This window comes from Neovison vison, chromosome 8, assembly GCF_020171115.1.
Source record: "Neovison vison isolate M4711 chromosome 8, ASM_NN_V1, whole genome shotgun sequence".
NCBI classification, from domain to species: Eukaryota; Metazoa; Chordata; class Mammalia; order Carnivora; family Mustelidae; genus Neogale; species Neogale vison.
The window spans coordinates 27,628,228-27,772,406 of NC_058098.1; the positions used below are offsets into that span (position 1 = coordinate 27,628,228).

The 144,179-nt window shown below is 46.1% G+C and overlaps 3 protein-coding genes across 3 annotated transcripts; 2 read left to right on the top strand and 1 right to left on the bottom strand.

Annotated features, from left to right (window-relative positions):
- The first annotated feature begins 57,006 nt into the window (after positions 1-57,006).
- Positions 57,007-102,602, top strand: PSMF1 (proteasome inhibitor subunit 1). The gene is made up of 8 exons (XM_044263316.1): positions 57,007-57,021; positions 57,117-57,260; positions 64,077-64,229; positions 65,982-66,064; positions 77,974-78,159; positions 98,992-99,045; positions 99,759-99,917; positions 100,429-102,602. The coding sequence occupies exons 2-8, from the start codon at positions 57,132-57,134 to the stop codon at positions 100,478-100,480; spliced, it is 816 nt and encodes a 271-aa protein (XP_044119251.1). The 5' UTR covers positions 57,007-57,021; positions 57,117-57,131; the 3' UTR covers positions 100,481-102,602.
- A 10,531-nt stretch (positions 102,603-113,133) lies between these two features.
- Positions 113,134-118,841, bottom strand: TMEM74B (transmembrane protein 74B). Its single transcript, XM_044263317.1, has 2 exons — positions 118,727-118,841; positions 113,134-114,851 (listed from the first exon to the last, which is right to left on the bottom strand). Exon 2 carries the CDS (start codon positions 114,809-114,811, stop codon positions 114,104-114,106), a length of 708 nt encoding a protein of 235 aa, XP_044119252.1. The 5' UTR covers positions 114,812-114,851; positions 118,727-118,841; the 3' UTR covers positions 113,134-114,103.
- Positions 118,842-132,041: 13,200 nt separating this feature from the next.
- On the top strand, positions 132,042-135,710 carry C8H20orf202 (chromosome 8 C20orf202 homolog). Its single transcript, XM_044262365.1, has 2 exons — positions 132,042-132,119; positions 135,477-135,710. The coding sequence occupies exons 1-2, from the start codon at positions 132,057-132,059 to the stop codon at positions 135,708-135,710; spliced, it is 297 nt and encodes a 98-aa protein (XP_044118300.1). The 5' UTR covers positions 132,042-132,056.
- The last annotated feature ends 8,469 nt before the right edge of the window (positions 135,711-144,179 follow it).

The following is a 144,179-nucleotide window of genomic DNA, read 5'->3' on the forward strand; positions in this document are numbered from 1 at the left end:
GCAATTTCTGTCCAGGAAGTCAGGGAAAGGAGGCAAGTTCAGCCAGGTAGAGAGGGGCCAGCTACATGGTCCTCCACGACAAGCCCTGCCACTCCAGGAATTTCTGCTGAATGAATGAATGCAGGCATGGATGAATTGATGGGTGGGCGGGTCGTTGGATGGGAGGGTGAGTGAATGGATGGATGGATGGATGGATGGATAGAAAAATGGATGGCTGCCAGTAGGGGGAAGATTGGAAGATCCAGACAGGAGACAGGAAGCAGGGAGACAAGTGAGGAATCTAGAGCAACTGTCCAGGGGAAGAGAGTGAGACCTAATCCTGCAGGGAACATGGAACTGGAGCAATGAGAGAGAAATCGGAGGTGAACCTTATTAGATTCTGTGACCTAGAGCCTCTACCAGTGTCATGTCTCAAAATTCCACCCTTGTCTTTACTTCCATGCCCTGCAATGTGCTGTATCCCTTTTTTTCTCCTCTGAATCTCCCACACTTGCCCATTTCCCCTAGCTGCCCCAGCCCTGCTTCCTCTGGGAAGTCTTACCGACACCATGGTTCTCCCTTACCCCAAGGGAGTAATCACTTCCCCTTCCCTTCACAGTTTAACTTGCCATTTGGAGAGTACTGTGTTCAAATCCCTGCTCTGCAACTCCTGACGTCATGCCTATGGGGAACCACTGAACATCCCAGGGTAGGGGAGTGATGGGATGAGGGTGAAGCCACACACCCAGCACCGGTGGGGTCTCTATGCCCTCCATATCACCCCTTCATTAGCCCTCTGAAGGAAACATCTGACAGTAAAAATCAGGGCGTGAAGCTTAGATAATTGGAAACAGGACCAATGTCTCAGGATGGTCTCTAAATTCTCATGGAGTGGAGTGTGCAAGCCCTCACAGAGAGGCCTGCAAAAGCCCTTAATTAAAGATACCATCAGAACAAAAATTCTCTGAAGCAAAAGGGTGTGGATCCCATCAGAACCCCAAATCCAGGGAACCAGGCCTGTCCAAGTGTGCAGCACAAAACCAAATGAGTCCTGAGGACAAAAGGCCCTGTTTTCACAGGTTGCCCACATGAGTGATGCTGGAGCTTCAGATGGGGGTGGGGTCTAAGGGCTCCAACGATATCACTGGAAGTTTCTTTCCATTTTGCTGCTTAGCATCCTTCAGAGTTGGCTTCATGCCCTTGTCCCTATAAAGGCAAGATGGTGGCATCAGGCAAGTCTACTTGAACCCATGTAGTCATACACCCACCCTGAACCAATCTCTGTGGCCATGGAGTACAACACCTTGATTGGCTAAAGCCTGGAGAGTGTCTCCCAGGTTGCAGTGACCAAAGAGCAGGAGAAGGTTCTCCAAACAGAAACTGAAAGGGAAATGAACTCTGGGGTAGTAGACAACCAATGTTCACCCGCTGGGTGTGAGGTAGCTATTGTTATCTATCTGGAGGAGAAACCAGCCTCAGAAAGGTGAAATCATGCTCCCAGTTAGGAAGGGGCAAAGGCTGAACCCAGCTTTCGAACCCAGCTCTGTCTGGCACCAGAGCCCGAACTCTGAAGTGCTTCCCCGGCAACACCTACTCAAACTCGGACTTGGTGCAGCATAATTATGAGGAAGATTGCCATCCTCAGGGGGCATTCTCCAGAACACCCTCTCGGACAGCCTGACACTTGGCAGCATTGGCTTTAATTAAAATCACACTCAGAGCAAACCCATCTGGGACTATCTGGGGAGACAGAATGCAGTCTGTGTGCATGACCTCAGACCAGCTGGGCCTGGAGGACGAAAGCACTCTGACCTCACAGGGCTTCATGGGGGTTATTCTGAATAATGGGAAGTAACATTTATTGACCACTTTCTTCACGGCAGGCATGATTCTAGGACCTTTGCGTGTCTTCTTCAATCTTTTCAGCAACCTTGTGAGCTTGATGCTGTTATTAATCCCCACTGTGGAGTTATGGAAACTGGGGCACCATGTAGACTTAGCTCAGAGGGAGTGCTCAGTCAGTGCTGCTATTTATCATTAACATCAGAGGATCTTTAAGCCTCAGATTCTGTGGGTCTCTCCAGGACTCAATTTCCCCATCCACAGCTCTGGTCATGTCTCAAAGACTCCGTTTCTACCATGTCATGGAACAAGCGCCTTCTATTCCCTTTCTTTCTTCTTTTCACTCCACTTAGAGAAACAAAGACCAGAGTTTGGAAAAAGCCCATCCTGCACTTAGATACCTAGGATCATACTTTAGTGACTGGTGGGGGGCGTGAAAAATGTCCATTTAGGTGTCAATGGACAGCAGGGTTCCAGAAAGACTGCTGATTTGGGAGCTAGCTAGATCTGAATTCTAATCTTGATACTCCTACCACAGTTGTGCAATGTACAACCTTCACAACCTTATGTTGTGGGCAGCCAAATATCCCTTTCATAAAATGAGAAGTATGGGAGCTATCTCAAAGAGCTGCTGAAAAAACTGGAGGAGACAACATTTGCAAAGTGTTTAGCATAAAGCCTACATAGAATAAGTGCTCGAAAATAAAAATAATTATAAGATTGCACAAAATTGTCTAAGGTTACAAAGGCAGAGCTCAGATTTAAATCTTAGTCTGATAGCCAGAAAAGTAATACTTTTGGCTATGTACTCAACATCACATGACATAAAGCTGGAAAGGAATGAAATGAATGATTTACTTATCTCTGTTATAGTCCAAGGTACACAACTGATGCCAGATAGATCTTTGATAACCCAAGTTGTGTTGGAAGGACAGATAGATGAGGGTGTATGTGCATAGGTGAAAGAATGGATGCACAGGGAATGAATGAATGGGGGGTAGATGGGTGGGTAGGTGTAAGGACAGATGGATGTTGGATTATTGGCTGGGGAAAGGGCAAATTGGTAGATGGTTAGATGGAAGGATGGGTGTGTGGACAATTGGGCAGACACTTGAATGCTTGGGTAGGTAAATGAATGGGTCAGTGGAAGGACAGGTGGAAGAATGGGTAGGTAGCTAGAAGGGAAGGCACTAGAATATGCTGAGAGAAGCACAGGCGGCAAATATCTCTGGCCTTTTGGCTACCTCCCCTGAGTTGCCTTTTCCAGTGGAAAATTGAAAATCATGGGCCCTGGGAAGACATTTCCCTGTGTGGTCTGTTAATAGAGGCCCAGAAAGGCCAGCCAAGGCTGAAAGCTCACCCCCTACCAGGACCCTGTTATTAGCCATGCTCCCCTACCCTGGCCCTTGGGTGGAAGTATGGGCTGGTGGCCACTGAGGAGCTGGGCCCACCCAGGCCCCTCATTAAGCCTTATTAAGCCCTCAGAGTAGGAGGAAGAAGGGGAGGGGACCTTTCTTCCAAAGGTCAGCAGTTGGAAAAAGAAGGTACAAATGTACTCTGGGGTGGTCGTCTACTCTTGAGCCATGAGGAATGTGGACATTTCCTTGGGCCAACCTGCTCCACCTCCATTTTGCAGGCTGGGAAACCAAGGCCCACACAGAAGATTAGAGGGACATGCCCAGAAGTCAGGACAGAGTCACTCTCAAACTCAGGTCTCCCAGTTCACAGACTGCAGCCTAGCCTCTCCCTGAAAACTGCAGCATTAAGATTGACATTGGAGATAAAAAGGAATTGGCATGAGCAGAGCTCCTACATATGCTAAGCCGCTGGACCAAGCATTTCCTGTTCACGAAGCCCCTGGTCTCCTCTGTGCCCCTGCTGGTAACATGGAAACTACTTGTCCTTTTGTTGATTCAACAAGCACTCATTAAATATCTTCTCAGACAAAACACTGATGTAGGTGCCAGGAATATGGTGTTAACTAGCTAAAAAATGTTTCCACCCTCACGGAGCTTACCTTCTAGAAGGGGATGAAGATAATAAACAAGCAGATAAATAAAATGTACTATGAAGACAATCAAATAGGGATTATGGGGGTCCACTGGGTAGCTCAACTGGTTAAAAACTGACTCTTAATTTCAGCTCAGATCATGATTTCAGGGCTGTGGGATCAAGCCCGGCATGGGACTCTGCACTGATTGTGGAGCCTGCTTAAGATCCTCTCTTCCTCTCCCCCTGCCCCAACTCCCTATCTAAAAAATAAAAAATAAAAAAAAAATAGGGATATGAGATGTAGAGTAATGGGAGGAACATTTTTTTGGATGGAATGGTTGGGGAAGCAGGGCCTTTCTGAGAAGGTAGTCAGGTGTCTATAAAATCCATGTTCCCCTTTGCTGGTGTACAGTTGGAGCTGGCCAGGTTGGAGCAACATTTCCCAGCCCTCTCTGCATCCAGGGGTGGCCATGTGACCCAGTTGTTCCCTGCCAGTGGGATGGGAGCAGAAGTGGTAAGTGCTCTTTCCAAACCCAGGCTTTTAGATATGGTTGAGCTTCCCCCATGCCTTCCTTTCCCCCTGGCTGGTAGCGAGGGACAAAAAGGCTCCAGGATGGAAGAGCCTGGATCCCTGCATTACCACATGGAAGAAAGCCACAGTGCACTGGCACTACCACTACACTTTTAGTGTGCTTAAGCCATTGCCACTTCAGGGTCTTTTTGTTGAAGAGCTTTAGCTTAACTGAGGCCATACTGTGAAGTTTGAACTGAGACCCAAAAGACCACATGGTAAAATGGGTTAGGGTATCACAGTCAGGGAAAATGGCAGGTGGAAAAGTCTCAAGGCAGGACTGGGCTTAGCATATTGGAGAAACAGAACTGATATCAATGAGGCCAGAGTGAATGAAGAGGTGAAAGTTACAGGCTTCAGTCAGGAGTCCAGATTTTAGGGGAGGCCACTGTGGGCATGGCAATAAGCAGGGGAGAGATACAACTCGGTGTGTGTTTTGAAGATATCCCTGGTCTGCTGTGCAGAGATGAGCCGGAGGGAGGCAGGAGTGGACCTGGGAGCAGAGAGGGGCTGAAGCAGTCATGGTAGATGATGTGGGCCTGGATGTAGCTGGGGGCAAGAGAGAGGGAGTCAAGGGAATGGATTTAGGGTACTTTTTGGAGGACTGGCTGATGGGTTTGTTGTGGAGGACAAAAGAAATTTAGTAATCCTCAAGCCGGTAAACAAATCTAATGCAGAAGCCAATATGTATTAATAGACACTTGGAGGGTATTTTTCCAACTCCCAACCTCCTCTCCTGAGAACCTCCCACCCATGGGAACTCTGCTTAGTCTATAAGAGGGCTCCTCCCCCTGTTGCTGAATAGATCAGAGATGAGCTCATAATTAGGGCTCAGCCAATCAGATCCCAGGGCTCTGTCCTTGAGAGAGACCCTGGAGAGATGTGTCTAGGAGCTGAGCATGAATGCTTTCCCATCCACCCATCCCAGAGGAAAGGAAGCATATAGCTGCAAATGGAGTCAACACTCCCTCCACCCCAGCTGGAATTGCCACCAGCCAAGCACAGACCAGCTACCCCTTGCAGAGCCTTCGCCTGGCAGTGCAGGAATGGGTCTCCCAGGGCAGAGGATGGGTGGGGCAGGCCAGACTTCTGGACCCCAGGCTGGAAGGCATAACCATTGGGTTCCGTCTGTGTGTGAACAGAGGCCCGTCATCCCCCTAGGAAGGAGGATGGAGCTTCTGTTTCCCCTGTTTCTCAAGTGGCTTTCTATGGTAGCTTGTATTTTCCAGAAATGGTCACAATATTTCCTTTTCCCACATGCTCTTCAAGAACTCTGCCACTCTCCATCACCAAGGGGTGGAGTCTATCTGGCCTCTCCGTGGGTCAGTGTGCAGGTCCTAGAGCCTACGTGGGTTCTTTCTCCCTTGGTTTCTTCATCTGTAACATGGGGATAACAGGAATAGTACCTCCCTCCTATTATTCTGTCCAGATCACGTGAGTTAATCCAACTAAGCACTTAGAACAGTGTTGGACACGTGATAGATGTGAACTGATTTTAAAGTAGGAGCAACAACTACAGAGCCCTTGACCAGTGCATGGACTTGGCACCCAGCTGGTACTTAGTAAATGGTCAGGATCTCTCTTTGTCTTACTCTGCAACATGTATCATCACCCAACAAGGAATTCATCTGCTTATGTGATTATTGTCCCCTTCCTCCACCACAAGGTGAGCAGCATAAGGACAGGGATTTTGTCTGTTTTCTTCCCTGCTTTATCCCCAGAGCCCAGCACACAATAAGTGCTCAGTGAATATTTGTTGGATGAATGCATTCCTAATCTAATTTTTAGTTCTGTGCTTGGTTCCAAGCCAGCATTCAAAAAATGCTCATCCACCTCACCCCTGCCAGTCTCTCCATCCTGCCAGCCCCATTTCCACCTGCTCCAAGAAGTCCTTCAGGGCCTCACAGCACCCATGTTGTCCCTGTGGCCCTAGGGTCTCAGCTGCCCACAGCAAAGTTCTCCACTGGCCTTCTCAGCCCACTTCTCACGTACTTCACCGAATCTGTTGCGTAAATGCTCTCCTTCTTCCTAGCCCCTCTGGCCAGTACGTGGCATGCCCAAACGTGGGGACTAGAACCAGCCCAGAGAGAAACCCCAGCCTCCCTGCCCACCCCTATACCCCAGGCAAGGCGCACTCTTGCCCCTGGACAGACTGTGGGGATTTTCCACGTGACTGAGCCCAGATGCTGCTGGACCCTTCCTGCCTCCTCCAACTCCCAGCTGCAGGGCCTGCCATCCCACCAGGGCCAGAGCCATCCCCCATGCGTGATTCCAACATCTGTAATACTTTCCCCTCTCCTGTGGACCTCCTCCTCCAAATTCCTCCTGCTTCATTATTAGTATATATAAAAAATAAAAAAATTAAGCTGTCTTAATCATTTTCCATATTAGCTGACAGCCGGCTCCCATATGCCTGGGAATGAGACCATTTCTCCTGTGCCCCCCTCTGCTTTTCCAAAATAACTAACGCCAAACAAGGCCCAGTTGTCCAAAACCCTCCGTGTTGGAGACTCCACAGCCCTGTGTCCTCGGGGTCCTGTCTGGCGGGTGTGGCCTGAGTCAGAAGCGAAGGATGGAGGTTCTCTCATGCCCCTACCAAGAAGACCTCAGGGCTGGGCTGCTCAGGGTTCAGGTCGGCATGATCACTCACCAGCTGGAGACCTCCATTTTCACTTTGTCTGTTTTATTTAGCCCAGAAGAGGAAAGTGTATGAATTCTGGAGCAGACAGATTGGAGTTCCAAGTCCAGCTCTGCCGTTTGCCAACTCTACAACCTCAGGGAACCCGCTTAACCTCTCTGAGCCTCAGTTTCTTCTTCTGTAAAATGGCAAGAACGATAGCATCACCTTCTCAGTGTTGTGATGAGGGGTCGAGATGGCTATGATGACAACAATTACTAGTAGTTATTAGCCATACATCTCCCACCATATGCCAGTCACTGAGCTGGGTCCCTACCAGCATCCCCACATGCGATCTACACAACAACCTGCCTACAGACAGGGAACAGAGAGAGAGGTTAAGAGCATGCAAATCTCCCCCTGAGAACAAGCAGCAGGGAAGTGGAGGGGCTGGCTTCTGAGGCAGGCATGCTGACTCCAGCCCCTATATCTTCTGGTCCTCTCCCGGGGCTGGCCCAATGTAGATACTCCTTGACTCCTTGTCCCACTCCCACCCAGCTTCACCTTGCCCTTCTCTCTCTCAGCCTTCAACCTGAGCACCATGGATCGGCTGTTCTTCTGAATCTTGTCTACACTCTCCACCCCCCCCACCCCGCCTCACTATTAGGCTGTGGGCATCAGGAGGGTGGGTAGGGGCTCAGGGCCCATGTACAGCTGACTCAGGAAGCACATCTCCACTCAGGTCACTCATCAGCATTCCCTGGGAGTATTTAAAAGCATGGACACCCATGCCCCATCCCTGGGGTTGAAGAGCTAGACATTCTGGGTTGAACTTGCCCTGAAAGAGAAGTCACAAGACAGAAGGGGGTACACTGCCTTTCCCACCTCAAGCTTGAAATCTACTTTTATTTTTGCTTATGGTGAGCCAAACTGCTTTTTTGCTTGACAATAAATATGATGAATCAGTTCATAATAGAAGCCCCCAGTATAGCTCCCAGAATTTATCCAAAATAGCCCAGACCGAACTTGGCTAAAATATCAGAATAGTCATATTGATATTGACATGTTGGGAAGACTTCCAATATTTCTTCTACATCCTTGATCCACACCCCCATGGTTCTAGTTTCTCCATGTGAAGAATTCTTTCTGAGCCAGGTGCTCTGCATATACAATTCCTCATCCTTTCTACAGCGCTGTGAGGGAAGTATCATTTATTGCTATCTTTCAGATGAGGAAATCAAGATTCGAGGTGGTTAAAGAAATGATCTGTAAGAGTCATAGCTGGATTTGAACCCAAGTCGCAGACCTGCAGAGCCACGTTTTTGCTAACACAGCCTTTGCATGGTTCTCCAGGAGGCCTCTGGTCCAAACCAAGAAATAACCTCGTCCCAAGGTCTTAACCATTATTGTGTGAACTCTCCCTCCTTGAGCCAGGCTAGCCTCCACCTGGAGAGGCAGCACCACGCCCAGCTGCCTGGGTTCAGATCTGGGCCCAGCCATTCACTCACCATGACATCTCGGACAAGTCGTGCACCTCCTCAGCTTCTGCTTCTCCATTCATTCAGTAGAAATACCATCTCCCACCTTTTAGGGCAGGTTGGAATGAACCCATCCTGCACCTAGAGTGTGAGCACAGAGTGGCTAGAACAGTTTTACTTCTAAGTCCCTACATGGGGAGCATAGAGTAGGTACTCAAAAATTACTCATTAATGGTAAAAAGGAGACTTGGAACAACAAAGGTAAGAGACTGGAAAGAAATATGACAAAACGTGGGCAATAGATCCCTCTGGGGATGTGGTAATGGGTGATTTTTTTTTGTCTTCTTAGTGATTCCCACCCCCCCGCCCAGGCTCTCAGACTGCAAGAATATTATATGGTTTCCCTCACACCGTGACGTCATGAGCTATGAGATGCATGGTCAACCGAACAGCATTTTCTCAGAGGAAAGAAGGAAATGTGACCATACGGAATTGTAAGACTTCTTCCAATTTTAGAAAAGTTCAAGTCTGTGGAGGAAGGTGTCCTAGAATCAAGGAAATTCGTGAGTAACCAAGTAATCAAAATGGGGGTGGTCTGTGGGGGAGGACAAAATTTATTTTTAAAAGAAGAGAATACATCTCTTTCCAGAACCCTGGAACATCAGCTTAATCCTTTCAGCATACACCTGACTCACCTGAGCCCCATCCCAGTCCTACTAACCCGGCATCTCTGGGCTGGGACCTGGGGGTCTGTATTTTGTGCTACCAGGGCAGATCTATGCGAACCATGTTGGAAACAAATCTTCCCCTCCTCCACTTTCTGTCTCCATCTTATAGATGAGAAATCTGAGGTCCCTGATAGGTGTCATTAGGACCCTCTTGTGTGAATAGTATAAGCAACCAATGGCCCCTCACCCTAATTGGCCTTTCTCACCCCCAGCCCCAGTCCTTCCTCTCCCCCACCCACCACCATTGCTCTGTCTGCTTTGAGCTGTTTCTTCCCTTTCTCTCTAAGGGAGTGTCCCCTGTTCTTCATTAGGAGACTCTGGGTATTTTTGTCTCTTTGAGTACAGTATTCTATTGCCAGCAAATAACTTTAAATAGAAAAAACATGCCCAAAATTAAACTGGAAAACAGAAAATAAATAGGAAAGGAGTGAGTCTGCCTGCTCCCCTGATGAAGAGGGTGGGCCCTGAGCCTTCTTTCCCACATCTCTGAAATGGGATCACAGCATCCACCTCCCGGGTGCAGGGGGGAGCAGATGAGAAAAGCACTCAACACTCTCTGCCCAGAGCATCTGTGTTAGTCCTCATCTGTAGTTACTCACCAGGTTTATCAGTTGCTTGCTTTTTGGACTTTGAGATAATCATGTGAAGAAAACATCAAGGGACCCCAAATCCTCCACTTGACATTTACCCATCATTATGTAGAGTCCTCTTGATTTTCATTTTGGTGGGAAGGAGCTTAGAAAATGTGATATTGGTGTCAGAACCCCATTTTACATACACAATTAAGGTCTGAATGTATTCAGAGAAGGACCTTGCCTGCTGATGTCTATGTGATTGTATCCTTCAGTCTAAAGTGGCTTACACTTATATCTATTTAAATTGATATTTCCCAATCAAGAGCCGTTTTAAAACATGCTATCAAGATGTCAACGTTCACATCTGAGTGACCTTCCAAAAGCCTGACACAGACCCTATGTTCCTCCAGCTCCAGAACTTTCCAATACTCCTCATTGTCTACAAAACATAGCTAAGACCCTCAGCCGCAGAGCCTCAGAGAGCCCTCCCCTGCACCATGAAGTGTTTCAAATGTCAAGTTTTACCTTCCTTCACCTTCCTCCCATCCTCTGCTCTCCCACCACACAGAGCTGCCCTTCAGCCCCAGACAGAGCCCCACATCCTTTCTTCCCCCGGGTGGGAGTCAGGTGTGGAGTTGGAGGTAATTATCAGCCTTAGCTTCAGGTGCACTTTTGTGACTGGTCAGAGTGAGAGCCTCCTTTGTTTTATTATTTGTCCCTTTCATGCCGCATTCCTGCTGTCACCTTCCCGCACCTGGGAACCCCCCTCTAACACACGTGGTGAATGTCTGTAAATATGCACGTGTCCTTGGAGAAGATGCGATGTCGTGTACTGTGTGTATGTTTCTCATTTACATAGATGCTATTAATATCATTGTTTCTTCTTTTTCTCTCAATCTGTTTTAAGATCTAGCCTCCATGTATGGTGCTTCTAACTCGTGAATAGTCTGACACAGTGAGCGTCCCCCAAGCTAGACCTGCCTGGGGTTGGAGGCGTGCGTTACCTCTAACTCCTTAACTCTAACCCCGGGAAATAAACCTCTGGAGCACTTGTTGTGCCAGAGAATTTAATAGCTTCTGCTGATCATGTAAACCAGTCATTGTTTAGTGACAAGAGGCAGGTGCCTAACTCAAGCTGTTTAAACACTAAGGACAAAGAGCTTACATGTAGATGTTTGTTAGCAGCTGTTGTTAATTAAATGCAACTCTCTGTCCATCTTAACAACTCCACGGCCCAGCCTCCTACCTGTAGCAGCTCCAGGGAGAGAATGCCTACAGCATTCAGGGCTGGCTGTCAGCACAGTCTTTGCTCCCTTCCTTGATGGGGTCAGGGGGTGCTGGTTTGGTCCTGTCTTTTTTTTTTTTTTTTTTAAGATTTTATTTATTTGATAGAGATCACAAGTAGGCAGAGAGGCAGGTAGAGAGAGAGGAAGGGAAGCAGGCTCCCTGTTGAACAGAGAGCCTGACACGGGGCTCGATCCCAGGACCCTGGGATCATGACCTGGGCCGAAGGCAGAGGCTTAACCCACTGAGCCACCCAGGTGCCCCTGGTCCTGTCTTTAGCTCCCTCCCCAGATGCACCTGTTTCAGAAAATGTGGGATCCAGGCTCAGGAAGTAGACATTGGTCTAAGGCAGTGTTTCTCAATCTTTTTTTCTTTTTTATTATTGTCCTCCTCAGGAGGCTTTTTAGACATTTTTCTTCCTAATTGCACTCCACAATGTTTTAATATGAGAAATATACCATGTATATGTTTGTGCCCTTTAGAGGACCACAAACCACTGTAGCATCTATGATTTTTTTAAATCACCTCCACCAACCAAATTTTTACCCCCTTGGGGGATATATTGCCCTGATGGGGAATGCATCAGCTAGGGCAATTTTCCTGGCCAGTAACTGGCTAGAACATGGGCAGGTGAGGTCAGTGTAGACAATAGTTTTGAGATCCACAATGGAGGAAACAGTTCCTTTTCCACCTTTGGTCTTATCATGGCTGGGTGTGATGCCTGGATCTGCAGCAACTATCTTGGGACTGTGAGGACAAGGTTGATGTGCTTCAGGTGGCCAAATAGGACACCAGAACCTATTCCATCAATCATATCGTTGAACAAAGGAACCATCCCTGAAGGTGCCCTATCCATGAACTCCCTGTTATGTGAAGTAATATATTTTCTCTTGTTGTTCAAGCTTGCCCAGCTGTTTTGTTGTTGCTTTTGTTATTGGTTTTGCTTTGTTTCGTAATTGCAGCTGAAGGCATCCTAACAGATTCTGTTCTCTTTCCCATAAATTCTAATGACTATCCTGAGGCAGAAGCTCACTGACATTGATGGGCCAAGAATCCATCCCCAAACTCACCATGTAGCAGGCTTGAATCCCTTGCCTACACACCCTTGGGCCTTAGGGGTAGGAAGGGGTTAACCACACCTGGACCTAGAGTGAGGAATGTTCCCCAGACAGAGATCAGGAACACCTTCCAGGAAGGTGTTTCCCAAAGGGCCCATGAATGCTGAGAAGGTTCCACACCTACACTGCCCCTTCTTCATAAAGTCCCTCCTGTTGCCCCCCACCTCCCATCCACCAGATGCCATATTCATCTTAATGTAGCTCATAGCTGTTTCCACTGGAAGATCTCCCCAATGTCCAGTTGCAGTTATTCCTTCTCCTCTAGTGGTGCCTCATGGTGCATTTGTAGTCTTCCCTTGCTCTGAGTCTCACCCAGTCTTCACGGCACGCAACCATCCATCTGCCTAACCACCCAGCCATCATTAACTTGCACTATCTATGGCCATCCACAGGCCTTGGGATGCAAAGGAAGAAGACAAGATTCTCATCCTCAAGGATGTCGCAGTCCGGGAGAGGAAGCAAGGGTCACAGGCATTCATTCAATACACGTTTATTAGGACCTTCTCCATGCCAGTTTTCAATGTACGGAGATGAGTAAGATATTCCTTCTCAAAGAAAGAAGGAGATACCCCGCTGGGGATACAGAGAAAGAAAGAGCAAATAAGGAAAACATGTAATGAGGTGCATGCAGAAGCCATCCCCACTGATTGCTCTGATTAGGAAGAAATGACAAGATGCCTTAGACAGTCTTGGCCCCAAGGGGTGCACCAGCTGTGTAGATTCAATGAAACATGACACCATTTCCGGGTGGGCAGGTGCAGTGGATGCCTTTGTGGCCTGATTGAGGCCCCCCTCACCTCACTCTCGGTTTGCAGAGCTCTTGCCTGGGGTCCTGCTTAAATAAGGAAACCTGGATCTTCTGGGAAGGAGAGTGGGAGGAGCCAACACCTGACACGGCGGGGATCTGTGCAGGCAAATGCTAGGAGGTTAGGGAGGAGGAGTTTATTAAGAACCAACATCTGTAGGAGAAAGGGAGGAGAAGGACCAAGCAGCAGGCCCAATGCAGCCTTGGCCAATCTGGCGAGAAAGTCGGGAGCAAGAATTGCCCTTCAGTGTGCCCCAAAAGGGGCCTAAGTGTCTAGGTCTTTAATCCTACGCTGCTCATCCAGCAGGTGCAGGCTGCCCCAGGGAGGCATGATCTCCATCAAAACCTCTGACCTTAAAGGGGCTGACTCTGAAGTCTCCTTGTGCCTCAGGCTGAGCCTCAGTTCTGAGAGCCACCATTCTCGGGGCCCCTTCTGCGTGCGAGAGGAGTTCCAGGGATACACCACACTAACCAGTACATTTAGGGAGACCTGTTTTGGGGGCTCAGTGTGGCCCAAGCTAAGGTCTAGAGAAACCCCCAGAACAGGCAAGTGGTTTTGCATGTTTCTTTTTTATTATTATTTTTTTAATGTGAAGCTAAATCTTTAAGTTTGAGATGGCCTGAAAAGCCTCTGATAGAAAACTGCAATGAACAAGGAAAGCAGGGTGCGTGGAATTCTTGCTCATCCCCTGCCAAGGTCACAAAGAATGGGCAGAACTTCATGTATTCACGTGGAAGACTCCACCATTTTTTGTCTCACGGCAAAGGCATGGATCCCGGAAAAGGTGAGAAATTAGGGACAACAGTGTAATTGCCATGACACTGAGATGCTTTCTGGTACATGCCGACCCCTCTGACTTCAGCCATGACCCTTCCTCGCTGGCCCACCATGCTCAAGACCCATCCTCCAACCTTCCGTCCTTTGTGGCCTTTCAGTCTTTTGAACACACGGACCCTCTTGCCTGAAATACTCCTTCCCTACCCCGACTTCAATCTTAGCTGACGCGTTGCTTCCTCATAGAGCCCTGGGTCTCTGCAAACACATTTGCATGGACATGGGCTCTGCCTCCAGGAGGTAGTGATTCCAGAAACAAGCATGGATGGGTGAGCCCGTGAACCCAATCTAATCCCAGCCCTGCCTTTCACTGCTGTGAGACCCTAGGAAAGTCTGGTCACCTCATTCCTCCTTTTTCCCCTCTGCCAAAAGTCAATACGCACTCCCTCCTGGATCCATTAGGAATGCTTGCAGCTGCAAATAGCAGAAGCCCCAACCAACAGTTACTTAGACAATATCTCGCAAACAAAAAGCCTGAAAGCAGGAAGCACCAGGGTAGGCTTCCTGGCACAGTCATGTGACAAAGGACCTAATTGCTCCCACATTCTCTCTTTCTCCTCTCCTTTCCTTCTCCCTCCCCACCTCCTTCTCTGTCCCCCCCCACCATATCCACTGTGCTGTTAATTAACCATTTGCCTTTTGTCCAAAAACCTGTTGCCTTGTGTGGAGCTCAGAGCATCACATTCATGTTCAAAGCTAAAAGAAAGCTTTGAAAGGCAAGATGCCCTGCATGGGCCCTGCTCACATGCCTATCTCTTTTATCTGGAAACAATGTCTTCATGAGAACCCTCCCATCAGCTTCCCCTTACATCCCACTGGGCAGTTAAGGACTATCTTGCCACCCCAGCTGGCAAGAAAAGTGGGAATGCCTATAGAAGGCATCTATCTTCAACCTCCCTAATGGGAGGAAGCCAAGGAGAAGGAATAAGAATGGGCTCCTGGGGTCGCCTGGGTGGCTCAGTGGGTTAAAGCCTCTGCCTTTGGCTCAGGTCATGATCCCGGGGTCATGGGATCTAGCCCTGCATGGCATCTGGCTTTCTGCTCAGCCGGGAACCTGCTTCCCGCTTCCCCCGCCCCCCGCCGCCTTTCTGCCTACTTGTGATCTCTGTCTGTCAAATAAATAAATAAAAATTTTTAAATAAAATAAAATAATGGGCTCCTGGATAATCAGCTCGCGGTGTCTCCCTTTCTACCTCATAGAATGTTTGTGAAAACTTGACTTTGCTTGGAGCACTCTGAAGGCCACGGCATGTCAGACAACAATCTATCTTTATTATTCATGACCTGTTAAGAGAAATCGATATTGGAAGAGATCAATAATACGTTGCATTTGTTTAACCACAGATTTTTCGAAGGGGAAGAGAAAAGCAAATACTAAGCATCACTCAGGTCCCAGGACGATGGCGATGCCTCACCTGCAAGCCCATCTCCTCCCCGGCACCTCTTCAATCCAGCTGAAACAGCCTTGCCAAATCGCCCAGGATCTCCGCAGCCAGACCTTCAGCTCCTTTTCCTGGCCTTATATTTATATGAATCCCCTGCAGCATCTGTGATATTTAAGTTGACTAGTTGTCCACTCCCTCCTCCAGAGGATACTGGCTGCTCCTCCACTTGGCGGACTGACTCGGCTCTCATGCCTGCACTCTTCTCTTTCTCCCCTGCTCTCCGATCCCCAGGGTTCTCAAATCTTTGGGTGCATTGGCATCCCTGGGAGCACTTGTTGATGCCCAGATGGCCGGGTCTCACCCCATGATCTGTGATGCCGCAGTCTGAGATAAAAACTGAATATCTGTATTTCTGTTTTTATTATTATTATGTTCAATTAGCTAACATCATTAGCTTTTGATGTAGTGTCCAATGATCCATTAGTTGTGTAGCACACCCAGTGCTAAATATATGTATTTCTAACAAGTTTCAGGTGATGTGATGTTGCTGGTCCTGGGATCGCACCTGGAGAACCTTTTACCAGTGTTCAGGGGCCTGGCTGTCAGTGTTGGCTGCATGTTGGAATCACCAAGGAAGCCTGAAAATGCTGATGCCTGGATCACATCCCCCAGAGACTGAACTGAACAGTCTGCATTACATCCTGGGCAGTTTATAAACCTTCACAGGTGCTGCCCGTGTGCACCCGAAGTTGTGATCTACTGATTTGGTTACTCCCGGCATACTGACCACTCCTAAATCCTTCTCCCTTTCCTAGATTTGTCCTCGAGTTCCTGCCCAGTTAGTCACTCAGAATCTCCACCTGGTTGACACACAGCATCTCAGCCTCAACACATCAAAAGAAGTCTGGATCTTTGCTTCCAAATATGCTTCTTCTCTTATCTTGCCCCCTCTCAACAGACAGCAACTATACCTCTCTAGCTGCTTAGTCTACGGAGTTTTCCTTGACTTCTCTCTTCCTGTCTGCTCCCCGTGTATAATCCTTCAGCATAACTTGCTGGGGTCACTTCTACAACACAGCCCCTAATTCTCCTCTCCACCTCACTGCTCATACCTGACCCAGGACTCCATCCTCCCTGGTTGGCCCCCGTTGCATCCTGACCTTCCCTGTGCTTCCACTCTGAGCTCCCCTACCAATGCACTCCTCACAGAATGGCCAGAATTATCTCGGCAAATCATAAACCAGACCATAGTACACCTCTGTTTAAGGTCCAGCAAAATGTCTCCTCACCCTGGCATGAAATCTCAACTCCTGCTTCCTTCTCAATCTGATCTAGTCTACTGTCTCCCTGGCTTAGGGGCTCCAACCATACCAGCCTGCCTTCTCTCCCTTAAACACACCCAGTTCTTGCTTGCATTTGCTCTTCTACTCATGTGGATATCTGTGTTCTTGGGTCTCAGTGTGGCCAGCGATTCTCACCTTCCTAAGTGTCACCTCCCCCCAAATAATAACCCTGCCCCCCCGTTATTCTTTATCACACTCCATACCATTCTCAGCACTTATGCGTCTGTGATTATTAGATTTCTGTATTTACTGGTTCAGTGAATTTCCCACCAGTCTGTGAGCTTTTTGAGGGCCAGAACTGTGTCTGCCTTGTTCATGGCTGGGGCCTCAGTGCCCAGAAGAGGGAGTGAGACATGGTGGGTGTCCAAGTCCTAGTTGAGGAGGGAGGCAAGAGAGAAATGGGAGAAGGAAGAAAAAGGTCTGGGGATACTCAGAGCCCATGAATTACCCACCACACTGGTCTTGCTTCTGCCCAAAGAGATGGTTCTGCTCATAGATTACATCTCAAGTCTCCAGCGTGGAAGCTCAGAACTGCTTCTGTGAGAGAGACAGGTAATCCAAGCAGCAAAAGCAAAATGCAAAAATGTTTGTAAGTTCCTTGGCAATTGTGGTTTGGTTGCTCCTTTAGCACTGATGTGCGCACAGACCCAAGCCTCAAGTGGATGTCCAGTAAATGTTTCATGAATTATTTGAATGGCATTTACCCAAAGGAATTCTAAGATAGTCTTGTCTCAGTTTCCCCATTAAAAGGGGCAAGCATTTTCAATGCCTCCTTCTGTGGAGCTGCTGCCAACCTACAGACTCCTTCCTAGAAGAGAAGGCTGGCAGCCATCTCAGCTTGATGGGGGTCACCAGCTGCCCTTGCCGCATCCACAGCCCTCAGTTTCCCAGGGGACCCCAGTGGATCAGCCTGTCCCAGCAACCGGAGCATATGCTCAGTTATAAGCACTCTGCAGGAGGATATCTAATGAATTGCCTTTGCTAGCACGTAGCTAATCCCCCAGGGGGCTTCCTCTAATTAAAACCAAAACTGAAATTCTAACTGTGCCAACGCGTATGCACATGGTGCCACTTAAAAGGGACAGATTTACAAGGTGTTAACAATTCCAGGGACAGCCCTGCTCTAACATCAGGTGCTACAAATCATCAAAATTGGAACCAAATGAGTCACTGGGGCTCAAGATACAACATTCAATGAGGGCTGCTGGGTAGTTCTAAGAAATTTATGAGGATTATTTGAAACACACTAAACAATGTTCCTGCCACAGGGCCCTTGCACTTATGATGTATACTTAAAGATTATGGCCTTTAATCCATTGCATTTTTATCCTGACACTCGAATTGTCTCATCTTTGGCCACTAAGAAACACTTTAAATTGGCTCTGGAGTCCTTTGGACATCTCTGCACTAGTCTTTATATCTAGTAACATTTCTATGTAGTATGACAAAATATTCCAGGCTTTTCTTACCCTAGATTCCAAACTCTTTCTCCAAAGAGTCCTGGATTCTTTTAATAGCATGATCTGGATGCTAAGGATGCTCATTGTTAGTGGGCTGGTCTTTATTTCTAGGCCTTGTTAGTGGACAGACCTAGAACATAGTATGCAAAATAATGCATGAGTACTTTTGATTTGAACTCGAAACTGAGGTTATCTTCTTTCCAACATATGTTTATCTTTGCTGTCACCCACAAAATTCTAGTTCTCAGTGCCTAGGGGAATAATAGCAGTAGCCCACAACTAGCCATTTGCTTGATCCAATGCTACACATACAGCAGTCTTAGGTAAATAATGTTAACACTGTTATCATTAACTAGAATCACTAAGAGTAGATTTACAATTTTTTGCATAAGCACTCACATTCCCTTCCCCATTTTGAAGTTGACATTATCAGATACAAAAACCAGATACTAAAGCCAATACTATATTCCTCTCTTTCAAGACACATCCAGCTTTATTTCTGCAAATATCATTAATGCTCACCAATAGTCTTTTTTTTTTTTTACATCTCTCTATTCATTTTTGTTGTCCCAAACTCATTTTCTAATAGATTCTTCAGGAAAGGCTCATGGAAACAATGTTGTCAGAGTTCCTACATGTTTGTATTTGAAAGTTGGTTTTGATAGATACAAAAACTTTGGTCATTTTCTTGCCTCCAGTATCCTAAATTCATTGTACTGTTTTCCTCTACTGTAAAGTAGTACATTAAAAAAAAAAATCTGATGACAATACAATGTTCTTCCTTTATGTAAAGGCTCTTTTTGCCTAGATACCCTTTATTTAAAGTAATTTTACTGGGATTTGTCTTGGTCGGTCAAGGTCAATATTGTCAGGCATGTTGTGTTTGCTTTCAATACATAATTTCAAATTTGTTTTTTGCTTCAAGAAGGATTTCTTGAGTTGTGGATTTCAGTGTTTATTCTGTTTGGTTTTTTTCCTTTCATTTTTCTCTTTTAGGTATTCCTGTTATCCATGGCATGTATCTTCTTGGCCTACCAACCAATATCTGTCACTTTCTTTTGAGGTGGTTTTTATTTATTTATTTATTTAATTTATTTTTTTAAAAAAAGATTTTATTTGTTTATTTGACAGAGAGACAGAGATCACAAGCAGGCAGAGAGGTAGGCAGAGAGAAAGAGGGGAAGCAGGCTCCCTGGCGAGCAGAGAGCCCGATGTGGGGCTCGATCCCAGGACACTGAGATCATGACCTGAGCCGAAGGCAGAAGCTTAACCCACTAAGCCACCCAGGCGCCCCCCGCTTTTTTTTGTTTGTTTGTTTGTCTTCAATTCTATTTGATTGTTTAAGAACTTTCTCCATGTATACTTTCCCTTTCTCTTAAAGTATTATTTATTGTGTTGATTTACTCTGCCCTAGTTTATTTTAATGGTGTTTTTTATTTCTAAATATAATTTCCTAGTTTTTCTTCAAGTCTTTTAGCTCAGTTAGAAAGAGTACATTGTAGTTCTAGTCTACTTTATGAAGGCTTTCAGTATCTGTAGGGATATTATTGTCCATATTCTTTTGTTTTTCCAATAACTTAGGATGGTATTTGACTTTAATATTTTTCTGAGTCTCAATTTTATGTTAAATTAGTTTAAAGGGGGGCCTTAGAATGCTCGCATTGTTTGGGGGAGCTTTTCTAAGTTCTTAGAGCTTCCTTTTTTGCTATTTTTATGCAATGTCCCAAAATACAGGGTTTGATTTCTGACATACTCAGGTTCTCATCCCCTCCCCCACTCAAGTCAAGGTCATTCTCCTCATCTGTATCCCTCAATCCTGCTCAGTTTTCAATACCTGTTTGCTTTGGGGTTTCTCCTACTTTCAAGTCTGCCAGACACAGGTTGCTTTCCTCAGCTTACTCCAGCACAGACTTGATAGTCCACAGGTTTTGTGGTGGTGATGGTTTCCTCACAGTATGCTTATACTTGAAGTTGAAGGGAACTTTGTTACTTGGTTTTGTTACAAATGTTATCTATGGATTTTGATTTGCTATCTACCTATCTGTTCTGTTTTTGGCTAGGAAGATCCAAACACTAGGCATCTATCATTGTTTCCATCTTTCCAGAATTTTCTGGGACATTTTAAATTTAGATTTTTAATTTAATTTTTAATTTAGATCAAATTCAACCTGAGTTTTTAATGTGATGCTATAAGGTAGACATCAGAAACAGAGGTCAGTACTAGTAGATTACTACTCTTTGTGGTGGGGTTAATGTTTTTGAACACAGAATTTTAAATATTTTCAAGTAGCTGTCAACATTTAACAATAGTTAAGATTTTAAATACAAGACCAGATTTCTGGCTTCTCTGGAAAACCTGGAAGTTTGAGGGGCACCTGGGTGGTTCAGTTGGTTAAACTCCTGCCTTCTACTCAGGTCATGATCCCAGGGTCCTGGGATTGAGCCCCACATCAGGCTCCCTGTTCAGTGGGGAGCCTGCTTCTTCCTCTCCCTCTGCCTGCTTGTGCTCTCTTTCTCTAAAATAAAATAAAATAAAAATAAATAAAAATTAAAAAAAAAAAACCCTGGAAGTTCTGGATACAATGGGCCTACATTTCAACATGGTGATGCTGGGCTAGACCACAGAGTGGGGACCCCATTCAGAGGGTGTATGTGGTCTCTAGTGGGCCACGGACCCATTCCAGTCAGCTTCGCTTTACATTATCTACTTTGCCCTATAATCTTTTGAGTTTGCAACCCCTGAACTTATGGGGACTCTGGGTATATCAACTCCCTAACAACAAAGTACCACAAACTGGGTGGCCAGCTTAGAACAATAGATATTTGTGGCCTCAAAGTTCTGAAAAGCAAGGCATCAGGAGGGTCATGCTCCCTCTGAAGTTGTCGGGGAAAGATCTGTTCCCATCTTCTCTTTTGGATTATGGTAGTTACCTGGCTTGTGGTAGCAAATTCCAGTCTTCACACAGTATTCTGCCCATGTGCATGTCTAGGTCCAAATTGTCCCCTTTTATAAGGACATGGTCACATTGCATTAGGGCCCACCCTTCTCCAGTACCAACTCATCCTAACCTGACTATACCCACAACAATCCTATTTGCAGATAAGGTCACCTTCTGAAATACTTAGGGTTATACTTCAACATAGGATTTCGCAGGGTGGGTGGGAGATAGTAGGGGATGGAGGTGGAGATACAATTCAAGCCACAACACTGGGTTTCTCCAGTTTTTTGTTTGGAGAGAATCTATCCTTTGAGGCCCTAGGAAAAAACTCAAACCCCAGCCCTTACCTCTCCAAGTATCTGCAGAAGAAACACATTCCCATGGTGGTGACATTGAATTTCTTCAAGGCAATTTTAGGGTCCTTCATCAACCTGTTGCTAAGCCACATGGAGAGAAATCTCCAAATGAGACTGGTAAGGGAGGAAGAGCAGGCAGACGTGAGCAGCCCCCTTTCCCAAAGAAATCTGAGCCCACACCAGCCCACAAAGCAAATTAATCTCACTTTACTTACTTTCCTTACATACAGACACTGGTCCCTTGAGTAAAACCCAGAAAGGCACAGGATCCACAGAGAGATGGGGAAAGCTGGACCCTCCTGGATCCAATTCACAGTCCAGAGACATCACATAATTTGAATCAGCTTCAAAGTATGAATTCTAGAAGGGAGCTGTGGCAGGCACATTCCTAGATGGACCCATGACCGTGGTGAGGTTTGTTTCAAACAATTCCCTCTCTCCCAAGTTGAGTGCCCAGCTGAACTGCCTAGATATGCCCTTGACCGCAGTGGGATCCCATGCCAAAGTACTGTATCACCATGGTATGGTTTGGGCCAGATCCACCAACATCTGCACTTTTATTGAGTCCATATTTTTCTTTAGATTTCTTTTGTTTCTTTATACAAACAAATATCTTAAAATGTATTTGCTTAAGGAAATAGAATTAAAAATAAAACACAAAATAATAAAAAGTCATAACTCTAAGTCAGAAAGACAGTATCTATCTCTTGTTATGACTAACAGAGACCTGTAAGAATAAATGCTCTAAAAACTAAACAACATTATTAAACTCTTGCCTACCTGAAAAACTCAGACCGGAGTTTGTTCTTTGTTAAAAGAAGATTAGCAAGTGTTGGAGAGGTGTTGAAGAGTATTGGTGCCTAACTGAGAATTTCTCCTCAAAGTTATTGAGATTGATGAAGAATTAGAAGGGGAATAGCACTCTCCCTGTGTGATTCAGTGCTTTTCAGAGTCCTGTCTGAGTCCCGCCTAGAGCACCACCCATGGTGCTCCATCCACACTTGAGGAAACACTGACACCATGGGGAAAGACTTAGAAGAAGAATTATTGGTTGTCCTGTACTGGTCAGCAGTTGGTGCATAACAGCCAACCCAAAGCTCAGTGGCTTGAAACATTCCTTATTGTAGCTCATGTGTCTGTGGTTCAGCTGGGACTCTGCTCATTTGGGCTGGACTTGACCATGTGGCTGTGGGCTGGTTGGGACTTTGCTCAAGGCTGGGCCTGGCCTGGGCACATTAGCTGGGGCAGCGCAGCTCCCCCGTTTCCCACTTTCCCCCTGTGGGAGCCCAGAAGCATTCTCATCATGACAGCAAAAGCACAAGGCAGCAGATGGAAGCACGAGAGGCTTCATAAAGCCGAGGTATACTGTCATTTCTGCCTCATTTTATTAACCAAAACAAGTCACCTGGCTGAGTGCAGCATTACCTCTTTTGTGGGAATAATAGCAAAGGACACAGATGCAGAGAGAGATAAAGAACTGGGACCAGTAATGCACTCTCCCACAGTAAAGCAATTGCTTGCATTATTTTACAAATTTCTCTATTTGAAAGACAATGACATTGGACTATATTAGCTTTTCAGCTCTTTCGCCCCTCTTTATTTTTTTTCTACAAGGTCTAAATTGTGAAAGATTTTTATGTCTGTAGTAAACTGCATTTATTAAGGTATAATTTCTTTTAGGCTTTTTTGAAATAGTACTGTCTTCTGGGACATCAATTTTGAAAACACTGGATTAAATACCCTTTAAGTATTAACATTCCACATATTCAAGAGTCTATAAATTTATTGAACAGTTATTCTAAGAGTCTATGTTTTTAAAATAGTCAAGATGTTAGTATATTTTGTTGTATACTTCTAGGATTTGGCAACTGGCCAAAGATAACTACATTTTTAAAGAATCTGTGTTTATTCTTCTATTCTTCTATTCTTATTCTCTGGATTTGCTTCCAGGATCCAAAGACTATATATGCTAATACATCTGGGGATATTAACTGAAGGATTTCCCCTGCATTATCATACTCACTGTCCCATTTCCTCATATAGGATAGAGTGTTTTAGTGAATGTTCTGGTGCACTTAAAAAGAATGTGTATTATGCTGTTGTTGGGTAGAGTATTCTGTAAATGTCAATTAAATGCAGTTGTTTGATGGTGCTGTTTAGTTCTGTCTTCTTGCTAACTTTGTCTGCTAATTCTGTTGATTCATGAGAGAGGAGTATTCAACAATAATTGTGAATTTCTCTATTTCACCTTTCAGTTCTGTCAATTTTCACTTCCTATATATATGTATATATTTTAGAGATTTATTTATTTATTTGAGAGAGCACAGGGAGGGGCAGAGAAAGGGATAGAGAATCTCAAGCAGAGTGTTTTGAGCATGAAGCTAGACATCAGGCTCCAGACTCCAGATCTCAAGACCTTGAGATCACAACCTGAACCAAAACCATGAGTTGGATGCTTAACAGACTGCACCACCCGGGTGCTTCTCACTTCCTATATTATTAAGTTCTTCCTTCTCAGTGCATACACATTAGGATTGTTTTGTCTTCTTAGTGAATAGGCCTATTTATTATTATTTAATGTTTCTCTTTCTCCCTAGTGATTTGCTTTATTCTGAAGTTCACCTTGATATAATACATAGTCACTCCAGCTTTCTTGTGATTATTGTTGGCATGGTATATCATTTTTCATCCTTTCAAATTTAACCAGACCCTCTCACCATATTTAAAGTGAGTTACTGGGACACCTGGGTGGCTCAGTCCCTTAAAGCCTCTGCCTTCGGCTCAGGTGGGGGCTCTCTGCTCAGCAGGAAGCCTGCTTCCCCCCTCTCTGCCTGACTTCTGCTCTTCCTACTTGTGATCTCTCTCTCTCTGTTAAATAAATAAATGAGTTCTTTGAAAAAAAAAATAAACTGAGTTACTTATAGACGTCATATAGTTGGGTCATGTTTGGGTTTTTATCTATTCTGGCCATCTCTGATTTTTTATTGGTATGTTTAGACCATTTACATTTAGTGTACTTATTGATAGGTTTTTGGACTCACATCTACTAATTTATTGTTTGTTTTCTATTTGTTTCCTCTATTTTTTCATTCCATTTCTTCCTTTTCTATTTTTTGAGTTATTTGAATGTTTTCAGTATGCCATTTTAACTTATCTATTATGTTTCTATTATGTCTCTTTGGTGATTTTTAGTGGTTCTTTTATTGATTGCAACATACTTACTTGACTTGTCACCATCTATTTAGAGCCAATATTTTATCACGTCAAGTGGAATATAGATAGTTTTCCATTTTTATGTCCGTTTACCCTCCTTCTTTTATGTTACAGTTGAGTTGTACTTCTCATCTACATACACTGAAATTTCTAACAGACAATGATTGGCAAATTTTCACTATTACATGTCTGTATATTTTAAAGAGCTTAAGAGAAAAAGAACTACTTCATTATTTTTACCCAGATATTTACCATTTATGACCCATTATTACCATTTATGTTGCTCTTTGTTCCTGATCTTTTAAATTGCCTTCTGTTTGAAGAACTTCCTTTAGCAATTCTCTTAGAGCAGTTTTATGGCTATGAATTCTCTGTTGTTGTTGTTGTTGTTTTCACCTAAGAATGTCTTTATTTCACTTCCATTCCTGAAGGATATTTTCACTGGGTATAGAAATCTGCACTGACAGTTCTTTTCTATCAACACCTTAACTATATTGTTCCATTTCCTTTTCACCCCATGGCTTCTGTTGTAAAATCTGTAGTCAGACTGTGGGGAAGAAGTATTATAAGGAGTATAAGTTAAGAAAAATAGTGTGTTATTTTTCTGGATTTTGTATTGATTGTGGCATTTATCATCTTTTAAAATTTGTGACTTGTTTTCATTTTTTTCTCTCATTCTAAAGAAATATACACAATCCTACCTAAATGTACATTCATAATTTTCTCTTCTTTTTCTTTTTTTTTTAATTTAAGATTTTATTTATTTATTTGACAGACAGAGATTACAAGTAGGCAGAGAGGCAGGCAGAGAGAGAGGAAGGGAAGCAGGCTTCCTGCTGAGCAGATAGCCTGATGTGGGGCTCGATCCCAGGACCCTGGGACCATGACCTGAGCCAAAGGCAGAGGCTTTAACCCACTGAGCCACCCAGGTGCCCCTTCCCTTCTTTTTCTTAAGAAGGGTCACCCAAAATGGTATAAGTTTTAGACCTCACCTAAACTGGATTGAACCCTGCTTCCACACTCCTCCTGCACCCTTCATCCCTTCAAGGATGTGTCAGGGTCAAAAAAAGGCAGGAGTTGGCTGAGTCTTGGGCAGATCTCTTCTTCTTATCACAGTACAGGAAAATTCTTCAGCAGGTGCTTAGAGGGATGGGTTACCTCTCATCGATTCCCACAGGTCAGAGAATCGAGCTGAATCGGATACCTGAAGATGGCACAAGTGAAGCATCAAAAGACAACAGTCCTGGCTAAAAATGAGAATAAAGAGGGCATAGCAGGGGCAGAGAGCATGGCTGTAGTACTAGGTGTTCCCTCCCATGCTGGGATTACAGAAGCCCCTCCAGGATTTAGACAAACCCAACAGGGAAGAACATTAAACTGAGATTTCAATCTCAGTCTCTTCCTCTTCCTCCTCTCTCACGTTTACCCAGCCATCTAAGTCTTCCTGCTATTTGTCCCATGACAGGCCAAGCACACCCCAGCCTGGCCCCAGGACCTTTGCACTTCCCATTCCCTCACCAAGAAGGACCCTTCTTCCCTCACTTCCTCATGTCTTTCAGGTCTCTGCATAAAGTCTGCCTTGTCAGAACATGTTCTCTGACCAACTGGTATAAAATAACACTCCTTCTCCATTACTACCTATCCCTTACCCCTACTTGATTTTTCTTCAGAGCACTTACCAACACTTTGGACATTCTATCATATATTTATTTGTTAATTTGTTTTTCATCTGTGTCTTCCATTAGAATACAAATTTACCTCCATAGTAGCAGAGACTTTTATCTGACATATCATGGTTATATTCCTACCACCTAAAAAAAAAAAAAAAAAGAAAGAAGAAAATACTTGATACATAGAGGCTCTTGATAGACATTTATTAAATGAATTAACTAATCAATTAAGTGTCTGCTAGTTGTAGGAATGGAAGTTGATAAATTTAAGTTTGTGTGAGGAAAGTTATATAAAGTTATATTTATATAAATATAACTTACGTTTATATTTTTTATATATATTTATATAAATATAACTTATATATTTAAAATATATTTATATTCCAGTAAATATAAACTTATATTTACTGGAATTTGTACCTGGCTCATCTATGTTTAGTGCTAAGATAGTTTTTTAAGAGTCTTGCTGTGTGTAAGATTCTATAATCTGCCCTGTATTTGTTTATAAATTTCTATAATACTCTGATTCTCTGTGTCTACATCAAGGATCCTGGAAATCCTGGCCTTGGTGGTTCTGGACAGCTCACCCTGAAATATAAACCCAGATCTTAATGACTGCAAGATGCACAGGATAAGCTGAGGGCACGCGGCCTGATTTCACACAGCAGCTCCAGCTTGGAGGGATAATTGGATAGATTATCACCAGGAAATTGTTTACAGGACAAGCAAGCTCCAGACACAGCCATCACCACCCCCAGCTCCTGCTGGTTTTTATTTCACATAAATGGTTTTCTGAGCAGAGAAAAGGGTAGAATCCTGCCTAGTTTGGTGGGTTTATGTAGCTCCAGGGACAAAAAGGGGGCACCCACAGAGGTCAAGGATAACCAGGCCATCACAGGAGGGGAAAAGGGGCTGAGACATTGGGTGGCCTACAAAGCAGTTGGATGGTTCTGGTGCAGGATTAGCACACCCATATGCTCACAGGGATCAGACAGGTAACCTAAATAAGCAAAGACAGCCAGATGGTTGCCTAGACAGACAGGACATCCATATCCCTTCTCAAAAGGGCAACTCTGACCAGTTTTTGCCCAACAGGCATGCTAGTGTAGCCAGATTTTCTGATTTCTCATTAAAAGCCAGAAATCCAAATTTGTATTGGAAATCTCCTAATTTTAAATGTTAGCAACAGAATAAAAAAATTTTAAAGCACTTTTTCCTAGTTAATATTTCCACGTAACAAGCCACTCCAAATTTCGTGACGTAAAGCAACCATTTTATTATGTCCGTAGATTCTTTGTGTCAGACGTCTGGACAGAGCATAGTGGGAATAGCTTACTCTGTTCCACAGTGTCCAGGGCTTCATCTGGGAAGACTCATATGGCTGGGGCTAGACTCATCTGGTGGCTTCTCCACTCACATATCTGGTGCTTGGGCTGGGATGATTCAGAGGCTGGGCTCAGCTGGGATTGTCCACTGGAGTGCCTACACATGTCTTCTCCATGTGGCCTGGGCTTCTCCCATTGAGTGGCTGGTTCTGAGTATCCAGAGAGGGAGCACTGCAAATCCAGATAGGGAGCACTACTGCAGAACCAGGCAGAGGGATCCAGCCTCTAGTTCCATAATGTCACTTCTACGGGGCAAAGCAGCCACAGACCCACCCAGATTCAAGGAGCAGGATACACAGACCCTACCTTTATATGGGAGGAGAGTCAAAGAGTTTTCAGCCATTTGTAAAAGCACCACGCACTGTGTGGCCATGCCAGATGGGTCTGCAGGCTGGATTTGACCATTGCTAGCAGCGTCTTCAAAGGGAGACATAGATGAAGATCCAGCTCACATAGTAAGGTAAAGACTAGGAGTGACATGCTCAGAGCACAGAGCCAAGAGCAGAGGGACATTTGCCTGGATAGGCTTTCCTTGGAGCACACAGTCTCATGGGATTGCTGGTCCAGGTCCCAATTCATGTACCATCACAGAGCCTGCTCATGGCCATCCTCTCCCTTGTCTACAGGGTCAGGCCCATCCCAAGCTACACGCTGAACCAGAACACATCCTCAGCATGGTCAAGGCATCTGCTTCCTCACTGACCCCAGGCCTCAACCATATGCCCTTCCTCTTCCTTTCTAGAAGGTCTTTCTTTAAGTCCTTGGACCCAGAAGGCTGATCCTACTCTTTTTCTAGGCAATATGACATAAGGGCCTCTGGTGGGCCCAAATGTTCCAAGAGGGAAATATCTTCCTTTCTGGTCACCCTCTGAAAAGTAATCCCTGGGGAACTGCACAGAAATGGGTGTGCAGTGGAGAAGCAAACATGGACTTGTTGCCAAGCACCATACACTTGGCAAGTCACCTGGCTGAGTGCAGCATTACCTCTTTTGTGGGAATAATAGCAAAAAACTAAAATTGCATTACACTTATAAATTAAATTGGGGAAAGAATTGCCATATTCTTGTTTTTATTTATTTAAGAGAAGGGGCACAGAGAGAGAGAGAGAGGAAATCTCAGATTTCCTGCTGAGCATGGAGCCTGATGCTGGGTTCCATCTCACAACCCTGATGACCTGAGATGAAATCAAGAATTGGGTGCTTAACTAACTGAGCCACCCAGTCACCCCTTCTTTACATATATTATTTCATGTAATACTCACAATGACCTTGCAAAGCCACTGCTCCCATTTAAGAGATGAGCAAACTGAGTTTCATAGAGACTACACAACTTGCCCAGAGTCACTTACGCAAGTCGGTGGGTTCACACCAGGTGGAGCCATGGGATTGACTTGGAAGCAAAGGAGTGTGGGGCAAGAGAAGACCAGACTTCTTAGAGTGGAGGAGGTGGGTTAGAGACAAAGGGGTGGGCCAGGTAGGACCAGACTTTGGAAAGCCTTGGGAGCCCCACCAAGAAACCTCAACTTGATGAGTTGGGCAGTAGGGAGCCATTGAAGGTTCTTGAGTTGAGGAGTGACTATAGTAATTAAGGCCAGTGATGACCCACTGTCTTGTCTGTAATTCCTTACAGAGTCTTTTATTTTGCAGATCTTCTTTTCCATGAATTTCCTCATTTGATTCCCACCCACGTGGTTAGTCTCTCTTTTTGCCAAATAAGCAAAGTAAGAATTTCTGAAATTACAATATGCCAAAAGTACCAGCAGCAAAGCCAAACTGGAATGCAGGCCACCCCAGTCAGTGGGATAGTGAGGGACTGCCTGATACAGTGAACAGTTGCCATTCTGGTCCCCTAGCCTCACTCCAACTTATCCATCTTTTCTTTATGGGTTCTCTCCCACTTGCCTCTGATTCCAAGAGATTCTAGTGGGCTGTCAGTTACACGGTCCTCTGGGGGTGAGAAAAAGTCCAGAATGGCCAGAGTACTTCTCAGGGATTAACATGGAAAGACAGTCTGTGTTTTCTCAAAGGTTGCCAATGGTGGGGCTCATGTAAGCCCAGAGCCTCTGACAACCGGCTTTACTGGTACATGGGGAATTCCCACTTGAGAATGGGAGAATGAAGCCAGCAGAGAAGACAGTGGGGCTAAGAGGCAGAGGAAGAGAGGCTGCTCCTGGGGCACCAGTGAGAGCCCCCAGACTCAGTGATGCCTCGACCCCCAATTATGAGAACCACTCTGATTTTCTCTTCTGTCACTTACACCCGAAGGGGCTCTGACACACAAATTTAGGGGTAAGAAAGAGTTGGGTTCTCTTTCTCTGTTTCTTCATCTGTAAAATGGGAATAATCAAAATACCAAATTTACAATTTCTGGAGAGTTAAATATACTTCATAAACTGCAAGAGAACAAAAAACAAAAAAAGAAAAGAAAAAAGAGACAAGAGGACAAGGGAAAGTTATGAAGAAAAGGAATACAAATTCCTGCCATCTGTAAATGATGTACTTCTCCTCTTAGAAATTTCAAACTCTGGACATAAGAGAATCCTAAGACAGTTCAGTGAAATTGCTGGATAGATGATCAAGATTCACAAATCCATAGGGTCTCAATATACCATCAGTGACAAATTTTATTTATTTTTTAAAAGATTTTATTTATTTATTTGTCAGAGAGAGAGCACACAAGCAGGGGAAGTGGCAGACAGAGGGAGAAGCAGGTTCCCCGCTGAGCAGGAACCACCCACCCCCCCAACAATGCAGGGCTCGATCCCAGGACCCTGGGATCATGACCTGAGCTGAGAGCAGATGCTTAACTAACAGCCATCCAGGTGTACCAATGACAAATTTTAAAATATATGTATTTTAAAAGACCTCATTCACTCTAGCCACAAAATCTCTCAGATTATCAGGAATAAATCTAACAGGAGATGTACAAAAACTCTATGGAGAAACTTGAAAATCTGTAGTGAAGGACATACATGATGGCCTATATACATGCTGACATGTACCAGATTCAGGGATGGGAAGCTCAGAGGAATGAATATGGCAATTCTTTCCCCAATTTAATTTATAAGTGTAATGCAATTTTAGTTAAAATCCCAACAGGGTTTTTCCCTAAACTTGACAATTTGATGGCAAAATCCATGTTGGGGAATCAAAGACCAGAAATACTAAGCCTAAAAAAGAAGAACTTGTCCCATAAGACATCAAGACCCACTCACTCTAAGGTTGTAGTAATGAAACCATAAAACGTAAAATACAGAGTCGTTGAATGTCTTTCTGAATTAGCAAACAATCCAAATTGGACAGTATTTTAAGATACGGAGGTTAATTCCAAAATGACAGATTGAACAGTGTTTCTTTTGTTGTTGTTCCCAAAGCTCTCTCTCCCTACAAGACGATTATACTTCCTGTGCCATTGACTTCAGGCCTAGCCACTTGACTTCCCTTGGCCAATACGATGTGATCTTGAATGCTGTCATGCCACTTCTGAGTAGAAGCTTTGAAATCCATCCCATATTTCCAATGTGGGTATTTCCCCCTTACACCAAAGTGGCATAACCCAAATAGGGTCACTGGGTCTCAGAAGGAAGACATGTGGCCAGAGCTGCAGCCAATCCTGGATGTAGAATGGGGGAGAAAGAGACTTTTATTGTCATAAGTCAGAGAGATTTGTGGTTGGTTGTTAACGCAGCATAATGTAGAGATGCTGACTAATACAGGAATATAACCTAGTGGGTTGACAAAATACTGCAATTTTTATCCGTTGTCAGAGTATAAATGGCCGATTTTTGTAATTAGGACACTGATGCTTTACATTGTTTTCTCACTGTTCTACTAAACAGGAGCATTCCTCAAATTATTCACAAAAAGGTATATATTGAAAAGCATTTTTAAAAACAAGTTTGGGGAAATGCTGCAGGCCAACTGTCTTCCCAGAAGAGAGCCATCCTTCATATTAGCATATTAAAGACTGGAAAATCCTGCAGGAAAGAAAACTCTCCTAGCCCAGTGTTTCCCCAAATCCTTTGGTGATAGAACTCTTAGTCTGACTATTAATGTATCATGAGAGTTTGGGATAGGTTTTTCTCAAAACAATTTTCTCTCTTTGCTGTTATGTATTTAACATGAGGTGCTTTGTATGCATTATGTATATATATTATATATATATTTGTATGCATTATACATCTCTTAACCTCTGTGAGAGAGGCACCATTATTCCCATCTTATGGCTGACAAAACAAAGGCTTGAAGAGATAAACTGACTTGTTCAGAGAAAACACAGTAAAAATAATAGGGAAGCCAAGGTTTGAATTCAAGTCTGGCAACAAGACTGAGCTCTCAACCCACCCGATCTTCTCTTGCCTCCAAAATCAACTCCTAGCTTCTGAAGCTAAAGCTGAAAGGCCATTATCAGCTTTGATACCTACCCAATCCAATTCAATTCTTCATTTTACTCCTGACCACACCTCCTCTTGCTCTATGTACCTCCTTCCTGACTATTCCTTTCTCACGCAGGGTCTTCCTTCTTGCTACCATCCTTATGTGTCTTCTCCATTCTTAAGCTGTCTTTAAGGTTTAGCTCATGACCCCTCCTCCAAGAAGCCTTCCTTGACTACCTCTCTCAGCGATGAATTCTCTCTGACTTTATATGAATAGGGTGATGAAGCAGAACATTTCCTTGGGATGGAACTTCTCAGCCACCCCCTCAGACCTACCGAATCAAAAACTTTGGGGATAAGACCCAGCTGTCTGGGTTTTAACAAGCCATCCTAGGAAGATTGCTGATTCACTTCAAAGTTCGAGAACCACTGGTCTAAGCCGACCACATTGGGTTTTTTCCTTTCTGATAGACAATTAACTAAGGAAAAGACACTGGACGAAATTCTGGACAGAGATGTGAGGGGATCTATAGGGATGGGATTTCTAGGAACTACCCTCATTCTTAATAAGAAACATAGGATGAAAGATTGTACCCATTAACATGCTTTCGATTTTAAGCAATAGAAAATTCAGTTAAAGGGGCTTAAATGAAAGTATTATTCTTCCCACTTTCAAAAGTTCTAGAGGTAGGTGGGGGCTAGCCCACCTTGGTTTGATGGCTCAGCAATGTGTGTTATTCTCTTGGCGTTTCCCTCTGAACACAGAATGGCTGCCACAGAGCAAGTGTCATATTGCATTCATGCAGAAGGAAGAAGTGGGGAAGGCCGTTGAAGCAATAGATGTCCCTCTTATCAGGAAAGTGGAGGCTTCCATGTTTGTCTTATTGGCTAGAACTGGCCACATGGATCCCTCTGGCAGCAAGGGAGGCTGGGAAAGTAGGTGTTTGGTATTTCCAAGCTCTATAATGAAGTCTTGTTGGGGACGAGCAAATCCACATTGTCTTCTCGCTGAGTTCTCAGGAGTTCTAGCTTCCTGATAGGAAGCATTACCAGCTTCTTTCTCAGTAGTTGGGGGATGAATAAAATGGTTCAGGGTCAGCTCACAAACGAAGTGAGGCTGCCCCACAGTGGGTATGGGTTTCTCCAACATGCCTTTCCCCTTCTCTTAACTTTGCTGTCTTCTTGCTTTTTATAGAATCATTCCCACTGGAATAACAGAGGGAGAGGCCTTTTGAATGTTCCAAATGATGAGAAAGGGTAGAGCCATTTAGGTTCAGAGAGGGAGACTGATCTGTCACTTCCATGCTGCCATTTCCATGCTATGGGACCTTGGACACATCGTTCCACCTCTCTGAGCCTCAGTTTACATATCTGTGAAATGGAGCTAGTGAGAGCCCTTACCTCCCCCTATGGAGGTTATGAGATGAAATGAGACCAACTATATAAAGCAACAAGCTCAGTGCTTAGTCCTAAGGTAGGTGCTTGGTGAACTGATACCTGTTATGGTCATTATCAGTGACTAACAATGACTACCAATAATGACCTGTTATAGTCATTATTCTAGCACATGCCTGTTATGGAGTAGAGGAGGTTGCTGTTGAGACATCAGCATGGGAAATTAGTGGACAGTTTTCTTATTACTCCTTTGTAGACAAAATGCCAAACTAAATTCTCATTAGCATGTCAGTCATTTGCACGTCAGGGAGCGTCCTAGAAGCCTGGAAGTAATACCCTTGGGGGGTGGCAGAGAAATGCCTCCCCCACCTTTATCAGAAGCTCAAGCCTAATGGGGGAGGGGAGGTCAATGGCTGTCCTCCCTTTCAGGACGGAGGTGGCCAGCATTCCGAGCTGCCCTCCGCACTTCCTGACATTTGTGGTTTAATCAAGCCCCATTAATCCCTCCCAGTTTCAAAGCCCGGCACAGGAACCACAAACTCCCACAGCCTCTGACGGGAATCGTGTGGCTAAAGCCAAGGGGAACTCTTTGAAAGGTAATTAGTGTCCTTTGAATCCAGGGCCCTTTGATTTTGCTTCCTGGCTTTAAACGGTCACAGGAGATTTTGCAGTGTGGGGGAAAACAAAAAGGCAGCAGCAAGAGACCCTTGATGCCCGATCTTCTGCTCCCTCTGGAGTCCCCATCCTGCCAGCGGTCTGAAAGAGGACGCTTGAGGACATGGTCAAGGGTGGCAGAGCTGCTGAGTTATACCAAGGGCCACTCACTCCTTCATTCATTCATTCATTCGGGCTCACACACTGTGCCAGGCATCATGCCAAACATGGGATGTACAGTTTCCCTTCCTTCGTTCATTTACGAACATCTCCGGGGCGGACACTGAGCTCCAGCCCAGGGCTATGTGCTTATTGTCCAATGGGAGAAACAGACAATGAACAAGTCAGTAAAAAAATGTAATTGCCTTTGAGAATAAAGTACCAAGAACTAAATAAGCTGGGTGTTCACTTAGAGAGGAACAGAGGGAGGACCTTAAGGATGGGTAGTTAGGGCAGGCCACGCTGGGGAGAAAACAGGACCAGTGGGCACCATGACCCCTGTGAGCTAGTTGTAATATGGAACTGTAGGGTATAGTGTATTGATAGAGGTGTGTGCTGGTTGCCATGGCAACCCATGGGCTGTGATCTGTTCTGTTTGAGGAAAGTTTAAGGAAGCTTTCTTAATGAAAGAAGTCAATACAGGCTAGGTAGTACTGTTATCTCAACTCTGGAGGCTTAAACCACAAGACGGATTTTTTTGCTCAGCACATCTAAAAAATGGTATGCCTGGGGCAGCTCTGCTCATACCACTGTCCTCACTCCAGGGTCTAGCAACAGTGGCAGAGGAAAGACAGCTCTGGAAAGTCTTGAGCCTGCTGTTAAATGCTCCAGCCTGGAAAAGACATGTGTTATTTGTACCCACAACTCACTGACCAGATCTTGTCATGTGACTCCAACCCAATCTCAAGGTGGCCAAGAAGTACCATCCCACATCGTGTCCAAGGCAACCAGACAGATCTGGTGAGTAGTGTTAGGGACAACCTCAGTGGGTAGCTGTGGATGGGTCTTGTGACAGAGAAACAGGATGTGTGAACTGCAGACAGAGGGAACAGAAATGGCACAGTGGCCTAAAATAGTCTGGAGTGTTCAGGTAGCTGGGGCTCTGGCAGGCCTGGAGACAGAGCAGGGAAAGTGGTCACAAAACCCTATGATAAATATTTTTATTGTCTCCAGTTTTGAGATGAGAGAATTAAGGACACAGCAGGTGAATGGTGGGGCTAGCAGGTAAAACCAGTTGTTCCAGGGGCACATGGGTGGTTCAGTGAGTTAAGCATCTGACTCTCGGTTAGGGCTCAGGTCATGATCTCAGAGTTCTGGGACTGAGCCTAACATTGGGCTCTGTGCTCAGCTCAGAGTCTGCTTGTCCCTCTCCCTCTGCTTCTCCCCCTGCTTGCTCTCTCTCTCTCTCTCTCTCTCTCTCTTTCTCTTTCTCTCTTTGTCCCGTGATCTCTCTCACACAAAATTTTAAAAAATCTTTTAAAAATTTAAATCAGCTGGGCTGATCCCAGACCCTGGGGTCTCTACACCATCTTATCTTTAAGGTAGGCAATGCCAGATTACAAAAGATCTTCAATCACAAACCAAGGAAATTTGTCTCCACAGGCAAGGCAGTAACATTTACACATTGTGGTGATTATGTAGTTGTTTAAAACATATATATGTGGGGGGCCTTGGTGGCTTAGTCAGTTGAGTGTCTGATTCTTGATTTCAGCTCAGGTCAAGACCTCAGGGTCGTCAGATCGAGCCCCCTTTAGGGGTCTGTGCTGGACATGGAGGCCACTTAAGATTCTCTCTCTTTCTCTCTTTTTGCTCCCTCCCACTCATGTGCACATACACTCTCTCTCCCCCCAAAATACAATAAAATAAAGTACATATATGTTACGTTCATATTAGATACACAGAAATAGTCTTCTCTCCTAATAAGAAATGTGGTCCTCTTGATTCTTCTTAAAATGAGAGACTCTCATAAAATATGTGTTCTTTGCCCTCTTTTAATGTAGATGAGGTCACAGTGAAGTATTTCTCTACAGTAAGAAAACAGGCCAAAGACTATTATTTTTTAAAGATTTATGTATGTATGTATTTAATTTTTTAATAAAGATTTTTATTTATTTATTTGACAGAGAGAGAGAGAGAGAGAGTGAGAGAGGGAACACAAGCAGGGGGAGTGGGAGAGAGAGAAGCAGACTTCCCACCAAGCAGAGAGCCCAATCTGGAGCTTGATCCCAGAACCCTGGGATCACAACCTAGCCGAAGACAGATGCTTAATGACTGAGCCACCTAGGTGCCACTATTTATTTATTTTTTAGAGAAAGAGTGAAAGAGAGTGTGATCAGAAGGGGAGAAAGAATCTCAAGCAGTTTCCCTGCTGAGTGCAGAGCCAATGAGGAGCTTGATCTCACAACTCTGAGATCATGACCTGAGCCAAAATCAAGAGCCGGATACTTAACTGACTGAGCCACCCAGCCATCCTGGGTCAAGGATTGTTATTAATGATCACTAAATTCCAGTTTCTCTGTCAGGGATCAATAAATAATGGTGAGAAATGTGGTAAAGTAGAAAGAATCATGCCCAATGCAAAGAAGGTAACTGTTATTTACCACCATCCTGTTATTACACATGTGGGGGACAATTTAGATATTTTAGATATTTTGTGAAATCTCCAAATTTAAAAATATCGACATAAAGCATGGTGCAAGCCTAAGAAAATACATGTATAGATTAGTATGCTCATGAGAGCATGAGTTTGCATCTTCCATATGGTAGCCAGCCTCCAAGATGGCTCTAGGGATCCCACTTCCTGGTATGTATTCTCTTTGTCTTCTTTTCCTACTTTGAATCAGGGCTGGTCTGTGTTATCAGTAGAATATGGCACAGGTCAGAGGAATGGTTTCTGAATCTAGCCCCTAAAGGCATTGAGATTCTACCTCGTTCTTTCGATCTTGTTCTACCCTTTGGGGACACCAGTCACCATACACTAGAACACTCAGCTATCTTGGGTTGCCCACATAAAGCAGAACTGAGTCCTCCAGTGTATAACCAGCACCAACTGGCCAGTCACACAAGTGAACCTTCTTGGATGAGAATCCTTCAGCCCCAGTCAAGCCTTCGGATGAATGCAGCCCTATCTAATACTTAACTGAAACCTCCAGAAAGACCCCGAGCCAGAGCCATGTGGCCAGGCTGCTCCCAGATTCCTGATCCAGAGAAACCACGAGATAATAAAAGATTACTGTAGTTTTAATCCAGGGATTGACAAGCTTTTTCTGTAAAAAGCCAGATAGTAAGTATTTTAGTCTGTGTGGTCCATATGGTCTCTGTGTAAACTATTCAACTCCGCAAAGGCAGCCATAGAGCATATGTGAATGAATGAGTGTGGCTGTGTACCAATAAAACTTTATTTACCAAAACAAGCAATAGGCCAGATTTGATCTGACTCTCGTTTGCACACCTCTGCCTTAAGCCACTTTGTTTTGTGATTTGTTGTGCTGCGATGTGTAATTAACCCATTCCCTGAATTTGTGAATTACCTGAATACCTCACATTTTAGACAAAGCACACTGTTGGTGATTTGAAGGCCAGATTGGAAGCTCCTGGCAGGGGAGAAATGGTCCCAGGAAGAGATAATGATTTCAGGCTTGGGTGAGAAGATGTATACACCCAGGTGATCATGAAGATGTCTTTTGTTCTTCCTGCCAACCAGTATTGCAAGATGTTAAAGCCATAATGCAGACCATTCCCTTTCATTCTTCCTGCACTGTTTAGGGCTGACCTTGAACTATCTCAGTAATGAGAAAATGGGTCAGATAAGGGGGAAGACTTCCCCCTGCCCAGTGCTATGCAGAACATTCAGAGCCAGCCCCGGGGCAAGCTCCTAAGCTGGTATCAAAGCTGCTGATGCCAAGGGTGCCCCGAAGAAAGAAGCTCACTCTGGAAGACAAGGAATGCTATGTGTTACCCAGTTTCTCCACCCCTTCCATGTGCCCTCTGCACACTGCTCCTCACAGCCCCCTTAAGACGCAATTCCTGCCCTGCTAGGCTATAAGTTTGCAGCTGGGCCAGGCACCACCTGGGAGAGACCTGACCTGAGTGGGATAGGGCAACAGGGGGTTAGATGCTCAAGACCTGGTGCAGGTTGGGGGTCGGGGTAGGGGGAACCAGGGACAGAGAAATGAAAAAGAAGGCAAGGGGAAGGAAGAAAGAATCAAATCTAGGAAAGGTTAGATCCAGAGGTCAAACAATGGCATCAGAATCTGGTCTCTCTTGACCCATCCATGTGGATCCCCCTCTCTAGCCACCTAGGTAGGTTTTGGGTTCCAGAGCCACACAAAGCAGGGACAGTCTCCAGCAACCACCCCTGCAGTTGCCACTCAGATTGGCCAGTCACACAAGTGAACCTTCTAGGATGAGAATCCTTCAGCCTCAGTCAAGCTCACTCACTCAGATTGGTTCTCAGGTCACATGCCTACGTGCCCCAACCAGCCCCTGGGGCCCCAAGTCAGGTTGGCCTGCCTAAGTAGGTCCAGAGCCCCACACCCCACCCTCCTGAAGTGAAAGAAATCAGGGCGTTTGCCAGAAGAAAGGGGGGTGGCTGGGAAGATAAATGCTCCCTTAGTTTGCTGACTGGTTGAAACTTTCTGATCCCTTCCTTGTGCAAGAAGGAAGCTCAGCCTGAGAGGGGAACAATGTGCCTGTAATTGTACAGTTTGTCAGGGGTACTGTGGATTGAATGTTTGTGTCCCCCCCCCCAAATCCATATGTGAAGCCCTACCCCCTAAAGTGATGGTATTAGGAACGGGGCTTTGTGGGCGGTAATTAGGTTCAGATGAAGTCGTAAGGAGGAAGCCGCAGTGAGGAGTCCAGTGCCCTGGCAAGAAGAGGAGCACGGAGTCCTGTCTCTGCCATGGGAGGACACAGAAGCGAGTCCTCCCCAGACACTGACTCTGCTAGCACCTTGACCTTGGATTTTTAGCATCCAGAACTGTGAGAAATAAGTCTTTGTTATTACAGACCCCTGGTCTAGGGTATTTGTTTTGTGACAGCAGCCCAAGCAGACTGAGACAAAGTCCACACATTGTTCTAGGACTTACCCTCTGGCCACCGCCTCCTGAAGGGCAACGCCAGAGAAGCCAGACCTCAAGGGAATTGATGAGGTTCTGAGGCCACCAGGGAAGATTTCCTGGGCGGGGGCGGGGGGCAGGACTGTGGAGGTCTTTGAGCAAGGGCTCGAAGCTTGGGCAGAGTTTCATGGAGGAGAAGGGAGGAGGACAGGGAACAGTTCTCTCTCCCTTTGAGGACTCAAGTCAGGTTGGGGAATAAGATAGGTGGATGGCAGTTGCTACGGAGTGTGATCAAGACGTCATAGGAGAAAGCACTGTAGGAGAGGGTGGGGGTCCCAACACACCTCCTGCCCAGCGTGGGGAGCTGGAGGAGGCTTCCTGGTGGCAGTGCTGTTGAAGATGAATTTTGAAAGTTGAGCTAGGAAGAGAGAAAAGGCCTTTGCGGTAATGAAGTCATCAAGTACAAAAACACAGAAGCACAATAGCTTGTGATATGGTCGTAGAACAGAAATAGCTAGATGTGCCAGAGAGAGGTAGGTGCTGAAGCTGGGACACCAGCAGGCTCAGACATTGACCAGAGTCCCAGCATTATTCCTTTACTGGAGGGTCGGGGGTACATACGAGGGTAAAGGAGGACTGTAAGATGGGCAGTGACCATTTGTAAACACGCATGTGACCTTGATCTTGGGAGGGTGGCACAGGTGCATAAATGAAGGCTTGTGGTGAGAGGGGCAGAAGCCACTTGACTCAAAACATCTTAGTCCAAAGTGCTGTTTGGAAGGAATCTTGGAGCAACTCACGCTATCAATCCAAATTGTGTGAAACATCTGTGGGGAGGGGATCATTGTAACTTGGCTTTTTCTTTCTGGAAGACAGTTGGGCAATATGAACTAAAGCCTAAAACCTAGAAATTCCACTTCTGGGAATTTTCCCTAAGAAAATCAGTAAAGATGAGGGTAAAGACTTAGCTTCGAGGATGTTCATTGCAACACTGTTTATAAGGAAGTAAATGGAAATGATCTGAATGTCCAACACCAAGAGATGCCCTATCGAATGACTGGAAGTCGGATGATGGGCTGTTCGTTAGTCATTCGTTCTGCTGCTGTGGTCAGAATCGACAACTTCCAGACGCCTGTCCCTGGGCCAAGGCGGCTCTATGAGAAGTGGCTGCTGGCAGATGGCAAAATCAGAAACACGGAGACAACAGCAAGATGTCCATGTAACTTTTTTTTCCTGTAACATTGTCTCCTGTCTACCTCTTTGGCTTGATGAATGTAATGAATGTTCACTTTTTCTTTTTTTTAAACGTCATAAAAAGTCTAACAGTGGTATAAACAAAAGAGGGCTTATTTTTTCACACTGGAAGAAGTCTGGAGGTAGAGGCCACGGGGAAGTGTCTTTTCTCACAGTGCATGGCAGGGAGGAATCTCTGTGATTCTCTTGCCCTTTGCTTCATGGTCCCAAGAGAGCTGCCCCTGGTCTTGGTAGGAAGAGTGGGGATCAAATATCACCAATGACCTTTTCCCTTTTACAGGAAAGCAAAAGCAAAAACCTAGAAGTCTCCTGAGGACCTCTTCTGTCTTATTGGCTAAACTAGGTCATGGGACAGCTCTTAGCTGTAAGGGAGTCCAAGAAATGTGAAATCTGCCAAAAGGAAATGGGGTTACCATGTTGAGTTTATTCAATGAAGAATTGCCTGGAACAGAAAATACAAGACCCTCAAACAAAACCAAGAAAGAAGGGGGCAGAGGGATAGGTTAGAAATAATAGGAGGGCAGCGACCCATGCCTGCCATATTTGATGGGAAGAGTGATGGCAGCCCTAGATCAGTGCCCCCTCATTTTTGGAAAGTGGAAATTACTGGTCCTTGAAGTGCTAAACACGGGGAACCCCTGGAACAAAAAACTGGTTTTCAAACCAGATCCTCTGTGGCCCAGAGTTCCTTAGGGGCTGCTGTTAGGGCGAAAACATGGCAAGAAGGGGTCAAAGTGGCTCCCAACCTTCCTTCAACCCAAGAGCTGCCATTTTTATCTGAGTATTATACTGAGCATCCACTTAAATTTCCACTTAATGTACATGTGTCTACATGTGTTTATGTGTTTATACATCTGTATATATGCGTGTGTATGTAAAATGTAAGTTAATTTTTATATATACATTTTTAAGTATTTGGATGGATAGGTTGATTGATCGGTTGATTAATTGATAGATCTAGAAAGATACATTGCAAGTGTATGATCTTAAGAGGGCCAGAGGTGGCAGACTGGTGACCACTGGAGCCCAAGTCAGTGTTTAAAATCTCTTTGACTTTTGAATGTCTTTACCCTGGCTGGCTGCATACTCTGCATTACCCTACAGATTCAAACATTTCCTGACATTTTTTTAATATCACAATTCCCATATTTATATTAGTTTTCACATAGATTAATTCACCCTCCTCACACATTTATATTAATTTTAATGTCACTCGAGTCACACATTTTTATTAATTTTAATGCCATTCAATTCACATCTACATTCACCGTCTGGGGCCCTGTGCATTCGGTATGTAAACCCCCCCCACCCTGCCCCCAACACACCAGGGTGCTAACTAACAATGGCTCTTTCTGGGTCGTGGGTCATTTTTAATTTTTCCTTTTTCCTGGTCTGGGCTGTCTAATTTTGCTAAAATAAACAGACATGGCTTTTGTAATAAGGGGAAAAGACGCCATTTTAATTAAAAAGTAATAACAATGTGGCCTGTGATCCCGTGGGCTGTTTGGGCCGTGCTCCATCGGCCCCCACTGAGCCTGGCTCTTCTGGGCTGCGCCCGCCTCCCATTCGGCCTCGATGGTGTCGCCAAGACTGGGGTGCCGGCCTCACTCTGTGAGTGAGGTTCTCCCCAGGGGTGTGAGTGGGAGTCCGGGGGCTGGACGACCTCCGAAGAACGAGTCCTTCCCGGGAGAGCTTAGAAGGTCAGTCGGGTTCTGAGGTCCTTTGAAACACTGAACTCCAGCATGGGGACACAGTTCCTGCAAATGCCAACTGCTTCGCGCTGGCTGAGGCTGTTGATAGATATACTGCTTTCAGCTAATACGGCATTATCACAACACGGTTCCACCCTCAGCTACTGCAAACCACCAGGACCACATCTGGTTTGAATCTCTTCTCATTACAACCTAAAAAAAAAAAATCTGAAATCTAAGCCACCACTTTGACACTCTGTATCTCATCTTCCTTTCATCCTCTCCCCTTCTTCATCCTCCTCTCTTGCTCTCTTTCTCTCCCACACCAGAGCTTCAAACCAGGCCTGTGAGTTTAGAAACTGCCCAACCCATTTTACAGATGAGGACACTGAGGCCCAGGGTGGAGCAGGGACTCTATCACAAACCTTCTTACTGATCTGGCAAGTGGTTGGAGTTCCCCCAGTTTCCTTAGCAGCCAGGATGGTGCTGACACCCACTCCGCCCCCACCCCAACCTTCCCCCGTCACCCGTGAGAGGAGCCCCTACCATACTAGAAGATACTATTGTTACTGTGTTTCCCATCCTTCCTCCCAAATAAATTGTGGGTGTTGCTACGGGTAGAAATCAGAGGAAGCAAGTTCTAAGAAGAGATACTTTGGCCACCCATTAACTAGAAGGCTTGGAGGGAGAGTGGTAATAGCCTTGAGATGGTCTCTAGGCTCTTCCTGCTCCCCTATTCCGTGAACTGCTTGTGTGTGTGTGTTGTCCTTTTTGAAATTGGTTCATCTTTTTCTTCACAAATGAAAGCACTTATATGTTCTGGTGAACAAGTCTTTTGTTGGTTGTTCATAAAGCAAATATAGCTTCTTTTGCTCTGTGGCTTACCTTTTCACTTTCTTAGTAGTTAGTATCTTTGGGTGAAAGACATTCATAATTTTATAAGGTCCAATTTATCACTATTTTTTTATGGTTAGTATTTTTCTGAAGTGTTTGAGGGAACCTAGCCTAACCTAAGCTTATTTGTTTTACTTATCATTTTATTTTTCAGATTTAATTTCACAAACCACTTGGAATTTCTTTGTATGATATTAAGAATCAATATTTCATTTTCCCCCAGCTCGATATTCAGTTGACTTACCACCATTTATTGAAAAGTACATGTATTTCCAGTATACCCTGTATTCCATTGTCACTTTTGTCCTGAATCAAGTATCACATATGTATCAATACATATCACATACACATCACATACAATCAAGTATCATATATGATCTCTTTCCAGCCTCTACTCATTCCATTGGTCTCTTTCTACAAAAACTATATTGTTCTAATTACTTGTTTCCTAATATATTAACATAATACATCCTGATACCTGCTAGAGTAATTTTTCCTTTCTTCTTCAAGACTTTATTGGTTACTCTCATCTGTTTGGATTTTCATGTAAATTTTAGTATGAGCTTGATATTTTTCACAAAAAAACACATAGTAATAAAGGAAAGAAAGAATGATTTCTTAGAATTTTAATTGAGATTGCATTGAATTTGTAGATCATGCTGAACACACATGAACATGGATTTTACCCATTTTAGGAGTGAGAAAATTGAATTTATGTTTAGTAATGGAGAATTGTGACCCAGGCATTTCTGAAATAAGGGTGATCACAAGCACCCCAGGGGACATATTGTTAGGCATAACTCCTCAGAGGTCACTGGGAGGGCTAGAAACTTGGCCAGAGTAATCCTACGCTCAGTTTGGGAACAAAAACACCACTGGCCAGAGGAAGGAACAGAGGAAGGGCAGAGGAAGATGGACTTACCAGGTCCCAGTGCCTCCAAAGAGCAGAAAGGAGAGCCTTAGGCTCACCACCTGCCCTTGGTAAGGCTCAGTCCTAACTTTGTGGAGATAATGAAACTTGTCTAACATTACAGTGTTGGTTTGCAGTTCAAGCGAGATCAGGGGGGTGTTCATTCATTCATTTGTCCACTCACCCAACAAATGGGTATATTGTATTCCAACTGTACATTAGAAGTGCCAAAGGAATTAGACAAATTGCTCGCCTAGAGGGGGAAAGAGACAAAATAATGAGGTGATATAAAAATAATCACAGTCATGATCAAGGTTTATAGTTGTCTTGTGGTAGGTGGAGCAGCAGCTTTAGAAAAAGACTTGAGAATGCTCTATATGTGGGCGGCATGCACTTGAGAATCATTCTTATTGTGCCCCCCATTTTTTCTTCTCTAATAAGTAGAGGTCAAAATAAGACAAATTATAGTTAATTTATTCCCCCAACCCACCAATTAGTAAAGAAAAAAATTAAGATAAAAACTGCTAATGTTTAATGAGCTTACCCTGTGTCTGGCACCGTTCTTTTTTAAAGAAAGGATGCACATTAAAAGATACTCCCATAATTCACCTTTTTGAAAAGTGTACAGTTCAGTGGTTTATGCAACCATTGCCACAATCTGATTCCAGCACATATTGATCACTCTAAAAAAACCCATCATTTTGAGTGAACTCTCATGTGAGCTCCGGTCTTTGTGTGATAACATTGGGTCAATGTAGGTTCACTGATTGTAGCAAATGTACCACTCTGGTGTGGGGTTTTGAAAGAGGAGGCGGCTGTGTTGATGTGGGAGTGTGGGGTGGATGGGAAATCTCTGTACCTTCTGCACAGTTTTACTGTGAGCCTAAAACCGCTCTAAAAAATAAAGTTTGTTTTTTAAAAGGGGAAAAAAGAAACCCCATCCCCATTAGCATCACTCCCTCACTCTCTATTGCCCCTGTTCTCAGCCTCTGGGAACTACTCCTCTGCTCTCTGCTTCTGAGGACTATTCTGTTTCTGACTATTCTGGACAATTCCTAGAAACAGAATACAATATGTGCCTTTTCAGTCGGGCTTTTTTCACTTAGCATTTTCAAGGTTCATCTGTGGGATCTAATGGATTAGTACTTCATTCTTTTTTGGTGGCTGAATAACATTCTGTTGGATGGATAGAACACATTTTGTTTATCCATTTATCAGTTGATAGACATTTGGATTTTTTTTCCACTTTGGGGCTATTATGAATACTATCACTGTGGACATTCATGTCCAAGTTTGAGTGTGAATAGGTTTTTGGTTCCTTTGAATATACACCTAGGACTGGAATTCATGGATTATATGGTAACTCTGCATTTAACTGCCAAATGATTTTGTAAAGGGGTGACATCATTTTACATTCCCACTAGTGATGTATGAGAGTTTCAATTTCTTGATGTTTTTTTGCCATTAGTTGTTACTGTCCCCTTTTTTATTTGACTCATCCTAATGGGTATGAAGGGCTATCTCATTGTGGTTTTGATTTGCATTGCCCTAATGACTAATGGATGTTGAGCATCTTTTCATGTGCTTATTTGTATATGTTCTTTGGGAAAATGTCTATACAAGTCCTTCACCCATTTTTAAAAAAAAATTTTAAAGGTTTTATTTATTTATTTGACAGAAAAAGATGCAGTGAGAGAGGGAACACAAACAGGGGGGAGTGGGAGAGGGAGAAGCAGACTCCCTGCTGAGCAAGGAACACAATGTGAGGCTCGATCCTAGGACCCTGGATCATGACCTGAGCAGGCAGATGCTTAACTGACTGAGTCACCCAGGTGCCCCTCTTTGCCCATTTTTAAATCGAGCCATTGGGGGATTTTAAAATTCAGTTATAAAAGTCCTATGTATGTTCTGGATACTGTAACCATACCAGATAAATGATTTGCAAATATTTTCTCCCATTTCGTGAGTGGTCTTTTCACTTTCTTGGTCGTGTTCTTTGAATTACAAAAGTTTTAAATTTTTGCTTCCATTACTTATGCTTTAGATGTCACATCTAAGTAATCAACTGACTCCTAATTTTTTTCTAAGACTTTTCTAGCGCAAGTTCTTAGATTTAAGCCTTTGATCTGTTTTTAGTTCATTTATATATATGGATCAAGATAGAGATCCACCTCCATTCTACCTGGATATTCTGTTGTCCTGGTACCATTTGTTGAAAAAACTATTCTTTCCCCTGATCGAGTTATCTTGGCAGCTTTGTCAAAAATCAGTTGCCCATAAATATATGGCTTTATTTCTGGGCTCTCAGTTTTATTCCAGTGATCCATATGCTTGTCTTCATACAAGTACCACACAATTTTTATAACATTGTAGGAGATTTTGAAATAGGGAAGTGTGGAACTTCTAATATTGTCCTTATTTTCGAGATTATTTTCACTATTCTGGGTCCCTTGCATTTCCATATAATTTCGGAATCAGCTTACCAGTATCTTCACAATCATCAGCTGGGATTTTGATAGGGAGTGCAATCAATCTGTAGCTCAATTGGGAGAGTATTGCCAATATCATATCTTCTAATATATGAACACACGATGTCTTTCCATTTATTTTGATCTTTAATTTCTTCCAATGACATCTTCTCATTTTCACCCTACAAGTATTTCTCGAAGGGTGGGTTTGCTAACAACAAATTCCTTTAGGTTTTGTTTATCTGGGAATGTCTTAATTTCTCTTTCATTTTTTTAAAAAAGATTTTATTTATTTGAGAGAGAGAAAGTGAGAGTGGGGAGGGGCAGAGGGAGAGGGAGAGAGAGAATCTCAAGCAGACTCCATGTTGATAGTGGAACCAGAAGCAGGGAACCTGAGATCATGACCTGAGCCAAGATCAAGAGTTGGATGCTCAACCGACTGAGTCACCCAGGTACCCCCTCTTTCATTTTTTTTTAAGACTTTATTTATTTGACACAGATAGAGAGATCACAAGTAGGCAGAGAGGCAGGAAGAGAGAGAGGGGGAAGCAGGCTCCCTGCGGAGAAGAGAGCCCGATGTGGGATTCTGGGATCATAACCTGAGCCGAAGGCAGAGGCTTAACCCACTGAGCCACCCAGGCACCTCCCTCTTTCATTTTTTAACAGATAGTTTTGCTGGATGTAGAATGCTTGATTGACAATCTTTTTTTTTTTTCAGTGCTTATTACATCTCACTGCCTTCTGAGCTTAGTGGTTTATAAGGAGAAATCAGCTGTGAACTTGTTGAAGATATTTCCAGCTCATGAGTTACTTCTCTCTAGCTGTTTTCAACATTCTTGCTCTGTCTCTGATGTACACTGGTTTGATTATGATGTGTCTAGGCATGGATCTCTGAGTTCATCCTACTTGGAACTTGTTGAGCCCCTTGGATGTGTAGATTCATGTTTTTCATCAAATTATCTCTTCAAATATTCTGACTCTCTCTCTCTCCTTTCCTTCTTGGATGCTTGTCATGCACACAATGTTATGCTTGATGTTATGCCATAAATCTCTGCAGCTCTTTTCCTTTTTCTCCATTCTTTAGGCTGGATCATCAGTTGACCTAACTCCAAGTTCAGTGATCCTTTTCCTACCAGTGGTCATTTGCTGAGCCCCTCTTTTGAATTTTTCATTTCCATTTTTGTGCTTTTCAACACCAAACTTTCCATTTGGCTCTATTTATATAATTTCTATCTCTCTGAGAATTCTCTATTTGGCGAGACATCATTCTTACTTTCCTTTACTTCTTTCCACATGGTTTCCTTTGGCTCTTCAAATGTATTTAAAAAGAGTATTCAAAGTCTTTGTCTGGGCTTCAAGCCTGATGTCTGGGCTTTGTTGAGGATTGTTTTCCTCCTGGGTAGGGGTCATGGCTTCTTATTTATTTTCAGGTCTCATATTTTTTTTTTGGTGAAAAGTGGGACATTTTACATACTATAACATGGTGACTCTGGAAGCCAGATTCTCTCCATCCCCACAGGTTTTTGTTGCTGCTGTTCTAGCGAATTCTGAGTGAATTCTCTAAAAAGTCTGTATTCTTTCTCATGCAGGACTGAAATGTCTCTGTTCAGTTACTGTGGTGGTCAGCCAATTGTTGAGCAGAGATGTTCTTAAGCACTGGGAATGGGTGAGTCTCCCAGTCCTTGCTGAGGGGCCATCTGTGCATGTCTGGGCATGCTCCCAGGACTCAGGCCAAGGGCTGGATAACTCTGCCTCTGCCTTCTCTTCCAGCTTGAGCATGGCCCTAAGTATAACCAGAGGGGAGAGCTTAGGACCTTCTCAGATCTTTCCTACACATCTGCACAGCCCTGGGTGCACGGAGCCCTCCACATACATGCACACGGCCTTTCAGATTCCCAGGAATATGTCAGAGCATTTCACAGCCTCCTGTGGACACGTCATTCCTCAGCTTTTTCTATTAAGCTTTTTGGTTAGCCCAGGTAAGCCTGTTGTTTTCTGCCAACCATTAGCCACCGCCTCAGGCTGCCCCAAAGTTAAACAATTGCCTCTAAATGGTTTTTGTAAAATGGCCCCCCACCCTGGGGGTGGGGAGCCTTTTGCTTTTTCAGGGCAAGCTCCTGATCAGGTCAAATAAAGTCCACCTTGCAAATGGGGTCTTCCAGGGAACCATCAGACAGGCCAAATAATGACAATACTCTGGGAACAAGGCTTTGAAGGAGATGCAACTGAATTTTGTCATGTCTGGTGGCCACCAGGCTGCTGGATTCTAGGTCTACCATGGCGGGGATTGGGGGGGCGGGCTGCAGAAGGGTCATGTCTTAATAAGATTTAACCATTTGCCTTGAATAACTGTTTCCTTGATTGCTGTGACCCTTTGATTAATTCAACAATTCTGAAAATGTTGATTCTGACCATTTTTTGCCCATGTTTTCAGTGCTTTTATAGAAGAGAGAATTTTCAGAAGCCCAACACTACCATTTTTATTTTTCTAACGCTTTTGCAGATAGCACCTAATTTCCTTTAGGCCACAACTATGAGGTTAAGTATTGTTATTAGCATCACTTTTATTTTACAGATGAGGCATCTGAAGCACAGAGAGGTGAAGTGACAGGCTCAAGGGCATGCAGCCAACAACTGGTGAAGCCAGGATTCACACGCAGGGGTTAACTGTGGGGCTGGCATGCCCTCTAGGCTCTTCAGTCTTCCCTGTTGGAAAAAAGGAGCACTGGAATCAGGAAGTTTGAATTCAAGTCCTAGCTTTGTGGTTATCCCCTTGTTTGACCCTGGGTGCACTAGCTCCTCGCCCCCTGCCTCAGTTTCCCCATACATAAAACAAAGTAGTTGGCTGATATCTCCTGTTCTCTCCCAAGATTTTGAGTGTCTTCAGAGCCTGGAATGCCCACCATTTACTCCCCCATGAAGTTATGACCCCTGGATGGAGGCCAGGTCTGGACACTTCCACTTCAGAGAGTGCTCTGTGCACCAGAGCCCATCCGTGGTGGGCCAGCCCCGATCACACACAGCTCTGGCCCAGCCCAGTTGCGGGGGTGGGGGTGGCATTAGGCAACTCCGGAGTAGGTTTTGTCTGCTGAGGTTTTCACTAATGATCGGACCTGTTAATTAGCTGTGCTGTGGAGCTAAACCATGAATTCTTCTAGCTCCTAGTCTGAGTCTCCCAAGGTCAAAGAGGGCTGAGCTTGAAAGGGGTGGTACTTGCCTCATTCTCCTATCCCACCTGATTCCCCCACCTCAACCCTTATCCTCACCAAGGCCTGCAGGAACCAGACTCTGAGTTTCAGGCCACGGGATAAAGAGCTTTCTTTAAAAACATTTTCGTTTGTTTGTTCAAGTCTTTTCCCAGTATTTGGTTTTAGGCGACCATTTAGACCTCAACTCCCCCCTCCCCCTCCCCTCCTAGGCTCTGGACATACTTGCTGGGTACACTTGGGCCTCGAGGCCTTTGCACTTGCCGTCTGGCTGTCTGGGACTTCCATCTGGCTCACTTCCTCACCTCTTCCAGGTCTTTGCTCAAATGTCTCTTGTCTGGGAGATCTTCTGTGTCCTCCCAAGGCAGAATATGCCTGCCTCACCCCTACCCCCTTTTCTCCTCATTTCACTTGTTTCCTTAAGACAGACAATTTTGTTACATAAGCCAATAAATTGGAGGGTTTTTTTCCCCAAACCTGTTTGCACTGGATTTTCCTTCCTTTGCACATGAAGCATCCTAAGCACTGCATCCCTGATGGAGAACTTGACAATGAAACCCTCGGAAGACAGGGTCCCCTCCCTTAACTCCACCAAAGGACTTGGCAGAGAGCTGGGTGTATGGGAGGCCCTGACCCAAAGGAGGACAGCCTGCCTTGCAGCTGCCACAGAGATGCTCCCAGAGGACAGCTGTGTGTGGGATGACAGCTAGGCCACGGGTAGGCAGAGGGAAAACATTGATTCTGATGAGCTGGCCTGGGCCTCATCCTTCTCATTCTCGCCAACCTGGAGTTTGACCCAGCAATTGGGAAACATCTTTTTTTTTTTTTTCCCTTGTTAGAGTCCAGCCAGGACAGGCCCTTTCTACCAGGCTGGTGAGCAAGGTGGAAACTATGGTGGTTCTGGCCTGTCTGAAGTTTGCATGCCGGAGGCTGGACTTCATTCCCGCCATGTCCCTGGCCATCAGTGTCCCTGACTGCCCTACTCACACCACCTGCTCACCAGGCCATTCCCACAGTTGCTCTGGCCTGGTCAGCTTGGCAGCCTTGGAGCACTCCCACGAAGCGCAGGGATTGGGAGGTGGCATTCAGAATTCAGTGGATCGAACCCTCCTGGGGAGATGTGCAGACAGGCCCGAAAGGGGCAGTGACCTGCCTCAGGTCACACTGGTGTTCAACAGCATCCCAGGGTTGTGAGGCCAGTTTCCATTCGCAGGGCAAGCACGACCACCTTTGTGAGCCTTGGTCCCCTCGTTAGAGGCTATAGCGGTCTGTCTTCGATCGAGCTGTGAGGAGGATGAACCGAGGGTGCAATCCACCCCGTGGCACGAGGTCCCATCTGGACACTCAACTCCACCAGCTTGTGTCACCTACACGACAACCCTGGGAGGCCAGATGGTTAGTGACCCCATTTCACAGATAAGAACACTGACCCCAGAAGGGCTGAGAAGCCCTGCGCTTGCCAGCATGAGACTCTGGGCCTGAAATTTCTGGGCCAAAATGGGCCACAGAAAAAAGGGTAGAACCCCCTCTCGCGGTCTGATTCTCACCCTGTTCACTGTCTTTGAGCTATTTTGCTCCTCTTCGGTGACTAACTCATTAGCATGCAAACTCTGTCTTGACTGGTAGAATTCACTTCCCTCCCTTTTGTGGGAAAACTAGCTTTGCTTCCATTTCTTGTTCAGTTCTTTTTGCCCATACTAACTCATGCATTTTTTATTTTTTCTTTGAACCGGTTCTAACATCTGTCTGATTCCTTCACTGTTTAACAAGTAAAATTAAGTCTTTAATACGTACTCCTTCCAGATACATACAAAAATCAGGATTTTACCTTTTTCTGAAAATGACCTTTAATAGAGCTGTAGAAATCAGTGCCAGATCCTCCGACAATAGTCCTATAGATCAACCTTCCTGTGGCTCCTTGCTTCCCTCCAGTGCTCAGGTCTTAGCCCTGTCTCGGGTATTTTCTAGATGATGCTCCTATATGACACTACCCTTTGCCCTTCACTTTACAATGAAGTAATGAGGAAATTAAGGCTCAGAGAGACAGAGCAATGGAGCCCAGGTTACACAGCTAAAGCCAACACTTTCTTCCTCTGAAGCTACGTGTGTGTGTGTGTGTGTGTGTGTGTGTGTGTGAAGAGAGAGATTGTGTGTGTGTCCTGCCTACTTGACTACATGGTGACTCCAGCTCTAGGTGGAATCCAAAGAAATGGCCCGGTATATAACGGGGGTCCAGGTGGGGCTGAAGCTAAAAAGGCCTCCAGAGGCCTTGGCTTGTGCCTCAATCTCAAGGGAACAAAACTGCAATGTTACAGTTGGTGTCTTTGACTCCTCCAAATCTGAAAGAAGGACCCAGGCCTATGCAGTAGCCCCCTACTGCCCCTTCTGACATCTCCCTACTAAGAAACATGCCCAAAGTCAAACCACTTGAAAGTGATAGAGCCAGGACTTGAACCCAAGAAGTCTGACCTTGCACGCTACAGTCTTCAACTTCCGGAGAGAAACCCAAGTTTGTTCTTCTCAGCTGTGTGACCTTGGGCACATTATTGAACCCCTCTGAGCTCTTCAACCTCTCACCAAGTGGTTACAAAAATGGAATTGGAGAACGTGAGAAGAGTGCCAGACACATGGTAAATTCTCAATAAATAGCAGCTGCTTTCCAAGGGCTCATTAGCTCAAATAATGAGGCACCACTTAGGAGCCCCTGCCATGGGCCAGGCACCATGGGAGGCACTTTAGTGACATCATCTCCAGGAATCCTCTCTGACAACCCCGCTGGAGACACAATTATAATCCCTATTTGACAATTTGATAAGTCATCTCCCCCAAGTTGCACAGAGAGTAAGCACTGAGACTGAGATGTAAACCCAGGCTGCCTGACTCCAAGATCTAGACACTTTTTCCAATCTATGCATTTGTTATTTTATTTGTTAATTCAAAAAATATTTATTGGGACCCATTATGTATGCCAGGCACTGTTCTAGGAGCTGGAGGGAGGGCAGTGAACCAAACAGATGCCATTCCTGTACTCATGAAGCTGATGCTCTAGTTAGGGGAGCAACTGGCCTCTCAATGAGGTTGATCACCCATGCCACCTGCCACAGCAGGTGGGGCAAGGGCCTGATGGGACTTTGGGCTGGAGATGGAAGGGGCTGAGGTTGTGGGGGAGGGGAGAGGATCAGGGCCAAGTCTGTGAAAGGATGGATACAAAGATGTCTGCTGAAGGAAGTGGGGTATTTGAGAAGAAGAATGGCCTCAGAAAGGAGCAGAGCAAGGGCACCTGGTTGGCTCAGTCAGTTAAGTGTCTGCCTTCAGCTCAGGTCATGATCCTAGGATCCTGGGGTGGAGCCCCACATCCAGGTCCTTTCTCAGCGGGGAGCCTGCTTCTCCCTCTCCCTCTACCAATCCCCTTGCTTGTGCTCGCTGTCAAATAAAATAAAGTAAAATAAATTAAATAAAATAAAATAAAGAGGAGAGCAGGCCCTTTGACCGCTGGGACTGAGGTCCCCCGAGGACGGTTTCCCCTTGGGGTCAGCAGTGCGCAGAGCTACAAGTAGGCATTTCCATTTGTGAAAAAATCTGACCGCACTGCCGTCCCCAGTCTAAGGCTCCCCTGAAGAAGCCTTAGAAAGAGGAGAAGGGAAAGGAGATAGGCACCTCACAGCGCGTGGCTGCCCTCGGTGGGCATTTGGGTGGGGCCGGGCGCCCTCTTGTGGCTTCTCTTGTCTCTGCATGGGCCCTCCTCGATCGCTGTGGTTGGAGAGACTTCCCATGGTTAGACCATTTCTGGGGACAATTTCTCAGTCCCCAGCCTATACTGTTTTCCCTGTTCCCAGCCTTACCAGCCACTAGCCAAAGTCTGAAAAACTCGGTCACAGGTCTCTCACCATCTCCTGTGCAGACCTCGGACAGAGCTTGCAGGCTTGCAAGCCCCTTGGACGCTGTCATGGGGCAAAGTCACGTGGTGATGTATAGAGATACCATCTGGTTCAGATCCTGTGTCACTGAGGAGCCATAGAGTCTCAATACCATCCCCGTCCAGCCCACCCTTTTTCAGAAGGACTTGTTGGTGGGACTCTGGGTTAGATCCAGGCAATGGGAGGCAGCAGAAGCACCTTATTGCTTCTCCAATAACAGTGAGTCCAGAGTTTCCGTTCAGGTTTGTAGCCGCCTCTGCAGATCTTCCCCCTGAATGCTGCCTTAGGACACAAGGCAGCTGTGATCATTGCTGTTGTTCTCCTACAACTTTTAGACCCCCTGAAAGCTCCCTACAACTTTCAGACCCCCTGACATCTAGAGGCAGGTTTCCCCATTTCTACATTCCAACTCATTCAATGGGTTCCTGTACTGAACACTACTAATCATGGAGGGCTTCCTGGAGGAGGTGAGTTTGTTAGAATGATGCTAAGCCAAAAAAGCAGAAGCCTTCCAGTGTGGAATAATTCCATCTCAGTGCCCATTTGGGCCCTGCCCCTCAGCTCACCTCTTCATGGTTTCCAGGGATACAGTTTCCAGGGAGCTTAGAATCCTCACATTGCTGTCACTTGGCAACCAGGAACTGGTGGCTGCAGCCACTGCCCATGTTCCTTTCATCATCTTGGGCCCTCGCCCTCATATCTGGCATGGGCTCTGCCCTGCCCAGGTAGCGAGGGCCCAGCTGGGGAGGTACCTTCCACCTGCTTCCCTTCTCAGTCAATCACAGGCCTCACAGGGACAACTGAGACCCTTGTCAATGGTGGTAAGTGCCCAGAAAGTGCTGGATGGACCAGGGGCAGGATATACCCAAACCTCTTGTCCCAGAGGATCCTCTCATGGGCTCTCATCCATGGAGGACCCTGAGGTTCAGGGGTGAATAGAACACAGTACTGGCCCAAAGGACACACAGCCCAGTGCAAGAGATAAAGCTTACCTCATTCCCGTGGCACACAGATGCTAGGAACTACTCCGTGCTGCCTGCTGGGCCACAGACTGGTGAAGGCATGGCTCACCCTTGGGAACAGGGTGGGGGGGCATGGCTGGGGAATAGCAGATGCCATGGTGTCCAATTCACTCCTTAGCAGGCACCTCTAAGCACCAAGAGCCACTTCCTCTAAACTGCGCAATTCCCTACCTGAGGGCTTTTCATGTTGGGCATGAAAGGCTTTCACGTTGGGCATCTCTTCCCCCAAGAAGCCCGCCCTGACCTCTAGCCTGAATTAGATGCCTCTTCTGGGCTTGCACGGACCTCCAAGTACCCCTATGTCATGATAGTCTTCACACTGGGTTACCTTTGTCTGTAATTCTTTTATTTCTAGACAGTGGGCTCCAGAGTGGAAGGAACTAACTACAGCTTGTTCACCTGGGCCTGGCTCACAGTAGGTACTTAGGAACAGGACCGCCCCTGGGCAGCTGGCATGGCCATCCCTGGCAACACACCCTAGAGAGGTTTAGCGGATGAATAAGTGAAGGAATGAGGGAACGATCGGTCAAATTTTCAATAACTGGGGAGGGACATTGAAAGTGTCTTAGGAGTCCACTAGCATTAACACAACCCAGAGTATGGTCAGCATGCCTGCCCTCTACCACAGGCACTCAGCTACAACTTCTGCAGATGGGATTCAGGAATCTGAAAAGTCCCTAGAAAAGTCCCAGGAATACAAAATGTAGAGTGATATGGGGCCAGGTAACAAAGTGAGTGGGGAACTGCAAAAGGGATGAGACTGGCCCCATGAAGTTGAGCCCACACCAAAAATTCATTCAGCATTCAACAAGTATACCCTGAGCCAGGAAGGCCCTCAGGTGTATACCTGTGCACAAGACAGATGTGGCCTCTGCTCCCTTCTCACAGTCTAGTGAGGAGACAGTCGTTAAATAAACAAGCAAAGAGATACCTGCTAGAAGGTCAGGTTATGATTAATGCTTTGCAGGAAAGAAAGCAGTGTGAGGGAGGGATTAAAGGGTAGATGAGGTTATTTTGCCTGGGGGGTCAGGGAAGGTATCTGCTGAGGCCAGTAGAAGATGAGAGAAGGAGTCACTCTCTCATGCTCTCTCTCACTGTCTCTCTCTCTCAAATAAATAAATAAAAAATCTTAAAAAAAAAAATTGAAGGAGCAAACCATGTGGGTGTTTGGGGAAAGAGCATTCCAGGAAGAGACAGCAGTATATTCAGAGACCTACAGAACCAAACATGTGGAAGAGGAAACCTGGTTAGGAAGCTACTGCATTAGTCCAAGTATGAGACGCCAGAGGCTCAGACCAGGGTGGAGGCAGTGAAGGCGGTAGGAAGTGGTCAGATTCAGGATACATTTTGAGGATAAAGTTGACTGGCTTTGCTTGTGGATCCCATGTGGGCACAAGAGGATGGTGGTCCAGGTTATTGCAGCCAAAAGTGCAGGGGATGAGGGAAAAGTTAGAGGAGATGATGTCAGAGAGGTAAGTGGGGAGAGGGCACAGACCATATGCAGGTTTCTGCAGACCATGGGGAGGAATTTACTTTCCCTGATGGGAGCCCCGGGAGGATTTTAAGCAGAGGAAGGATGTCATTTGGCTTGTGTCTTAACAGAATCTCTAGATGCAGAGTGTAGAACAGACTTTTGGGAGACAGAGATGAACTGGGGTGGTTCAGAAGCTGGTGCAGTCATCCAATTGAAAGATGATGGTGGCTTGCCACAGGGTGCTGACTGGGATGGGAAAACTAAATTAATCTGAGCAAAAACAAAAAGTGGATTTGAAAAATGTGTGGAAGGAATAATAGGTAGTAAAAATCACAGAGACAGGCAAATACATGATTGAAATTTGGTAGTGGATTAGGAACTCCACAGCAGCTTTGTCTTCTTGGAGGAAGGGGCTTCAGTTCTCTGAGCTGGTTTTGTCATCTGCAAAATGGGGATGATAATGGAACATACCTCACGGAGCTGTGGATAGGGTGGTGTAAAGGTTTGGGCATGGGATCTAGCACACAAACGTTGTCCTGGGAGCCAGACTGCTAGGTTCTGGCACCGTCTCGGCCACTCACTGGCTGGCTGTGTCATGGCGGTCAAATTCACCCCTCTAGAAAATGGGGCTATCATTAATACCAACTTTATAGGGTCGGGTCGTGAGGATTAAATTAATGAGTTCAAGTAACGCATTTAGAATTACGTGCCAACTGCATAGTGCCAACTATTATGAATATATTTTAGCCGTATCTCATAAACTCTCTCGCCACAACATATGCCCACCCCATTGTGCGGGTGGGAAGTCTGTGGCTCAGAGCAAGGTGGCCTCTCCTGGTGACCTTATTTAACGTCCCGCCTGTGGCAGTCGCTGCAGCTACCTGGAAAGCCGGATTCCCGCTTGAAAGAGCCCCGCCCCGCCCCGCCCCGGGCCCGGCCCGCCCCGCCCCGCCCCGGGCCCGCCCCGCCCCGCCCCGCCCCGCCCCGCCCCGCCCCGCCCGCAGGTTGCCTGTCGGAACCCTGAAGTGCCCGGCTCTAGTTTCCAGCCGGCGCATTCGCGCTACTGAGCCGAATTGGAGTTACTTCCGGCGGCCGCGCTCCGCCCCCAGGCGTCTCCATTTTGGCCGTAGGTGGGCCTGGCGGAGTAGGGGAGGGAGTCTTCAGCAGTCGCAGGGCCGAGTCGGCTCACCGCACTGTGTCCCTTTCTTCCTCCAACCGCAGGAGCCTGGGGTGCCCATGGCGGGCTTGGAGGTACTGTACGCGTCGGCGGCTCCGGCCATCACCTGCGCGCAGGACGCGCTCATCTGCTTTCTGCACTGGGAAGTGGTGACGCACGGCTACTACGCCTTGGGTGTCGGCGACCAGGTACTCCAAAGAGCGGGCCCGGGGCCAGGGTGGTGGGGGTGAGGTGTCTTCTGCCCGGATCCTAGGGCCGGAGCTCTGGGCCAGAGCGCCTGCCGCTCCCCCGCCCGAGCCCCGGCGCTGGGGCTCCTGGCACCTTCGGTTAGGTGTGCGGGGCGGGGAGCTGCTCTGCTGGCCCGGCCCAGCGCCCCTCACAACGCAGTTGGGGCAGCTAGATTTGGAAACTCAGAGAAGCTCGCTTCGGCACAGCCTGGCGGTCTCCCAGGCCAGGATCGTGTGGACCGACACTGAGACGGGGCTTAGCTCCCCTGAGCGCCGCTCACCTGCCTGAACTCCGCCAAGCTCCTCCCCACACAGTGGCGGGGGCTGAGGGAGGTGGTACTCACTTGGGCTTCCACCGGATCATCTGAATCCAAGTGCGCTTATACCCGCAAGCTTCTGTCTACTCCGCCCCACTCAGGGACCCTTCCTTCACTCCTCAGCACGGGCCCAGAGAGCACACACACCTGTCACCTTTTACTGAAGGGCCCAGTGCAGCCCACTCAATCGCTGCCATCCCCAGCTCAGGTTCTGGGAAACCGGCCGCCCCCCGCCCCCCGCCTCGCACCGCCCCACAGGTACATCCTTGCACCCTGGATGTGAGAACCAGGTAAGGTTTCCTCCCCAAGAGCTGACCCTACAGGGTCAGCCCCCCTCCCACTCTCCCATCATCAGGCTCTGCCCCACGGAGTTGGGGCTGGGGGGCGTGTCACACCCACAGATTCCCCCAGGACTGCTGGGCGCTGCCTACTGTGTAATTCTTTGGGGGGACACTGTTCATCTTCCCTTTTCCTTGCCCGTGACTTTCACCCTTCACAGCATCCTGCACATTAGCTTCCTGTGAGAACTGGGCCTGGCCCCCTTTCTGCCCCTTCAGTTCTCTTCTACTTCATCAGGGGAAATAACCTCCCAGCCACACACCCCACATACACACGGGATTCCTAGCCTGCCCCTCACTGTCACCTTCTTCTCACCCTCGAAACCAGTATCAGCTCTGGGGAGTAGGGCATCTCATCTCACCCTTTGCATCTCTTATGGTGAGATTTTAACCTTACTCTCATTTCTAACTGCTTCATTTCTCAAACTCCCCAATCCTTTCTTAGTTTCTCAGATGTACACCCAGTGTCTTAAGTTTTCCTCTCCTGACACGGAGCTTTAAGGATCCCTCCTCAAACAGTTTACACATCCTGAGCCCCGAGACCACGCACTTCCTTCCACTGCCCCCCCCCATTCCTCTGTCCTTCAGAGCAGTGAACAAAACAACCACCCCCTCTCATACTTAACGCCCACCAACAGGAGTCACATGAGAAGGATAAGAACTGTCATGGATATTTGGCTTCCCCTCCCCCCCAGCCCGATCCCAGACCTCAAGTATCTCACAAGGACCCCAGATACACACTTAGTATCCCCCACCCCTCTCCAGGCTCACACATCCTTGTTCCTTCTTGTAGAATCTAGGACTGGATATGAGGCTGGAAAAGAAGGGGCCTCGCACACACACCTGGAAGCAGGAACCGCATTTTCCTCCCAGATAGCTCTATTCTTGGCCTTTCTGCCCATCCTGCTCTGCATTCCACTTACCCTGACTTTCAACATCTCAGGCCTTGGGACCCGGTAGAGATGGGGTCTCCACTCATGAGTGTTGGGCTCCTGCTCAGTGTGTAGTGTCCCCAACAGAAACTCTGTTTCCTCACTTGCCTCACTTCACCTTTCCAATCCTGAATGACTCTCTCACTTGCCCCAGTCATTTCATTTCACCTTTGCCCGGGAAGTCCAGAAAGTGGACATATAGAATGGCATGGTGTGCAGTGGGATTGGAAAGGGGAGGAAGACTTACTTGTTCTTGCCCTTGGGCTCGTCCGTGGGCCCTCAGTTCCCCCCACCCTTTACACTGTCCTTCAGATCTAACAGGTCTGCCCTGCTCTCTGCCTCTCATGGACCTCACCTTGTTTACTCCCAGCTAGATACTGCTCTGATATAGTTGGAATCTCTTCCCTCAAACAGGAACTTGTTACCGAGGGCCTGTGCGACTCCTTCTCTTCTCCCCATTTCACAGGGACATATCAACACTTTAGACCTGCTCCCACCACCCATCCTTCACACTCCTGTCTGAAGCTCTGAGTTGTTCTGACAACTTAGGGACATCAGTTCATATAGGTCATTGCCTCCTTTGGCATCATCCCCTTGCCAGATACTCAGGGTCCCAATTTTTCAGGTGAAATGTGCAAAAAGAATACAATCTCATTTTAATACTGATTAAAAAGACATAAAAGATGCTTGACTGATTCCTAAAGGTCCATCTAATTCTACTCTGTTTATGGTGCCACTTATTGAATTTATGCCGGCCAGAAAAAGATGCAGACCCCAGATGTATGGCAGGAGGCCAGAGAGGGTGGGGAGGAGGGTTTTGAAAGGCACTGTCCACTGTCCGTGTGTCCACCCCAGCGCTAAATCATGCATGCCTTCTGGGGCTGGGTGTTCGTATTGCTCCTTGGTGTGTCTTTTTGCTTCTGTGCCCTTTCCCTGAAGAGCTGCTCAGGCTTGAGTTGCACTTGTCCTCCTCTGACTTCTGCTGAGTCAGCTTCTGTGGGAATAAAAGCCCTTTAGAGAGGCATCTATTAGTTTATTTAAGAGAGGGTTTAATTTTCTGGCCTGGGACCAGCAAACTCTGCTGAGATCAAGAGTATTTACCATGCTTAGAGAGTATTTATGTTGCCTCTCCATCCTCCTCCTGCGCCCCATCCTTGTAGGGGTGATAAGGAGAGAGGAAGTTCCCAGAAGTATGTGCTTCATCATATAATATATTGACTATTAAATAGAAAGCTGAATTGGCTGTTTTTCTCTTTGATTTTATGTTGTCCCGTGCACACAGAGCAGTTGTGTATGTAAAACTTGGTTAGAAGAGCAGTGAGGCCACTGGCTTCAATAAAAATCCAGTATTTGAATTTGGATTACCTTTTTGGAGTCAGTACCACTCCTCCTAAGAGCTTTACAGAGGTGGCAAGGGGGTTAGGTGACAAGAGGTTATAGATGGCTATAGATGTAAGGTTGAGAATTTTGTTTTCTGTTGTAGGAATCTAAAGGTTATGACAAAAGAGAGGGAATGCCCAAAATGATCTGTTTGTGTTACTTTGAGTGCGTTTTAGCCCAGAGACCCAGGGATGAACTCATGGCCACTGAAGAATGCTGCCAGCCCCAGGACTGCGGTGGACTAAGTGGACAACTATCTTTACTCTTTTGGGGTAAAAAAGAGTAGTGGATCTGACTGGGAAAAATCTCCAGCCATATACCAAGCAGCCAGGAGCTCTGAATGCCAAACCCAGCTCTGCATCTGACTAACTGTGACCTTAAGCAGTTCTCAGCTCCTCTGAGCCCTTAAATTTTTCATCTGAGAGTATTAAACCACACAACCATATGCTTTGGCTGCTTTCCAGTTGCAGCTTTCTGGAGGGCCTGATATTTGATGTCAGGGCCCAGAACACAGTTGAAATGCCAAATTTGGCCTGATATCACCAGGGCCAGTCCCTCTTAGTCCCACTGGTTTTCCCCATATCAGGGCAGCCCTTGGGCTGGGACCATCAATTTGCCTGCAGCAAGAGCTATCAGCTTCACCTGACCCCAGAGTGCTCTCTTGCCCTAGAAGCCAGAGTCTGTGAAAGAGTGAGGAGACCAAATTATCTATATTCCAAGGAAAATTCTGGTGGGTCAAATGCTATATGCAGAGGACATACATAGAAATTCAAAGGCCTCCGACAGAAAAAAGACAAGGCACATTATCAAAATCTAAACTTCCAAAGGAAACCTTGAATCCACTAAACCTGTTACAGGAAACGTGCGAAGTTGGTGGTGAGGGATTGTTTCTCTTGGCAGACTGGTTTGAGTCCTTTCACTTTTGTTTTTCCTCACTCTCATTTCTTTGCTTCAGGCTTGCGAATTTCCTTGTCATCCTGCCAGCTTTTAAACCATGCCAGTTGCAACATCTTGAATTGTATTTGGGACCACTTCCCCCATTGGATTCCTGGGCACCAAGGGTGACCAAAGAGGAGAGGCCCCTCGTTCTCCACTCTTGGCCTCCCATTGTCCTTGTTGTGTGTAAGGGCTGCGGTGCTGGACCTTTGTCTTTTGCTGTTGTTACTCATCTTTTTATTTTAAAGATACTTATTTATTTATTTGTCAGAGAGCGAGCGAGCGAGAGCACACACAATCAGGCAGAGTGTCAGGCAGAGGCAGAGAGAGAAGAAGCAGGCGCCCCACTGAGCAAGGAGCCCCATGCAAGACTCGATCCCAGGACCTTGGGATCATGACCTGAGCCGAAGGCCGTGGCTTAACTGTCTGAGCCACCTGGGCGTCCTGGTTCTTCATCTTTAGTCCAATTCCTCCCAGCATAGTCTCCTGAGTATGAAGCTTCCCAATCCATTTTGCTTCGTGTTCAGCCATATAAGTAGATATCCATGAAAAAAATATATGGATTATTTCATAAATGGTACCAGGCTGTAAATTACATTTTTTCTTAACTTATAAGAAAAATTTAAGTTCTATACGTGTGTGTGTGTGTATACATGTATATATATACAGATATAAATATATATACACAGAAACACATATACACACACACACACACACACATATATATTTTTTTAAGTAGGCTCCTAGCCCAGTTTGGATCCCAGTGCGAGGCTTGTACTCATGACCCTGAGATCAAGAGATCAAGACCTGAGCTGAAATCAGGAGTCAGGCTCCCAATAGACTGTGCCATCAGGTGCCCCTTAAGTTACAGTTTTTAAGTTGCATTTTAAGTTATATTTTTTACCCTATCTGTGATACTACACTTTGATCTAATTTGTTCCTTCTCACTTCTATATAGTATTCCAGCATGAGCATATTTTTTCATTTCCCCTCCACTTTGGTATTCATGGCAAGATTGTGATGTCTCCTGTCTTTGTGCACAGGGTCTCCTCCAGGAATGGAGGTTTGGGGTCCCTGGGTGTCTGCTTACCTGAGTGTACCATATGCTGCCAGACTCCTTTCCAGAGGGTTTGCAGCAGTGTAAGTGGCCACCTGCAGTGTCTGAGCGTCCCCATTGTCCCCACACCCACATGAACGAGGAATAGAGAAATGGATGATACCAGTGAGATGGGTGTGACGTGGAACCTCGTGGTTTCAGCCTGCACTTGTCTGAGTGCTGGTGAAGTTGAACAGCCCTCTGTATACCATTATCTGCTCGCTCTTTTGCTCGTTCATATCTTTTGCTAGTTTTTTCAAATGGGTTCCCAATTTTTATTGTTCATTTTCCAGGCATTCCCTTAATGTGCTAGTTATCCATTCTTTTTCATCTGTGGCCATGGCAGACATCTCGTCCTGGCCGGCAGCTGCATGTTAATGTTGCAGTGTCTGTTCTTGAACAGAAGGTTTCAGTTTGGGGAACAGTCTCAAAGACAGTATTATTTTTCTCTCATGGATCTTAAGTGATCTTTCCCCACCTGGAAATTACTTTGTTACCTTTTCCTATAGAAGTAATTTAAAGATGATTTTGCAAACTTTATAGTGTGTAAAAGGGAAGTCCTAGGATGGTTTAAAAGGAAAAAGAAGACCTCACAACTCAACAGGGATGCATTTTTATACCCACCAGGTGGGCACAAATTTTAAAGTTGGGCAGTGACAATGTTGCTGACCAGACGGAACTGTGAGGAGACCCCTACCACATTGGTGGAAGTATAAATCAGAACATCTTGGGAAGACAGTTTGATTTTATCTTACAGATTGAAAGTTCTTTCCCCGCACATACTCTGCAGAAGTTTATCCACCTGTGTACCGGCAGGTGTGTACACAAGTGTTCCTAGCAGCAGCATTTGTCATAGAGAACCTCTACACCGTTCACATCTAAATTATGCCTCTTCTACTTCAACAAGTGAGTGTGTACCTGGCAGCTTGTACAGCACCACATCGCGTAGCTGTGAGCTGTGCTGCCGCGGAGCACTAGGTAGTGGACCGTGTGTGGTTAAATGTGTCAACACAGCGAAACCTCACAATCTCGAATGAAAAAGGAAGCGATAAAGGTGATCCCGTTTCTATAAATTCAAACAGACCTGAAGCAATACATCTTTTAGGGTTGTGTATGTAGTAATATAGCTATAAGGAAAAGTAAAGACGTTTTAAAAAATAACAGAGTGGCGATTATCTGTGAGAGGAGTAAGAGATTCATTAGGAGTTACCCTACTTAAGGCATTGGCAGTGGTGGTGGTCTGTTTCTGAAGCAGGAGGCACAGAGGTGTGCACTGATGTTTTCTCTTGTACATGTGCTCTGTTTTTGTGTATGTGTGTGTGTGTGTGTGAAAACTGTCAGTCATTTGTGGGAACCTACTGCAGTAGTCTGGAGGGGGGCACACTAGGATCTTTTATTTTTTGTCCACACTTCAGTCCTTCTCTTGCTGATGGTCCTGAACTTAGTTCAGGTCCTGAACTTAGAAAAACAGTCTTGGAATTTCACAGCAACCCTTCAGGCGATTGGCTTTATTCTTGGCAGGGGGGTGGAGAGGAGATTCTTACCAAACCAAGGCTGCAGATTCTGGACAGGTTCCCGCACTGGGTCATGAGGGCAGTCAGCTACAACAGAGGGAGCACTGGAGCAGGAGTCCCAGACCTAACTTGGACATTTTATTTCTCTTGACCTCCATGTCCTCATCTGTGAAATGAGTAAATGGGATTAGGTTGTCTTCAAGGTCCTTCATACCTCTGTGTTGTGAGGTTGTGATCTTCCTCTCAACCTCGGTGTCTTCTCAGCCAGGTCCCAATGATAAGAAGTCAGAACTGCTGCCGGCCGAATGGAATAGCAGTAAAGACCTGTATGTCCTCCGGTATGAGTCTAAGGATGGGTCCAGACAGCTCCTTGTGAAGGCTGTCACTGTGGAGAACAGCATGATCATCAATGTGCTGGTGAGTCTCAGGGACATGTTGGCACCTGCTGGTGGGAGCGGACGTTGGGATCCCCTTTGTGCAGCCTATATAACAGCACAGATCAAGAGCCTTAAATGTTCGTGAGGACTTTACCCAGTGACCCTACTTCTGGATCTAAGACAGGAATCCTCCATATAGAAAAGCTTTGTGCTCAGAGATGTTCACCTTCTGGTATTACCAAGGGGTGTACTTCATCACAGGGGAATGATTATGTAAATGATTATGCAAATCTTCCTTTCTATGACAACAGGGAAGGAAAAAGCTTACTGTAGGCCCTAGCGGGGGCTACTTTTAGTTCTTTAGATAAACCTAGCCCTCTGCTATCCTAGTGCCCTTACATGTCTTATTTCCAGGGATGGAAAACTCTCCCCACCACCATGGGCTGCCTCACACACACCCTCCTCCCTTCAGCTCCTGCGGATCCCTTCTCATTTGTCACTTCCTCAAAAAGTGTAGTTCTGCCTACCTAGTCTTCACCTGCCAGAAAAATCTAAATTATGCCTCTTCTACTTCATCATTTTATTTCCTTGCTGGTCCTGACCACAGTTTGTAATTATGTACTTAGTTGTCCTTTGATTTGATGTTTATTTTCTGCTGCTGGACTCTGAGCCCCCAAAGGGCAGTGACTCTCCTGTTAAGTTAGTCTTTGTTGTCTCTGTGTGTTCATCTGAAAGTAGCATGCAGTCTGTGTTGCACTGTACCTGGCTTTTTCACTCAGTATATTTTGGGGGTCTTTACATGGGAATGCATGTAGATATACCTTATTCATTTTAACTAGTATGTAGTATTTTATAGTACCATAATTTATCCCTTTCCGGTTTTTTTCCCCTTATTTAAATTCAGTTTAGTTAACATATGCTGTATTATTAACATATGCTGTATTATTATTTCAGGGGTAGAATTCAGTGATTTATCAGTTGTGTATAACACCCAGTGCTCATTACATCACATGCCCTCCTTAATATCTGTCTCCCAGTTACCCCATCCCCCCACTGACCTCCCCTCCAGCAACCCTCAGTTTGTTTCCTGGAATTAAGAGTTCTTATGGTTTGCCTCTCTCTCTGTTTTTATCTTATTTTTTTCCTTCCCTTCCCCTATGTTCATCTTACCCTTTCTGTTTTGACAAAGACTTAGATCGTGTATCAGGCAGAGTTCTTAGTTATAAATAACAAAATTCCCTCAAGTTACTCAAACAGATTTGGTTTATTAAAAGAACTGGGATAGCCATTGAATTGTTGGGAGGGCTGGAGAAACAGGTTCAAGGCTGGGCTTTCAAGACAGTGCTCAGCTGCACACCATGAAAACCACTGCTGCGGCCACCGCCCCAGACATGAGGTGCTGGCTTGGGTTGTGGGCCCTGGAGCCCCTTCCCATGAGCTGCTGATGCCTTTGCTACCAACCTTGTGAGCAAGACATCTGCCCTTTGTTGGGCCTGCTTTTCCATGTTGCCCACCTCCAAGTCAAAGATGTGCATCCATTTGACACACCAGTGACATGCCTGTGCCCAGGCCGCAAAAGAGCCTGGCAGGTAGGTTTACTGGGCCCAGCCTCAGAAAGGCAATCTTTCTAAATCAGAGCAGACCCCAAGCACCAGAAGGGTATTCCACATATTACAGACATTCCTGGTATGTTTCTTTGTGTATGTATATTTCTTTAACCTGAATATTCAACTATTCTCCCATTAGCCCAGAAATATCCCCAGTCTCTTGTTTTCTGTTTTCATTTTTCTAGGAAAGTGGGTCACAGCAGGTATCAGATTTGACCCTGAATTTGGATGATTATATCGATTCAGAACACCTGGCTGACTTCCACAGGTACTTCTAAGTGATGGCTTTTCCTTGGGAAAAAAGAGAGAAACAATGGAATGGGGTGGAGAAGTCCAGAGAGTCAAGAAAGGTTAATAAAATGATCTATGTCTTCTGGGCACAGATACTTCCAGTACTAGGTCATGAAGGCAGTCAGCTACAAAGCAGGAAGCAGCAGAGCAGGAGTCTGGAGACTAGGTCTCAGACCTCTAACTTGGACATTATATTTCTCTTGACCTCCGTGTCCTCATCTGTGAAATGAGAAAATGGGATTAGATTATCTGCAAGGTCTAAATTCTCTTTTCTATTTTTAACTTAAGAGAAGATTCACGTGGGAAATGCTATGTGAAGTACAGTGATAGAAGCGAGGATCCACAAGTGCTGCGGTGGCTTCAGGGGAGAAGTAGAGTCAGGCCAATGGGGTCAGTTACATTGGGCTCCTGGAGAAAAGGTGTGCCTACCTCCACCTCCAACTTTTTCTTTTAAATGAGCTTTGTTTTTTAGAGCAGCTTTAGGTTAACAGCAAAATCCAACAGCTAGTGCAGAGTTCCCATGAACACCTCCCCCCTCCACTCCCACCTCCGCCATCAGCATTCTGTATATTTGTTATAATGGAAGTATCTGCATCAGTACACGTTCTCACCCGCATTCCATGATTTACATTCAGGTTCATTGTTGGCAGTGTGTGAGGGAGTGTTTACTTTTTTTTTCTTTTTTAAGATTTTATTTATTTATTTGAGATAGAGCAAGTGAACAAGAAGGTGGGGCAGAGGGAGAGGAAGAAACAGGCTCCCCACTGAGCAGGAAGCCCGACATGATGTAGGGCTTAATCCTAGGACCCTGGGATCGTGACCTGAGCTGAAGGCAGACACGTAACCAACTGAGCCACCTGGGAGCCCCGAACATGTTTCTGTTTGTAGGAACCTGCCCTGCTGTTTTCCATTGTGGCAGTATCATTTCACATTCCCACCAACGATGTGTGAGCGTTCCTGTTGCTCCACATCCTTGTCAGCATTTGGTGGTGTTAGTTTTTCAGATTTGGCCATTCTAATAAGCGTGTAGTAGTATCTTGTTTTAATTTACAGTTCCTAAATGACACATGGCTTGGAGCGTCTTTTCATGTGCTTGTTTTCCATCTGCATATCTTCTTTGGTGAGGTGTTTGTCTAGATCTCTGGTCCATTTTTTAATTGGGTTGTTTATTCTCTTGCTGTTAAGTTTTAAGAGTTCTTTGTGTATTTTGGGAAATGATATTTTATCATAGATGTTCTGCAAAGATTTTTTCCCTGTCTGGCTTATTTTCTCATTCCTTTGACTTTATTTTGAAATTTGCTACTCCACAGAAAAGATGTTTGCAAAAATATGGTGAACGCCCATATGCCTGTCACCTAGATTTACCAGTGTTTAATGTTTTACCACATTTGCTTAATTTTTCTGTGTGCTCTTCTGTTCTTGAACCAGCTGAGAATTATCTCCAGACTTTGTGAACCTTCACCCCTAAATACTCCAGCAGCATCTTTATCTCCTTGTTCGGATGAGGGAGTCCCCCTGTATGACATTAGCACAGTGGTCACACTGGGGAAGCGTAGCACGGATGCACGAGTATCACTGAATACACAGTCCATGCTGATATTTCTGCTGTCATCCTGGAGTGTCCTTTTTAGCTAGTGTTTGGGTTTTTTGGTTTTGAGGTTCTTTCTTACCCAACCAAGGATCCCATATTGCATTTATCTTCATGGCCCTTCAATTCCCTTGAATCCAGAACAGTTTCTTAAATGTTTGTTTTCCACGGCCTTGGTATTTTCAAAGACTCCAGATCCATTATCATGTAGAATGTTCAGATTGTTTCCTAGCGATCAGATTTTTTAGGTTATTTGCTCATCATTTGATTCAGACTGATCATTTTTGACAAGAGCATTGCATAGATGACACTGTGTTCTCCTCAGTGTCTCACTTCAGGTGCAGACGTCTGTCTTGTTGACTCTGTTCAGTTTGATCACTTGGCAATCACTTGGTGTCTGCCAGCTTTCTCCCTGGTAAGGGCGTCTGTTTTCCTTTATGTTTAATAAGTCATCTGCAGGATTATACCAGCAGACCATGAGTACTCTGCTTCCTAGCAGTCTTCCATCTAGCAGTCTTGGCATCTATCCATGATTCTCGCCTGAGTCCGTTATTACAGAGATAAATGTAAGACAGTAATTTTCTGTCTTAATCATTCTTTTTACATTTATCATCATTTAAAAAAAAAAGTTTTTTCCTGTCTCCTTTATTTTTATTTTTTTTAAATACCCGTGTAGACTTAAAGCTTCTTTTTTATTCTAAGTTATGATCCATTTCTGTCATTCTTTGGATGCCCAGTGGGAACCCTTTTAGACTGCCTTCTTTGTCCTTTTGACATGTACCCATCATTCATAGAGTGTTTCATACTTTCTGACACAGTAAAGATGTCCCAGCCTTACCCTGTAATTTTCTTGCCCCTGCCTTGAAATCAGTTGATTTTCTAAGGAGCCATGATTTCTGTTAGTGGGGAATCATATTTAAAAACCAGAATCTGAGCCCTGAATATGCTCTTTAATACTAAGGATGCCATTGCTTCCAGGTCCTTTCAGTGAGTGAATATTGCTTAGAATCTTTTTCCTTAAAGTCTTCTTATTCTAAAGTGATGCCTTCATTTTTAATCTAACATCATGGGATTCTTACTCTTTTATTTTGTACTTTAGCTCTCTTCTGTGGTGAGAACTCCAGTTTCCAACAGCATCAATGTATGTACTCATTTGTTTGATTCTAAAATACACAGTCTCTGACTGCTACATCAGTATGAGTGAAGAACAAATCAACCAAATAAAGTTTCAAGTACAGTTTCTTTCCGGTTCTTTTTATTCAGCTGTGTCCCGCTGAGGATGTACATAGTCAGAGTATTATGTTCAGAGGGTACTTACTCCTTTTCCGTAAGTATGATGAAATTGTTACATGGTTAGGCCCAGTTATTTCCACTTTCTTGCAGCGTAGGGACTTTTTTGCCATCCTCCTTGACCTTGATTTTAGAGGAAACCTGGCATGAGTATAAATTCACAGTCATCAGAACAGCCTAGAAACCCTGTTGCATTTTATTATATCTAATCAGGAATAACCGTTTTGAACCCACCCCACTCCTCTCAAACTTGCACACCATCTGCCTCCATGATTGAGGCCACCCCTTCATCTCTGCCCCTCTTCCAAGCAGCCTTTGTGTGAGGAGCTCCCGACTTCTGCTCGGCTCACCACCCTTCAGTTGATTCCCCACACAGAAGTCGGACCAGCCTTTTTAAAACATGGTCATGGTTAAAACCCTGGCTTGAAATCCTTCAGTGATACAACCTCCCATACATTAGGAGGGCTACTATCACAAAACAAAACAAAACAAAACAAAAAATAACAAGTATTGTCCAGGATGTGGGCAGATTGGAATCCTTGTGCACGGTTGGTGGAAACTTAAAATGGTGCAGCCACTGTGGAAAACAGTGTTGTGGTTCCTCACAAAATTACATTACCATAGAATCCAAGAATTCTGCTTCTGGGCATATACCCAGTAGCATTGAAAGGGTCCAGAATACATACTTGTATACTTACGTTTATAGAAGCATTATTCACAGTAGCCAGAAGGTGGAAGCCACATAGGTATCCATGAATACCTAGAACAGATGAATGCATAAACAGAACGTAGTATAGATGCACAGTGGCATACATGCAGTGTGGTCTGTACCTACAGTTACTCAGCTTTAAGAAGGGAGGAAGAGCTGGACATAGGCTTCCACATGGAATAACCTTGAGGACATTATGCTAAGCAAAATAAACCACTCCCAAGCAAACGTGTTAGGATTCCGCTTAGATGAGATACCTGTAGTAGTCAGATTCCTAGAGACAGAAAGTAAAACAGTGGATGCTGGGGCTGGAAAAATGGGTGAATAGGGAGTTACTATTTCCTGGGTACAGAGTTTTAGTTTTACAAGATGGGGAGCTCAGAAGATGGCTAGTGGTGGTCACTGTAATCTGCACCCTCACACCGCTGAGCTCTATGCTTACAGATGGTTACGCTGCTAAATTTTATATGTATTTTCCCACAATTAAAAACATTTTTATTTACTCTGAAAAATACTCAGAACCCACCAGTTAATGTTGTTTGCTCTTAGGATAAAAACAAAATCCTCGAAGAGGCCTCAAGCCTAACCCTGACAACCTTATCCTGTACCACGTCCCCCCCAGTGGCTGTGCCTTGGCCAGTGTGCCACACACACCGCTGCCCTGCTTCTGAGCTCTCCCCTGTGCCTAGAGCACTCTCCCTGACTGCCTCACGCAGCCAGCTCCCGGTCTTCTTCAGTTCCCATTGAAACTTGAGTTCCTCAGAGAAGCCTTTCGTGCCTGCCCACCAGGTCTGAGGTTTCATAACACCCTTTTAAGCATTTGATACGTCGGTATTTTATGGTTAGAGTTGGTCACCCCCACCCTGGCCTGTGTTCTCCTTGAGGGCAGGGCCTGGGTCTGTTCTGCATATAGTGGCCAGCGGAATGAGTGAAGTGAGGCCAGCCCAAGAGCAGCAGCCAGAGTGGGCGCTGCACATTGTGTGAGCCCCGCACCCCTAAGGTAGGTAAGGAAAGGACATGGAGCCTTTCTCTTGACTTCATTCTGGAATTGTATTGTAGGAGAAGATGATGAAATCCGTGCAGGAACCCAGGTCCCGTGCTAGGCTCTACATGCCCATTCCAGCATTTAGTCCCCTTAGCAGTACTGCGAGAAACGATGACAGTGTCTCCATTTATTTATTTATTTGTTTGTTTTAATACATTTGTTGGGGTTATGTGCTGGGGGAGTGTTTTGTTTTGGTTTTTGATGACTGTGAAATGTGGAACCAACAATGCTACCTCAGAGTGTTGTGAGAACAAAATGAGATGTCAGCACTGAGTGCTCAGGGCTGGGTGTAGCAGCTTGTAGTAAACATACAAAGGGAAAAATATCTCATCACCAGGAATCATCTCCATGGAAACTGAGGCTCTGAGAGCTGGGGTATGAATCTGCCTCCTGATCGTTAGGCGCACCCTCCCTGCTCTGTCCTATTGTCAGCAACACTGAACTGCCTGTCTCTAGTCACCTTCCCCGATCCAGCCCTCCTTGGTAGGTGCTCATGGCTTGTCTTGTCCACGATACAGGGGAAATGTGTGCCCCTTGCTGAGCAAACCCTGATTTCCTAAGGAGTAGAAAACCAGTTCCTTTCTGCCATGCCCCTTCTATTTCTGCCCTTGCAGGATGATAGCCTATAGACTGTCTTTGCTGCTACCAAAATGGCAATGCTACAAAGGTTTAGAAATTGCAAGAATTTCAGACTGGAATTCTGCAGGTAAACACACATCTTACATAGAGGGATCAGAGGCCTGCCTTCTAGCTGTATCACACACAGCTCATCTGATTGAAAGGAAAAGAGGATTTAGATTTTCCCCTTCGACCCAGCTTGGTCAGGGAAGCAGCAAGGTCCCCAAAGTTCTGTGTTCTGAGCAAGAACCTGATTGTTGTAGGGATGTAGAAACCACAGGCCCTTAGATCTTCCAAGCCATTTCACGTGTTACACTTTTGAACTGCCAGCTCTTTCTTCACAGTGTTCTTTAGGATTGACACATTAAAGTGGTAAAAGTAAAATTGTTCTGGTGGAAAGGGTAAGGGCAGGAAATAGAGGTCCCTGGGCTTTCTCTTTTATCCTCCTTGGGCCCCCTTCTGTGAAAGAGAAAATTTGAAATCACTGATCTACTCTAAATTTCTCAGTCCTCTTATGGTTATATAATAAAAATGTATTTTTTAATTAAACGTTTTATTTTGAGGGGCACCTGGATGACTCAATTTAAGGGCCCAACTCTTGAGCTCAGTTCAGATCTTGATCTCAGGGTCATGAGTTCAAGCCCCGTGTTTTGCTCTATGCTGGGCATGGAGTTTACTTAAAAATTTAAAAAGTCAAAAAATTTTATTTTGTGATAATTGTAGTCTTTTTTTTTTTTTTTAAAGATTTTATTTATTTATTTGAGAGAGAGACAATGAGAAAGAGCATGAGCGAGGAGAAGGTCAGAGAGTGAAGCAGACTCCCCATGGAGCTGGGAGCCTGATGTGGGACTCGATCCTGGGACTCCAGGATCACGCCCTGAGCCGAAGGCAGTCGTCCAACCAACTGCGCCACCCAGGCGTCCCGATAATTGTAGTCTTAAATGCAGTTGTAAGAAATAATACAGAGGGGAAAAAAATAATACAGAGATTCTTTGTATCCTTTATACATTTTACCTCAGTGATCATATTGTACAAAACTGTACAGCTAGGATATTGACATTGATATAAGCCTTTTTAACACTGTAAGGATCCCACCTCTTCTTCTTCTTCTTTTTTTCTTTTTTTGAGAGGAGTAGGAGGGACAAAAAGGGAGAGAGAGAGAGAATCTCAAGCAGGCTCCAGCATGAAGACTGACATGAGGCTCCATCTCAACCCTGTGATCATGACCTGAGCCAAAATCTAGAGTCAGATGCTTAACCTGACTGAGACACCCAGCTGTCCCCATAAGGATCCCTCCTGATGCCCTTTTATAGCCACACCCACTGTCCCTCCCCATCCCTAACCCCAGCAACTACTACTTCTCCATCTCTAACATTTTATTTCAGAAATGTTAAGGAACACCTACCTAGGTGGCTCATTTGGTTAAGGGTCTGCCTTCAGCTCAGGTCATGATCCCAGGGCCCTAGGATTGAGTCCTGCATCGGGCTCCTTGCTCCGTGGGGATCCTGCTACTCCCTCTGCCTGCCACACCCCCTGTTTGTGCACTCTCTTCGCTCTCACTGACAAATAAATAAAATATATTTTTTTAAGATTTTATTTATTTATTTGAGACAGAATGAGAGATCACAAGTAAGCAGAGAGGCAGGCAGAGAGAGAGGAAGGCAGACTCCCTGCTGAGCAGAGAGCCTGATGCGGGGCTCGATCCCAGAACCCTAAGACCATGACCTGAGCTGAAGGCAGAGGCTTAACCCTCTGAGCACCAGGTACCCCGAAATAAAATCTTCTAAAAAATACCTTTGCCTTAAAAAAAATGTTAAGTAAAGGGAATCTTACAGTATGTAAGCTTAGGCTTATGGGATTGGCTTTTCTCACTCTGCATAGTGCCATATGCACTATGAACACTATGGACATATGCATACCTGAATGCTGAGACATTCAGGTACAGGCTTTAGTGTGGACGTAATTCTCTTTCTCTGTGATAAATGCCCAAGAGCACAATGACAGTTGCATGTTTAGTTTTTTAAGAAACTGCCAACTGATTTTCTAGAGTGTTTGTGCTGTGTTACATGTCCACCACCAGTGAATGAGTAATACCATTTCTCTTCATCTTCACCAGCATTTAGTGGTGTTACTCTTTTTCATTTTAGTTTTTCTGATAGGTATTAGTATTATCTCATGGTTTTAATTTGTATTTCCCTAATGGCTAATGATGTTGGGCATCTTTCCATGTATGTATTTGCCATCTGTGTATCTGTGTATCTTCTTTGGCAAAGTGTCTGTTCGTATCTTTTGCCCATTTTCTTTTCTTTCTTTTTTTTTTTTTTTTTTGAAGATTTTATTTATTTATTTGACAGACAGAGATCACAAGTAGGCAGAGAGGCAGGCAGTGGGTGGTGGTGGTAAGCAGGCTCCCCGCTGAGCAGAGAGCCCGATGCGGGGCTCGATCCCAGGACCCTGGGATCATGACCTGAGCCGAAGACAGAGTCTTTAACCCACTGAGCCACCTAGGCGCCCCTTGCCCATTTTCTAATTGGATTGTTTGAGTTTTTTTACTGCTGTATGAATGAGAGTTCTTTATATACTTTAGATGCAAGTCCTTTCTTAGATGATGGCTTATAAATGTTTTCTCCCAGCCTATAGTTTGTTTTTTAATTCTCTCAAAAGCGTCTTTCACAAAGTTTTTTATTTTGATAATACTTATTTTATCAACTTTACGGATCATGCTTTTGGTGTCAAGAATGCTTTGCCTAGCTTTAGAGCCCCAAGATTTTCTCTTATGTTTTATCCTAAGCTTTTTATAGTTTTGCATTTTACATTTAAGTCTTTGGTCTATTTTAAGTTAATTTTTATGTAAAATGTGAGGTTTGGATAGGGGTTCATTTTCTTGCCTGTGGATGTCCAATTGCTCCAAACCATTTGTTCTTCCTTCTTTCAACTGCTTTTGCAGCTTTTTCAAAAAGTACTTGTCTGTACTTAATGTGTGCCTGGTTTTAGGTTTTCTTTTTTTTTCTCATTGATCTTTCTGTGTGTCCCTCTGCCAGTATCATACAGTTTTGATTAATGTAGCTGCATAGTAGACCTTAAAATTGAGTAGAATGATTCCTCCCACTTATTTTGTCAGAAGAGTCCGAGCTATTCCAGGGTCCTTGCCTTTCCGTACTAACTTTAGAATAAGCTTGTCTGTGTCGATAAAGACCTTGCTGGGAGTTGCATTAAGCCTGTAGATCATTAAACCTATTATGGGGAAAATTGACATTTTCACTATGAACATGGTATATCTCCATTTATTAAGTCTTATTTGAATTATTTCATCATCATTTTGTAATTTTCAGTAAGTAGCTCCTGAACATGTTTTTGCTGTTTCTTTTCTGGAGGAAGGGGGTGATTATAAATTATATTAGGCTCTTAGTTTTGATTCGCAGGTATTCACTGTTAGTATATAGGAATGCGTGTTGATGTTCTATGCAGTCACCTTGCTGAACTCATTGTTCTTGGAGGGTTTTGGGGTAGATTTCTTGGGAATTTCAAGGGTGACCGTCATGTCATCTGCAAAAAAGGGAAGTTTTATTCCCCTTCTAATCTATATTTTTTCTTTTTTCTTATTTACTTGCTTTATTGCAATGGCTAGAACTTCAGTCTTATGTTATTTAAGAGTGGTAAAAGAGAACATCCTTGCCATATTCCCAGTCTGAGGCAAAGCATGAATCTTTCATTATTTTATTATAATTTTCATTCAAATTCTGACTTTATTTACTGGATTTGTAACTAATAGTTGTTCTGTTAACTTACTTAGGTAATGTATGTAAAGCACTTAGAACAGTGCCTGTCACATAGTAAGTGCTCAGTGAATATTAGTTGTTGTATCATTATTGCTCCATGTATATGAGCAGCCTTTTTCCAAAACTCCGTATCTAAGGTCCCAAGAACATACGACCTAAATCATATGGGAATACAATCCATATTTGCCACTTTTACCTGTTCAGTAGCTTCTCAGTTAAAGGGAAATAAACTTAACTTGTAAGACTTTTACCTCTCTTTCCATTCTAGTAAATCTTAAGAGGGGGAAAAGAGTCATAGCTCAGCTTTTGTTCCCTCCTTCCCTACTCCCCAGTGTTTCCCTCCCAGTTAGCTTCAGAAATATCCTGCAGTCAGCTCAGGGCTTTCATTATTAAAATGATTGTTATTGTGGGTTTTTTTTTTTTTTAAGGTTTTTATTTATTTATCTGACAGAGAGAGCACAAGCAGGGAGTGCAGCAGGTAGAGGGAGAGGGAAAAACAGGCTCCCTACTGTGCAGAGAGCCCCGATATGAAAGGCTTGATCCCAGGAACTGGAGATCATGACCTGAGCCGAAGGCAGACACTTAACCTACTGAGCCACCTAGGAGCCCCTATTAAGTATTTTGTTAACTGTGGATTTTTGTTGGTATTCTTTATGAAGCTCAAGAGGTTCCCTTCTGTTCCTGGTTTGTTGAGTTTTTATAATGAATGGATTTCCATGTTGGATTTGGTCAAATGCATTTTCTGCGTCAGTCGATAGGATCATATATCTTTTCTTTGCTTATTGATGTGGTAGGGATTTGTGAATATTGATCCAGCCTTGCATGCCAAGAGTGAATCCAGGGGGTGTATGATTCTTTTAATATATTTTTTAATTCTGCTTGTTAGTACTTTGTTGAACATTTGTGCATCCAAGTTCATGGGAAATGCAGGTCTGTAGTTTTGTTTTTTGTGCTCTTTTGTCTGGCTTTGATGTGAGGCAATCCTGGCCTCATTAAATGAGTTGGGAAATGTTTCTTCCTCTCCTATTATCTGGAAATAGCTGTAAATTAGTCTTAATTCTTCTTTAAGTGTTTGGTAGCATTCTCCACTGAAATCATCTGGCTCTAGAGATTTCTTGTTTTGGGTGCTTAAGTATGAATGTTTTTACTGTAATAGAACTCTTCAAATTATTTTATTTTGGCTGAGTTGTTAGTTTGTGGTTTTTGAAGAATTGGTGTGTTCTAAGTAGTTGAAGTTGTTAGTATTCTCTTACTATCCTTCCAGTGACAATACATGTGTTGTAATATCCCATGTCATTCTTGCTATTGGTGATTTGTGTCTTCTTGTGTTCTCTCTCTTTTTGTGTTTGCCAGTCTTGCTAAAAGTTTGTTGATTTTATTCATTTTTTGGAAGAACCTTTTTTTTTTTAAAATTAATTTTCTCTCTCATTTTCCTGTTTTCTCTTTTATTGATTTTCATTCTTTATTATTTCCTTACTTCAGCCTTGCTTAGGGCTTTTAAAAAATTTTATTTATTTATTTGACAGACAGAGGTCACAAGTAGGCAGAGAGGCAGGCAGAGGGTGGGGGGAAGCGGGCTCCCCCCACTGAGCAGAGAACGTGATGTGGGGCTCCATCCCAGGACCCCAAGATCACAACCTGAGCTGAAGGCAGAGGCTTTAACCCACTGAACCACCCAGGTGCCACCTTGTTTAGGGTTTTATTTGCTCTTTTTCTAGGTTCTTGAGGTCAGAATTTTGATTATCGATTTCCTTCCTCTTTTCCAATGTGAGCATTTAGTGCAATGAAGTTTCTTCTCAACACTGTTTTAGCCATATCCCTGCCTGTTTTTCCCTAAGATTTTAAAATTTATTTTAAGAGCGAGTGTGCAAGTTGGGGGAGGGTCAGAAGGGGAGGGAGAGAATCCCAAGCAGATGCCCTGCTGAGAGGGAGCCCCATCATAGGACTCGATCTCTCAACCCTGATCGTGACCTGAGCCAAAATTAAGAGTCAGCCACTCAACTGACTGACACACCAGGCACACCTACCCCATATAATATGTTATATATTTATTTTTATTCAGTGCTTTGTATTTTTTTCATGTCTTCCTCTGTGACCTGAGGGTTTTCTAGAATTGGGTTAATTTCCATTATTTAGAGACTTCCTTCTATTTTGATGTTTGGTATCATTCCATATGGTCAGAGAACATACTCTATATAGTTTCAGTTTTTTAAAATTTGTAAGATTTGCTTTTGGGGCCAGGATATGTCTCATTTTAAATTTCAGATTTTTAGGAATTCTGGAGCACTACCCACTCATTGCTACCTCAGCCTGCCTCAACACTCAGCTACAGCCCACCATGCTTGGCTGTCACAGGCAGAGAAAAGAGGCCCAGCGTAGCCTTCCGAGGGCTCTGAGTTGGTGACAAAACTGACCTTGAGCCCCCAGAGTGCCGCCTACGTGGACCAGGAACCTGCTTCATCCTCCCCAAGAGCCTCGGCCGTCCATGACCCTTCCCATGACCCTTGATGAACACACAATGAGGCTGAGGAGAGGGTTGGGCAGGTACAGAGGAGTAGTCAGTCCAGGCCCTGTGCCCCTGCACTGTCACCTCTTTCTAATGGGGTGGTAAGCGAGGAGGGGCAACTCAGATGCCTAAGAAGCTTAGGCCCAAATCTCGGAGACGACACCGGGCTGTTGCCCCCCTCACACAGGTCCGCCGGGCGGCCTGTCCCCACCCTTGCAAACAGTCCAAGCGCAAAGCGAAGAGCTATCAGGGCCGCCACTGCCGCCGCCGCCGCCGCCGCCGCTGCCAGAATAGTGTATACGGGGTTGCCAGCCAGGTGCAAGCAGTTGACACCTCGTCTCCTTCCTACAGGACCTACAAGAACAGTGAGGAACTTCGGTCTCGCATTGTGTCTGGAATCATCACACCTATCCATGAGCACTGGGACAAGGCTAGTGTTAGCAGTCTCCCCCGGGAGTTTCCGCCTGCCACTGCCAGAGAGGTGGACCCGCTCCGGATTCACCCACAGCATCCACACACGAGCCGGCAGCCTCCCTGGTGAGTACAGAGCCCCCAGCAGGCAGCCATCCCGTGCTTCTGTGGGGTTCTAGCCATAACCATCCTCCCACGTGGCCCCCTCTCTGGCCTCCATGTGTCTGCAACAGATTGTCTGAGTCTTGGTGGGTGGAGACAGAAGTGGAGCATTGAGTTCTGATACGACTCCTAGTCACCCTTACTTCCCAGCTTCTTTGGGTTGCAGGGACTGGGGCTGGGCATTTCAGGGAAAGGCGGAGATGCAGAAGTACCTTCCCAGAGGGGTTGGAGGCCAACTGTCTTTCCCGTTCCATTTCATTCATGGTAGCCACCTAACCTCTTTGACAGCTTCAGAACTTTTCCAAAGCAACATGGGGTATGAGTATGTCTCATCCAAGATCTTACCAGGTTAGGGTGGGAGCATCTACGACAGGAGACTCCTGCTCTGAGGAAGGAGACGAGAACCAGCGGGAGACCTTAGTCTCTGGTTGAGACAGCGCTTTTCCCAATTTGGAATCCCCAGTGTAGCAGTAATGGGGGCCTGGGGCTTCACCGTGGGGCCATAATAAGCACTCAGTAAGAGTTCACTGCCATTGTTATTTTATCCTGTTTTGCAATTAACGTATCTTTGTTTAGTTAAAAAATGGGAAATTAATTTATTACAATGAATAATAATTGGTAAGTCTCTTTGGCACTCTTCAGAAATCCTGTGGGGAGGGTGAATACTAAAAAGTAGTTGAAGGATTGGGAACAGCTTGTCTAATCTAACCTCCTTATTTTATAGATAGGACCACAGGTAAGATGACCTGCCTAAGGTCACCAGCCACTAATAAAGAGACAGGGCCAGGGCTGCAGTTCAGTTGTCAAATCCCAGTGTAGTGCTGTGGCTACGATGTGGCCAAATATGGTGGCAAGATGTAAGAACAAGCCCTGGATAGCAATTAAGAGTGTTGGGGTGGATTTTTACACCTTAAGTAGATAGTAATTCTCAGCTCTCTCAGACTCACTGCCCATGTCAAAACAAATACTTCGTGAAATCTCCTTTACCTTTCTTGAAATGATATTCATAGATAATCAAACTGAATGCACACTTCAAAAGGAATCAGTATAAAGTCCTAACTATAATATGAATGAAAAATAGAGAGTAATTAATAAGATAATGACTGTTTGATCATGTAGATGCTTAAGCAGAGTTACACTGCAAAATAAAGTCAGACATTTGCACTTGTATATGGAATTATGTAGAATTTGACAGCAATAAAAGCTGGCATATACACATGTATTCAAGCCAAATTCAAATACTATAAACTGCACTGCTGTTACTAACATGACTCTTCTGAAATGATGAACAGTTCTTAGGAGAATGGCAAACAAAATATTAGATGGAGAGTGTCTCATTAGACTTGGATACTTTATGAAGGCTTTATACCTCCTTGAACACCTAACAAGACTTTGGAAAGTTGTGTGGGATGCAGGTCATTTTTCTAATGTAGAACTCATTATGTAGAATGTGCCTTGTCTCTGCCGTCCGCCTCAAGTGCTGTGAGGATCCTCCAAACACAGAGGCAAGCGAGAATCCCCCCAGGGCTTCCACAGCAGCACCTCGAGGCTCTGCCACCCTAACTAGGAATCAGACCTGGAGTTTTTAATTGTGAAGAGAAAACTTCCTAATCTTGGAAGAATTGAAAGAATCAAAAATAACCATTTTGCAACATCTCCTGAAAGAACGTACCTAGGCACAAATCATCAGTGTTTGCTGAAACCCTTAGGTAGCAGTCTGATGGAGAACTTTATAAAGAATAGATCCAAGCTGATAGCACCTGAGCCCATAGATCAATCTTAACACTAAAAATGGTGTAGCCAGACATTAAGTGTTTACTGATATGATGCAGCAGTAAGTACACAGCAGCGTGGGTTTAGATCTAACTCCCAGATGAAAAGAAGCATGAGAGATAGAAGAATGAGTTAAATAGACACATGAGGATACATGTGTTGCAGCCAAAACTGGAACATTTTAAAAAACTGAACATTTTTTACAGGATAAATTAACCTTGTTTTCATTGTCACATGAATGGCATGAGGAAAAAAGGGAGAGCGGGGCTGTTATTAAAAGAGTTATATCAACTAAATACAGTGTTTGACCTTGTCTGTCTGGATCTGTGGGGCCCTGATACCAAAACCAGAGACCTCAGAAGAAAGCTACAAACTAGTATCCCTTTTGAATATAGATTTTAAAATCCTCAACAAAATACTGGCAAAATAAATCCGGCAACGTAGAAAAAGGATTATATACCATGACCAAAAGAAATTTATCCCAGAAATGGTTGGTTTAACATCTGAAAATAAGTTAGTGTAACATACCACATTAATGGAACAAAGGACAAAACCACATGTTCATTTCAGTAGAGAAAAAGCGTTTGACAAAATCCAACACTCTTTCAGAATAAAAGCATTTAGCAATAGAAGGAGTTTCTTACTCAATAAATAGCATCTGCAGAAAACCCACAGCTAATATCCTAGTTAAGGAAGAAAGACTAAATGCTTTACCCCAAAGATCAGGAGTAAGACAAGAATGTCTGCTCTTGTTACTTTTATGCAACATCATACTTGAGATTCTAGTCAAGACAATCACTTGAGAAAAAGAAGTATCTAGATTAAAAAGGAAGATGTAAACAAACTCTTTTACCTGAAATCTCATATATAGGACATCAGAAGGAATCTTCTAAAAATACTTTTAAAATAAACAAGGTCAGCAATGTGACAGGATACATGATCAAAAAACAAAAATCAGTTGTATTTCTGTACATGAGTAAGGAATAATCTGAAAATTAAGGAAATGATCCCATTTATAATAACCCCCAAAAGAAAAAATACTTAATAAATTTAACAAAAATTAACTTGTACACTGAGAATTACAAAGCATTTTTGAAAGAAATTAAGATTAAATAATGGAAACACATCTGTGTTCATAGATAAGAAGAATCAATATATGCAATATTCTCCAAATTGATATACGTATTTAGTGCAATCCCAATCCCAGAGTTTCTTGTTTGTAGATTTTTTGTTTTCTGGGGTTTTTGTTTTTGTTTTTGTTTTCAGAAATTGTCAAGCTGATCCTAAAATTTCATATGGAAAATCCAAGAGAACCAGAATAACCAAAGCAATTTTGAAAAAGAAAAAAGACTCACACTTTCCAATTTCAAAACTTATTTCAAAGCTACAAGTAGTCAAGACAGTATGGTACTGAAATAAGGATAGACATGTAAAGCCAAGGGAATAGAATTGGGATCTAGAAATAATTGGGGGCATCTAGATGGCTCAGTGGGTTGAGCCTCTGTCTTTGGCTCAGGTCGTGATCTCAGGGTCCTGGGATGGAGGCCTGCATGGGACTCTCTGCTCAGCAGGGAGCCTGCTTTCCCCCCACCCCCACTGCCTGCCTCTCTGCCTACTTGTGATCTCTCTCCCTCTGTCAAATAAATAAATAAAATCTTAAAAAAAATTTAAAAAAAATAGAGATAAACTCATACATCCATGGGCAATTGATTTCAGCAAGTGCGCCAGAACAGTTTAGTGGGGGAATAATAGTCTTTTCAAATGGTGCTGAAACAACTCTATGTCCACAGGCAAAAGGATGCAGTTGGACCCCTTCCCCACACAGAAATTGACTTAAAATGGATCATAGACCTAGGCATAAGAGAACTATAATACTCCTAGAAGAAGGCAGGAATAAATCTTTATGACCTCGACAGTAGTTTCTTAGATGCAACACCAAAAGCACAAATTGGACTTTGTCAAAATTAGAACTTTTTGTGCATCAAAGGACAGTCAAGAAAGTGAACAGATGCAGAAAAAGCATTTGACAAAATCCAGCATCCGTTCCTGATTAAAACGCTTCAGAGTATAGGGATAGAGGGAACATTCCTGAACTTCATAAAATCTATGTATGAAAGACCCACAGCAAATATCATCCTCAATGGGAAAAAGCTTGCAGCCTTCCCGTTGAGATCAGGAACAAGACAAGGATGCCCACTTTCACCACTCTTATTCAACAGAGTATTAGAAGTCCTAGCAACAGCAATAACAAAGAGAAATAAAAGGTATCCAAATTGGATCTCTTCACAGATGACATGATTTTTTATATGGAAAACCCAAAAGACTCCACCCCCAAACTGTTAGAACTCATACAGCAATTCAGCAACGTGGCAGGATACAAAGTCAATGTACAGAAATCAGTGGCTTTCTTACACACTAACAATGAAAATACAGAAAGGGAAATTAGAGAATTGAGTCCATTTACTAGAGCACCAAGAACCATAAGATACCTGGGAATAAACCTAACCAAAGAGGTAAAGGATCTGTATTTGAGGAACTACAGAACACTCATGAAAGAAATTGAAGAAGACACAAAAAGATGGAAGACCATTCCATGCTCTTGGATCGGAAGAATAAACATTGTTAAAATGTCTATACTGCCTAGAGTAAGCTATACTTTTAATGCCATTCTGATCAAAATTCCACTGGTATTCTTCAAAGAGCTGGAGCAAATAATCCAAAAATTTGTATGGAACCAGAAGAGATCCTGAATCGCTAAGGAAATGTTGAAAAACAAAAATAAAACTGGGGTCATCACGTTACCTGATTTCAAGCTTTATTACAAAGCTGTGATCACCAAGACAGCATGGTACTGGCATAAAAACAGACACATAGACCAGTGCAACAGAGTAGAGAGCCCAGATATGGACCCTCAGCTATGGTCAATTAATCCTCGACAAAACAGAAAAAAATATACAGTGGAAAAAAGACAGTCTCTTCAATAAATGGTGCTGGGAATACTGGGCAGGTATATGTAGAAGAATGAAACTCGACCATTCTCTTAACACCGTACACAAAGATAAACTCAAAATGGATAAAAGACCTCAATGTGAGACAGGAATCCATCAGAATCTTAGAGGAGAACATAGGTGGTAATCTCTTTGATATCAGCCACAGCAACTTCTTTCAAGATATGTCTCCAAAGGCAAAGGAAACAAAAGCGAAAATAAACTTTTGGGACTTCATCAAAATCAAAAGCTTCTGCACAGCAAAGGAAACAGTCAAAAAACAAAGAGGCAACCCACGGAATGGGAGAAGATATTTGCAAATGACAGTACAGACAAAAGGTTGATATCCAGGATCTATAATGAACTCCTCAAACTCAACACACACAAAACAGACAATCATATCAAAAAATGGGCAGAAGATATGAACAGACACTTCTCCAATGAAGACATACAAATGGCTATCAGACACATAAAGAAATGTTCATCATCACTAGCCATCAGGGAGATTCAAATGAAAACCACATTGAGATATCACCTTACACCAGTTAGAATGGCCAAATTTAACAAGAGAAGAAACAACATGTGTTGGAGGGGATGTGGAGAAAGGAGAACCCTCTTACACTGTTGGTGGGAATGCAAGTTGGTGCAGCCTCTTTGGAAAACAGTGTGGAGATTCCTCAAGAAATTAAAAATAGAACTTCCCTATGACCCTGCCATTGCACTCCTGGGTATTTACCCCAAAGATACAGATGTAGTGAAAAGAAGGGCCATTTGTACCCCAATGTTTATAGCAGCAATGGCCACGGTCGCCAAACTGTGGAAAGAACCAAGATGCCCTTCAACGGACGAATGGATAAGGAAGATGTGGTCCGTATACACTATGGAGTATTATGTCTCCATCAGAAAGGACGAATACCCAACTTTTGTAGCAACATGGACAGGACTGGAAGAGATTATGCTGAGTGAAATAAGTCAAGCAGAGAGAGCCAATTATCATATGGTTTCACTTATTTATGGAGCATAACAAATAGCATGGAGGACATGGGGAGATAGAGAGGGGAAGGGGTTGGGGGAAATTGGAAGGGGAGGTGAACCATGAGAGACTATGGACTCTGAAAAACAATCTGAGGGGTTTGAAGTGGCGGGGGGGTGGGAGGTTGGGGGTACCCGGTGGTGGGTATTATAGAGGGCACGGATTGCATGGAGCACTGGGAGTGGTGAAAAAATAATGAATACTGTTATGCTGAAAATAAATAAATAAATGAAAAGAAAGTGAACAGATAACCCACAGAATGGGAGATAGCATTTATGAATCATAGTTGACTGTAGGCTTGTATCGAGAATACATAAGCCTTACAACTCAGTAGTAAAAAAGCCCAGTTTAAAAGTGGTTCAGAATAGTTGAAGTAACCCATGAGCATGTGAAAGATGCTCAAAATCAATATCATCAGGGAAACAGAACTCCACACCACAGTGAAATAGCATGTACGACTTCTGTATGTGAATGTCCATAGTGTGTTCATACTGGCCAAAAAGTGGAAACAGCCTAAATACCCATCAGCTGATTATCAGATCTACAAAGTGACAAGTGTGTACAGTGAAAGTTACTCACCAGTAAAAAAAGGATGAACTACTGATGGATGTCACAACCAGTGTGAGCCTTGAAAACATTTTGCTTAGTGAGAGGATCTACATATTGTATGATTTTATGTGAATTGTTCAGAATAGGCAAATCCATGCACACAGAAAGAAGATGAGTCATTGCCAGGAACCGAGGTGGAGGGATTGGTGGGCATGAATAAGGCATGACTGCTAATTGGTACAGAGTTTCCTTTTGGGTGCAGAAAATATTCCTTTTTTTTTTAAAGATTATATTTATTTATTTGAGAGAGAGACCATGAGAGTGCAGAGATCAGAGGGAGAAGCAGCCTCCCTGCCAAGGAGGGAGCCCAATGTGGGACTCGATCCCAGGATTCCAGGATTGTGACCTGAGCCGAAGGCAGTCGCTTAAGCAACTGAGCCACCCAGGCGCCCAGGTGAAGAAAATATCCTAATAAGAATATTTGCACACTCTGTGAACGTCTAAAGACCACTTCCCTGTATAGTATAACTGGGTGAATTTTGTGATATGTGAAATATTATCTCAGTAAACTGTTAAAAAAAAAAAAGTCCTAGCCTTGCCTTGGCTTTATTGGAAATGTGAACATATAACAACAGAAATGAGGTCTCTGGGTTCAGTCTATAAGAAAATTGATAATTGCTTATGATTGAGACTTTTGTGTCTTACCTTTAACTAGAGAGTAGTCTGTTAGTACCTTACTTGTATTTTATGGGTTCATCATCATACCAGCAGAAGTGATTTATTTAAAATAAACTGCTGAATGCTTCCCCCCTTAGAAACAAGGCATAGGTATCCACTCTTACCAGTCTTACTCACCATAGTACTGAAAGTTTTGCTACCACATTAAGATGAGAAATAAAATTAAATAAAAGGATACAGATAAGAGAGGAAGAAATAAAACGGTTCGTGTTTGCAGATGACTGTGGTCTACATAGAAAATCTCAGGGAATCTACCAAATAATAGCAGTAGCAACAGTAATAATCAGGAGTTCAGCAAGGGTTACCAGCCCAGGGCTCAGAATGAATTTGAGCCGGTAACTCAAATGGGATCACAGATCTATATGTGAAGCTTCATGCTACAACACTTTAGAACTCACAGGAGAAAATCTTCTGGATCTAGGGCTTGCTGAAGCATTTGTAAGACACTAAAAGCACAATCTGTAGTAGACATGGTTAAATTGTACTTCATCAAAATTAAAAATGTTTTTGCTCTATGAAAGACCCTGTTAGGAGAATGAGAACATAAACTACAGGCTGGCAGAAATGTTTACAAACCACACATCTGACAGAGCAGTTGTGTCTAGGAAGATACAGAACATTCAAAACTCTACGGGTTTTAAAAAAAATCCAATCAGAAAATGGGACAAGGATGTGAAGAGATGGCACTCTGAAAGGATACACAGATGGCACATAGCACATGAAAAGGTATTCAGCACATTAGCCATTAGGGAAATGGAAATTAAGCAGTGAAATCCTTCACACCTACTAGACTGGCTAAAATTAAAAATAAAAATGGTACCAAATGCTGGAGACAGTGCAGAGAATCTCAGTCTCTTACCTGTTGATGGTGGGAATGTAAAATGGTACGGCCACTCAAGAACATTGGACGTTTCTTAAGCAAACACTTCCTATGAAGATCTAGGAATTGCACTCCTAGGCATTTATTGTCAGGAAACAAAAATTATGCCCATGCAGAAGCCTATAGACAGATGTTCATAGCAGCTTTATTTGTAATAGTCAAAAACTGGAAGCAATTCAGATGTCCCTGAGTTGGTGAGAGGTTACGCACGCTGTGGTGCTGCCCAAGGAATACTCCACAAGGTAAAGGAGTAAGAAAAAGCCAATTCCAAAAGGTTACAAACTATGATTCCACCTTCACAAAACTTTCAGAATGACACTATTAGTAGACGTGTTAAACAGATCAGTGTTTGCTGGAGGCTAGGGATGGGGGGGCTGTAGGTGCGACTATGAAGGTAGGCGAGGTAACATGAGGGGAGCTTTGCGGTGTTATCACTTGGAGAAAACTGGGTGAAGGTGCGCAGGATTTCTCTGCACTCTTTTTCCAACTTCTCATGACTCTTTAATTATTTTAAAATGAAAGGTATTTGAAAATGTAGATGCTAAGGAACCACTTAGGTTCTTAAGTCCAGAGTATTTCTTGAGCTCACTAGGTGTGCGACACTAGATCCAGCCATGGGTGCTTCGTGAAGACCAGTTATGCCATCTGCTCCTGCTGTCCTCTCATCAGGGAGGGACAGCGTACTAGGGAGCACGTAGAAGAGGAGCCTGAACCACACTTGGTGTTCAGGGAAGGCTTCCCCAAGGAGGGGCTGACTTCTCGGCAGGCTCCTAAAGAATGAGGAGGATGCTTTAGCCAGTGCGGAGTGGGATAGGGAGGGTGTCCCAGCATGAAGGCCTGGCCTGTGCAGAGCCCTGGAAAGATAAGAAGTGAGTAGAGCCAAATGGAATGGTGGGGGCTTGGAGGGGGGCAGCAGTAAGACAGAAAGCTGAGACTCATTGTTTCCACATGCCACTCTTAGCACGTGGGACTTGGTCCCTTTTTTCCCACCACCCCACCCACCTCCCCCATATCAACGAGAGAATATTATATGGCAGTCTGGAGCACAGGCTTTGGAGGCCGATCAACTAGATTCAAACCCTGACCTTGTAGCTTGACCTGTCCCTTGGTGAGCACATGTAGCCTCTGGAAGCACCTTGGTCTCCTCATCTGCACCTTGAGAATTGTTATGCCGGTCTGCAAGGTCTCTTAGGATTGATACGTAATGGATGTCATGTGTTGAGTTCATTGCTCAGAATATAGTAAAGGTTAGCTAAATACTCAGTAGACCCCATTCAGATAGCAAGTGGAGATCAAAACCACTGAAGGTGTAATGAGTGGACGGTCCTCCCAAATACCTAGCATCTTACCCCCACAAAAGGATTTGATGCCATGGAGCCACTTAAGCTGTGAGAGTATGGACCTGGGGTTGTGTGGGGTGACTGCGTTTAGGCCCAGCCCCTTAACAAACATGGTCTCTTTATCATCAACATTGGCTGCATTTATCAAGGAGAGTGGTAATTGCCATTTCTTGGTTGTTGGCCGTGTTGACCGCCGAACCAGGTGCTTTTATTTATGGTGACTCATCTTCCAGACAGGCCCATGAGAAGGTCCATAGCATCTCTGCACTACACAGGAGGGGTCGGTAGATAAGAAAGTAGCGTGGCTTCCCAGCCTTACCTAACCGGAAGGGGGAAGGCTGGGCCCAGTCTGTGCCTTCTGTGGGTCTAACTCTGCCCATGCTTTCCCCACGGTACCCTTCAGTTTTAGTTCATGCGATAATCAATTTGTGTACAAATCCAATATAGTGAGTGCACAGTGTGGAGAGAAATCCATCCCCTTGCCATCCCTCAGTTAGGTCTTTCTCAAGCCAGTCTTTCTCCCAGGACTAGGACACTGCATTACGTGAGAGATGGTCAGAGAAGAGGCAGAATGTTTAGGAGGCTTTTTGTCAGCCTCACCCCCCTCCACCCGCACTCCTTGCCAGCCCCCTTCCTCCTCTGTTGGCACAGATGTCTGTGATGACACCGATTCCTTTATTAGAGCCCCCACCACCACCAGGTTGCTGGGCAACCAGCACTCACACTTTCACCTTTTTGTTTTTTCCTCAAATGCAGGATTTGGGGGGGGTGGGGCTGTAGGGCAGGAAGGAGGGAAAGAGCAGCACAGGAGCCGGCCCATCTGGCTGCTGCAGGGTGTTAATTAGCCCATCACGGGAACAGCCGAGGCTTGTACTCGGAGTGGGAAATAGTCAGCCTCTGCCTCCTTCACGGAGGACACGGTTCCATGTCTCCCTGCTTGCTTTCCACACCCCGTCTTGTGTAGCCCACCCCTGGAAATCTCCAAAAGCATACCCATAGGGTGTCCGTCTTGGGACAGAAAGAGATCTGCTTCCCTAAGTGTGTGGAGATGTCAGAGGATACTGGGCGTGACGCAGGCTGCTACTCGGCCCGCAGTACAGGTGGAGAGGACATTCCATTGTGGTGGAGAGATGATAGTGAAAAGTAGGACTGTCCTACTCCTGAGATCTCTAGGGGGAAGAATTACTGAAAACAGCCCATCTGTAAGGGAAGGTTTTTTTTTTTTTTAATCTAAGCCTAACTTTTGTTGTTGTTGTCGTGCGATTCTAACCCATTTCCCTTTGCTCCATCTGTCCTTAGGCAGACCGTATGCCCCAAATCCTATTCGCTCTTTTGAAAAACCAGCTTTTCCTACGCTTAACGGGCTTCACTAAAAATAAATCCTTAGATACAGAGCTCTTGTCATTCAGGATTCATTTTCAGTACCAATCAGCCTGTCTTTACATACTTTTAATGTTTCCAGTATTTTGTGTTCTGCATTTTCTTTTTAAAATTTCATAACCTGTTTACTAAAGTGCTGAATCTATCTTTTTTAGTATCTGATATTTTATTTTGCTGATATGCTATAGTTTGCCTAACTTCCATGGGATATTTTAAGCATGTTCAATTTTTCATTTTAAATAGTAAAGCTATATGCATCTGTATATAGTTTTTTCATCTGCTTCATTTGAGTTATATTTTCTGTAGTGGCAGATCTCAACATTTTTGGTCTCAGAAAACCCTCTTGAACTCTTAATTATTGAGGAAGAATTATTAAATTTTGAATTATTAAAGAGTTCTTGGGGCACCTGAGTGGCTCAGTTGGTTTAGCGTTTTCTGCCTTAAGCTCAGGTCATGATCCTGGGGTCCAGGGATCGAGTCTTGCATTGGGCTCCGTGCTCAGTGGGGAGTCTGCTTCTCCTTCTCCCTCTACCCCTACCCCCATTCATGCTCTCTCTCTCTCTCTCTTGCTGTCTCTCAAATAAATAAAATCTTTTAAAAAAGAGAGAGTTCTTGTTTGGGTTCTGTCAGTCAGCATTTTACCATATTTGATATTATAGCTGAAATGTTAAAAATACACATTTATTCATTCACTTAAAAGTAACAATAATGAACCCATTACATGTAAACACAACTAAGACATTTTTACAAAAATACCTATTTTTTTCCTCAAACATAAAAATTTGGCAAGAATGACTTTCACGTTGTTGTAGACCTTTTTATCATCAGGCATGGAAGACAAGATTCTCATTTCTGCTTCTGCATTTAGTCTGCAGGCAGTGACGTTTTTGTTGAAGCCTTATCAAGATAGTTATTAGATAAAAGAATGGTTTAATAATGTTTTCAGGGGTGCCTGGGTGGCTCAGTCAGTTGGGCATCCGACTCTGGATTTTCGCTCAAGGTTATGGTCTCAGGATCATGGAATCGAGTCCCATGTCAGGCTCTGTGCTCAGTGCAGAGACTGCTTGAGATTCACTCTCTGTTTCTCCCTTTGCCCCTCCCCCTGCTCACTCACACTATAAGTAAATAAATAAATGAAATCTTATAAAATAAAAAATTAAATCCACTGCTCTGTCATGTCCTTTGAGTGGATCTTTAACCCAGGTATGATATTGGAAGATGGTATATTGATCATTTGGGAAATACTGGCTCACTGAGTTATATAGATCTGCTAAAGGTTGACCATTATCCAATATCAAATCACATTTATTAATATTACCCTTCTCATCACCATCAGTACTGGGAGGCCATCAGATTTTAATACAAACTTCCAAATTGCTGATTTTCACTTGAAAGCTTCGTTTTATCATTAGCAATAATGTCAATTGCTTTCCTTGTGGTAACAGTCTCACATTGTTTTGAGAAATGTCTTAAATTAAAAAAAACAACAAAAGTCTGAATAGCCATGGTTTTTCTGTTAGTCATTCTTTCAAGTAAGAGTGGTTTTCCGTGGGAAAAAAAAAAAAAAAGCCAGTTCAGCTGGCAGCCTAAGTGCAAAAGTATTGATAAGTACAATTGTACTTCTCTATGCTGCAGAAGTGCTTTATGCCTGTTTCCCATCTCATTACATAGAATAGGCAAAAGAGGTGTGTTCAAAGATGGCAGTTTTAGAACACTTAGTAATTTTTTACTACCTCATCGAGAACATTCTAAAGTGACACTGGATGTGCATAGTGCATCATTGATGGCTGACCAAGGAGGGCACACTCACAGCTAGTTTGGGGCCACTGCTGGGATTTATGCTAAGGCCTCAGTGGTTTTCCTCACCACCGCTTTTGTACCATCAGTGCAGATTCAACACAGTGGAAAAAAGTACATAGCTTCTAAGATGAAATAGCTTTGATCTCATGGACCCCGCGAAGCAAAAGAGTTTCAGGGACCACTTCCCCAGGATTCTATGGAGGACATTTTGCATCCTTTCTTTTTCTTGTTAAAAAAATGTTTACAAGCCCTTTTAGCCATCCCCTTTTGCTGAGGAGTCTTTCACATCTCTTGCTCATTTTTCTCTTTTGTTGTTTGGTCTTTCTGTGATTTGTAGGCATTGGTTATATATTCTGGATTTTAGGTCTTTTGTCAGATAAATGTATTACAAATATCCTCCCTGTGTAGCTTGCCTTTTCACCCTGTCAGTGGTTTTTTAAATTAAAATGTTTTTCATTTCTATGTAATCTAGCTTATCAATGCTTTCCTTTTCTGTTTGGTGGTAATTTTTTTTATCTGTTGAAAAATCTTTGCCCTACCCTAAGGTCATGAAGTATTTCTCATATTTTCTGGATGCTTTGTTTTACCTTTTGTATTTAGATTTATAATCCATTTGAAATTAATTTTTATGTGTGGAACAAGATAGGTCGATATTTTACTGTATTGCTATCCAGTTGATCCAGCACCATATTTTGAAAAGAATTATCCTCTACCTATGCCACCTTGATAATTAAATTTTCATTTTTCACTACTCATGAAGTTATTATTTCCTTTTCTTAAAATTTGCCTTCTTTGCTTTTCCTCTTAGAGCCAAATAAACTTGATCTCTTCAGTTTTTCCCATGGATGGTCAGGTTAGCTCAATAATAATTATACAGCCTCTACTAGTTAAGTGTCAGCTATTGCAAGCAGTAAGCTGGGCCTTCGTCCATATGAAACATCCATATGCTCTTATTTAATCCTCTTAATTCTGAGAGATTGATAAGGGCTGTCCCTATTTTACAAGTACGGAAACTGACGTTCATGTATAATAAGTAACTTGATCATAACCAGTATAAAGCAGAAGTTGTGATATAATAATAGAATATTGGATACCACTTAATTAAACTCTTCGTTATGTACCAGGTGTTACACTTTTGTAAACATTCTCATTTGATACTTAAAACAACCTTGAGAAATAGATAGTGTTGTCAGATTTCGCAGGAGAGAAAGCTAGGTCTTAGAAATTTCATTTCCTGCCCTAAATCAAACAGCTGTTAGGTGGTGAAGCCAGAATTTGAACTTGGGTCTAACTCTAAAACCTTTGCTTTGACCTTCTCACAGTTTCTCATTTCCGAGTAGGTCTGTTTAAATGTTGCTTGTGTGTCAAGCACTGTACCGGGCACTGGAATTACATGATAAGGTATGGACCCAGCCTTCAAGGAGTTCACAGTCAATCTGGGCTGATGGCCCTGTTCATTCCAGATCATAAGTCTTCTAAAAACACATATTTCTGAGGTCTGCTGAAGCACAGAGAAAGGTGATTATTCTGAAGGACTGATTGGTACAAGATAGAAGTAAAGGTTTCACAGAGATAATGCTTGATGGGTTAAATTTTAAGGACTAATACAAATTTTCTGGTATTGGGAGTAATTGGCATGCATTGTTGTGGGGACAGTGGGTATAAATGAGGCTATTAAATCATCTCGTGTGTGTGTGTTGGGGGGCAGCAAGGGAGGGAATAGGGCCATTATATTTACCTGTACTGGCATGTGGAAGGAATAGGGGAATGTAAGGAACACATTACTGTGTTCTAACTGTGGGCTAAGGAGCTAGATTTGATCCTGGGTAATGGGAACCGTCAGAACATTTGGGGTGGAAAGCATTCTGATTGGGACCCCTTGAACCACCTACTTTTCTTTTGAGGAAGAAGTTAGGTTCTGACAACTATTAATATTTAATGAGCCCTTACTACGTGCCAAGTAGTTACATTAAGTTTAATTTGTAATCTGTCTTATTCTTTCTAATGAAACTCATAATTCCTCATAATGAAATTCCTCCATTTTACAGAGAAGAAAACTGAGGCACAGAGAGGTTAATTAACTTACCCAAACCAACACAGCACAGACATTGGAGCAGGATTCAGCCCTAGTATTTCCTCCTTGCAACATGCATGTCAGCAGTCATTTCAAAAGAAACAGTCTTGTCTTAGACTGTTCCAAGAACAAAGAGAAAATAGTGTGGCTGGAGCTCAGTAAATTGGTGGGGTAGAGAGATAGGTGATGACCATGTAGGGGTAAGCACGGACCAGGGCATGCAGAGCCTTGGAGGCAAGATCAGAAGCAGTAGGAACCCCCTGGTATGTTTAACAATAGAGGGGCTTCATACTGTTTACATTTTATTTTTTAATCTCTCTGGCTCCTTTGTAGAGAATGGATCACAAAGGGACAAGAGTAGAAACAGGAAGACCAGGGCAGGAGCTGACACAGGCACTCAGGCAAGAAACTGTGGTGGTAGGTAGTAAATGGCAGACAAGGCAGATGATCTTGGGAATATTTGGAGCTACACCTGACAGGATTTGCTGATGGGTTGGCTTAACAAAGGGGAGACAAATCAAGGATGATGCATCTGGGGTGTTTTTGCCAAAGTCACTTCTGATTTGGGATTACCACAGCTAACACCTCAGTGAACATACTTCCAGATTTGGAGCACATCTCTGAATTATTTCCATAGCATATATTGCTGTAAGTAGAATTACTCCATTAAGGACTAAGCCTGTTCTTCAAGATTTTGATGTTGCCCAGTTGCCCTCCTAAACAGTTGTAACTACTTGGCATTTCCACTATATTTTGATGTTTCCCTATCCTTGCCATATTGCTGGAATTAGTCTCCATTTTCTTTCAAATTATTTAGAAAGGCATGATCCCAATAACATTTGTAAGCTGACTGAACTCAAATTCAGTTCCTTGTTTTTGTATGACTTGAGGTCCCCTTTCCAACCCCAACATTGCCTGTTGGCTGAGAGCCTCTCTCTCTGCTCCTGAAGACTTCCGACATCTCACATGGCCTCCTCCATCTTCAAAGCCAGCAATAGTTTGTCAAGCCCTTCTCATGCTTTGACTTCCCCCCTCCAACTTCTCCTTTGCTGCCAGCTAGAGAGAGTTTCCTACTTTTTAAGGGCTCATATGAGTACATTAGCCCATTCAGATCATCCCTATTTTTTTTTTTAAAGATTTTATTTATTTATTTGACAGAGAGAAATCACAAGTAGATGGAGAGGCAGGCAGAGAGAGAGAGAGGGAAGCAGGCTCCCTGCTGAGCAGAGAGCCGGATGCGGGACTCGATCCCAGGACCCTGAGATCATGACCTGAGCCGAAGGCAGCGGCTTAACCCACTGAGCCACCCAGGCGCCCCAGATCATCCCTGTTTTGAAGTCAGCTGTGCCATATTACATAAAACAATCACAAGATTGATTCCTCATCTCATAACACTGGTTCTGGGGATTAGGCAGTGTGGAATACTGAAAGGGGCCATTTCTAGAAATGTTACCTACCACAGCCTACCTTCTGGCCTCCCAAATGCAGTATACATCTTCCCTTCCCTAGGATTCTTAAGAGTTCCCCATTCCTGCATCAGCTCAATGTCAGATCTTATTTGAATCTCCTCAGCTTGCAGGACCCAAATCTCACCTTCTAAATTGTCTGAGTCAGATGCAGCTGAGGCTCCTAAAAACAACTCCTCTATCTTTTGAGCAGAGAAAACAGATTTACCCCTATCACACAGTGGTGGGACAGGCAGAGGATAACAGTTACTGATTTCTGACAGGAAAAAAACATGTACAGAAAAATTATTACTCACACCATTATTTATAGTTACACAGACCAGAAGCAATACCAGTACCTACAGTAGAAGCATAAATTTTTAAAAATTTGCTTCACTTGAATGATTATTACTTAGTCATTAAAAATGTCAATAGCAAAGACAGACAACTTGGGAAATACAGGACATAAGTGGAGGAAAACAGTAGGGTCTAAAATTATAATTTCATAAAAGCATATTTATGGAAGAAGACTAGAAAAACAGCAGTAAGAATCATTGTGTTAGATTATGGTAACATTTTTCTAACAGTTTGTTAGTATAATTTGTGCATATTTTTTTTGTTTTTAAAATCTTTGTTCACCTAGCCTAAATGCAGTATCAGTTCCCAGTTCACCCTTAAACTCACAGGATTTTCTCAGGGTGGGGAAAAGGAAAGGGTTAGTGTCCCATTTGCTTGGAGTGCTATAACTGTGCTCCACATGAGCATGTATATGCACTTTTGTCTACACTTCTCAGCATCCCCATGTCCCCAGTCCTAGGTTTCCACACTTAGCAGAACAGAATACATATAACACACCAAAATTTCCCAGCTGAACTTGTACCCCGATGGACCTAGACATTTGTGTTCCCCAGAGTAACAAAATCGGGTCACTTGAGAACTTGTGAAAAATGCAGAATCTCAAGTCCCGTTCTTGGTCTTCTGCATTAAAACCTGCACTTTAGCAAGCTCCCACACTGATTCATCTGCACATTAAAGTTCGAGTAGAACTGCCAAGGTGGTTCAGACAGTGTAGCACATACGTGGTATAGAACTAAAGGGCACAGCAAAAGGCTCTGAAAACAACTGACATTAAAATGAGAATTTGGATCCTGAACCCAGCTATGTTGATTGCCTGCTAAAATAAAAACAGCAGGATGCCTCCAGAACCTCATAACAAATGTTCAGACTATGCAGGATACAATCCTGAATTATTGGGCATACAGAGAACCAAGAAAACTTCAACTCACAAAAAGACAACAGATGCCAGCTCTGAAATGACACAGATGTTGGGATTATTTGGCAAAGATACAAAGCAGCTATTATAAAAATGTTCCAAGTGAGGGCAAACAGTCTTGAAATAAGTGAAATAATTGGTCTCAGTGAAGAAATAAGATACGATGAAGAACCAAATGGAAATTTTAGAATTGAAAAATAAAATAATCAAAATAACCTCACTGGATGAATGGTTAAATAATAGAAGAAAGCGTGAACTTGAAAATAGAGCACTAGAAATTATCCCATCTGAACACAGAGGGGAAAAAAAAGATTTAAAAATGAGATATCAGGGATTTGTGAGTGAATTATGAAAGGTCTAACATTGGGGTGATTTGAGTCTAAGAAAAAGAGAAAGAGTACAGTACAGAAAAATTACTTGAAGAAAATGATGCCTGAACACTTCCCAAATTTGGCAAAAGACATAAACCCACAAATTCAAAAAACTCTGCAAACCCTAAATAGGATAAACCCAAGGAATTCCATGCATGGAAATGTAATCAAACTCCTGAAAACTAAAAACCAAGAAAAAAATGAAAGTGTCTAAGGAAAAACAATGACTTGCTTATAGAAGAACAAGAACTTGAATATCGATTTCTCATCAGAAAACATGGACACCAGGAAGAAGTAGATCAATGTTCTTAAAGTGTGGAGAAAAAAGAATTGTTAACCCAGAATTCTGTATCCAGCAAATATTTTGCTTTAATTCTGGAGGATATTAAAATATTCTCAGTGAAAGGAAACTAAGAGAATTCATAGTCAACAACTCTTCACAAAAGAAATTGCCAAAGGAAGTTCTTCAGATAGAAGGGAAATGATACCAGATGGAGACGTGGAACATCAGGAATGAAGGAAAAGCAATTTACCAAAAATGGTAAATGTCTGGGTAAATGTAATTGACTGCTCTCCTCTTGAATTCTCCAAAATGTGTTAAAGTTTAAAGCAAAAATCGTGGCATCTCAATGTATGTTGTGTAATATGGGTCAACTGTAGCATAAAGGGAGGAGGATAAATGGACCTATATATGCTGGTATGGTCTCAGCCTTCTACTTGAAATGGTAAAATACTATTTCTAAGTAGACTGAAGAAGTTAAATATGTGTATTCAATCCTTGGAGCAACTATTTGGGAAAAAAATCTACAGAGATCTAGTCAGAAACACTCAAATTGAATAAAAAGAGAGAGGAAAACAGAAGATTGGAAAACAATAAATGGTAGATATAAATCTAAACATCTCACATAAAATCACGTTAAATGTAAATGGTCTCAACACATTAGTTTAAAAAGCATGGGTTTTGAAGTTAGGCAGACCTGGCATGAATATCGTGTTGGCCCTTACTACCTTTGTGGCCTTGTATAAGAAGCCTTGCTTCTCTGAGCCTGTTTCCTCATCTGTAAAATAAGAATAAAAATATGTGTACTCAGAGGCCTGATGCAAAGACAAAATAAGATAATGTATGTAAGGAGCTCGGCACATCCATTTGTTAAAAAAGTAGGAGAGATACATATTTGCTCACTCTGTATGCAGAGTGTCTTTGGAAGAACATACAAGAAACTGATACCTTAGTCATCTGTAGAAGACCTAGGAGTCTGGGGAACAGGGATGAGAAGGAGAATTTTTACTTCTGTGGGCCTACAATCTTTTATGTGCAATTCTGATATCAAAAGAGCTCTGAAAATCAAAGTTTTGTTTTGTTTTTTTGTTTTTTTTTCCCATGAGACTGGTGCCAAACCTTGTTCCTTAGCAAAACCTGACCTGAAGTGAGGCATGAGTGTTGTGACAATTTCAAGTACCCAGTGGTCAGGTTGGGCCCAGCAGCTGCCTTTCCAGCCTCCATTGTTCTCCCTGTCCCACCCTCTGTGGCCCAGGAGACAGAAAGAGAGAAGTCTGAAGTACGAGAAGAATATGGCTGTGTTCTCCCAGGCATTTTGTGGTCATTAGAGGCTCCTTCTGTTTGCTGTTCTGTAGCAGGGCAGGGCATGGGAATAGTAGGTAAGATGCTCACAGCTCTCCAGCACACCTGGTGTATCCAGGGTGGCAGGTAACAGAGGTCACCAGAAACTTCCACCATCAGCTCCATGAACCATGACTTGGGAACAGTCATCTAGGTCAGGAAGAATTCCTTACCTTGGAAACCTAGCCATGTCTACCTAAATCCCAGTATCCTTTCCAGCGTATTAGGCAAAGCCAACTGAAGAAACACCTCCTTTTGGATTTTTTTCCCCAGTTCTTTAATAATGGTCCCTTACCTGTAAGCATATATTAGCTGCTGTTTAGCTCCAAAGGTCTGGCAGAAACACCCCTACCCCCCACCAACCTCAGAACTGCCTGGCTCCTATCACTCTCTAGGACTCCATCAGACTCCAAAGCACAATTCTGCAAATTCTAAATCTTTTTTGTTTTATTATATCCATATCCTTTATAGAAAAAAACAGGAAAGAGTAAAGATAATCATTCCAGGAGTAAGTATCGCTGTTTATATTTTCTATGTGCTTCTTTCTAGTTTTATTTATACATACACACCCACACACACACTTCTCATGGTTGATTTCTTAGGCTACTCCTAGACTGTCCGTTTCCCCCACGCAGTTAACACTAGAGCATAAATATTTTTTCATATCAGTTTAAAACTAAGAACATTGTCTCCATAATTGCATTCAGCAATACACTAACGTGCCTAACCGGTCCCTATTTAGGCCAATTCCAGTTCCCTTGATTAAAGTCTGTGGTGATACTTTAATTTGAATGATGTGTTCTTTGAGATGGAGACTTAGATATGAAACTGTTGAGTCAAAAAGTGTGAAGATACCTAAGACTTTTGAAAGATGCTTATTATGATCTGTATGTTAGCCAGTATAGAATTGCTTCCAGAAAGCACGCCCTCGCTTAATGATCCTAGCCTGTGCATTCCCAGTGAGAGCAAAAATGGGCTTATGATGTGGGGGTGAAAAACTCTTCGGGGGGCAGTGGTTTTCGGCCCTCCATGGACTGCAGTGTATAAGCAGACACACGGGGTCTGTGGGATTGAAGTGTCACACAGAGGCCATCATGGAAAAAGGCTGCGGAGTCCTGTTTTGGCTGTGTGATAACCCATCTCACTCCATCCTGAAAGCTCTCAAATCTTAGTCTTGGAGCTCTGGTTTTAGTGTTCAGGTATTTTCTGACCTAAAAGTTCTTGATTTTTTACATAAAGTTTAGGAACTTGAGAAAAGTGTAAACAAAATTTATCTGGAGGATACCAGGGTTAATATTTTTATTTAATATTTTTATAAGCGGATCCTCCTTGCTTTGTGTTCATTATCAGCGTTAGTCTGTGTGGAAGACCACTTTGAAGTGTCCCTTGTTTAATGGTCCCAGGTAGGGGTGTCCCCTGTCCCCATACCTGGGAGTGTTGTTGTGACCCCACAGGCGTTGGCTTTAAGCCCCTGGGAACCCAGGCGCCTGACTGCTTCGGGACTTGTGGTAATTGCCCCTTGTTTGTTTCAGGTGTGATCCCCTGGGCCCGTTTGCTGTCGGGGGAGAGGACCTGGACCCCTTCGGGTGAGTGCTGCTAGGGAGGGGGCAGCAACACACCCTACTTCTGTTGTGACTTTTCAGCCCCGGCTCATCTTCTAATCTTAGAGCTTTGTGTCAGTCTTCCTTTGGGGTGAAGGAGGCCACTGTTGCTGAGCAGCTGTGAAGTCCCTGCTCCTGTTTCGGCTCGGCCGTGCCTGGAGCTTTGTGGAGAGCTCTGCTGCCGGGCAGGGCCGAGCAAGCCGGGCAGGCAAGCTCTTCTGTCACCCGCTGGCCCCACTGGCCCTAGTGGTGGAGTCATAGATCACCCCGAGGCCCTCTAAGGAAACCACAGGAAAGCCAGCGTCATGCATCGTCTCACTGCTACTACTAGTCTGTAGACCTAAAGTAGTGCCCTGCAGAGCCTTGAGATGGTTCTGCATTGACCTTGGCAAGTTCTGGCACCCGTTCTTGTTCAAATTGCCCCCCTTAGATGTAGGATGTGGCAGCAATCTCTGTTTTGTGGGTTCAGGGAGCCTGGAGATCTCAAAGGACAAGCCGAGTGCTCCAGGAAAAATGTGCTCTTGGTGTGCTCTTGTTCTTGCCCGCTTCCTGCTGGCACTCAGGTAACCAGCCACCTCTGTCTGCTTGAGCTGTCCAGAGGAGCTATCAGGGCATTCTTCGTCCACTCTCACCTCCTTCGCCTCTTCTTCAGCAGCTTCTTGCCACACCTGCTCACCCGTCTTTTCTTCTTGCCTCAGGTGTCGGAGAGGTGGCATGATTGTGGATCCCCTGAGAACTGGCTTCCCAAGAGCACTCATTGACCCATCCTCGGGCCTCCCAAACCGTCTTCCTCCAGGCGCTGTGCCCCCAGGAGCACGCTTTGACCCCTTTGGACCCATTGGGACCAGTCCATCTGGGTAGGTACTTACTCGGGCCTGCTGAGAAGCAGGGCCTGATGGCAGCTCCGCTCAGCTTTGCAGGAACGAGGGGTCTGACTACAGGCGCAGAGGTGCCCCTGGCTCCATCCCCCTTCCATCCAAGGGAGTGGGGCCTCATCCAGGCCCCTGCCTGATGCCTCCCTGGAGCTCCCCATCCCTCAGTGCCTCCCTGCCTCCAGCCCCTTCAGAGAGCACTCAGAGGAGGAAGAGCTCCTCACGCTTCCTGAAGTTTAGTCTGTGTCGGGAACTCGCTGGTTCCTGATAGCAACACTCCATTCACATCCTGTAGAAATCAAGGCCCTGAGAAATGAATTAACTTCTCCCAGGTGGGAGAGTCAGGATTCAAGCCATGACTGTAGAGCACATGCTCTTCCGGCCCACAGAGTACTTTGTTCTGGAGGACAGGCTCCCTCTGCTCTTAGGGCCCATCTGCCCATGTGCCCCAGCCCCTCCATCACTCCCAACTCACCAGCCCCTCTTTCCATTCCAGACCCAACCCAGACCATCTCCCCCCGCCGGGCTTCGATGACATGTACCTGTGAAGGCCTCAAGAATGTAACATCCCAGCCTTCCCTCCACTGTCCTGGAGCTGCCACCGCCGCCCCATCAGCAATTGTGTTCTTGAGGGCTGGGGGCGAGGGACTCTGCCCATGTGTTTGCGGGCCAGCTGGGATTGCCTCCCCACCCCTTGTCAGAACCAAGGCACCTGCTGCAGCTCTCCACCAAGCTGCATATAGGTCCCAAAGAGAAACCAATGTGTGCGTCTCTCTCCCCACCAGCTCCCCCTCACTTCTCAAGAGAGACTCCGGCAACATCTGCCCTCAGCCCGATGCAGTCCCAGCTGCAGCGCTATAAGAACAGAACACATTTTGGATGTTATTATAAGAACCAAATGTCAATACAAAAATCATGTTGCCAGTCTCCCACTGTTCTTTACTGCCCAGCTCTTTCCATTTCTGAGACTTTAGAGTTTAAATCATTGTGGGGCTAAATGACTCTTCTCCTACCCAGGGCCTGTTCTTGTTTCTTAGGCCCCATCCCTTCATAAATTGCTTTCTGGTTCCTGACGTCACTCAGGTGGGTCCCAGTGTGGCTGCAAGGCCGAAAATGAGGGATTGAAAACCCCATAGGGCCACAAGGATGACTTTCACAAGGGCAGGCATATTGCAAAAAGCCTGCGTCATTCCGAGAAGGGACCTAGTTCCGCCTGTGTGCGTCCTCAGTCCTTCTGTACCTAGATAGTGGAAGCCTTGAAGCAGAATAAACAGACCTGAAGGCTGATCTCATTTCTGCAGCTAACTTACTGAGTTGACCCTAAGGGCTTTCCCCTTGCGGGGCCTTCTTGTTGTCTATGAAATGTGAGGGGACCCTTTGTACTCTAAAACATTCTGGTGTCTGCTTCTGTGTGTGGCCACCTCTAGGAATGGGGGCAAAGGAAGGAATGAAATTTCAAGGCTCTGTGTGGTACTTACCTACAGAGTAATTCTGTGCCCCTCGGGGCCCGGCCAAGAAGAGCCAAGGAGCATGGGCTCTGAGTATGGTATTGAACTCTGGCAAGAGCAGGGAGCCCAGCCTCTGGAAGCCGGTGTCCTTTGTCCAGGCCCGCCTGACCTCTGGTGTTCTCCGGATCCTTTTCAGCCCGAGACCTGACAGACGTGGTCAGTGATGAACCCCTGTGCTGGAGTGGAAAGAACACCATGGAGCAACAGGCTCATAGGCAAGAGATCAAAGCATTAGTCACTTTCCCTCCACAACTAGCATTTCATCCATGGGTGGGTCCTTTTACTTCTTAGCTCCTTGGGTTCTTTCCCTGGTATTAGGGCATACTGTTTATCTGTGGGCAGAGGGTAGGCTACCAGAGACTTCTTGAGGTGTCTGCTAATATGCTGTAGCCTGGAAATGCCTGTCCGAGTGTGGGTCAGGGATAAACTGAGCTGGGGCCTGTGGGGAGGCTAGCGTGAGCAGGCTCCCTGGGCATTTCTGGCAGACCCCATCTCAAGCACCGAGTTATTAAAAGACCACCTCGGCACCTTTAGAACGTTTCTACTCTGGAGAGAGATGCAGAGGTTTGGCAGAGCTACGGATGCAGCCATCAGTCATAGTCTTCCTCAGGCCTGCACATGGGTGGAACGTTTTTGTTTTGGAACTGGATTTTTCCTGTTGTGGAAAGGATGTGGGGCACTTTGGTCACACAGGCATCCTTTATCATGAAAGGAAGCATCTAAAGAAACATCACACTAGAAACCATCAGACAAGCAGGGAAAGTAGATCACTTTAGAACCATGATTCGAGGAAAAGAAGATTGGAACAATGAATTTGCCACTTAGGTTTTCTAGTAGCAAAGGTCAAAAGGATGGTCTTATACATAATTCTCTTTTCTGAAAACAGAAACTTCAGTGACTGTCATCTGCAGAATCAGCCATTTTTTGCATGGATCTCCTTGTATCAAGGACACTGAGGAACACAGACAATGTCTTAGTTGTGCCGGGGGTAGTGAACGGGGCCTTCAGGAACTTTCAGGTCATGCTGTCTGTGCTCGTGGTCTGGGCCACTTCACTCCTCCCAACTGCCAGCAATCGCCAGGCAGCCAACAGGAGTGGTTGCGGGTATGTCTTGTGGAATTTGAAAGGTGGGAGCCTTAACAATAAAATCAGCACTTAATAACGTGTTCCTTTTTTTATATATAACAGCTTTATTAAGATACACTTCACATACCCATAAAGTTTACTTTTTTAAAGTGTGTGATTCAGTGGTTTTTAGTGTATTCACAATGTTTTGCGTTCATCACATCAATTCCCAAACATTTCACCACCTCAAAAAGAAACCCCCTGGTACCTATTAAGGGTCATCCCCACGACTTTGCTTTCCAGCCCCGGGCAGCCAATAGTCTGTTTTCTCTCTAAGGATTTGCCTGTTCTGGGCAGTTCTCAGTAGAATCACATAATGTGTGGCATTTTGTGTCTGGCTTTTTCCACTTCGCATTTTCAAGATTCATACCCATGCTGTAGCAGGTTGTCCGTACTGCATTCCTTTTGATGGCTAAATAATATTCCATTGTGTGAATATATACCACATTTTCTTTAGCCACTTGCAGTTAAGGGACAATTGTTGGGTTGTTTCCACTTTTCATCTTTGTGAACAATGCTGCTGTGGACATTTGTGTACAGATCTTTGTGTAGACCTACATTTTCATTTCTCTTGGGTACATACCTAGGAGTGGACTTGCTCGATTGTGTGGCAATTCAGTTTAACTTTTTGAAGAACTATTAGACTTTTCCAAACTGGCTGCACCATTTTACATTCCCACCATCAGGGTAGGAAGGTTCTAGTTTTTCAACATCCTCTCCAGTACTTGTTCTTCTTCTTGGATAGAACCATCCTAGTAGGTGCGAAGTGGTATCTCATTGTGGTTTTGTCTTCTGTTTGTTTTCTAAAAAAAGAATTTGACCTAGGCCGAGCAAGATAGGGACCAGAACCAGTCACCCCTAGGGAGCAGGGCATGGCTTTGGAAGTAGCCACCTTGGGGTACTGTGGCTGGAATGCCACAGAGGGGTTGGGTTTGATTTGGGAAGGTTCTGGTCAGGATGAGCTATAGGGAAATTCTCATGACCTTTCCAGGTCTAGTGTAGTTCACGGCACTACTTTTGCATGGTTTGAACTTTCTGTGTTTACCCAGTGGCTTACAAGGAAAAGAAATGTTTGATTCCAGATCTTTATGTTAATGGTGACATGCCATAGATCACTTGTCCTACCTCTGGCAGCCCCCACATCCCCATCTTCTGTTCCTTTGCCTTGTTTCCTTCCCACTTCTAGAGCTGGACATGTTTCTTTTTGCTTCTGTCTACTCTGTGTCCTGGGTCCAGCTGTACCAGGGGCCAGGGTAGAGAGGAGTACCATGGCTGAACAGGAACTTAACAGTCTCCTGTGGTGCTTGCTCCAAGTACACAGTACATCCTGGCCCCAAACAACACATGGATCCAGATCTCTTCAGTCAGGCTTTTAAATCTTTGTTTTGTTTTGTTTTGTTTTGTTTTATGAGTTCCTCAGATGTATATGATCAGACAAGTTTGAGAATTCCCAAGAAGGAAAGGGAAGACCCTCTATATCCTTGCTGCTCAAACTGGCTGCACCCAGCAGCTTCACCTGGGAACTTGGTAGAAATGCAGAATCCCAGGGTCTACCCCAGACATAATAAATGAGAATCAAGTTCACCAGGTGATTCACGTGCACATGCAAAGTTTGAGACGCACTGGTTTAATACCTGCATTGCTTCCTTTCACCTGGCTGTCAGGTGCAAAGATTTCAGCCAGTCTTCTTGGTTCATGACACACTATGACTCATGCACGCAAGAACTCCCTCATTTTGTTTTTCAAGTTTTGCTCCCTATACCCACTCCATTCCCTTGCCTCAATGGCTCACTCATATGTGTTTCATGTATGCATCTAAATATGCATGTACCCTTTTAAAATAGCATACACTATATCTTCAGAACATAACAACCATAATGAGGTAGTGTCCTCACTCTCTAGACGAGAAAAAGAGGGTTGAAAAGGTCTACTAGGCTCACCATGCTCAAAGCCAAGCAGGAGTCTGAGAAGTCAGACAAGCATGGGTATGACTCACAGACTTCCCTTCACTGGTACGTGGCTTTATGCAAAGTCAGCTGTACTTCTATCTTCAGGATTGTTGCAGGGTCCTACCAAACTTTGTGTCTTATAAACGGATACCTGGAGCTCAGTGGGGGCCAGTTGTTATTACTGAGGCCATATGGATGGATCAGGCTGAGGGCTTAGGATAAGGCTGCCCTCCAATGCAAGAAACAAGCATTTATCTGGGGTACTTGGTTTTTCCTAACCTCATGTAGGACTCTAGCCCTGCAGGGTGAAAACTGTTAACAGCAGTGGCTGATGTGCTCGGCTTCCCCTCTGGGGATGGTGGAACCAAGATGGGAACCTGGGCCAGCCTGGTTCTAAAGCCAGTGCTCTTTTTGAAGAACTGCTATACTCAGAGCCCCCCACCCTCTCCAGGGGAGGAGCATGGATCCTTGTGCAAAACTCACTCCTGAAGCTGGAAAATCGTCAGGGACTTGTGTGAAAAGCGAACAATGCAGCATACGCCCCGGGATGGGCTAAGACTCCCAGGTCTGCGATGTGTATCTCATGCTCCTGACCACTTCCACCTACAGTCACAGCACCCAGAGCACCCAGATTGGGAGCATCTGAAGTTACCCAGCACAACCCCCATTTCAGAGGAAGAAAGCGGCCTATGAAGCCCCTCTGTGAGGGTGAGCTCCTGAGAGCCATCACCAGGCCCCAGAGATAGTCCTGGGGTTTGTGCAGGGCCCTGTCACCTGTCCCCAAGAGATGATCACCTCTGCCTTCTAAGTTTAGTAGGATAGGAGCTGCTCTCCCCACTGAACGGATGAAAAAGCATGTCCAGAGCAGTTGAGTGCCCTTCCCACAGCCTCAGACCTACAGAAACTGTAGCTCCACTAAACTGCCCAAAACAGTAATTTTTATCCTTGAGGGAAAAAGAATAAGTCTCTTACCTTCAACCTCCCTCTCCCCTCAGCTAGACTTGAGTGTTTGAGAAGGGGCCTATCCAGGTTCAGCACCCTGGTCAGCACCACCCTGCACAACTGCCTTTGGGCCCAGGGTAAGCCAGACTGGCAGCGGCTCTCCAACCTGGGATGGCAGACTCCTGGGGCAGGCAGGCAGGCATCCCTAGGAGAAAGGGACCTGGAGCTAGGTGTTCTCCCTTCTAGACAGTCCTGCCCTCCCCTCCTTCAGACTAAAATCACGGGATCGCAGTTTCATCCTGTAGCCTTCTTGGTTCCCAGGACATAAATTCAAGTAAGAAGCCTATGAAGAAGAGAGGGACAGGTATAGGGCCTGAGCCATGGTGATCCTGGACAAGTTCTGCCCCTCTGCGTCTTTCCCCATAGGTAAAATGGAATTAAAGGTCAACCTGTCTCTAAGATCCTGCCCGTCTGTGAGAATCCACGATTCCAAGTGGGCCATAGGCCTGGCCCAATTTAGTACTCCCGTGCACTCCAGTACTCCAATACTCCCTCATCCTCTCCCCCACAGAGCTCCCAACACGTTGAAATTACAGGCCTCAGGGTGGCAGGCCACAGCCCAGATCCACCTACCAACATGCTCTTGCCTGCATGTTATTAAATGTAGTAAGAGGCATGATGGCATATTAAATTTGAGTCTTGACTCTGCAAGGTACCACCCTGTGCGACCCTGGGCAAGTCACTTAACCTCAGCTTCTTCATCTGCACAATGGAAGGAATGACAGCGCCTACTCTGCAAGATGGTTATTAAGTTTAAATGAGCTGCTAGAGACAAATGCTTAGAAGAGGGCCTGGCAGAGAGAGAACATGGTATTTCACTTCAGAATGGGATAACTGACGTTGTGTAATGCATAACCAGTTCAATGAAATGCGCAAACACAAAGTTTTCTTTCATCCAGCTGACCTCTGCCAATGCCCCCTTTCTCATCTCCACATCTACAGCTCAAGCAATAATGAACTGATCTCTTTTGACTCACAGACTCAGTCTCGTCCTATTAAAACTGGAGTTGCAAGAGGTCTCCCCTGACCTTTTAGTCCTTAGCTTTTCCTCTGTGGTAGGGTGAGGAGAAGGAAAACAAAAGCAAAGTATCTCTTCCCTGGCATGATGTGGATGGGGTGGGGGAGATGCTCTTGCTCTAGTTCATACACGGTGATTTGGGTGGGTTTTTTGATGCTGGGTCCCTAGTAAACAGCAGGCATAATTTTGAGGTGGGGCTGATGAGAGCTTTGTCCTGGACCCTCAGAGAGGATGGGGGCTTCTGTCCAGTCCACCAGAGGCTCACAGCCCATCTGCTTCTTGAATTCATGTGCCAGCTGCACAGGCACCGTGCCCCCCACAGCTCCAGCCTCTCCTCCCCTCCTTGCACCAACAATTGGGGCCCTTCCAGTCACAGGGTCCTCCATGTGCCTACCTTTCTGGACCTCAGAACACCAGGAGGGAAGGCAGGCTTGCCCTTCCTCCCCAACACCACTGTCCCTTAAAGCCAGCACCGGCCATTTCCATGGCCTCCCATGTCCGAAGTTCTCCAGGGCAAAGACAGACCTCATCTCCTCGTTCACGAACACCTCCTGAGTTCCAGGAGATAATATCTCCAGCCCTCTCCAGAGTACTCTCTACGTTTTTCATCTGTTCAGTACTTTATCTCCAAACCTAGCAAAGAATTCATGCTCAAGTCTTTGTTAAAAGAATGAACAAAGAAGGATCCTTGGATGGCCAGCACTCGGGTGGTCTGCAGGCCTTGTACTTCGAGCCTCCAGACAAGAGACAGAGGTCAGTCCACTTGACGAGGGTGTACCTATCTCTCAGAGTGACTTAGTAAGCCCTGGATGGGGTGGGGGCAGGGGGTGAATGTTTGAGCCCAGCAGGCAGCATCTCATCAGACACTCCTGTGTCCTCAGTTTTGCCTTAACAATTCTCAGGCCATGGGATAATCCCTATGAGCTTCCTTTTACCCACAATGTCCAGATGCCCAAGTTGCTCTTGACTGATCCAGAGCTCTGGGAAGCCCAAGCCCATCCACCATAGGGCACCAGCCAGCCAGAACTGAAGGGAGCACCCCTTTAAACATGCCCCCACTGTCCACGGCCACCTGCAACATTCGTGAATGTCACCTGCTGAGCCCTGCAGGCATGGGCATGTGGGTTCTGCTTTCCTCTGTGATGGGAGAGGGTGGGGACTCTTAGGAGGGGAGTCAGGGGGATAAAAGGGAGTCAGCAGATAGTGACAACTCACCTATGAGCCCTTAGCCCCCAGCAATGGCTTCAGTGAAAGATGTGGACCCAAAGAAAGGAGCCAAAGAGGAGGAGGTTAGGGAGACTGGAGAAGTAGAGTTGGGAGAGGGAGGGACGTGGCCTTTGCTGAATGCCCTTGATGCTAAGTCAGTATTGGCCCAGGTGCCCCACCCCCTGAGAAGAGGTCTGCTGGCAGCACCTTCTTCCCCTGCCCTCCCTACTCGCCTGGGGCCAGCTTCCCTGTCAGAAGATGCTTCCACTCACTAACCTCCCCCTAGGCCCAGGTGAGCCAGCACCTCAACCTGGGCAGTCTGAAGGCACAGAAGGAATGGGTTCCCAAGACGGAGCCTGGAGATTGAGGTCATGTCCTCTGGCTGCAGCTGGAGACCACAGTCCCACGGACTGGCCTCCCCAGTGCCAGTGTCACCCCACAGTAGATCCGCCATCAGAAGTGTCTTCCTGCCACATGCATCTGCAGGCAGTCGTGATGGTCAGCAGTGAGCTCTCACCATGCGCCAGGCCCCATGCCCTGCCCTACACCAGTGCAAACACAGTCCTCATTACAGCTCTGTGAGCAGAGGGCTACGGCCACCCCATGATGACATGCCTGCCCTTTAGCTTGCCTCACTGCATTCCAGCACAGAACCTACAGACCTCCCTCCCCGGTAAACCCCAGGCTTTGTGTGCCACAGAGCCTCTGCTCATGCTGTTTTCCCTGCCCAGTACACCCTTCCGGTTCCCCACTATCAGACACTCTCTTCATATCAGACACTGCCTCCCTATTTAAGATTCCTATTACTCATTATCCCTTCCAGGAAAGCCTTTTCTGACCCCAACTTAATCAGATACTTCCTCTGGGTGTGCACACATGCACACACACAGCCTGGTGTGCATTGTCCTGTTTCCCCAGGCAGTCTGTGATTAACTTAGGGGCAGGGGCAGTGTGTCCCCACAGTGCCTTGCCCAGGGAAGAATGCTGGTTAGATGCGAATGAATGAATGTGAATAGCTAATTGTATTGACTTTACTCATTTACTGCTCCCCATGCCTTCTAGGAAAGGTGCTGTTATTAGCAGCCCATTATAGGGATGAGAAAAACAAAGGCTTGGGGACATTAGACATCCACCAAGCATCCAGGTGATCAGAATCCAGAGCCAGTTCCCATATCCTCTTACCAGTTGGACCCTCTCAGTGGACCTGCTCCCTGAGGGGCCATGCCCCCAAACCTCTGAAATTTGAGTAGGGACAAAGCTCAGAAGTGCAAGGCCTCCTGGGAGAAAGATGGCAATAATCCCGCCACCTGCAGCACAATTCAGATATCCTAGGCCTACTTCTCATTGGCTCCTGGATGACCTAACCCAGGAAGAGGAATGGTCTGGGGAAGAGGGTATTCGGGCCAAAGAGAATATACAGAGGGCCATTGGGACATTGGCTCTTCTTAAAGAATAGGGGTTGGAAGCAGGGGGAGCCTCTTGATTAAATCCTCTCCAACTCTACTATGTTCCATCCCTAAAGATACTCAATACCTGACCAGTAATCTAACATAACTGCACTAACAAGGAGCTCCCGGCCACTCCAACCAGGGCAAGGTCTCAGCAAGCTTCTCCCTCCCTCAGCCAATATCTGCCTCCTTGGGGACATCAAGGGGAGTCTACTCTCTCCCAGGGAAACCAACAGGCCCGACTTCATCAGTGCCACCAACACCCTATTTCCCTCGCAGACAGAGCTCCAGCTCGTATGGCTTCATAATGCCTCCCTTCCCCCTCCCTCCTCCTGCCCCTACAAAGCTCTCCAGACATGGAGTCACATGCTCTTAACTTTGCAATGCCTTCTGCTTGTGTTTCCCTATCTCCTCAGTCCCCAGACAAGGCAGAGTGAAAAGGTTTCCAATTTCATTCTGGAGGACCAAAGAGGAGGTGATTGGCCCAGAGGTCCCCAGGGAAGGGGTGACTTGCAGGACCCGGCTCCTCTGGTTCCCAGCCAGGACCATACAGTCCCCTCCCCAAATGCCTGGCAGAAACATTCTGTGGACATCTCTTCCTCTGTGCCCCACAGGGAAGCAGGAAGGATAGAGACACCAGCATTACCCGGACAGGGGAAACTTGACTGTAGCTATGAGGTTAGCAGCCTGGGAACCGCAAGGCCTGTGGCTTCTGGAGAAAGAGAATACGTTCTCAGTAATCCAGAGGTTGCTTTGGCTTGGAGCTGCTTCAGAAGAGTATGTGTCCTGGCTTCTGAGCTAGGTGAAATAAGAGAAAGTCGGGGGTATGTGTGCGTGCACACACACACACACACACAGGTGCATGCACAAGTATGTGTCCTGCACACGTGTGGGTGTGTGCATGTACCAAGGGGGGCATTTTGAAGAGCATCCCAGAGAAGGTAATGCTTATTCTCAAGGAAGGGAGCAATAGTGGTAGGATCTCAGACAGCAGATGTTTTCAGCCTGAAGACTCAGGATGCCTGGTGTCAGTGAGCAGAGGTGAGGACAGATTACTGTTTCAAAGGCCCAGGCCTGGGCATTCAAGTTTCTGGAGTAAGAGATAATCAGGCTGGTGTATCTCACAGGCTCCTAGGTAGCCAGTAAATGTCCCCCAAGAGTAGTTGGAACCCATCTCCAATAAGGCTGGGGAAGAACAGTCTTGTTCCATCAGAGGAGAAAGCCCTCTACCTCTCCCACATAAAGCAGTGCCAAGGGCCTGAGAGAGGAAGGCAAATGGGTTCCGAAGCTCCAACTTCAGGTCCCAGGGACAAACTGTCCCTCCTTCCAGCCACAAGATCTTCTGCCCTAAAGGGAGTTCCAGGGAGTGAGGTAGGAGCTGTGGGTCTCTGGGGCCCTGCCCAGGGCCTGGCTACCACACAGCAGGTGGAGGAAACATGGGTTTCATTCATTCATTCATTCATTCATTCACTCATTCAACACTGAGCATCCACCAGGTGTCTGGTACTGTTCTAGCCCTGGGCCCTCATGCTGCTTGCAATCCAGTGGGGGAGGTGGTGGGTTAGAGAAACAAGAAGCATAAAACACAGCTGGCAGAGTGGCGATTAGTGCTCTGGAGAAAAAAAAAGCAGGGAATGAAAAGAGAGAATGATGTTGAGTTGGGGGGAAGGGTGCTATTTTATTTTAATTAGGCAGTCGGCAGAGGACTCATTGAAAAAGGTAATATTTGAATAAAGCCCCTGAGGAGGTGAGCAAGTGGGCCTAGCACCTATCAAGGGGAAATGCCTCCCTGGTAGCATGTGTAAAGGCCCTGAGGTGGGAGTATGCCTGGCAGGGCTGAGGAACAGCAAGGAAACAAGTGTGGCTGGGGTGAGCAAGAAGGCAAGGGGTGAGAAATAAGGTCAGAGAGCCACAGGGACCGGATCATGTAGGGTTTCATGGGCCACCATGGGGGATGGACCCACATCTAGGGGGACCTGAATATATGCAATTTAAGGGACCATCCTTTTAAAAGATCAAAATTACAAATAAAATTTGGACTCAGGGTGCCTGGGGCAAGTGAGGGGCCTGGACAGTACATCCACCTCTGGTCAGAGGGAGAATTTTGGCCTTTGCCCAGAGTGACAGGGAGCTATAGGAGGGTTTTGAGCAGAGGAGGGACCTGACCCAATTAAATCTGTCTGGCTGCAGAGCAAAGATGAACTGGGCCCAGAGCATGGACAGGAGCGAAATTAGAATAGTGATGTGCAGCGTGCAGCTGGTAATTGTGGCTGATGGGTGGTCAGGGGGCAGATTCCTAATGTAGAACCAAGCAGATGTGCTCATGGGTAGGAAGGAGATGTAGGAGAAAAGGCAGATTTTAGGCCTAATACAGTTATCCCAAACTGAAGAGGGAAAGGAGTGACCTTAATGACTGGACCTCATAAATCTCCCATTTCATAAAGTTGGATAAAGAACACAACACTCAGAGAGGTGGAGTAGCTTGCCCAAGGTCACACAGCCAGGAAATGGCAGAGCCTGGATTAAAGCCAGGTTTACCAACTCAAGCAGATATCTAACACGGGAAACAAGTTTGGGGGGGGGACCCCAGTATTATGTCGGGTAGTAGAGGCCGTTCCTGCACGCAAAGCACATTCCAGTGACCACAGGGTCCCCTGAGACGTCACACCTACCCCCCAGAAAACCTATAAAGAAAGTTCTAGGCACCCTGTGCTGCGCTCTTCCCTGATTGTTTCCTAAACCTACTTCTGCCCCACTGACTGGGAGAGCTCAGCTGCAGTCTTGAGGAAATGTTTTTGGCATCTTTCAAGTTTTCTTAATTTACTGACAAGGTAATGACTGCCTCGATCCATTATACACATTTTCTAAAGGAGGTTCTGCATTAGGATGCAAAGCAGGCTTCTCTGGCTTGGAGAGAACCTGAGATTCCCGGGATTCCATCTTCCAACACACTTAGCCTCTAAATACAATTCACTGCCTTTAAACTGATAGGCACTAATGGTCCCAGATGCATCCACTCAACAGGTTTGAGTGAAACAAGCCCTCACCCCGCGCCCCCTGCTGCTGCCATGGTAATCCACATGGCTTGGACCAGTATTTGTATTATCATCACTGTAGGGACTGGAAAGGCCTCAGCCCGTCATTTGGAATGTTCAGCTCAAACTGTAGTTTACCTAGAACGGCTCCCGCCGCTTTGTGCTTGCACTCCTCCCCTGTAGTGCAGGTGGGGGAAGCGACACAACAGGGAAGCCCTGACTTGGGCATCTTCTACCCACTTGAGGCTTTGTTCTTTTCAAACCACAGCCCTTCAGTGCCAGGGAGGGAATCCAGCAGGCCACACTGAAGAGCCCTTGTCCCCTCCAGTCCTCCCCTGACCCTCTGCTCCTGGCAAAACCCGCCAGCAGGAGCAGATATCTGATCTGTCCTAGAAGCTGTGATGTTACATTGCCCAGATGTTCAGCTCACCAGAGTGAAGGCTCAGGTTACAGCCAATCGGGGCTACTCTAGCCCACAGACCCCATTCCCACCCCACTCTCCCACTCCCAAGAGACAGTCAGGATCCAGGACCCACACGGCCAATAGAGACGGAGTATGACCTGTGTGGGGTCAGGGGACTCACAGAAATGACCCCTTCAGAGTCTTCACACCAGGGGGGCCTAGAAGGCATGTACTCTCGAAGCCCCCTAGGGTCGTTCATACGGGGCGATGCCTCCTCCAGTCCTCAAGCACCTGGAGCTCCCTGCCCCCCCATGGCCCACTTCTTTGGACAGAGCCTGCAAACATGCCACAGGAAAAACGGGACACACAGTGGTCATTGGGAGCTTCTAAGCCACCACAACATACCTGATTTCTCCTACATACACTGGGGCTCACTTTACTGCTAAAGGGGAGTAGGGAGGTTACAAATTTGGCATTAAAAAAAAATTTTTCTTTCTGCTACCAGAATAAGGTGAGGCATGGAGACATACTATTGAGAAGGCGAGGCATGGAGACATAATATTAAGAAGGGGGAGATACTGGAAGCCCACATCATGTCCACGGAAATACAACAAAGCCCTCCTATCAGGAGGGTTGGTGAAAACTATGCACTTGACCTTGCTAGACGTGTGCTAAGATCTGGTCACTGTAGGTAATTCAATCCCAAGATCCAAATCAGGCTGTAGCCAATTTTGGACTTGAACCCTGCCTAACCAGGGGACTTAAGAGGCTCCCCGGCAGGATCATGTGAGCTGCTGCATGTGTGACAGTGGTGGTCACTGGAGCCAGACCAGAAAATGGCACAAAGAATGGTGAGTGGCTGCTGAACACCCTCTTTCCTGTAGAAGTGGCCAGAGGCAGAGATCTACTGGGCTCCCATTCCTTGGGCAGAACTGGAGGGGCCCTGGGGATCATTAAGCCCAACGCTCTCACTTCACAGGTCGGGGACTGAGACCTGGAGAGAGGACGGTCACCTCAGTACTGATTTCTCCTCTCGTCGGTAAGCCATCTCCCAAGAGACGGTCAGGGCTAAAAGGGGGTCCCTCCAAGGTCACCCAACAACCCGCACTTGGCTGATGAGGACCACAGAGATTCCAAAATTCCCCAAGGCATGGGGAACAGGAGGGGCAGCCTTTCAGATGGCTCTCAATCCTTGGAAACGCCAAGAAACCTCATCCTCCATGGGCAGTGGTTTCCAAACTTTTGTATTTTTAGCAGCAGAAGCCATCCTCCAAATAATGCAAAACCTCAAGCTGCCAACAGATTGGGGGGCGGGGGGCGCTCTCCCACCTGCCACCTGGATCTGGCCCCAGGACTCCCCCTCCAGCACCCAAGGCCCCTCCTGCAGGGCCCTCTGTGGAGCTAAGTCTGCAACCCCAGGCTCTCAGGGGGCCTCGCAGCCCTGAAGCCAAAGCAGCCAGACAGGGTGGGCTCTTACTTAAGAGCCCTGGAGGGTATGGCTGGTTTCTGAGACCTGGACAACCTCATTCTCCACCAGCGCCTGGCCCCCTTCCCCATTGAGCTGTCTCATGCGCAAGTTAATGGAGCCATAGGTCTTCCGGGAGCCCCTGCCAGGGACGAAGGTGGGCCGGCGGTACAGCTCCCCCTTGCACAGGGAGACCATCAGCAGCACTGACAAAAGCATGCCGCCCACGGTGAGCAGCCCCAGGCCCGCGATGATGCACTTGTCTAGGTGGGAGCCCAAGCGGGCATAGTACATCTCTAGTCGTTCCATCTCCCGCGCCGTCACTGTGTCAGGGTTGACGCGGGCCTCACGGGGGATGGCGTACGCTGTCACCACCAGGAGGATCCCACTCACCAGAAAAACCAGAGCAGAAACAAAGCCGTAATCCACTGGGCGGCTCACAGGCTCCAGGCCCGGCCCCTCTTCAGATCGCAGGGATAGATCGTCCCGCTGGGATCGCTGGGATCGGGGCCGTGAGGAGCTCCCTGCTGGGGGACTGGGGGATCTACCCAGTCTGGTGTCCCTTGGGTTCTGGAAATGGGTCTCGTGCTCCTCTGAGGAAAAGCAGACGTTCTCCACACCCTCCCTGGACGCAGCCGCCGGGCCCAGAGGAGCTGGTCTCCTTGGGATCTGGGGGCCATTACTCAGTGTCTTCAGTTCCAGACCAGGGGGAGATGCCATTGGGAAGGTGGGCCCCCACTCATCCCTTGGCCCTTGGCAGCTAGAAAAGAAGAGAGAAAGGCAAATTTAACAAACCTCTACCAGGAGCCTGCTGGCGCCGGGCCTCAGGCTCGGCTGGGAGTGATGTGAGGATGGCCGGGCACAGTTCCCACCTGCGAAAGCCTGCCAGACAGACGTGGAGATGGGGACTCAGACAATGACAGAGTCATCCAATCCAAGCCAGGACCCTGCTTCATCACTGGCTGGCACATGGCTTTGGACAATCTACTTACCCTCTCTGGCCTCAGTTTCCCGGACTATTAAGTGATAGTAACACTACTCCTTCCTACTTAATGGGACCTGCGTAGCAATTGACATCATCCATTCAAAGGACTCAGAACAGTAGGTGCTCAGCAAGCTATCATTCACACAGCGAGTCTCAGGTTCAAAGCCCAGCTTCACCACTCCAACTTGGACAAGTGATGTGACCCCTCCAGACTCAATGTTCTCATCTGTTAAATGGGAATAAGTGAAATGCCTCCCTCCTAGGGTTGATGTGGGGAGTTCATAAAATAATGTAAGGCCCCAGCCAGTTCAATTAATGAAACAAGTGTGACTACGGGTGAGGAGAGGGGCAGAGATGAGGACGATGGTGTGGAGACAAAGAGAAGAAAGTCAGGGAAGTTTCTAGAAGTTGATCGCATTTGAACTGGACCTCAGAGGATGAGTGGAAATCCCCCAGCTTGGGGGCGTGGTGAAGGCATTGTAAAGAGGGGTGCCTCAGAGGGCAGCTGGCACCAATCCTCAAAGGACTCTGGAGGCCAGACCAAAGAGCCAGGGACTTGAGGTGTGGGCAGAGTGTGCTGATATCTGCCTAGTTTTCAGGAAGCTCTCTCTGGCTCCTTCCTACGTGGAAGACAGGACAGGAGAAAGGCGGAGATCAGGAGTCCTGGAAGGAATCTGCTGTGGTCGGGGGCGGCAGGGATGGTGGCTGAGAAGGTGAAGAGGAAGGAGCCCATTTGAGAGCCATAACTGAGGTCAAAGCCCAATGCCTTTGTGGATGTAGAAAATGGCAGGGGCCTGGATGGGGATCAAAGAAGGGAGCTGAGGGGGAGGGTAGGAGGGGGCAGTGTCCGCTCAAAGAGGAGACACCCCACCCGAGGATCCGAACACACACCCACACACACAGACAGCACATGTCCATTCCTGTCAGAGAATGCCAGCTTCAGCCAACGGACCATATTTGGCTGGCAGAAGTTTTGCTTTTTTGTTGTTTCTGGTCTGTTCACTTGTTTTTGAAGTGGTTGCCAATATATAAAAAGCAAAAGATTTTACATTTCAAACTTTGGATTCCTGGCTTCTCTCGTAAAATGGAAGACTCTGGCCCACGTAGGCTCTCATTCCCTCACAGCCGCCCTCCACTGGCGTGGACAGTGTCCTCCCTCAGGGACAGCCAGTGCTGCCCCAGCTCCCAGCTCCCACCTCAGGCCCCTTCCCCACCTTAGCCTTCCCTGCACACACCGACATCCTGGGGGCATACACGCCCAGGGCCCCATGCACACAGACCCAAGTCCCAGTGCCCTACATACAAAGACCCCCAGGTACAGAGCGGCTCACATGCCATGGTATGTCTATACACACATACACACAGGTCAAGACATTTTGCTGCATTCCCAAACCTGACTGTACTCTCCTGTGCCCTGTAGTTCTGTGTGTGTGCGTGCATGCGTGTGTGTGTGAGAGAGAGAATATGAGCAAATGAAGTGCAAACGAATGGAACGAATGAATGAAACCCATGGAACCTCAGTGCAAGAAGGCACGTTTTTCAATCCTTCTGATCTTGCTTCCAACGTGGACTTTGCAGCAGACACCTCCTCTTAGCACACACCCGGCCTTTCATGTGAGTACAAAGCCTGTTTCCACTTACAACCCATTCCTAGCACCACAGCCCTCTTGCCTGAGTTCCAATTTAATAAACGTTTACTGAGCACCCGCCTGACAGTAGGCACTTCAGCTCAGAGTCTCTCCTGTAACCTTTACCAGCCCCACGAGCAGGAATTACTACCTCCACTTTACAAACCGGAGCAAGCTCCCCTGGCATGCCCCCGGGGGTCAGAAGATGAACATGGTTTCCCTAAGAACTGTTCTTACAAACCTGCAGACCTGCATTCTCTGTACCCGTGGCATCATTCCACCCTCCCTCACTGGCTCTTCCAGCCCCCACCCGTAGACTCTACTTGGTCCCACTGTTTAAGGCCACAAAGAGCAGCTTGAGGGCAGGGATGTGTCTGAATCCTGTCCAGGTCCCAGCCCCCCCCCCCTTGGAACACAGCCAGCCCTCAGGAATGGCTTGGCAAGTGGCCCCAGGGAAGAGACAATCCCTCCCCCACCCCAGGGAAGCGGGGTATCTACTCAGAGCCAGGCTCTGCCCAGGCTGTCCCCACTTTCCAGTAAACGGAGAGGAGAGGTATGGTGTGGTGTGGTGTGGTGTGGTGTGCTGGCTGGCCTTTTTTTTCCCCCCCAGTCTTGGCACCAAAATCATTTTCCTGAGTGCCACCACACAACAGGGAGAGTCTGTGACCATTCCGGTCCACTAGGTGTCCAGTTGTGCCCCCCTCCACCCAGATCTTCAGCACCCATGCTGATACCTCCGTATCCCAAGGAAACTAAGGGCACCCACATTCTGGGAGCAGGGCTTTCAGCTAGCAGGAATCCGAAACTTTTTCTCAGGATGCCAGAGTTAGGAAAAGGGCAGAGAAAAAAAAAGGCTCCCTGTCACCCGGAGTTGTGATGTCTCCCACAGAGATTCAGAGATCCCAACCAGTCCCCACCAGTCATACATGGGAATGCCCAATTACCACCCCTCCCCACATACAAGCAGAAACTGACAAAGATGCTGGTGTCCACTGCTCACCGCACACCCCTCCTTCCGCCAACAGTACCAGTACCACTCCAATCACTCCAATTTCATCTGCAGCCCAACAGAACCGAAAGACACACACCCCGGATCCACATTCACACCCCCAAGGGCCTTTTCTACAGGCAACACCCAGAGACTTGGGAAGCCACGCAGTGCGACCCACAGATCCGCACACCACACTGGGACTCACACCCAGGGAAGGGGTAGAGCTTGTTACGCACACACAGTTAACTACCCCCCCCCAGAGGGCACCCACCGAGCCCCTCCGGGAGCCCAGCACCCAACCCCCTCACCACACACGCACTAACACGCGGGGAGACAGACGCACAGCGGCCGTGGGTGAAGCTTCACAAAACCCAATCGATACACACACGCACGAGTTGTACACAAAGCCTCGGGGCGCTCACATACGCACACGCAGGTCCACGCTGTTATACCCAAAGTTCCACGCTGAAAACCCCCGCACCCCGGCTGCCAGCCGCACCACGCGCCCGCCTGCCCGCAGCTCACACCCCCTGCTCCTGCCCTTGACCACAAACGCGGCGGGGTTGGGCCAGGCCGGACCGGGCCGGGCGGCGCCAGTAGCAGAGCGGCCAGGCGGCCCGGGGAGGCCCGGCTCCTCGGGGACCGGCGTGCGCCCCGGTCCCCTCGCGGCGTGTCCTTCGGCCGGGCCGCGAGGTCAGGCTAGCTCTCCCCTGCCGGCCATCCACGCCTGGGGCCCTCGGCCTCCTGCTGGCCCCCGCCGTTCCCGGTCCGCGTGCGTACCTGCGCCGGGCCTCCCTCCCCGTCTCCGCGCGCGGGAGACGCGGGCACCGGCGGCCCGCGGGCCGGGGCAGGGGCGAGTCTCCCCGGGCGCCCGCCCGCCTCCCAGCACTGGCGCCCGCCCGCCGGTGTCTCCGCTGCGTCGCAGCCCGGGCGCGCGCGGGCCCGGCTGCCACTGCCTCACCCTCCCCGGCTCCCGCCCCCTCCCCGACCCGGCCCGACCCGGCCCGGAGCTGCCACCAAGGCGCACGTACCTGCTCGCGCAGCGCGGGGCTTTACGGCGGCGGCCGCTGGGGGCTCCGGGGAAGGAGGGGCAGGGGCGGGGGCCCGGGAGCTCCGAGCGCCGCCGATCGAGCTCCGCCCGCGGCCGGCGAGGGCGCCGGGAGAGTTAGCGCGGGGAGGGACCGGGAGGCGGGTAGCAGGCTGGGTGTCGGGCCCGCGGGGGATCGGGCTCCAGCCCCTCCCTGTCCCCCGAGGGCTTATCTGTTTCGCCCGCGCCCAGGCTCTGGGAATTGAAGCTCTGAGCCCGCGGGGCCGGGTGCAGGGGCGGGGCGCGGGGGTGGTGCTGAGGGAGACCCCTCCCCCACCGCCTGCCTCCCCACCCCCTCAGCAACCCCGTTAAGCCTCCCCCGCGGTGCAAAGTCGCGACGCTCCCTCCACCCCGACCCGCTCCTACGCGCACAGCCCCCAGGTGAGACCTGGGTCCTCTCCCAGGTCCTGAGCTCGGGACAGTCTTCCCAGGCGCGTGCGGCTCCGTGACTCAACGGCGCCACCTGAAGGCTGAAAGGAAGCTTCTGACGAACCCCCCTCCCTTTCCTTGCTCTTTGTGGGACAGTGAGGTGCGCAGTCCAAGGTGGGCGTTCTCTTGGGGAACTGCCCATGGCTACACACACCGTAGCCCTCCAGGGCCTAGCTGCAGTACCTTCTCCCCTGGGAAGCCGACTTCAGGCCCCTTCCGCTGCGCCGGTCCTTTGCCTGCACTATCGCTCTGATCTCTGAAAGTTATTTTCTCTGCGGGTCAGCCTCCCTCATCGGACTGGCCACTCCTGGAGCACAGGGCCCCTGTCTGATCCCCTAGAACCTGTATGCGTGGATGAAAGGTGGGTAGGCGCTAGCTGTTTCTTTCCTCTACAGGGCCTAGATTAAGGTGGCATGAAGAGAGGGGCCCAGAGCATGAAAGTGAAGGTGACACTCCGCCTCTGAAGGCCCAGGACAAGCCCCGAGGGAAGTTCGGTCCGGAGATCCTGGAGTTTCCACGAACACTTGGAGGCCAGCTCACCTGCATGTCCTCAGCGAGGTCATCTCACCTCTGTGAGCCTCGGTGCTCACCTCTGTCAGTGGGATCATGAAAATGCGGGCTCGGGGGGCTTTCAGAAGATCAGCCGGGTTCGGGCACCTGGAAGGAAAGGCAGAAGAGGATGTCCTGTCCTGACTCCTCAGCCACCTCATGGGAGAGCCTAACACGTCCTGCTCCGAAGGCCTGTGCGGTCCCTGCCAAGCAGGATGCCAGAGGCCTTCCTGGAGACTGAGGGCCTGCGCCTTTGAGGCCCGGGTGGTGGAGACCTGGGAGGGACCTTGGGAATGGGCAGGCTTCAGTCTCTCCCTGCCTTCGGAGGTCTGGCCTCCTGTTCCGGACTCTGCGGGGAAGCTAGGTGTGGGGCCAGACTCCCAGCACTGCCACAACCCTGGGTGGTCTCATCTGTGAAATGGACGGAGTAAGGACTCTGCTGATTGGTTGAGACCTCAGCGTAAAGCGCTCCCAGACCCCTCCCACAGTCATGTGCAGTCCTGCCTCAGAGCTTTTGCCTTTGCTGTTGCCTGTTCCCAGAACATTCTACAGCCTGATAGCCCCAGAGCTTGCTCCCCCACTCCCTTCAAGTCCTTGGTCAGATTCCCCTGTCTCAGAGACTCCCTCTCAGACCATCCTTTTAAAACCAGCACTGCCCCAGCATCCCTTACTCCTTAAGTCTGAATTTTTCTCCGTAGCATTGATCAATGCCTGCCAAGAGCTTATTTGTTTTTTGTCACCCCCACTAAAAAGTAAGTACCGGAGGCAGAATCTTTGCCTGTTTCCCGCTCTCCTGTATCCTGCAGACTCAAAAAGAAGCCAACTCATAGAAGGCCCCTGATAAATACTTATTAAATGAGGAATGAAGCAAGTGAGCCCATATTTACTTAGAGTGCCTGTTATATACTGGTTAACTAAGGAAACTTCAGCCGTACCCTCAAGAAGCTCATATTCTACTGGGAGAAAAGGGCGAGAAAATGTAACACCTCTTCCATCGTAAATGTCATAAAGCAAAAGCAGGCAGTGCTGTGCCAAGCCTGGGGCAGGGTGCCGACCTAGTCCCAGAGATGGAGATGGATCCCCTGCAGAAGCAAGGATTTGGGGAGATGGGGATGGACCCCCTGCAGAAGTAAGGATTGGGCTGAGGTCCAAAGGATGAAGAGGGCCAGCCATATAAAGAGGGCAGGGAAAAGAGGCCTGCTTAGCAGAGGGTCTGGCATGCGCAAAGGCCCTGAGAGAGAAGTAGGATGGTGTGAGGCTTGGCAGAGGTGGTTGCCAAGGAGAAACATGGAAGGAGATGAGGATGGACTGTCGTAGGCAAGCCAGGTGGTTGCAGAACTCCTAGGCCACGGAGTTTGTTCTTACCCACAGAGCAGTGGGAACCACCGATGCCAGTGAGTAAAGGGTTAACAAAACCTCTTCTGCTTTTGCAGGAGAATTTGACCTTTGGTTAACTATCTAGCTCTGTTTCCTTGGAAACAGATAAACATATGTCCACTATGTTACTAGGCAACATTGCTATGATAAAAATGACCCCTGAGGAAGAGGCTGGAATGAGCCATGTGGTAATTGATTCGAACTGGAGACGTCAGGGGCGCTTGGGTGGTTCAGAGGTTAAGTGGGTAAGCGTCTGACTTCAGCTCAGGTCTAGATCTCAGGGTCCAGGGATCTAGCCCTCCGCTGGGCTCCCTGCTCAGCAAGGAGTCTGCTTGTCCCTCTCCCTCCCCTTCGGCTCCTCCCCCTGCTTGCGCTCTCTCTTTCTCTCTCAGAAATAAATAAATTAAATCTTCAAAAAGAACCAACAACAACTGGAGCTATCAGTATGAACTCATCTTTAGCTTAATTTAGCTGCAGAAGATTACATACAGAAATATTCATGGCTTATGTGTGTGCACACAGGTTAGTTAGTATACACATGTACATTTCCTTCCTTTGTCAGCTCAGAGAGCCTAGACAATGATACTGCATTGCAGAGAGCACACGTGGTGCCCAAACTTGGTTTCTAATACCATCCACCAACACAAGGAACCAGGAAGAAACGGGCTGATTGTGGGACTGGAGCAGGACATATAGGTGATGAGTGTGGAACAAGTTAGAGTGCGGGAAGTGAGGCGGTCCTTCAGTACACACACAACACACACACATACACACACAATGATGGGGATGCTTCAGAGGGCATTGGGAGGGCATTGAGAGCATTCCAAAGCTGGACAATTTTGATCAAATAAATAATACTGGATTGTAGCCTAAAGTATGACAAATGAAAAAGAAGGGGGAGAAAAGATAAATCTTCCACACAGAATTCCAAATATGTAGATACTCCATTCCCAAGGAGGGGGAACATAACTCCCCAGTTCTTAAGGGTGGGCTGAGCATAGTGCCCTTCAGGGAGGACACTGTGAGGAGGCGGTAACTTTATAAGAGAGATACGTGACAAACCTGCCTACCTCAGCCACGTGATCAAGGTCAACATCAACAGTCAGTTTATGTTGATAGTATGTACCCTTGATGTGCTATCCTGAGAATGGCACTTTACCTCTGAGGTCTTCCTCCCAAAACACACAACCTCCAGCCTAATTATGAGATAAACATCAGACAAATCCCAATTGAGGGACATTATGCAAAATGCCTGACCAGTTCTCAGGATGGTCAAGGTCATCAAAAACAGGGCAAGTCTGAAAAACTGTCACAGCCAAGAGGAGCCTGAAGGGACGTGACAACTAAATGTAGCATGATATCCCCAGTGGGATCCTGGACAGAAAAAGGACATTAGGTAAATACTAAGGAACTCTGCGTAAGTGTGGACTTTAGCTAATAATAATGTATCCATTTTGGTTCATTAATTGTTACAAATGTCCTGTACCAACCTAAGATGTTAATAATAGGGGAAACTGGATCTAGGGGAACCCTGTAGTACCTTCCCCATTTTTTCTTTAAATCTAAAATTGTTCTATATAATTTTTTTAAAAACAAGGATCAAGAGATTGGTAACTACCTTTGGACTGGAATGAACAGTAAATACCTGGTGGAAAATCCTACTTTGGGCTTCCTGAACCTGGTGACTCATGTAACCAGGCAGGTCCGCCTGCACCCGCTGATGCAGGTGCTGATGGGATCTCGTTTCCTTGTACCCGTGCTTTACTATGCTGGCAGGCAGGAAGGACCCCCAATGAGAGAAGCTCCTGTTGCTAGCATTCATTGAGTGCTCTGCTAGCAAGCTAAGGTTCCTGTCCTGTAGCCTTCAGAGTAGGTCAACACCAAGTGTGGCGTATGGTCATCTGTTGAGTGTATATGGTTGAACCCGAGGAGACCCCCTCATGCACACTCCAGTAGGTGATACGCAGGGGGATGATATGATCAGATTTCCATTTTGCAAACATTCTCTCTTTGGCTGCTCCCAGGTGCAAAGGGGAAAAGAGCAAAAACAGAGACCCTTGGGGAAGTTATTGTGGTTATGTTGGCGTGCCACAAGTCATCAATCGGTTTCCTGCTTGTGTATCTATCTGGTGACGTCTGAGTCTGTGTGTGTGTGTGTGTGTGTGTGTGAGAGAGAGAGAGAGAGAGAGAGAGCGCACACACTTTTCTAGAATATTAGAGCATCACTTAATCTAGAGTTTTTCAAAGAGTAATGATGCATAACGTGATTTTAGGTGTTACATAGGTACCGAGAGGCCTGGGTCACTGGGGACGGTTAACAGTCTCCCACTCTCTAGAGTATGTCTATATCTGTACCTATACACGTACCCCTATATGTATATATCTATTCATTTTAATGGCTATATATGTATTTTAATGTGTTTTAGAAAAATATATAACTAGCCCGTGAAACCAGAGATATTATGAATACTATTGCTAAGAGTGAGAGAGAAAAAAATACGAATGTCTATAAAATCGGGGCAACATAATCTGCTGGTTTCCTCTAATATTTACTCTCCCTTTCTCCTACTGGGGTGGAACCCTTGATCAGTACCTGGTACAGTGCCTTTTAAATAAGGATCCCATTTCCCAGCCTCCCTTGCAGTTAGATGTGACTAAGTGTAATGGTAAGCCCTTAGACTGTCAGAGGAGGTGGTGTGTAGGCAAAATATATTGAGTGTTCTTAAAGGAAGGGGACATGATTTCCTTCTTCTTTTGTTGTTCCAGCTGCCAGGATGCAGACCTGATGGCTGGAACTTGTGTAGCCATCTTGGTCCATGAGATAGAAGCATGTAAGGATGGAAGAGCAACAAAATTGAAGGAATCTGGATCCCAGATGACCAATGGGATTACCAGCTTAGGATAATTTCCTATACTTTTATTTGTGAGAGAAATAAACTCCTATGTTCTATAAATTGCTATTACTTGGGATTTTCTGTTACTCAGAGGATCTATTCCAATCTAACACGGTCAGTTTAAAGACAAATATAAGTAAATCAAAGTAGAAGTGGGTAGGCAAAAACTGAGAAAGTGGTACAAGAGTGGCTGAAGTTTGAAAAATACAGAACCAGTCAGCCCCGCTGTGTTCCAAGTGAGAAAAATCAGGAAACAGTGTGTCCAGGAGGGTGATAGGAAAGAATGACCCAGGTAAGATTGAGGTTTTGCTGCATGAAGGAGAAGGAAGAAAAGAAGAGTGTTCCTGGTAGAGGTAATAACACTTAAACAGAGGTGAAGTGATAGTAGCGAATTACTTGTGTGTTTATTTGACAAACGTTTATATAAACCTCCCCATATGCCAGACACTATTCTTTTTTAAAAAGATTCTATTTATGTATATTTATCTAGTTATTTATGAGAGAGCAAGAGCAAGTGAGTGCACATGCAGGGGGAGCAGCAGGCAGAGGGAGAAGCAGGCTCCTCGCCAAGCAAGGAGCCCAATGCAGGACCTGATCCCAGGACCCTGGGATCATAACCTGAGCCGAAGGAAGATGCTCAACCAACTAAACCACCCAGGCATCCCACCAAACACTATCCTAAGTGCTTTACAAATATTAGCCCACTTAATCACCTTAACAACCTTATCATACAGGTGCTATTCTCCTCATTTTAAGCTGAGGCAACTGGGCACAGAGAAGTTAATTACTTGCTCACAATCAATATACCACAGACCTTAGACTCAAATCCAAACCTCAGGAATGCCTGGGTGGCTCAGTTGGTTAAGTGTCCAACTCTTGGTTTTGGCTCAGGTCATGATCTCAGGGTCATGATCTTAAGGTCTTGAGATTAAGTTCTGTGTCAGGCTCAAGGCTCAGCACAGAATCTGCTTGAGATTCTCTTCTCTCTCCCTGTCTACCCTTCTTGCCCCTCCACTCCCACTCTGGAATGAGCGTGCACTCTCTTCTCATACATATATACATACATATATAAATTCATTCATTCATTCTTTCTTTCTTTCAAAAAAAAATCCAAACCTCAACTCGGTGCCCATAACCACTATGCTAGGTCCCATCATAATTTTCAAAGCACATGTAAAACTTCCAAGTTGTTGACATTATTCCCATTTTTTTGCATTTGGAAAATTTGAGTGCCAAAGAGAAAAGAGATTGATCTCTGGCCACACAGAAGGTTAGTAGAAGTGCAAGCAGAACCAAGGGCTCTGACTTCCAGGTTGATTCAGGGACGTCAGACCTAAAGTTCCAGCGCTGATTGGCCACATGCCTAGTGTCCCCTACCCCATTCACTTTCATCTGTCTCTGGGCATCCTGCTGAGTGCTGGTGGTATCTATCTATCTATCTATCTATGGTCCCAACCTGCCCAGCTCATCTGGTTTTCCTGGTGCTCTGATGCTCTTATGGAGTGCCTCTGATATCCCAATAACGGGGCATGGTTCGGGGATTAGAGGAAATGAATTGGTCGCCATGCATTCTTCAGGCCCTGGAGGGAGTGTCCTCACCCACACCCCCATGCATACACATCTTCAGCCAGCTCAGCCTCCATTTCCTTCCTCTCCACCCAGTCTGTCAGAAGCTCCCAGCTTTGGAGAATGAAAAACCTGGATGCTGTGATTTCTCCCTAACCTGGTGAGGGAAAGAAGGGGAATCAAGACTTATGTCCCCAGGCTTTGCAAAACCAAGCACCTCTCCCTGGCAGCTCCATGAGGACAGGGCCCTTGTCTTCTCTTTTCCCCGTGCCTTCTTCCCAGGCCAGCCCAGGGTCAGTGCTCTGGAGGCATGGGGTTCCCTGGATTTAAAGCACCCCCTGGAAAATGGTGGGTGCAGGAAGAAAGGAGGAGGCTTGCTGGAGCATCTCCTGTGTGCCCCCTCTCCCCGTGTTGTACTTGACAGGGCTTGTCTCCTCTGCATCAATGACAGGTTCGTCACTTGGAGCTCATCCACTAGGGGAGGAAATAGGAGCTCGGATCAGGCAGGCACCTCACCTCAGAGTCACACCCAAGGTCAGCTGGGTCCAGGATATTCTTCCCACTGCCCCTTTCTGCTTCACTAGAGTCTCCACCGCCTCCCTGGGGGCAGCGGCTATGCTCATCATGTCCTAGGATGTAGGACTGTGTACTGGATACTGGCTGTGGGACAGTGTGCATAGGACACCTGCATACCATGGGGCTAGTGCGCCGTGTAAAGGACACTCGCATACAGCACAGGTCTCAGCACCTCAGAAAGAGGTACCTGGGACTCCTGTGTATGGAGCACATGAGGAGAAGGACGTGTTGTAGGTTCGGTTCCCCCCGAGAAGTAGACATGAGACAAGAATGTGAGGGCAAGTGACTTTTCTGGAAGGTGGACCCGGAAAGCACAGTAAAGAAGTGGGAAAATGAGACTGAGAAGGGAAGGCCTCCCATACACTGCTGGTGCATCAGTGGGCATGTGACTGCTAGGGGCACCTGGGCCCCATCCTGAAGGATTCCTGAGAGCCAAGGGAAGGGAGGTATTCACCCACTGACCCCTGTTTGTCATTGGTGAGGGATGCTCCTGTGCCCCCAACCTGTCCTCTGCATGGGTTGAGCATGTTTCCTAAGTAGAGAGTCAGATGTGCTTTGCAGGAGGAGGCCTGGACATATATGGCGAAGGTGGGTGTTGAGGGGCTATGGATAGGGGAGGGGCATTGGCTCAGGACCTACAGGTACAGAGATACAGGGCAGGGGAGGAGACAAGTGATAGGATTACTGGCCTTGTAGGTCTGGGCTGAAGTGGGGGCTGCTGGAAGGGGATAAGCAGCCACAGGAGGAGAGGTGGTGTTGGGTCCCCCATGCTGGCTGGACTCCATCCTCAGCCCCCACCCCCCCGCCCCCCATTGTTGTGTTAGCATATGCTTTCATGGTGGGATGGGAGACTGGGACGGGTCAAGGCTCTCAGAACGCAGAGACATCTCTCTGCTAACCTTCCATCTTGCTCATATTTTGAGAAGTGGGGGTGAGGGCAAAAGGTGCCCAGGGTACAAGGAGGGATAGCACCAAAGGCTGAGTAGGACCGTAGGCTAGGAGTCAGACATGGAGGCAAAATGAGATAACATCTCTGACCCCACTTGCCCCATCCATGTGCCTCAGGGCAGGTCACCTACCATTCTTGCCTCTTGGGTGAGCATCACAGACATCCTGTCTCTGCTATGGACTTTACAAAACTGCTGTGAGGAACAGATCAGGTCATGAACAAGAAGACATGTGAAAGAAAATTAAATATATGGGGAAGAGGGTGGATTATGGAAAGGACCTGAGCGGGGGAAATCAAGGAGCCCGGCTTCTGCAGCTGGCTCTGCTGCTATTTTTTTAGGAGCTGGAACCCTGTAGTAAAGACCCAAAACAATAGTGTTTTTTAAAAAAACAGAACCTATTTCTCCTTCATGTTAATGTATACTTGGCTTGTGGCTTCACCAATCTCAGGGAACCCAGGTTCCTTCTGTCTTGTTGCTCTGTGTTCTTACCACTTATGGTCCAAGATGGCTGCCCCACCTCCAGCCCTTCAGTCTACATTCCAATCAACAGAAGGAGGACAAGGCGGGGGGGCAGGAACCCTCCTCCTTCCTTTTAAAGGCACAACCCAGAAATTGCACACCTCACTTCCATTCGTATCCCACCAGCCAGGAATTGCATGGCCACACCTACTTACGAGGGAGCCTGCAAATGTAGTCTTTTGCCATGTGTGAAAGATATTGATATTGAGGGACACCTGCAATTTTTACCATAGTTGCTGACTTGTGGGGGCAATTTACATGTCCGGTGGAGCCATAGTTTCCTTGTTTACAAATTCATTCATAACATAATACAATATAATATTGTATTGTGTATTATATTTATGTATCATATAATATATTTTGGCATATATTATATAATATGATCTATAATGTATACTGTATATTATATATAATGTGTATTATGTATCAAATATCAATTGTGTATTATATAATATATAATCAATTACATAATATATATCAATTATATATTATATTGCATATATGTGCCATGCTTGTAGTGTGAAGAATGATTTTTGAACCACTTTATTGCTAATGGATCCTCTCACTAGCTGAACCACTGACCCCAGAGGTCTGGTGTGAGGTCTGTCTTGCTCACCACTAGGTACCTGCAGCATCCAGGGCAAAGTCTAGGACACGGAAGCCATATTATTAGCAGCCCATGGATGATGAATGGGTGGCCATTCTGGCTTTTGTATTTGGTGAGGACATTTTTCCTCACTCAAGGGTTTAAGTTTTTCTCTTTATAGGCCTCCTGGCTCCAGCACCCTTTGTCCCTGTGTGTCAACCCTTGCTGAGCCTGTGAAGTAAACTGTGCTGTGAGCCAGGATCCTGAAAGTGGGATTAAAAATAAATGAAAGTGCATCAAAACAAGTTAACCACAAGAAATGGCTTTCCAGGGTAATTGGGCATCCGTGCTAGAGGCGAAGGACAGAGTGTCAGACTCTAACTGCCAAATGGTCTTATCAACACCACTACTGTGTCAAGCAGAGAACCCACTGGGCCCGGCTTGAGACCTTCCATGGCCCTCCACTCCTGGGAGACATGGAGCAAGACTGTCCCGGTCAGGGACAGGTCAGGGAGAACAGATTCGAGTTCCAGCCCTGCTGCTCACCTGGGGGTGGATCTTAGGAAAATCGACGATGTTTTGAGCCTCAGTCCCCTCATCTGTTAAAGAGGTTAATAGTAGGATCTACCTATTATCAACTATCAAGCATGGAAAACAAGGGTACCTACCTCATGGGCAGAAGCTCACAGCACCCTTAGCATCTCCATAATTTTTTCACAGTGTGCCAAGCTCAAAGAAATACCAGAGGCTTGTTTATTAAGCAGCTAGGTTCAAACAACTTAATTAATAGTAGTTCGGCCAGTAACTGGCGGATGTCATTGTATCTCCCTCAGAACTTTAAAATATTTTGCTGTGTCTCTGTGAGTTTTCTGCAGTGTCTCAGGGTGCTGGGGCACATGGTTTGGGAACTGCAGCCATACGGTTTTGAGGACGAAACAGAGTTATGCATGTCAAGGGCTTAGCCTGATGCCTGGTCTAGAGTAGATCAAAAAATCCTGGTGGTCCTAAATCATCCTTCAACTCTCATTCTGAAATGACCGTCTCTCTTGTTCTTTCTCTGTCTCCCAGCAATGCCATAGCAATTTTTTTTCTGCCTTGGGCTCCTGCCATCTCCTCATTTCTGCTTGCCACTTTCCCCCTGGGCCCCTCCATGCCCAGGGCCCCTCCTCACCTGCCTTCCTTCCTGGTCTAGAATTGGGGCTCCCACTTCTCCACTCCTCCCTGACTCCACATGCTTGGCAGGATCTCTTTGCAGGTGGAGTGCAGGTCCCTGCCCTTTCACTTTGGGCTGCGCCATGTGATTCTCTTTGTCCGGTGGTGCACACCAAAGCGTCAGTGTGGCATCTTGAGTCTAGGCCTTAAGTGTTGCATGATTCCACCTGCTCTCTTATCCTTTGTCACTGCCAAGAGAAAAGCATGGTCAGTGATTCCAGGGGGAGCAGAGGCCCATGGAGCAGGCTCAGAGCTGCTGATCTGCAGACCATCTCAGTCAAGCGCGAAAAGAAGTAATTGCTGTTTGAAGGTATGGAGTTTTGGAGAGCTTTGTCACACAGTGTTCTGTGACAGTCTGACCTCCTCATCTGTTGGCAAATTCCCCTTCTCTGAGAGGAGATCTGATTGAGTCATTTGGTCACCACCCAGGACACAGGTCCTTTCACACTGTTTCATACCCAAAAACTGTCCTGTCAGATGGTTGCCTCAGGCTGGGACACCCGCCTCTGACCCAGACAATTGTCCTATAATTACAGGGTTATGTGACACACAGCCTGGCAACTTGACTGCAAGGAATGGTTTCTGGCCCCTCTGGTTAGGAGGCATATGCAGGTGGCAGATGAGAGTTTCTCGGACGCTCTCTCGTTCTAAAGAGTGACCTCGGAACCAGGAGAAATTGCACACAAAATTTTCTCTGCATGTGGCAGAATCCGTCCCTGGCTGTAAACCCCCCAGGGGCTCAAGAAATGTGACATTTCTTACAACTCAGTTGTAACTATTTTGAGTCTCATCCTACCTAAGATGGAAAGGATGAGGCCCAAGTTCACATAGAAAGGTTGGTAGAGCTGGGGTTAGATCCCAGGTGTCCTGGCTTCCTGTAGGGACCCCTTTTCCTGCTTGGTGGATCACAGACTTGCCAAGAGCCCCAGCTCCCGTCTCCAACCTGGTGGCTGTGCCTCCTCACTCCACTGAGTGCTTGCTGGGGAGAATTCTGTACAGCACTTTCCTCCCACCAAGTACTAGTCTGCCTCCCTAGGTCCTGTACCCACTGCCCTAGCTCTGGGACTACTCTAAAGGTATGCTCTTTTTTTCTTTAATTTATAAACATTTGTTTTCATTTTTACTTCTGTGAATTCTGTTTAGTTCTTTTTTGAATCTGCCTTTTTTAGTAATCTTTTCTCTTCTGTTTTTTAATTCTTTCTTTTATAAACTAAATTCTTTCCAAAACACTTTGTTGTTATCTTCATCTGAAGTTGTTGGGAAAAGAGGGGCCTAACCCTGCTGTTGATGGTGTCTGCTGACTCTCACTTATGGTACATGATTCCCTTGTAATTCTGAATTCTGAATGCTTCTGTAGACGAGCTTTGTCTCTGGACCACTTGTGCAGCCTAGGTTGAGGGCAGGTCCCTCCAAAATGGGTTGAGTTGGTTTTACTGGTCCCCTCAGCTCTCTGTCTGGGATTACCGTGTTAATTCTTAGTTTGGGGTTCCTAGCTCATGTAGATAGAATAAATTATCTTAAACCCTACGTGGGAATAGATCCTATTTATTTCCATCATAATATTAATTTGATTATTGTTTGTTTGTTTGTTTCCATCCACTCCAATGTCCTCCAGGAAAGCGGGACCTGTGTCTCTCTGATTTGGGGCCATATCCATGCCTAGAGCAGAACTTGGCATAGATACTCTATAACGGTTTATTGAAAGAGACAACTAAAAAAATACCTACTTCATAGTATGTTGTGAAGAATAAATGGTGTGTCCGTCGGCCTGTGTTTGCCCAGTTAAAAATGAGGTTTTATTGTCTCACAAAACAGGCAGATGCTCTTGATTCTGTGACTCAGTTGTTCTAATGTCTCTGCAGGTTTTTTTGGCCTTTGTCTTAGGGTTGCAAGATGATTACTCTAGCTCCAGGCATCATGTTCACATTCCAGGAGAAGGAAGTTAGAGTTTAGGAAGAGCTTCATTGACGTTTTTCCTTTTCTCAGGAAGGTGGGTTTCCCTAGAAGTCTAACAACAAATTTCTGCTTTGATCTCCTTGTCTAGAAATGGGTTGCAAGGGCACCCCAGAAATTAGGGGACCTGGAAAGTGACTCTATGGTGAGGTGAGGAAGGAGGGAGGGGATTAGGGACACAGATATGGTATCTGCCCCAAATGGGGTCCCGTATAGGTAAAGCACTGGAAGAAAACTAAGCCTTCAGAAAGGGACACCTATTCTTATAATTGTTAATTCACAATTAATATTTATATTATTACTATATTAATTTTATTATTAATATACTAATTTTATTATTAATATTATCACTGAAAGCTTTGCAATCACTATGATCCTGTTGGCATCAGACTTTGGACTCTGGAGCCACTGGACACTGAGGTGCCCATACCCCAATGGTCTCCCTCCCTCTCTCCTTATTCTGTTCAAAGCACTGAAGCCCTTTAAAAAAAAAAAAAACCCACATTTTTCCACCGTAAGCCACATCCTGCTCTCATTAACTCCATCCTCAGTGACTTAGCCAGACCCTGCTCCCTCCTGGAAGCAGGTAGGAGACCGTATAAATCAAAGGTCCCTCGGGCCCATCAGCAGGTCAACGTCAACAGTTCCTCCAAGGACACTGAGATGAAAACAGAAGAGCCAACCGCAAGTCTTGGGCAGACCCTGGAGTGGCTGAGAAAGGAGCTGGTAAGGCTTTGCATTTCTTTTTACCTGATCACTCCACCCCATATCTTCCCAGGTTCCTTGGGACCCTCCCTTTTCGGACCCCCCTGCTGGGGCAGAGGCTGCAGCGAGGGTGTAGGTCCTGCGGCCCCCACCCTGCCACCCTGGGGATACAAGCCATAAGGCGCACAATGGCCGTCTCAGAGGCTGGGATAAGTAGGTCGTGGCCTACATAGGAGGCGGCTCTGGGTGCAGTGGCAGCCAGACTGGCCTTGGAATCACACCACGTCCTGGGAGTGCGCCCAGCTCTGCTGCTGTGTGGCCTCTGCCAGTGGCCTTACCTCTGTGAGCCTCAGTTTCCTTACCATACAATGGGGATGACAACAGAACCAACACTGCAGACATTATTTTACTAGTATGGGAAGGAGGCAGGTGTAATTCACTTCGTGTCAGCTTGGGTATCCCCACCATTGCCCAGGACGACATGGAGCACACCCACTGTCCTAGCCCAGACCCTCTAGAAAGCAGAAGCCCACACAAGGATTGGGGTACTAATGATTTATTTGGAGGGGCAGCCCAGATGGTGAGAGGGGAGGAAACAGGGAGTGGCAGCAAAAGGTGGTGCCATGTGAGGCCACGTACTATGCCACTAAGCAGGCCACTACTTTGCAAGGGGCCTCGAGAGACCCGGCGCTCTTTCAGCAGCTGGTTTTCCTGGACACAGGCTTCTCTGCGGGGATGGAAGGGGAGCTGCACCCTGGGGAGAGGGAAGAAGAGGAACTCTGCCTGCCCAGATCACTCCTGTCTTCTCTTCCCTGTGGTAGAGACCCACCCCATAGGCCTTAACTTTCCTGAATTTCTGGGTTATGTTACTTGGTCCCTTGGGGACTGCTCAAGAAGCCTAGCCTTATGCCCCTCTTTGTGCCATTTTCTCCAAGTCCAGAAATAGAGGGATGCCCCCCAAAGTGCATGGGGATAGCAGCCAAAAGAGAGAAAGAAGTGGTTCAGGGAACCTCAAAAAACAACCAGGGTTTGGATCCCAATAGGCCAGCCTCTCAGTCAGGGGAGAGACCCATGGGATTATCCAAAGACAACCATTCTCGGTTGCCAGGTGACCCAGCTGGGACCCAGTCCTATCCTCACCCTAGTGGGTAGGGCTGACCCAGTAGGGCTTCTCGTGGGACCAGGGGACTCCCACAGCAGGAGGGACAGCTTCTCACAGTCCACAGGGATCCAGAGGCTGGACAGGGGTGTCCCTCATGCTCCCCTAAACAATGGGCTCCCACGCTGAGTCTGCTTGGTGCCTGAACCCAAAGGGCCAATATCCACCTGATAAGGTCTCTCTCTCTCTCACCACATGAAGAGGGAAAACAAGGCAGGGCTGGGGGAAGCCCACATAGGGCATAGGCTCCCAGGCTCAAGCACCTCCCTCCACATGATGCCAAGAGATGGGAGTCTTGAGTTTCCACTTACGGATGACAGCTTGTACACTGCCCAGAAGAGCCCGTTTTATCCTCGATCACTTGGGATTTACTTGACTCCATAAGGGCACCTAAGCCCAGCCAAGAGGCTCCATTTGACTAACAGGGAAGGATCAATATTGGGCAGTGACTTTATGCAGGAGAAGGGACAAATCGGTAACACTGAACTACCATGGACCAAAGTCCGATGTTCTCCCCTCCCTTATAGGATGGGGATCATGGAAGCCCCAAAGACCTGGTGGGATCTAAAAGAGGGGAGAGAACTGCCACCATCTTGTGACAAGACAAACCAGTCTGATGGACTCAGTGGCACTCATTCAGAGGCAGGAAAGAACTTTCAGTACAGAACTTGAGCAAACTGAGCCCAGAACTCTCTCGCCCCATGAGATGGGACACCGCCCCTCCTGGGGAAGCCAGTTTGCTCAGGGTTCACGGCCCTCAACTCCAAGGGCATGGAGTCTCCCACGTCCCTTACCACTGCTTCCCCGCTGGGTGCATTCTCACGAGCCTGGACCCAGAGCTGGCATTAAAGGTTGAAAGATAAAAATGTGTGGGAGGAAAACCCTAGAAGTGAGAAAACACAGACTTAATGTTTTCCCAAGAATTTGGGAAGGGGTGTCCCTGCTACCACACTCATTGCAGCCTGGGGAGCCCCCAGCATTCTCGGGAGGTGGTTCTCCCTCCTTCCATCTACTCTGTTGGCCAGCTTTTGCTGGCATGTAGGAAATGGCCTTTATCTTCACACCTGTGAAGTAATTAGTTTGTCATGAAAATAAAACGCTATTCTAGTGGGAAAATAATGTTAATAATTGCTTCTGGAAAGACAGACAGACAGAAGGGACAGCCCCTGAGAAGCAGACTGAGTTGTTGGAGGGGGTGGGATGAGGTGGGGGAAACTTCCCCACAGGCCCTTTTGTAGCTTCTCAATGTTGGATCATGTGTGAGAATTACTTAGTTGGAAAAGGAAAGATTTAACATCATATTATGAGAGTTCTATCGACCAGTGTGGAGAGAAGGACACATTTTTAGTGTTTACTTAATGCACTTAAAAAGAACAATGGTAAACTCTTTATGATAGAAAACTGCTGGATTCTCCTATCTGCATGTGCATGCCATCAGATACCACATTACACATCACGTAGCTTCTGGAAAATTCCACTGTAGGCTCGTAAAAGGATAAACGGGCAGATGATATCTTAGTATTGTAATGAAAGTTGTTTTGACCTCCCTGAACCCCTGAATCTTTCTGGGATCCAAGGGTGCCCTGGGCCTTATGTTGAGGCTCACATAACATATTAGCATACATTAATAATTTGCAAAGGGCTCCTGCCTGCCGGTAGGGTGCACTCCACTTTATTTTAATATGAAGTCACTTTCACCTTATTCCTATAAAGCAATTTGTTTGTTGCAGTGAGAATTAAAGCGTACAGTGAGGGTGTAAATAAGAATAGCATTTGATGATGATGATGAAAATGATCACAGGGCTTGGTAGTTGAGCATCTCATATTTTAAAGATTTATTTATTTGAGAGAGAGTGTGTGAGTATGGGGGCAGAGGGAGAGGGAAGGAGAGAGAGAATCTCAAGCAGACTGCATGCTGAGCACAGAGCAGCATACAGGGCTCAATCCCATGACCCTGAGATCATGACCTGAACCCAAATCAAGAGTCTGAGGCCCAACGTACTGAGCCACCCAGGCGCCTGGAGCATCTCATATTTTAAAACATAGACTGGCTCATTCAGTCCTCCTAAGAGCCTTGAGAGGTAAGTAGTTTGCTTTCCACTTTGCAGATAAAGAAACTGAGGCTTGGGTGGACACGCCTTCTATGAGGCTGTGGGTCTGTCTCCATTGAGACAGTGATGGGAATCGCCCAGCCCCCTCACGCTGATTCTCTCTCCTAGGCAGAGATGCAAGTTCAAGACCAGAGACTCCTGCTCACACTGAGGCATCTTCACAGTGTCCTGGAGGAGCTGCGCACTGAGAGTGCCCACTGGGAGGACTCCAGGTCCAGTGGAGGGACGTCCCCCGTCAGAGCTCGAGCAGGCTCTGAAGCCAGGGGTCATCCTCCTATCTCCACCAAGAGGCTCGCCCAGCTCCTCCAAGGGGCGGACAGCAGAAGAAGCTCCCTCCCTTAACTGGCCGGGCCTGACCCCCCACCCCTGCCCACTTGAACCTTCCCACCACTTGTCCAAACTTTGTGATGTTGCTGGAGGAGAGCACTGCAGTGGGAGTCAGGGAGCCAGGGCTCTGGGTTCTTCTCTGCCGTCATCCGCGGTGTATCCCTAAACCTGTCACTCAACTCTTCTGTTGCTCCTCCGGGTTTTTGGTGAGGCACAAATAAGGTATCAGATGTTGACTTGCTTCTCAAACACTGGCCTCTGGCCAGCACCGGGACAGCGATCCCCTCAAGGTGATCATTAGAACAAAGAAAGAACTCAGTGTGTGCCCAGGATGTTTCCTGTTACTATGGTGAAAAACAGACCCCTGCCCCATTATAGTGACTCCAAAATTGTTTTCTGTCTTCCCAGGAGGCCTCCCCTTTCCTCTGTCTGAAAGCCACAGACCCCATTACCCATCTGGCCCTGCGGATGGGCATGTGACCAGGCCTGGCCAATAATAACTGGCGATCACCCTAACAACATGATTGGCCCAACCGGGGACCATGCGACTCAACAGAGCCAATCACAGCCCTTCTCTGGGATCCTTCTCTGGGATCCCGCTCTGAATGTTCTTGCCACTGGAGTTGCAAGGGCCACACGCACCTGCCGGTTGAAGAAGACCTGAGCGCAGTAGCAAGGAAAGAGAGAGGTGGAGGGAGGGCCGTGGAGAGCTGGGCAGAGAGGAAGGTGCTGTTTTCAGGCCCTAGTTCTGTGAGTTACTTCTGCATTCTTTCCAGTGACAGAAACCAGTAAGTCCCACGACCGCCGTCCTCCGCCACACACACATTAGATTTTGCTTAAGCAGACTTGTGGGGGGTTTCCCTCCTGTGCAACCGAAAGGATCAGGAGGAACACAATCCGGATGTTCAAAGATGCAAAGAGAAATGCTGAAGAAAAGGGCATTTTGCTCACTCAGGATTGACAGCAACAGCTCTGCGACCGCAGACCCAGTCTGTTCTCAGTTGTGTGGGGTGCTGGCCTCATCACTTTGACAGACTCTATCTGCCTAAGAGAGACTTTAAGTAAGACAAAAGCCTCCTGTTAAGATGGTCCAGTTATTGGTAGGACTTTTGTTTTTGGAAAATCCACTTGCACGTTGTTAGAATATCATTTTTATGGCTTTGAAAAAGTAAATCCATTGTATACAGAGGCAAAGAGGGGGGAGGAGTGTTATATGTACAATTTTTATAGTCAGATTAACCTGGGATTTTAATACAATATTTGATACTATAAAAAATATTTGTCCATCAATAGCTGAGTGGATAGACAGAATGTGGTATATACATGAAATGGAATGTCCGTCCTTGAAAAGGAAGGAAATTCTGGCGTGTGCTACAACATGGGTGACCCTTGAAGACATGATGTTAAGTGCCAGGAGCCAGTTACAGAAGGACATTGTACGATTCCATTTATATGAGGCACCTGGAGTAGTCAAATCCATAGAAACAGAGAGTAGAAGCGTGGTGGCCAGGAGCTCAGAGAGGGGACAATAGGGAGTTGGTGTCTAAAGGTAACATTGACCTTGTGCTATGTTTTATCACAGCTAAAAATAAATACTTAAAAAAAATACCTGTTCTGTGATGCTGGGACTGGGACCCCAAAAACCACATTTCTGTGTTAACCAGCTGCTCTGGGTTAGACATTGTGAGTCTTTGCCAACAAGCAGGGTGAGGCTGGGGGGACACCGCAGGACTAGAGCAGAGAGAAAGAACTTGCTTTTTCATCTCAGTTCTTGGCTGCTGCCGTGGGCCCCAGGTCCTGGGAGCACCAGCCAGGAGGGCTTCTTCTCACAGCAGCTCTTCCCTTCTCAAGGTTCTAGGTCCCAGCCCCGAAGGGCCCTTCTCCCAAAGCCAGAGACACCAGCTCCAGATGGCCTGAGCCTCCATCCTTAAAGCCTGGTTTTTGCCACATCTGGACCTTCTAGGGTGGGCGAGACATGAGCCCCAGCTGAGCAGAGTGCTCTTTTCGGATATCTGAAGTTTACTCCCCAGGGTTCCTCCACTATTTCTAAATGTTAATAATTTCAGTCGCTTTTCTTTTTACCCTCAGCCCTGGCGCTACCTTCATTCTATCTTTGAGTTCTTTTTATAACCCTTCAGTCACCTAGCTAACAACTTTATACCTAGTTAGCAATTTTTAAAATTTTTTATTTTGTTTTATTTTATTTTATTTTATAGAGAGTGAGTGCACATATGAGCAAGAGCGGAGCTGTGTGTGGTGGGGTTGGGGGGAATGCAGACAATCTCAAGCAGACCCCTCTGAGTGTGGAGCTCGACACAGGGCTCAATCTCATCACCCTGAGATCGTGACCTGAGCCAAAACCAAGAGTTGGATGCTTAACCAACTGAGCCACCCAGGCGCCCCAACAATTCTTTATGTTAAATTTTCTCCCTTAAATAACTGAAGTGGCTTCTGTCTCCTGCCTGTTTCTGACTGACACAGCTCTGGCTAGTCCTACCAGTGTTGCTGGAATCATTAATGTCTATGTCCCTTGGTGCACAGGAACACGAGTTTCTCTAGGGCATGTAACGGAAGGTTGAACTGGAGGTAGTTGAACACTCAAGTTTACAAGAAACCTGTTGTCCAGAGTGAAACACTCCCACTCTCAAAAGCAGTGTCTCAGAGTCCCTGTTGCTCCACATTCTCAGCAACACTTGGTGTTATCAGTCTTCATTGTTGCCAAGAGAGTGGATGTAAAATGGTATCACAGTGTGATCTTAACGTGCATGTTTCTGATTATAAACGTGGTTGTTACCCTGAATTCTCATTCCAGCTCCACCATTTACTTACCTTATTTTTTTTTAAGATTTTATTGACTTATTTTTGAGAGAGAGCAACAGAGAGTGAGCACAAGCAGGGGGAGTGGCAGGCAGAGGAAGAGCCTCCCCATTGAGCAAGGATTCCCATTAAGGACTTGATCCCAGAGCCCCAAGATCATGACCTGAGCAAAAGGCAGACGCTTCACTGATTGAGCCACCAAGGCATCCTGACTTATTTTTTTCAATTAGTCCCTCAACCTCTCTGAGCCTCAGTTATCTCATTTGGAAAAAAAAATAAAAGCTAATATCTGCCTCCTGAGATGATTGTACAGATTAAATGAAAAATGCATAGAAATCACTTGACCCAGCACTTGGCATTGGAAAGGCTAATAAATGGCAACTTGTCCTTACTGTTGTGTGATTATGTACTGATTTGTGAAACTGTGACTATTACAGATAGACAAGCTTGTTAGCAACCATCGTGGAGTGAGATATCTGCCCGGCCATGTAAAGCAAAGGATACTGGTCTGCCATGCCCAAGCCCAATGTCAACTACCAGCACCCACCACCCCTCCCAGCTTCCCACAGCTGGGCCCCCAGACCAAAAACCCCTGCCAAGTGTCCCTCTATCAATCTAGGAAGATAGACCTGGGACCGCTGAGCCTGTCTCCTCTGCTAGGGTATTTGTTGTTCTCCAAGAACCCACATCTGGAAACAAGGTTCAGCTCCTGATGCTCAGTCAGAGCAAACTCAGCCCAAGCTTAGTGGGGCATGGAGGCTTGGAGTGGAAGTGGCACCTTCAGCATGGGCTCCTAGAGGGCTGGGCTGGAAATCACCTATGTTCAGAACAGACGGTAAGCACCAGAGGGAGCTTGGGGCCATGGTTTCAGAAAGGGAAATCCAGTATTTTCTCTGCTAAAGCAGCAGAACAAGACTATACACCCAAGCCTCACATTCAAGAGTGAGGAGAGGATGGGACAGAAATGTGAAGGAAAAAAAAAAAAAAAAGACGAGGTTGGAAGCTAAAAAATGAGGAGCAAGAGGAAGAAACATTCAGGATGTGATAGCCCGGGCAGGTTAGGACAGACAGCTCAGGACTTACACCATGACTGATGAGAAATGATCAGAGGCTCACTTTTATGTGGTGCCAGTTTCCAGTCCTGGGCTTGGTGTGACACCATGCAGGGCCCTGTGTTCTCGTGGGCCACAGACTGTCCCCAAGCTTAAAACAATGACAATCATTTTACTATTGCAATAACCCGTCCTTATTATAATAGATCATATTGCCCACATTTCTGGGGATTGGCAGGGCTCAGCTGGTGGCCCTTGCCGCAGGTCCTCCAGGTGGGTACAGTCAGATGGTGGCTGTCCCTTATTCGTGTGCCTGGCAGCAGCTACTGGCTGTTGCCGGGGACCTCACGTGAGGCTGTTACACGGGCCGCCTCCATGTGGCCTCACAGAGTGGTGGCTGGTGCCAGGAGCAAGCATCCAAGCAGTCAGGAGGTAGCTCTATGGCCTTTATGACACAGCTTCAGAAGTCACACCGTGTCACCACTCTGCATTCCTTGCAGAAGTCAGACACTAAGACCAGCTCATATTCAAGAGGAAGAGAATTCAACTCCGCCTCTTGAGCGGAGGGCATAAAGAGTTGGCAGTCATGACTTAAAACCAGCACACCAGAAGGGCCAGAGATCTTTCTAGGGGGGCACGGACTGCAAGGACCAGGCACTAACTGAGGCGGGGCTTGCGGTAAAGACAGGCAGCATGATAGGAGAGGGAGAACGTCCTCACCGTCCAGGAGCAGAAACTCTTGGCAGTGGAGGATATGCCTGGGTCTACAAGAGTTCACTCTGTTGTCCCCAGCTTTCCAGTGCCACAACGTGGTACTGACAGGTGGGCTCAGCTCTGCTGCTATGACAGACCCTGGCATCTCAGTGTCCACTTCTTGCTCACACCACGTGTGCAGGTGGGTTGGGGAATGTGCTCTGGCTCAGGGACCCAGCCACCATCCAGGATGTCACGGGATGTCACAGCAGGTGAGATACACCTGGAGAGTCAGTCACTGGCTCTTTGACGCATCAGCCAAGAAGGGATAGATGTCCCTTCTGCCCATAGCCCAGTGGCTAGACTTGGTCATGTGGTCTGTCCCAGCAAAAGGCTGGGACTGGTAGGGAGTGGATGGGGAATCGCCCCCTCGCCCCTCCACCCCAGACGCACGTCCATTCTCTCTCCACAGATCAGCTGTCCACCCTGTCAGAGCCAGTCCTCATTGGTCTCTCATCAGAAGCTCCTTGGGCACAGGTTCAAAATGCTGACACCTGGGTGCCATCCTGGCCTGTTGAGTCTGAACTGCCGGGTGGGGGCCTGGGGACGGAGTCTGCATGCCCCTACCTGCTGCTCCACCACCCAGCGCAAGTCTGAGAACCAGGGCTATATCCTGGTTCTACCCTGTGCCTTCCGCTTCCCGTGACTATGCCTCCTGGGATTTACTTTCTGGTCTTCCCTCTGCATCTTTTCAGTCTCCACTGTGACGGTGAAAGATTTGCCTCCTGCTACATCTCTACATCAAAGTCCTTACAGAGGGAAACTGATGGATCTGCTCAAATTTTGACACCTGGACATATTGTAGTTTGTTAGTGTAGAGTAGGTTTATTCTTCCCTACCCACCTTTGTCATTCATCATCTGTACACAATGATATGATGTAGGAATTAAGAGTGAGGGCTTTGATACCAGGCTGCCTGGCTTTGAATCCCAGGTCTGCTACTTACTAGGTCTGTGACTTTAAGCAAATCACTTTTCTTGCCTCAGTTTACCCCTCGATCAAGTGGGGATAATAACAGTTACCTGATGGGCTACTGAGCAAATGATATGCATTATCATGACCTTGGCACATAAATTTCAGCTATTATAATTAATAACAGCTACCATTTGGAGCAGCCGGGTGGCTCCGTCAGTTAAGCGTCCAACTCTTCATTTCAGCTCAGGTCATGATCTCTGGGTCGTGAGATTAAGCCCCACCTCGAGCTCTGTGCTGGGCATGAAGCCTGCTTGAGATTTCTCTCTCTCCCTAGGCCCCTCTCCCTGCCCCATGTACACACACACTCTCTTTCATAATTAAATAAACCTTAAAAAAATAACAGCTACCATTTTTAAATGAGTCTGGAGCCTGGAGCCTCACTGCTTCTGTTCAAATCCCAGTCACTAATTATGTGCCCTTGGGCAAGTTGTTAGACTCTCTGTACCTCAGTTTCGCCATCTGTAGAATGGGAATAATAGTATTTCCTACTTCCTGAGGTTGTAGTGAGGAACAAATGAGTTGATAAAGTCGAACTTTTACCATGGTGCCTGCCATCTAATAAGGGCTGTGTACATGCCACGTAAGATGCTCATTTTCATTGGTATTCACTCCCCCAATACTGAAATACTATAAAGATCTTATTGCACTCAACCCACTCGATGGCTTGGCAAGAGTGATATTACATCTCCATTTTATGGATGAAGGAACTGAGGTTTAGTGGAGCTAAGTTGACCAGGACAACACAATGAGTCAAGGTCAGCATGTCTAGGCGGATGTATCTCTTGCCCAAGCAGAGCTTTTATGCATGGGGTGATGGGCTCTTCTGATCCACAGTTGAGGGAGGGCTGCCCTAGGAGAGAGGAGGCAGAAACATCAGGCTCAGGTACTCCATCTTCCTCCCTTGGACAAGAGGGACTGTGTGTGGGAGGGGAACTCAGACACCTAGGACAACCCCTGTGGAATCACCATGGTTAGGAAGCTGACCCAGAATCTGGTGTCCTCAGCCAGGTACCTGCTCTGTGTCCCCAGCATCTCTTGAGCCCCAGATCTTAGGTGGAGTCCTGCCCTTCCCCTGCCTGTCCTGCCTCAGACCCGCAGGCCCCAGTGCTGCTCCTGTGTCACTGAACCTTTCAGTGTCAGTGGGCCAGAATCAAGACCTCTATTCCCTCCAGACCTCTATTCCCTCCAGACACCCTAGAAGAGAGTGTGTTCCTGGCCTCTCTTAGCTTCTGGTGGCCACCAGCCCTCCTGGTGACCTGCTTGAGGCCACATCACTCCCATCTCTGCTCTGTCTTCCCATGGTCCTCTCCTCTATGAACTCTCCCTCTGCCTTCCTCTGACAGGAGGATATATGAGTGCTTCTAGAGCCCACCAGAATAATCCAGGATAATCTTATCTCAAGATCCTTAACTCTATCACATCTCTGAAGACATATGTCCCCCACCCCTCGCTTCTTTTATCCATGTAAAGTAACATTCACAAATGCCAGGGATGAAGGTGTGAGGGTCACTTTTCAGCTACCACTGTAGGTGATCAACGAAAGGGAATTTCCCTCCCATCCCTTCTGGAAATCGTGTTCTGGCCAATATGTAGGGCTAAGAAGAACTCTGTATGGCTGGGGAGTGCCTTGGGCCCTGTCAGGAGGACACATGCTTACCTAACTATCTACTATGCACAGACACCAAAACATATCACCTGGCTAGGGACTGCATATTAATTTTCCCATTTGACAGAGGAGAAAACGGAGGCTCTGTGAGATAATGGAAACTATTTATTGATCTGTGCCCCTGGTTCCTGGTAGAGAGCTTCTCAGTCCCTTGTAATCTTAAGGGATAAGAGCTCTAGGAGCATCTCTTGTTCCAATATTTGTCTTTGACCCCACCCCTGACACAGAGCATCTAAAATCCCTTGTAAATTCCAATGTGATAAGAGCACTAGAGGCATCTTTTGCTCTAATGAGGCGACTCTGGTCGGCTCCTGGGTGGCTGGCTCCTGGATGGGGGCTGGTCACCAAAAAGACAAAGCCATGAATACAAAGCTTGGAATTTTCAGTGCCCCACTCCCATTCTCCAGAGGGGATGGGTCTGGAAATGGAGATTATAATTGATAGTACCTATGTGAGGAAGCCTCCATGAAATCCCAATATTAGGGGGTTGAGGGAACTTCGAGATTGGTGAACACATCCATGCACCAGAGTGTGACATACTCCGGTGCCACAGGAACAGAAGCTTCTGTGCTGGGGACCCTCCCAGACCTCATCCTATGTATCTCTTCCTCTGGCTCATCATCTGCATCCTTTAATTAGCTGGTAAAGGTAAATGAGCATTTCCTGACTTCTGTGAGCCATTCTATGAAATTAACTGAACCAGGGAGGGGATCATGAGATTCTCCAATCTGTAGCCAAACCAGACAGAAGTTCTAAGGATATCTGAAATGGGGAGGAGAAGTCTGTGGGTCTGAGCCCTTCACCGGTAGGATCTCCAGCTAGATAGTGTCAAAACTGAGTTAAATTCTAGGGCATCCAACTGGTATCACAGAGATTCGCTGGGAGCTGGAGAGAGAGGGGCGGGCGGAGAACCACAGCTTTCCTGACCATAAGTACCAGAAGTGTTCTATGTATAAATAAAGGAGAAACATATAGGAGGTGTGGAGAACTGAGGTTTCCCCCACTCAGGAGGAAAATATCAGGTTTTTCTATCAAGGACCAAAGAGCAATAACCAAGGAAGCAAATGCAGGACAGTCGAGAGCAAATTAAATCAGCGGTTCAAAGTTTGATTTTTGACACGTTTTGCGCTCCTTCCCAGACTGGCAGACTGGGGTAACTATTCTGTGCACGGGCGCCACCTGGTGTCCATACAGAGTAATTCCTCCAGAACCTGCCTGTTCT

Bases quoted from the DNA above. Each gene is read 5' to 3' on its own strand.
- PSMF1 (XM_044263316.1), top strand. From the start codon at position 57,132: ATGGCGGGCTTGGAGGTACTGTACGCGTCGGCGGCTCCGGCCATCACC. The intron at 57,261-64,076 runs GTACTCCAAAGA...GTGTCTTCTCAG, and splicing joins CCTTGGGTGTCGGCGACCAG to CCAGGTCCCAATGATAAGAA. The intron at 99,046-99,758 runs GTGAGTGCTGCT...TTCTTGCCTCAG, and splicing joins GAGGACCTGGACCCCTTCGG to GTGTCGGAGAGGTGGCATGA.
- TMEM74B (XM_044263317.1), bottom strand. From the start codon at position 114,811: ATGGCATCTCCCCCTGGTCTGGAACTGAAGACACTGAGTAATGGCCCC.
- C8H20orf202 (XM_044262365.1), top strand. From the start codon at position 132,057: ATGAAAACAGAAGAGCCAACCGCAAGTCTTGGGCAGACCCTGGAGTGG. The intron at 132,120-135,476 runs GTAAGGCTTTGC...TCTCTCTCCTAG, and splicing joins AGTGGCTGAGAAAGGAGCTG to GCAGAGATGCAAGTTCAAGA.